At 43.2% G+C, this 144,179-nt stretch overlaps 2 protein-coding genes and 2 long non-coding RNA genes across 8 annotated transcripts; 1 reads left to right on the forward strand and 3 right to left on the reverse strand.

Moving 5' to 3' along the window:
• The first annotated feature begins 551 nt into the window (after nt 1-551).
• Nucleotides 552-47,204, forward strand: RIGI (RNA sensor RIG-I). 4 transcript variants are annotated; one of them, XR_015169440.1, is made up of 19 exons: nt 552-742; nt 6,947-7,081; nt 10,025-10,206; nt 11,161-11,308; nt 12,348-12,467; nt 13,939-14,040; nt 14,442-14,595; nt 15,343-15,601; nt 17,738-17,900; nt 20,182-20,301; nt 21,937-22,035; nt 23,699-23,856; nt 24,791-24,926; nt 26,014-26,162; nt 28,935-29,025; nt 31,581-31,751; nt 33,206-33,357; nt 43,538-43,681; nt 45,936-47,204. XR_015169440.1 is itself a non-coding variant. In XM_086414882.1 (18 exons), exons 1-18 carry the CDS (start codon nt 637-639, stop codon nt 46,272-46,274), a joined length of 2,829 nt encoding a protein of 942 aa, XP_086271008.1. In that variant the 5' UTR covers nt 552-636; the 3' UTR covers nt 46,275-47,204. The 4 variants fall into 4 exon arrangements, 3 of the variants coding, with proteins under 3 accessions (XP_086271008.1, XP_086271009.1, XP_086271011.1); XM_086414882.1 differs by lacking the exon at nt 21,937-22,035; XM_086414885.1 differs by lacking the exons at nt 552-742; nt 21,937-22,035 and adding an exon at nt 4,272-4,291.
• On the reverse strand, nt 12,186-45,238 carry LOC147366662 (uncharacterized). Its single transcript, XR_015169442.1, has 3 exons — nt 45,081-45,238; nt 15,229-15,386; nt 12,186-12,554 (listed from the first exon to the last, which is right to left on the reverse strand). It is a non-coding gene; the product is annotated as an uncharacterized LOC147366662 (long non-coding RNA).
• On the reverse strand, nt 24,673-30,142 carry LOC147366663 (uncharacterized). Its single transcript, XR_015169443.1, has 3 exons — nt 30,015-30,142; nt 29,228-29,369; nt 24,673-25,126 (listed from the first exon to the last, which is right to left on the reverse strand). It is a non-coding gene; the product is annotated as an uncharacterized LOC147366663 (long non-coding RNA).
• Nucleotides 47,205-53,728: 6,524 nt separating the features above from the next.
• ACO1 (aconitase 1) lies at nt 53,729-118,686 on the reverse strand. Of its 2 annotated transcripts, none has more exons than XM_086414887.1 (21): nt 118,585-118,686; nt 92,705-92,823; nt 88,905-89,073; nt 87,381-87,518; nt 80,778-80,847; nt 80,475-80,658; nt 79,819-79,958; nt 77,636-77,807; nt 76,100-76,200; nt 75,028-75,144; nt 73,760-73,919; nt 72,105-72,240; nt 71,055-71,139; nt 70,130-70,286; nt 68,867-68,991; nt 67,185-67,289; nt 66,308-66,450; nt 62,557-62,704; nt 58,665-58,787; nt 55,355-55,540; nt 53,729-54,585 (listed from the first exon to the last, which is right to left on the reverse strand). In XM_086414887.1, the coding sequence occupies exons 2-21, from the start codon at nt 92,799-92,801 to the stop codon at nt 54,472-54,474; spliced, it is 2,670 nt and encodes an 889-aa protein (XP_086271013.1). In that variant the 5' UTR covers nt 92,802-92,823; nt 118,585-118,686; the 3' UTR covers nt 53,729-54,471. The 2 variants fall into 2 exon arrangements, with proteins under 2 accessions (XP_086271013.1, XP_086271012.1); XM_086414886.1 differs by having other exon boundaries at nt 118,122-118,686.
• Nucleotides 118,687-144,179: the final 25,493 nt, after the last annotated feature.

The following is a 144,179-nucleotide window of genomic DNA, read 5'->3' on the forward strand; positions in this document are numbered from 1 at the left end:
TATATTTGACAACAGCGCACTATTTCATACCAGGCAAAAGCCCAAACCAAACAAGCGAACAACAAACTGACCAGCGTGTGTATTTCCTGGGCTTGCATCCCCTGCAGCTCTCTCACACTCCAGGTGGGAATGCACCACGGGATGGCCACTTTGGAAAACAGGTGGCAGTGTCCTGTGAAGTTAAGACACTAGACCACAGGACCCAGAAACCTGGGCAAAGTGGTGACACCCGCATGCATTTCCCCAAACTCAGAGAATTATAAATTAACACCTATGCATGTTACCGTATCTAAATTTCATGGCTCTAAAAGCCAAACACAAAGTAGGATGAAGTGAACACCAAAGAGCAACTCGCAGGGGTCCCCTTGGGTCCCTCGGGATCCGCGAGCTGGCGAGGAAACGAAAACATAATGGCGCAGGTTGATCACGGAGCCTGGGGGGTGCCCTGCCCCTAGTTTCAGTTTCGATTTTCCCTCCGCAGCCCGGCTTCCCCTGCAGCTCCGCCTCCGCGCTGGGCGCTCTCCTCGGCAAATTTCTCGCGCTTCACGGCTGTATTTAGGAAGAGCGGAGCCGAGCTCAGCGGAGCCCAGCAGAGCGCAGGCGAAGCAGGGGGTCGCGGGGAGCGGAGCCGCAGGCATGACGGCAGAGCAGCGGCGGAATTTGCACGCCTTCCGCGACTATGTCCGGAAGATCCTGGACCCTACCTACATCCTGAGCTACATGACCCCCTGGTTTAGGGACGGTGAGTGGTTGCCGCCTGCCCCTTGGTGCAAGAAAACAGTTCAGGATTTCTTTCTTATTCCACTGCTCAACCCCCATCCCGGTCTTTCAATCAATACAGTTAACGCCAGGTTTGTGGCGAGATCTTCGCAATATTTTAGACTGGGGATTATCAAGAGTTTGAGAAGCCCTTGGAAGCCCACATGGGGAAACTGAGTCCTAGCGAAGTGAAATGACTTGCTTAGAGCTGCACATTTGTTTAGACTTAAAGCTGGGGAAACGTGTCGCTGTCCGTTTCATTTATTTCTACTAATACTTGTGTCCGTCTACCGTGTTGGTCTTTGCGCTGACATCAGAGATTCAGAATGAGATACAAGCCCTTCCTTCAAATACTTTAAAGTCCAAGGGGTTGGTGGAGACAGGTGAGGACCGAAGAACACAAATGATAAGTTGAGACTCACTCTGCCAGATCTGGATCTTATCAGCAAATGACTGGAAACTTTTATAAATTTGATTTTTATTTTATATTGGGTATAGTTGATTTACAATGTTGCACTGGTTTCATGTACAGCAAAGTGATTCAGTTATACTTACACCATTCTTTTTCAGATTCTTTTCTCATATAGGTTATCACAGAATATTGAGCAGAGTTCTAGGTGCTATACAGTAGGTGGTGCTCCGTAGATTACCTGTTTTGTATTTAGTAGTGTGTGTATGTTAATCCAAGACTCTTAATTTATCTCTCTCCCCCACCTTTCCCCTTTGGTAACCATAAGTTTGTTTTCACAGTCTGTGAGTCTATTTCTGTTTTGTAAATAAGTTCATCTGTATCATTTTTAAGATTCCACATATAACTGATATGATATGATATTTGTCTTTCTCTGTCTGAGTTCACTTATTATGATAATCTCTAGGTACATCCATGTTGCTGCAAATGGCATTATGCCATTCTTTTTTATGGCTGAGTAATATTCCATTGGATATATGTACCATATCTTTTTTATCCATTCCTCTGTCATTGGACACCTAGGTTGCTTCCATGTCTTGTCTACTGTAAGTAGTGCTGCAATAAATGCTGGGGTGCATGTATCTTTTCAAATTATGAGAGGATCAAGACTCACTGGAGGGAACGGCTTTAGGCTTCAGTTCAGGTGTTTCCCCACAGCGAATGAGTCCCATGATGATGGATAATGGCCATTTTACAGATTTGTATTGAGGTACTTTGTGCCAGAGGTAAGCAGAGCCTTGGGGAGAAGAGAAGGGAGGGGGTGCCTGGAAAGAGTTGAGATGAAAGAGGGAGTGTGCTCCAAACGCCTACATAACTTTCCTGATGTGAGGCAGTTTTTTGAAACTGTATTAAAGCAGACAGGTAACTTGCGTGCTAATTGCTGCATACAACCAAAGCACAGGTTGTGGAGCCAGGAGTGAAAGAATGCCACCAACACGAAGGACTCCCACTTTGTAGCTATGCTCAGAGAGAAGTAACAAAATAACATCCTAATGATGGTAGAGAAGTTGGGGCCCTTGAAGAATGTAAGCCATGCAAGCAAGACATCTGTCTCTTCCAGAAATCCTCCAAAGAGTGAAACACTATCAGGGATGTGAATCCCATTCTTTCATGTACTGTGTAGTGATTTAATAACCAGCAACTTAGCAGTTAAGGTGTGCGTCAGGCATTAGGCTAGCACTGGCTAGCATTAACACACATTACTACACGTATTAGTTAATAGGAAGCATCCTTTTAGGAAATGAAGGATCGATAGGAATGGTTCTGCCCTGAGATTAGAGTGCCTGTGCGAAGTCAGGTAACTGAACTTAATAAAGTGTGATGAGTGCGTTGATGGAAAACCACAGTGTGCTTATGGGAGTGCATGGGTGGGATTGTTTTTTAATACATATTAACTTTAATTTATAGTTATAATACAACACAATAAAAATACCAAAAGTTTCTGTGGAGTATGTTATCTCCCTGAATAAACCTTAAAAAAAAAAAAAAGACAATAAACTCCTCATAAAATAAAAAAAACCCAAAAGGTAAGTTTAAAAAGTGAGCTTGAGGTAGCTCAAGTGGTAAAGAATTGCTTGTCAGCGCAGGAGACATGGACTCAATCCCTGATCCGGGAAGATCCCACGTGCCGCGGAGCAACTAAGCCCGTGCGCCGCGACTATTGAGCCTGTGCTCTAGAGCCCGAGAGCCACAACTGCTGAGCCCCCTGCCACGACTGCTGAGGCCTGCATGCCTAGAGTGTGCTCCACAGCAAACGAAGCCACTGCAGTAAGAAGCCTCCACACAACTAGAGAGTGGCCTCAGCTCTCTGGAACTAGAGAGCCGCCCACGTGGCAGTGAGGACCCAGTGTAGCCAGAAATAAATAATTTTTTAAAAGCAAGCTTAAAAATACTGTGTATAATATTATCTTATTTTTGAATGTTAACAATACCGTAGAGTTCTTATTTCAAGTCCAGCCCCATAGACAGCTGTTCTCATATAGTTGGTTGACATCTTTCCTGTTCATTTCTTTGTATTTTATCACATAAACTCTTTGCTTTTCCACCCCACTTTTTCTGTTTCTGTTACACTGATTAAATTATCTATCCCTCCCCTGCCTTGTTTTCTCAGCTCTTTTGGTTAAATCCTAACCCCAGGCTTCAGAATGTGACCTTAAGACCCAGCAATCTTGTGCCTAACAGTATATGTACTTAAGAGAAATGAATATATATGTCCACACAAAAACTTGTACATGAACGCTTATAACATTACTGTTCATAAAAGACAAAATGTAGAAACCTAAATGCCCATTAACTGATGAACAGATAGACAAAACTGGTATATCCATACAATGGAATATTATTCAGCAAGGAAAAGGATTAAATATGATACATGATTACAACATGGATGAACTTGAAAACATTATGCTAAGTGAAAGAACCCAGCCATAAGGACCACTTACTCTATGATCCCATTCATATGAAATATCCAAAATAGGCAAATCCATAGTTGCCATGGGGGATATGGGGAATGACTGCTAATGGGTATAAGATTTCTTTCTACAGTAATACAAAGGCAGTAAAATTATATAGTGGTGATGGATTTACAGCTCTAAAAGCCATTGAATTTTATACTTTAAAAGGGTTTGTTTTATTGTTGCAGAGACCTTGGCAGAAAAGGGAGGCGTTCCTTCCTGTCTTCTTACATTCATTCAGCATACCTTTGTTAAGTGTACATTGAGTACTAGGTCTTCTAAACTCTGAGAATACAGAGGTTAACCTGCCAGACAATTGGAATTACTCCTTAGAATTTACATCCCACTGGCACTAGGACTTCCCTGGTGGCTCAGATGGTAGAGCGTCTGCTTACAATGCAGGAGACCTGGGTTCAATCCCTGGGTCGGGAAGATCCTCTGGAGAAGGCAATGGCAACCCACTCCAGTACTCTTGCCTGGAAAATCCCATGGAAGGAGGAGCGTGGTAGGCTACAGTCCATGGAGTCACAAAGAGTTGGACACGACTGAGCAAGTGACTTCGCTTTGCTTCGACAGTGGGGAAAATTATCAAATGTCGGGTCATACGAAGGTAACTGTTTGGTTATCAGCCCAGACATGGAGTTACTGTGCAAAATCAGTAAGACCACCAGCTGGTTGGTGGATAGTTGTCTGTTACCTGGCCTCACTGTGTCTTCTTTAGCTCCTGCTTTTTCTTTTCTACCATATTTCCTATGGGCATGAAATAAATAGACTGTCAGATATTTCTCCAGCAAAGACACACTTTTTCAGGATCAGCAGAGAACTGCAGTCTGGAATCTGCAATCACGGCAGCCCCATGCAGGTCCCTGCAGGGCAAAGGAAGAACACTTTAATAGAGGAGAAAAGGAGTCTGGGAGGGGCTGTAGTAAACAGTCATTGGCTTTTCCCTGGCTCAGTCCTTGCCAGGAAGGAAGTCTGACTTCTTCCTCTTGGGCTCTGCTATGGGCACAGGGCATGAGAGCGCCCCCTTCTGGTCTCCTGACTCTATTGTGATTTCTGTTTACTAATTTTTTTTTACATGTCTTAGCAAAAGCCTCCGAGAAGGCAATGGCATCCGACTCCAGTACTCTTGCCTGGAAAATCCCATGGACGGAGTTGCCTGGTGGGCTGCAGTCCATGGGGTCGCTAAGAGTCGGACACGACTGAGCGACTTCACTTTCACTTTTCACTTTCATGCATTGGAGAAGGAAATGGCAACCCACTCCAGTGTTCTTGCCTGGAGAACCCCAGGGACGGGGGAGCCTGGTGAGCTGCCGTCTATGAGGTCGCACAGAGTTGGACACGAATGAAGTGACTTAGCAGCAGCAGCAGCAAAAGTCTGGAAATAGGACCATGAAAGGACCTCTGTTTATTCTAACTCTGGTTGCTGTTTAGTTCAGTCACTCAGTCGTGTGTGACTGTTTGCAACCCCATGGACTGCAGCATGTCAGGCCACCCTGTCCAACACCAACTCTCGGAGCTTACTCAAACTCATGTCCATCGAGGTCGTGATGCCATCCAACCATCCCATTCTCTGTCGTCCCCTTCTCCTCCTGCCTTCAATCTTCCCCAGCATCAGGGTCTTTTCAAATGAGTCAGTTTTTCGAATCAGGTGGCCAAAGTATTGGAGTTTCAGCTTCAGCATCAGTCCTTCCAATGAATATTCAGTACTGATTTCCTTTAGGATGGACTGGTTTGATCTCCTTGCAGTCCAAGGGACTCTCAAGAGTCTTCTCCAACACCACAGTTCAAAGCATGAATTCTTTGGTGCTCAGCCTTCTTTATAGTCCAACTCGTACATTCATACATGCCTACTGGAAAAAACCATAGCTTTGTCTAGACGGACCTTTGTTGGCAAAGTAATGTCTCTGCTTTTTAATATGCTGTCTAGGTTGGTCATAACTTTTCTTCCAAGAAGCAAGTGTCTTTTAATTTCACAGCTGCAATCACCATCTGCAGTGATTTTGGAGCCCCCCAAAATAAAGTCTGTCACTGTTTCCCCATCTATTTCCCATGAAGTGATGGGACCAGATGCCATGATCTTAGTTTTCTGAATGTTGAGCTTTAAGCCAACGTTTTAACTCTCCTCTTTCACTTTCTTCAAGAGGCTCTTTTGTTCTTCGCTTTCTGCCATAAGTGTGGTGACATCTGCATATCTGAGGTTATTGATATTTCTCCCGGCAATCTTGATTCCAGCTTGTGCTTCATCCAGCCCAGCATTTCTCATGATGTACTCTGCATGTAAGTTAAATAAGCAGGGTGACAATATACAGCCTTCACATACTCCTTTCCCGATTTGGAACCAGTCTGTTGTTACATGTCCAGTTCTATCTGTTGCTTCCTGACCTGCATACAGATGTCTCAAGAGGCAGATCAGGTAGTCTGGTATTCCCATCTCTTTCAGAATTTTCCACAGTTTGTTGTGATCCACTCAGTCAAAGGCTTTGGCATAGTCAATAAAGCAGAAGTAGATGTTTTTCTGGAACTCCCTTGCTTTTTCAATGATCCAACAGATGTTGGCAATTTGATCTCTGGTTCCTCTGCCTTTTCTAAATCCAGTTTGAACATCTGGAAGTTCACGGTTCACATACTGTTGAAGCCTGGCTTGGAGAATTTTGAGCATTACTTTACTAGTGTGTATGAGTGCAATTTTGCGGTAGTTTGAGCATTCTTTGGCATTGTCTTTCTTAGGGATTGGAATGAAAACTGACCTTTTCCAGTCCTGTGGCCACTGCTGGGTTTTCCAAATTTCTGGTTGCTGTGTCCACTGTAATTGTCACTGATGACAGGAGTGGCCCTGTCCTCACACCCTTTTAGTCCTACGATTAATTCAGACTTTTGAACCAGAAACTTTCAAATGTTAGAAGAAGTCATGGTTTTTCTACCTAACCTGGTGCTACCATGAGTTCTCACTTGTTAAGGGGAGACTCTTGCAGACATCTTTAAGAGACTCCTTTTCTTAAGGACTGCCCTCCAGTGTGTGTCCAGACTTCCACAACAGACTAGGAGAAGTTTCCAGAGAGGCTGGGGGTAGGGTTGGGGGTAGTGAAGAATGGGTATGATTGACCAAGACGGAGAACTTGCTGCTTTCCTGCAGGTCCTTCCGTTGCTGTGAATCCCCAGCCCCGTTTGAGAAGATCTGACAACCCTTCCAGTGATTAGTGGTTTTACTTCCAGTGATTAGCGGTTCTGCAGTTTGATGAGTCCCTCTTGCCTCTGTTTGTAGATGTGGTGCAGCACATTCAGGCCAAGAAAAACAACAAGGGGCCCATGGAGGCTGCCTCCCTTTTCCTCCAGGTCCTACTGGAGCTCCAGGAGGAAGGCTGGTTCCGTGGCTTTTTGGATGCCCTTCAACAAGCAGGTTAGTTCCTTCTTTTTACTCACAAATCAGAGTTATTACTTGACTGTTTAAAGATTCTGTAAAGGTGAAATTCTATTAATTTATAAGTATCCACGTTTAGTTTATGTCTCAATCTGAGGCAATGTAAAGACTATTTTCAGGCAGATGCTATAACTGCCTACTTGAAATTTCCAAAGGAATCTGTAGAGAGGTTATTACAACTAATGGAACAGTTTAGCATGTTTATTGGATATAAGATCAGTATACAAAAATTAGTTGTATTTCCACCCACTGGGAAAAATGGCAAATGTAATCCAAAATAAAATACCATTTCTAATAGTAACAAAAGTTATATTTAGCAATAAATCTAGCCAAAGGTGTGTGGAGTCTGAATAGAGAAAATGACAAAAGGTTTTTGAAAAAATAAAAGAACTTCTAGGGAATTCCTTGGTTGTCGAATGGTTAGAACTCTGTTCTTTCACTGTCATGGCCTGGATTCAATCCCTGGTTAGGGAACTGAGATCCTGCAAGCTGTGCGGCAAAACCGGAAAAAAAAAATCCTGGCTAAGTGGAGATATATACCTATGCACGTGGAGAGGAAGACCATAGAAGTGTCAGTTCTCCCTACACTGAGCTATACATTCAATACAATTCTAAATAAAAATCCTGCATGCTACTTTGTGAACTTGACAAGCAGATTCTAAACTGTATGTCGAAGAATTATGACCCAAGAATAGTCAGTACACTTCTAAAGAAGAATTCAGTAGGTTGGGGGTTCCTTTTTTAGATATCAAGATCTATTAAAAGTCACAGGCATTGATACAGTGTGATGCTGGTCCTGGTATTGAACAACTGACCGATGAAATAGAATGGAGAGCCTTCAATCAGACTCGTATATTTATGGAACTCTGATGTACTGGAGATCACTGGGAAAAGAGGATTATTCAGAAAGGAGGGACTTTTTGATACATTGCAGTGGGCCATTTAAAATGGGATAATGTTAAAAACCAGGCAAATCCTAACTTTCATATCCATGTGGATACAAATAAACTTGTCTTCCTTACGTCATTCCATGTACATACATACACTTGCACACACACAATAAGTCAAAAGAATTCAAGACTTAATTCATAATAGCAAAAGATCAACTATTTTAGACCAGTATATAGAAGAGCATTTTTCTGACCTTAGAGTATGATAGGATTTATGAGATAAGACATTAAAACATTAACCTAAATTGATAAATTTGAGGATATTAAAATTAAGAGTATATGTTTATCAAAAAACACTATACAGAAAGTGAAAAAATAAGAGACAAACTAGGGGAGGATATTTTCAAACTACATTATCACCAAGGAATTAGTATCCATGATATATTTAAAAGGCTTAAAATCAATTAAAAAAAAAAGAAAATATTTACAAGGCAAAAGATGTGAAGTGAGTTTTCAAAGAATAAGAAGCATGAAAGGTTAATACACATGAGAAAAGACTCTCAGCCCAATTAGCAATTAGGAAGTTGTACATTAGGAACATAATAGCAAAATCTAGTAAGTCCAACAGTGGGAAGGCTCAAAGAGGATTTTTAATAATGGGAAATCTGAAGGATGACAATAGGGAGTGTAAATGCTACAACTGTTGAAAAACAATCGGCATCAGCTCGTATAGTTACAACTCTCCTTCTGTCCAGCAGTTTCAGTATTAAGTATATGCCCAGAGAAATTCTTAACACATATATTCCAGAATGCACATACAAAGAATGTTCATACTATAATCAGTTGGTAATGCCAAAAACAAGCAAGCAAAGAAACAAAACTAGAAGCAACACCAGTATCCTTCAGAAAGAGAATAGATAAATCCATTTTGTGACGTTCACACAAGAGTCGATTATCCTGCAGTGGAGATGTACGAACAGAGCTACAGATGACAGCACAGGCGAAACTTAGAAATGCAATATTAAACTTTCTAAAAAGTCAGATAAAATTGCATTTAGTGAAGAATAAAATTAAAACATTTCAAACAAGCTTAAACTAAACATGTATTCTTTAGAGAATTGAGCATATGCCACACAACTATTCCAAGAAATCAAGAGTGATAAATCAAATACAGGATAGTGCTATCTTTGCAGGAAGATAGAAGAGCGAGAGAGAGGAGACACACACCCACAAAGGTACTGGAATATTCCAGGTATTATGTCATATGTGCTAATATGGTCTTTATAGCCCAGTGAAAAGAGTGTGGGCCTGATAGTCAGACAAGCCTGGTGGTTCTCTGAAGAGAAACTTAGAGCCAAGCATTCCTGGATAATTCTAGTTGGAAATAATTTTTTCACTCAAATTTCCCATTGTACTTACTATTCTTTCCTTGGAATAATGTAGGCAGTAAGGCCCTGAGGGGCAGGAATTAACATTTATATTTCTTTTTGCCCTTTTTACTACTTTGCACTGAGAAGATACTTAGCATGATGGTTTGACTCAATTGAAAGGCAGATCAGAGATTGTAGGTGAAGTCCATGGGGTACCTTGGAAGGAAGAGGTCTTACTAAGACCAAATATAAGACCTCAAATTTATTCTCAGTGAAAGTGTTAGTCACTCAGTTGTGTCCAACTCTTTGTGACCCATGGACTGTAGCCCGTCAGGCTCCTCTGTCCATGGGATTTTCCAGGCAAGAATACTGGAGTGGGTAGCCATTCCCTTCTCCAGGGGATCTTTCTGACCCAGGGATTGAACCCAAGTCTCTTACATCGCCTTCATTGGCAGACAGGTTCTTGCCACTAGCTCCACCTTAAATGTGGGGTGCCTAAAATGAATATTGAATTTTCTTTTTGAAAGATCATAAATAATGGAAGTGATTTACAGTTGTTTTCAGTTCTCTCACAATACATACAAACATGACTTCTAAATTTTAATCTCAACATATTTTTTTAGTTGGTGTCCTAAGAGCCCCATTTTCCCCCTACTTTTCAGGTTATTCTGGACTTTATGAAGCCATTGAAAGTTGGGATTTCCAAAAACTTGAAAAATTGGAGGAGTATAGATTACTTTTAAAGCGTTTACAACCAGAATTTAAAACCACAATCAATCCAGAAGATATCCTTCCTGAAATATCTGGATGTTTAATTAATCAAGAATGTGAAGAAATTATTCAGGTATTTTACTTAATATTAAATATTGAATTTGGGGGAAAAATTTGACCATGAGGAATGTCTTCTGTTTTCTATGTTATTTTAGAACTGAACAAGATCATTTAAAGTCCTCAAATCTAAGGCATAATTACCTAGAAGGATACTTTTATTTGTGATCTGAGTAATCAATTTGTGTCACAGATTTTTTTCAGGTTTGCCCTATTTTCAGTTAAAATTACTTTACTACTTTTGTGAATAATGTTTTATACAAATTTAAATAAAATCAAACAGTTTAGCAAATAAAAAGAAAAAAGGTTATGGGCTCCAGTGGTTAAGTATTCAGTCTCTGGACACAGATCAATTTTGTTAATCCAAGCTCAGCCACTTACTAGTGGTGTGATCTTGGGCACATTTAGTTTCTCTAAGTCTCTGTTTCCTGTATGAAATGGGAATACTAATGGTACCGTATTAGTCAGGCATTTTTATAGGCTTTGAATGAGATAATATATGTAAAGTGCTTATAAATCTCTGGCACATAATAGTAATTGCTCAATGAATTTTAATTATCATGATTAATAATAAGAACCATGTAAGTCTCACTATCCAGAAAAAACTATTTGTTAATATTTTGTTATATCCTTCTAAATATGCCTATGCCAGTATACCCATATTTTGAATAGGTGTGAAGTAGTTTGTTTTCCTGATATAGCTGATGTTAATATAATAACATCTCAGAGGAGGTAAGAACACAGGGCTTGACATGGTGATATCATGTGTAAGAGGACAAGGATAAAGGGAAGTGTATCTTAAAAGATCAAGTTGCACTGGGGCAAGAACGGTCATGAAAGAGACCTAGTGAACCAGAGTATACAGTGATCTTAAATTTGATAGTATTTGAATTGACGTTTCTTCAGTAAAAACTCATAAAATGAAAACTTTTGAAACACTTGATCAGTCCACTACAATTGTCTTCCTTAGATAAGTTCCAACAAGGGGCTGATGGCAGGTGCAGAGAAAATGGTTGAATGCCTTCTCAGATCAGACAAGGAGAACTGGCCCAAAACTTTGAAACTTGCATTGGAGAAAGAAGAGAGCAAGTTCAGCGAACTGTGGATGGTAGAGAAAGGTAGGATACTTGGAAGGGTGCGAGGGTCTGAAAATAGGCCCTTCTTCATAGTTCTGCTTGGAGCTTCTTGCATTCTACCTGCTTTTCACTCACTGTCAGAAGCATTTTCCCTTCAAATACTCTTGGCTATATTTCTAGTGAGAGGCCCGCATGAAGTTGAGTTCTGGGAGGTAGGTGGTTTTTTTGTCTACAGAATTAGTTGGGTTGTATATATCCCCTGAAAATGGATCAGGACAAACCCTTTCATCCAGAATTAGCCTATCTGCCCAGAGTATTTGGGGGAAAGGCAGAGTCTGAGCTCACTCTCTGGGTTTAGATGATGAGAGAAATAGGTTGAAAATTCTAGAGTTAAAGGTTCAAACTCCACAACTCACTGCCTTTTCAGAATAGAATCATCTTAGACACTATATGGTGGTTCTCTTGTTTAGAATCCATCTGGAACCAAACTAGAACAAGATTGAAAGGAAGAATCTGTTTCGATTAAGTGGCTGAGCTATCCCTTGTCTTCCTGAAGCTAATAACATCTTCTCAGAGCATTATTTTAAGAGCTGAGTTTGATAAACCATCTGAGTGTCTGGTCTTAGCCTTTCAGAGTCTTCTTTAAGATCATAAATTGTTTCAGAAATAATCTGTCAAAATACACATCTGTTGTCTTGGGTCGGGTCAGGAATGGAAGACAAAAGTGTTTCTGCTAATAGGGCTTGTCTTTGGTGTGGTTGTGGATCACCTAGGGATCTTGTTAAAATGAAGCTTCTGATTCAGTTGGGGCTCAAGAGTTTGCATTTCCAACAAGCTCCTAAAGAAGTTGCTGGTCCGTGTTCCACACTTTGAATAATAAAGTCCTAAATGACACTGGAGTTCAAACTTCAAATCAAGATTTCAAATTAAAAAAGATTTCATTTAATTGTTTTAAAAGGTAGAGGGAATGGTTATAAGAAGTCGTAATGGAAGTTTAAAATTTTATGACCTCTTTGTAGGGCTTTCACCATCAAGATCATAATCAGATAAAGATTATGAGATGTGTTTTGTTTTCATAAAGGTGCAGAAAATGTTCAAATGAAAGATCTTGAGGATGATGAAATGAAAACTTTGGATGTACACATTGTCTACAAAGAAGAACCAGAAAGCCAGAATCTTAGCCAGAATTCCTGTTCTTCAGGTACTCAGCATTGTTCATTCTTCTCCGTAATGATGCTCTTGAGGTATTTCGAGTAGGGTCGTGTCTTGCAGTGCCAAAAGTCATAGCCTAATGGAAAGGTTTTTAAGGAAAAATCAGAACAAAAAGAGAATATATGTTAAAACAGATATTTTCCCTACAACTAGAAATACCATTCTCTCCCTTCCATGGCACTTGCCAGCTTCTCCCTTTTCTTTTTCCTTCTTTTTTTATCACTAAGGATGTGCATGTCTACATTGAAAATGCAAATAGAGTCCTCCCAGAAGCTCAATACCTGTGACATCTGAAATCAGCCCTGCTTTCTAAAGAAATGCTTCTGCTCTTTGTGAGTCACTTGTTCAGTTTCCTCTCAAGATCCCAGGGCTGCAGTGTATGTTGATAAGTGTGTGCACTGTACAAATGTGTGGGCCTGAGAGCTTGAGCTGGGGCTGGGATCCAGCCTGTGTTGTTTGCCAGCGCAGCGCAGTGAGGGGCTATATCCTCCGAAAGGGAGTCCTTTCTCTAATTCACACAAAGGCACTGTGAGTTAACTGTGTCCCTGTAAGGCCCACTTTATGTTTCTAGAAGCATATTTTCACAAGGAGACCAGAAAGCAGCATAACAAATTAAGCAAAGAGTTATTTATAAAAGGGCATCAGAGAAAAACATAGGATCAATAAAGAAGTGTTGGAAGAAGGATGTGATTTGGGGATAAGAACATAAGGTGAGAATTGATGGACTGTTTCTGCAATAAAATGATACACATTTTTGTCACTCCAGAATAAAATCAGTGACTGTCAATTGTTTTAAGTTTTCTGACAGGTAAAGGTCCTTAGCGAACTCACTTAACCATTTAGAAATTTCCATTTACTTTAAAATAGGTAGGTTCGACTCAACAGATGATTTCCAAGGCCTTTCTAGCTCTTAACATTCTGTACACTTATCTGTTAGTGAGATACCTCTGATTATTTTTTTAAAACTTCTGATTCTGTTAAGAGAGAATACCATGTGAGCGCCTGCAGAATTTTAAAGCACGGTTGCTTGTCAGTAAGAGATTGCTTTGGAGTTTGGTATTCAGTTTGGTGTTTTTCAAAGACCTTAGAGGGATTTGTTGTTGTTTTGTCTCATGCAGCATTTCCTTTAATCGGTGGCTATCTGTTTTGCCCTGGATTAGGCCATTCTTGCTTTAATTTCTCCTGATTAGTCTTCCATGATTATTTCAGAAAGAAATCTTTGTGGTTTTTTTTTTTTTTTTCTTTTTTTCTTCCTGCCATTGGTACTTTGTTATTGACGGAGAATTCTGTATTTCAAATCAGTTTAGAAGCTGGAATGGTTAATTAGAGACAAGAATTCTAAACTTTCTTAAATGAGGTCTTTCTTGCTAGAGTCAAATTTCTTGTCCTTTGGAGGATAGTGTTGACTTGATTCCTCAGAGTGGTCACTATTTGCTAACTTAGTTTCTGTTGTATTACAGAAGTGCCTCCTACTTATAGCCCATTGAAACCAAGAAATTACCAACTAGAGCTCGCTTTACCTGCTCAGAAGGGAAAGAATACAATAATATGTGCTCCTACTGGTAAGCGGATGCAATTACTGAAATAGTTTATTTCTCTGTTTGCTTCCTTTTTTCCACTTTATTGAACACTGGGACCAAGTAGCAAGTTTCAATTGTTTCATTTTTCCATTGATCTTTTGAAAAAAACATTATTCATATGGTTTCGTGGTGTTTTCAGGGACATGAGGAAGGAGAGAGAATGCTTTTTTTTTAGCTTCCTGCAGTCCCTGGCTGTGTGCGAGTGCCTAGGAAGTAGCTTGGGTTTTGAGTCAGAGTGTGAGTTCTACAGTTGTTAACCTACCCTCATCATCCGTTTGCTTTTAGCTCTGTGGTTTTAGAGGAGCCCCCAATAATGACCTTTCTACAGAAGCATTTTACTATACTATTAGTTACGTGTTGTCTTTCTCTTTATATGTTAAAAGGTTGTGGAAAAACCTTTGTTTCCCTTCTTATATGCGAACATCATCTTAAGAAATTTCCACAAGGACGAAAGGGGAAAGTTGTCGTTTTTGCTGTTCAAGTCCCACTGTATGAACAGCAGAAATCTGTGTTCTCAGAACATTTTGAAAGATTTGGGTAGGTATAAGTTGGTCCAGCTTTTTTTTCTCTAGGTCATGTAACCGATGTGTTTTGTGCTTTGTTTTGCTTTTAGAAAACCATGATTCAAAAAACTTATGGTAGATTAAGCTTTTTTATTTTCTAGATATAACTCCTTCATGAATACACCTGAAATCCTAAACTCCTTTGGTTAGCTCTTGTAGAGTGAGTAAATGACTTAAGGTGAATTTTATATTATAATGGAACATTTAACTTTTTAAATGATTTTATAATTTATTTAATATTACTCTTTTCTATGTTCTTTCACGGTGGCTTGAAAGAATTATGCTTGGCCCTCTGTATCCTCAGGTGCCACATAGAATATATTCTATCAATACTAGAAATTCTTCCTAGATTATGTTTATTGATCACTTACTATATGTCAGAGACAGGAAAGAATCTACCAACAGTGCAGGAGATCCCAGTTCAATCCCTTGGTCGAGAAGATCCCCTGGAGAAGGGAATGGCTACCCACTCCAGTATTCTTGCCTGGAGAATCCCATGGACAGAGGACCCTGGTGGGCTACAGTCCACGGGTACCAGAGTCTGACACGACTAACACTTTCAGTTTTTTCACTTTACTATGTGTCAGGCTTTGTTCCAAGCACTTACCTTTTCTCCAAATCCATTCCTTTTGGACTTAGGGAGAATTTAATTGACGTTCTGATCTTTGTGGTTCCTTATTCACATCATGGTTGCTAATGGGAAATCTCTGTCATCTTCCAGGTACAAAGTTTCAGGCATTTCTGGAGAGACAGCTGACAATATCTCTGTGGAACAGATTGTTGAGAACAATGACATCATCATTTTAACACCACAGATTCTTGTGAACAGCCTTAAAGATGGGACTATTCCATCACTCTCCATCTTTACTTTGATGATATTTGATGAATGTCACAACACCAATAAACACCATCCATATAATATGATCATGTTTCATTATCTGGATCAGAAACTGGGAGGATCTTCAGACTCATTGCCCCAGGTGTGTCCAAAGTCAGATGGATTTCTTCCTGAATCGTCTTTACTTACCCTTGTGGCCATATTGAGGATGTCCTTCTTAGATCCTTGCATACTGTACAACTCATTAGGTTAGTTTTGATTGGTTCATTCATTCATTCACTTAACAAATATGTATTAGGTACCCCCATGTGTCATGCCCTGTGCTGGGCACTGGGCCACAAATATAAAAAGATAGTCCTTGCCTTCAAGCAGCTTAAGTTTTGTGGGGAGCCAAATATGTGAGAATTATGTCATAATTTATGGTAATAACACGCAATGGAGTTGTACAGAAAAGAAATGAAAGTGATCTTAAATGTGCTATGAAAGTAAAGTGAGACCTAATAGAAGTTAGGATAGGTAAAAACTAACAAGAGTTTATAAGGAAAATAGCTGGATGGTTTTCAGTAAAGGCTACTGTGTGTCTAGAGGCACGGGGATATGAAAATGCACAAGGGCTCGAGAAGCTTAAAGTTTTGTTTTTTTGTTTTTTTTGGCTGTGCTGTATGGCTTACGGGGACCTTAGTTCCCCAACCAGGGATTGAACCCGGGCCACAGCAGTGGATGTGCTGAGTCCTAACCACTGGACTGCCAGGGAATCCCCAAGAATCATGAAGTTCTTAATATTGCCTGAGTGCAGAGTATGAAGCTGTAGATAGCCACCAGTGGGGCAGGATGGGAGGGAGGGAATGATTGGCAGAACAAGATGCCAGGAGAGACGAGCGGGTATGGGCTGCGTAGGTGCATTAGTACAGGAGAGTGGACGAGGCATTGTTTTTGGTGTCGTCAGAGGGGAAGGGCTGAGAGGAGTCAAGACAGAGAATAGTTTATAGGTGGGGGCAGGAAGGGTATGGTATCCCTGGCGTTTTCTCTTGAATGAAGGAGAGAGAGATGGTTCACTGAGAATAATCAAGATGAGAATGGAGGTGGGAGCTCAGGGTGCATGGAGAAGATTTGAAATGGGAGACACAACTGACAGGAGCACAGATGAGTGGCCTGGTATTACTGAGGCCGAATGAGGTTGGAAACCACGCCTCTGGTTTACCAGTCTCACCTCTGTGTTGCACTGTCTAGGCTTAACAATTAACCATTTAGGAAGCACAGGTTAGAAGAAATCCAGTATGGTGCTCAAAATTCAGACAGAATTTAGTAGAAATCACATTTCTTACAGTTTTTTCTTTTAGAATAAAATTGATAGTTAACTAGATTCCTTGTTTATTTGAATGATTCAGTCATTCAGTCATTCAATATTTGAGTGACTCTTAGAGGAATAAATAAATATTTATTAGAAGACCATTAAACTAAATTCTTTACAAATGTCATCTTATTGAAGTCACCCAGCTACCATTTTTTTTTAAATTGAAGTTATCACATTTTTAAAATTGAAGCTACCATTTAAAAAAAATTGAAGCATATTTGATTTACAGTATTAATTTCTGTTGTATTAATTTTTGCTGTACAGCAAAGAAATTCAATTGCTTTCATATTCTTTTCCATTATGGTTTATCACAGGATATGGAATATAGTTCCTTGTGTACACAGTAGGACATTGCTGTTATCCATCCTATATATAATAGTTTGCATCTGCTAATCCCAAACTCCCAGTCCATCCCTCCCCCACCACTCTCTCCCTCGGCAATCGCAAGTCTGTTCTCTATGTCACACAACTTCCAGTTTAAATGGCTAAAGTTCCCCAACTTTACAGAGAGAGAAAGATTTTTGTCCAAGACACCCAGCCAGTGTGACATGGCTGAGATTGAAATGGAAGCATGTCTGATTTTAGTCCTTGCCCTTTTCAGCATATTGTTCTATGTGTCACGGGGAAACAAACATAAAGTTGAGAGCAGTCCTGCCTGGAAAGGGTTTCTTCTCTGGGCTTCTGTGCTGATTCGTGTTCAGCTGCAGAGCAGTGATTCCCGCATTTACTCAGTGCTTCACCTAATGGGGACCTTTCCATTTTTGATGTCATAGAGAATGTCAGAAAAAAAAAAAATTCTTGTTCTTTATCTGAGGTTAGTTTAAAAAATAAAAACCCTACATTATCAGGAAAGAGTTACATGAGGGACTGTGGAAACATCTTGCTATTTCCCAGACATCTGACGATTTGGAATGCTCCTCACAGGTCCTTGGGCTGACTGCCTCAGTTGGCGTTGGAGATGCCAAAAACACAGCCGAAGCCACAGAATATATCTGCAAACTGTGTGCTTCTCTCGACACAGCAGTGGTAACAACAGTCAGAGACAACTTGGAGGAACTGGAGGAGGTTGTTTACAAGCCCCAGAAGTGTAAGTGGGATTCAGTCACAAGCCCTTTGGGACTTTGTTACCCTCTGCTATTCTTAGTTCAGGGTCATGTAGATGAACACTGAATTCTTACCCTTTCTCTGTTTAGAGCAAAATATTTATCTGCAAACTTGGAAAATAATCATATTTCCCGCTTCTCTCCCCAGTGAAGCTCAGGAGTGGCCTGTAAAAAGCAATCATTCTTACTCTTCATTTCCATAAACCTTAACAAAGGTACTGGCAGTGAAAGGTGCTGAAAACATCTTGGCACGCACGTGGCTCGGTCCTTCTTGCCTTCTGTGCCTGAGGACGATACTGAGTTCCTATCCATTATTTGAATTTGTATCTGGAATTTTGGTTGAAGTGAAAGTATCTGAACTCATCCTGTCCTTCCTCAAAAGATCAGAATATGATTTGATTACTAAGATTGACTAACAAAGATTGATATTTCTTGAATATCAATGCTATACTAACCCAGCAAGGGAGAGAGGGTACGGAAGACAAGTATGACTTCACCCCTTGCTCTCTAAATAGCACACGACCAAATGACTACAAGGCAGAACAAACGCACCAAAGACGGTCAGGGCGCTGGCTGTAAGGAATTTAGACAAGGCACTCAACCTACCACTTTTGATGTCGTATACAAATTTCTTTGGGCTTCCTCGATGGCTCAGCAGTTTAAAAAAAAAAAAAAAATCTGCCTGCCAATGCAGGAGACACAGAAGACGCAGGTTCGATCCCCAGGTCAGGAAGATCCCCTGGAGAAGGAAATGGCAACCCACTCCAGTATTCTTGCCTGAAAAATCCCATGAGCAGAGGAGCCTGGTGGGCTACAGTCCAAAAGAGTTGCAAAGAGTTGGGTAGGCACAAATTTCTTTCTCATCTGGTCTCTCCCACACGCTGAGCTTCATCTCAGCTTCACCTCCCACAAACCCAACCAAGTTGCGTTTCTCTGGGCTCCTGGGATGGAGGAGTCACGTGTGTTCTCCCTCTAAGCTTTGTCCATCCCAGCCTCTGCACATGACTGTGTTCACTCCTCCTCGCCTCTCCCCTGTTTATCTCCTGACATTGCCGCCCCAGGAAGAATGAGAGGAGCCTCCCTGTGCTCCATGGCACTTTGCACCTACTGTGTCACAGCTCTCTGCCTGGTCATCTGGCTGTGTATCTTTCTCTGCTAAGAAGATAGCCTTCTCTGGAGCGCAGAGCATGTTCTTTTCAGCTATCACCAGAACCCAGCATGTTCTGTGGATACTGCAAAAATGAATATTTGGAGCATTGTGAACACCCCTGGGGGTTAGGTGGGAAGGGAGAAGATCAAAGAACAGAGACAGGGCTTAAAATATGGTATTTGCAGAAACAAGATGGATATCAGCCTAGTCAGAGCAGAAGCTCTGTGTTGAGTTAACAGGAAAGCCCGAGTAAGAAGTTGAATTAGGGAAAGGAAATGGCAACCCACCCCAGGATCCTTGCCTGGGATATCCCATGAACAGAGGAGCCTGGAGGGCTACAGTCCATGGGGTCATGAATGAGTTGGACATGACTTTGTGACGAAAAAGCAGCTGCGGGGCATTTTTGAGGGAAGAAAACAGTCCCAGGAAAGTTGAGGTGCTCGCCAAAGGCCCCAGAGCTTTTGATGCAGAGTCTAAAGTGTGGCTGAGGACTCCCAGCTCCCAGGCCTCTTGATTCTGACCTCTTTCACCAGATACGCATGTGGAAAACTAGAATCTAAAATGTGCCTGAGGACTTCTCTGGTGGCTCAGTGGTAAAGAGTCCACCTGCCAATGCAGGAGACACGGGTTCAATCCCTGTTCCGGGAAGATCCCACATGCCATGGAGCAGCTAAGCCCTTGCACCACAACTGCTAAGCCTGAGTTCTAGAGCCTGGGAGCCGCAACTACTGAGCCCACTGCTGAAGTCCACATGCCCTCGGGCCTGTGCCCCTCAACAAAAGTCACCACAATCAGAAGCCCACGAACTCCAACTAGAGAGAAGCCCATGCAGCAATGAAGACCCAGCACAGCCAAAAATAAATAAATAAAATTATTTTAAAAAAAGTTGAATTAGACTTGGACCATGAAAAATGTTAGAATGAGTGCATTAAACACTAGGGAGTGGCTGAAGGTGTCTTGAGTATTTGTTTCATCATTCAGATGACCTGCCTGTGAGCTTGGGGCCTCGGGTTTTACAGAGGAAGAGACAAAGGCAGAGAAAGGTTTGGAGATACCTGCTTTGAACTATGATGTGTTCTTCCTGAGAAATACTAACTTTCCTTTGATGGCTCTAGTTTTCAGGAAAGTGGAATCACGGACTACAGACAGATTTAAACGCATCATATCTCAGCTGATGGCAGAGACAGAGGCTCTAGCAAAGAGTATCTTTGAAGAACTTGGGACTGTAACTCTTGGTGAGAATAACCTCATTTTGTCTTCTCTCCATCTGGGAACAGCCATTTGTTGTTCACTGGGGACTTTTTGCACTTTTCTTAGTCCAAATAATGTCAAGACCATACCCAGAGTTTGACTTCTTGTTTATGTTATTCAGGAAGCTTATAAGTCCTCCTTTATTTTCTCTTGCTTTTTTTTTTTCCTTTTTAAATCCAAAGTAAATCCACCTAGACACACACACCTGAAAAATACCATATTTAATTCAATTCATTGCTTTCTTGACCTTCCAAATTTAGCTTTTCATTGTATGAATGAAACCACCATTGCCCTAAAGTCTTGGATTCAAACCTATGGGTGACCTTTGATTCTTTATTCTTTTGAGACTCTCTTGAAGTTGCCAAGTTCTCTTCTCCTTTTTTAAATCAAGTAATTAATTCATTGGGTATTGTGCCAGGTACTATGCTAGGTAAAGGAAGCACCAAGATTAAAGACAGTCTTGCCTTCAAGGAACTCACCATCAAACAATGAGAATCAAATGCGAATAGTTGCCCTGTGGCAAGGCTGGGTTACACACTGCTATTATGGGCGCACAGGGGAGCTTAGGCCAGGACTGGGCTGTAGGGAGGTAATGTGTGCGATAGATCTTGAAGTCAGCCAGGTTAAGAAGGAGAGGTGATCCAGTGTGGTCAAAGAGACAGCAGTTGCAGAGGGAAGAGAGAGCACAGTGAATTTTAGAATCTGCAGGATTTCATGCTAATTCTAACAGGTGACTAGTAGAAAGGAGAGTGGGGCTGGGGGAGAGGCCGGGGGCAGACAGTGAAGGTGTCCTGTAGGCCATGCTGAGTTTGAATTTTATCCTAGCAGTGGGACTTCCCCGGTGGTCCAGTGGCTTAGACTCCACACTCAAAATGCCGGGGGCCTGGCTTCCATCTGCAGTCAGGGAACTAGATTCCCACGTGCCACAGCTCAGAGCCAGCGCTGCCAAATGAATAAATAAATATCCTAAAAGCAAATGGGAAGCAACGCACGATTTTGAACTGCTAAGTTCTGTGATGAGAAATGACGAGAGCCAAACTGAGGCAGTGGAGATGGGCTAGTGAAGGAAGCCAGCTCGTGCAAACAGAAGCGTTCGGATTTAAGAGCTCACTGGGTTTGGGTGGGAGTGAGCGAGTGAGCGAGTGAGCGAATGCGGGGCTTCTCTCTTGGCACCTGTGTGTGCACCGGCAGGTGTTACTCCAGGTGTTACTCGTTCTAGAGCAAGGAGCAGCTTGGGCAGGCACAAGTGAGTGTAGAGTTTCGGAGATGTTGAATTCTCGTCTCCAAGGTAACTTCTGTGTCTCAGCTTCTCTCACGCTTAACCTCTCTTCTTTCTTTCACAGCTTGATTTCTAACAACTTATTCTAACAGCTGCTTTGCCCGCCTCTACCCTCTTTCCCGTCGAACCCCCATTACCCAGCTCGTCTTCCTGGGATTACCTGTTTCATCTCGCCAGTGTCCTGCGGGCAGTCCTCGTTCTCCCAGGCAGAGCTCTCACGCTGGCCGCTCACCCGGCCGTGCTTGCCCTGCTTGCACAATCTGGTTCTGCTTCTCTTGCCAGCTTTCCACTCCTTGCCTATTAGCCTCGAACGAATTCATTCTCTTGTTTGTTCATTCAGTGCTGGGCTAAGTGCTCGGTGGTGGGAACACAGCGTGGACCCTCAGACACAAGCCCTGCCCTCACGGCATTTTCGGTTTGGCTACCGGCAGTGCCAAAGGTTGGTGAGTGACAGTAGCGAGGCAACACGGGGCAGGGGAGTGGTGGGAGTGAGGGGAGTGAGGGGTGTTTCAGGCAGAGGAGACAGGTGCGTAGAGAGAGTCTGGGGGCTTTCACTAATCCTGAGAACTGTAGGAAGGAAAGTCTCTAGAGAGGAGAGTTGGAAGCAGGTAAAGGCCAGACCACAGAGGCCCCTGAGGGCCAGACTAGGAGTTTGGCTGGAGAAACCCACTAAACACTTGTATTTTATTTTTTAAAGCATTTATTATTGTTATTTTTAACATTTATTTATTTGGCTGTGCTGGGTCTTCGTTGGCAGCGTATAGGATCTAGTTCCCTGATCAGGGATCAAACCCAGGCCCCCTTCGTTGGGAGTGCAGAGCCTTAGCTACTGGGCCACCAAGGAAGTCCCTCAAGACTTAAAAAAAATACGTGTATTTATTTATTTGGCTGCACCGAGTCTTAGTTGTAACACGAAGGACCTTTGTTACATCATTTGGGACCCTGGTTCTCTGACCAGGGGTCAAACCTGCACCCTCTGCTTTGAAAGGTGAAGTCTTAACCTCTGGACTGCCAGGGAAGTCCCTCCCTAAAGGCTTTTAATCAGTGGATTAGCATTGTCTCTCTTCTGCAATTTTGGAAATTCCCTCCGGTTGTTGAATGGAGACTGGACTGGAGGGAAGGTGGAAGGAGGTAAGGAGACCAGGTAGGAGAAGATCATGGTATTATCCAGAAGCGTTAGGACGTGGTCAGGGTTGTGGAGGTGGAGAAGGGTGGGGAGACATGGTTTTCTGCCTTCTTATTCTTCTCGTCTCTTATACCCTCCTGCCATCTCTTCACCTGTTCAGACGCTGCCAGCTGCTCACTGCCAGGTGGCCTGGCTCATTTTTGCACCCACCTAAGTTCAGTAAATACCTGTTGATTGCTTTAGTTTATTGATAGCCTCCTTGTTTGTAGATGGGGCTACTGCTACTTGTCTGGGTAACCGCCTTTGTTCCTCTGATTAATGATGAATGGGTGAGGGGACTTCCCTGGTGGTCCAGTGGTTAAGAATCTCCCTTCCAACGCAGGGGACGAAGATTCAAACCCTGGTCAGGGAGCTAAAATCCCATATGCCCTGGGGCAGCTAACCCCGTGCACCCCAGCTAGAGAAGCCCACACGCAACTGCTAGAAAAGCTCCTGTGTGCTGCAGCGAAGACCCAGCGCAGCCAAAAGGCAAAAGGGTTGGGGGGCAGTTAGGTTTTATTCCATGGCCGTTGTTTGGCCTCTGGGCTGTTTGGTTGTCAGCTCAGAGAACCAGTAGAGCTTGGGTATGGGACACATCTGGGTTTGAATTCCTTGCTCCCTCTATATACTAGCTGTGTGACTTGGTGTGATGATTTGACTTCTCCGAGCTTCCGTTTCCTCATCTATAAAGTGTATCTACGTCATGGCGTTGTGAAATGAAATTATAAATACAAGACATGTTGATTCTTGGTACGTAGTCGGTATTCAGTAAGCAATTGTGTTTGTACGTAGACACACTGCTGAAAACTGTCTCAAGAGAAATACTCTGTGTACCAAGAGTAAGGAATCAAAATTAGAAGGCGAGACATGCTTAGGGCCTTAAATGACTAGCCAGATGACACAATGGAAAACTGTTTTTGTTTTTGTTTTTTTCCAGAAAACTTATCTCGAATTCAAAATAGGAATTTTGGGACACAGAAATATGAACAGTGGATTATTGCAGTTCAGAAAGCATGCATGGTGTTTCAGATGCCAGACAAAGAGGAAGAAAGCAGGATTTGTAAAGCCCTGTTTTTGTACACGTCACATTTGCGGGTATGTGGCTTCTTTGGAAAAGGATATTTCCATTGTAACACCTACTGGGAGCTGTGCTGTGGCAGCTGAGAGAGCATCATTTAGGAACTTTCCCGGTGGTTCTTATGAAGCAAATGCCAAAAGCTATCCTATTCAGCATCTGTCTTTGCTCTCTGAAACCTAGCCCTAGAGGCCATGGGTCTGTGCTGTACCTCAGTATCTCCATATTTGACCTTGGGGGTGGGGAATATTACTGTAGATACATGACCAGGGACAGCCATCTTTAAAGTCTTTAAATCAGTAGGTGGGTCGTGTTGCCATAGCCTGAAGCATGTTTTCCTACCTTTGGTCAAACCACATGCTGAGAAGTCCAGAGTCTGTAGTCGTTTGCTGGTTAACCAAGAACTTAAGCAACAGTCACCACCATCACCTCTGCTTATCGTGCCATTGAAAATATTTTAAAATACATTCAATCCATATGAATTTGTAGAATTTTAACGGACTTAACTGAATATCTGGTGTAAGGGGTCAGCGCCATCATTCTGAACAGGTGCAATTCAGTGATGGTTTTGGATGTACAAAGAGGTTAAGTCGAATGTCTAAATTATGAAGCAGGTTGATGTGGAAGTTGCTTTACTTTAATTTTTGTGATTTAATCTTTGACATTTGTTTTTCATGTAATTTTGTCTTCCAAGGATTCTAGGATCCAAAGTGATCTGAATTAATGACTAATTCTAGCTAATTGAGGTATTTTCTTGTTTTTTTTTTTACAGTATGGTTCTAAGGTTTTATAGCAGTACTGTTAGAGATGATTCATCTTTAAAAACTAAGTTGGAATAGACTTGAGACAAGTTTATTATTAAAGTTAATTCTGTGTTGAGTACAGTGAAATGAACTTAAGTACAGCAGTTGTATTAGACATTAGAAACATACTGAAACTTTCCATTTTCAACAGAAATACAATGATGCCCTCATTATCAATGAGGATGCACGGATGAAAGATGCTCTGAATTACTTGAAAAACTTCTTCAAAAATGTCCGGGCAGCAGGATTTGATGCAATTGAGCAAGATCTCACTCAGAGATTTGAAGGTGGGTGGTGTTTCCAAGGGGAGGAAGCCAGTGGAGCCTGGAGACTCCAGGGGCAGCGTACACAGATGATGTCACACTTAACAACACCTGGTGATGCTCAGGGACTTGTCCTGGGATTAAGAAGATAGGATACGCGGCAGGACTGTGATACTTCAGGGAAATCTGCACTTAGGAAAAGAATCTGCTGCTTACACTATTTCCTGTTTTGAAGAAGGAAAAAATAGTAGGATTTGCAAAAGATACATCCCATAGAAATAGTCAATTGATAGGAACATTTTTTGGTTTAACTTTTAGTAATTTTATAAAGATTTAAAAAATATAAAAAAAGTTTTAATGATATTAAGACTGTAATTTGAGCTAACTCTGCGAGATAGAGAAGGACAGGGAAGCCTGGCATGCTGCAGTTCATGGGGAGCAAAGAGTTGGACACGACTTGGCGACCAAACAAGATTGTAATTATGTACTTCTATATAAAGAAGAAAACCAATATGGCTCTTGATGCCACTGTGTCCATATTAAGAAAAATATAGGAAAATATTAAGTGAAAAATAAGTCTTTCTTCTTTCTCTCTCAAATGCCTTTTTCTAAATAATAATTTTTTTGGTCTTTTTTGGTTAATACCAAAGTATTAACTATACATATGCTAAATACTGAACAACTAGCTCTCTGGGGGGAGGGGAAATTTATGCATTTATTAGTGTATTCAGTGTATGCATTGCATTGGTGGTTATTTATCATACAATTCTGGTCAGAGATTGAGAGATGAAGTGTTTGAACTATAGCTAAAGGTTGCAGTGTGTTCTAAATTACTAGAATTTGTAAACCTTTTGTGGGCTCCCAGGTGGCACCAGTGGTAAAGAACCTGCCTGCCAGTGCAGGAGATGCAAGACAGGTGGGTTTGACCTCTGGGTCAGGGAGATCCTCTGGAGGAGGGCACGGCAACCCACTCCAGCATTCTTACCTGGAGAATATCATGGACAGAGGAGGCTGGCAGGCTATCGTCCATAGTATAGCAAAGAGTTGGATATGACTGAAGCGACTTAGCACACGCACATAAACCTTTTGTAAAATATTCCCCTTTTTGCAGAAAAGCTGTTGGAACTAGAAGGTATTTCCATGGATCCCAGCAATGAGAACGCTAAACTCAAAGATCTCTGCTTCATCTTGCAAGAGGAATACCACTTAAACCCAGAGACCAGAACCATCCTCTTTGTGAAAACCCGAGCACTGGTGGATGTAAGCTTCTTCCTCCTTGTGGATACAAGTTGGCCCAGTACTATTTTAATTAAAAGATTGTCCATTCTTCACTTCTTTGCAATTAAGCATCCCTATAGGGTCTGTGTGGGTCTGTTTCTGGGCTCTTTATTCTATTCTGATTTTCTGTTTGTTTATCCTTACACTAATACCTCACTGTCTCAATCACTCTGGTTTATAATGCCTTGATACCCTCACAGCAAGCATTTCACAAATTTTTATTCTTTCCATCAATTAAAAAATTTTTAGCCATGTCTGTGGGCACCTAGTGGTACCTCACTAAGGTTTTAATTTGTATTTCGCTAATGACTAATATGATTTATCATTTTTTTCATATGCTCATTAGCCATTCATGTATCTCCTTTGATGAAGTATCTGTTTACATCTTTTGCCCATTTTAAAATGGGATTTAACTGGGTTATTTATTATTGTTGAGTTTTTAAGTTATTGTTGTTAGTTTTTTGAGAGTTCTTTTTTCTGACAAAAATGTCCTCTATCAGAAATGTGATTTGCAAACATTTTCTTCAAGATCTTTTCATTGTCTTAACTGTATCTCTTACTGAAAGTTTTAACCTTTGACAAGTCCATTTTATCTTTTTTTTTTTTTTTTCTTTTTGTGGATTGTGCTTTTGATTTTGTGTCTAAGAAACCTTTGCCTACCCAAGAGCACAGCTTTTCTCCCATGTTATCTTCTAGAAGTTTTATAGATTTAGATTTTATATTTAAGTCTACAATTCATTTTGAAGTATGGATTGAGATTTTTTTCTCTTAGCATGTGGGTATCCAGTTATTTCAGCATATATGATGAAAAGACTATCCTTTCTCCATTGAATTGCATTTGTAACTTAAAAAGATCAGTTGACTCTCTTCATGTTGGTCTATTTCTGGATTCTATATTCTGTTCCATTCATTTGTACATCTATCCTTTCACCCATTCTACGCGGTCTTGATTACTGTAGCTTTATAGTAATTAAGTCTTGAAATCAGGTAGTGTGAGTCTTCTGACTTTTTAATTTTTTTCAACATTGTCTTAGCTATCTTTCTTTACCTTTCCATTTTTATTTTAGAATAAACTCACCCACATCTATGAGAAAATCTATTGAAATTTCATTTGGGATTTCACTGAACCTATAGATAAAACTGGGGAGAAATGGTATCATAACAATGTATCTTTTTTATTTATATAGGGCTTCTGTATTAGTTATCTACTGCTGATAACAGTTTATCGCAAAACTAAGTAGCTGGAAACAACAGACATCTATAATGCATATGGGTCAGTAATCTGGAAACCACTAACTGGGTGTTTCCGTCTCAGGATGTCTCATGAGGCTCCAGTCAAGTTGTTGGCCATGGCTACAGCCATCTCAAGGCTGGGAGGATCAACGTCCAACCCAACTTGTGTGGTTTTTGGCAGAAGATGTCCTTAGCTCATTCATGGGGGCTTCCCCAATCACTCAGTGGGTAAAGAATCTGCCTGCAATGCAGGAGACACAGAAGACACGGGTTTGATCCCTGCGTCAGGAAGATCCCTTGGAGAAGGAAATGGCAACCCACTTTAGTATTCTTGCCTGGGAAATCCCATTGACAGAGGAGCCTGGAGGGCGACAGTCCATAGGGGTCCCAAAGAGAGTTGGACATGACTTAGTGACTAAGTATGCACACACATGCTTAGCTCATTCATGGGGGCCTCTGCACAGGCCAGCCTCACAGAGAGGTGCTGGCTTCCCCTAGAGTAAGTGATCCAAGAGAGGTGGAGAGGGCACCTAATATCAAGGTCACAGTCATGTTATAGCTTCACCTTGGAAGTGATTCCCCTCAGGTCTGCCTTATTTTATTCATTAGAAGCAAGTCAATAAGTTCAGTTCACACTTGAGGGGAAGGGATTAAACAGGATCTGAATTCCAAGGGGTGGAGATCACTTACAGCTACCTTAGAGGCTGCCTGCCACATCTTCTTTGGTTTCTTTTATCAGTGTTTTGTCATTTTCAGCATACAGATTCTGCACATATTTTGTTAAACTTATACCTAAGTGTTAATGCTATTATAAATGATACTTTTGTTTGTTGCTGGTATTTAGAAATACAACTAATGTCTGTATATTGATCTTGTGTCCTGAGATCTTTCTAAAGTCACTTATTTTCTACCTACCCACTATTCTGAACCTTGCCTTTTTCACTGAAAAAAATGTCTTAGAAATTGAATCATATCGGATTACAAAGATAGACACCATTATAGTTATCTGTTGCATAGAATTCAATCACAAGAAGCTTTTGATTCCTCAGGTCTGTTAGTCTGAAAACTACTTCGGCGTACTTGTCTGTATACTTTTTAAAAATTGAAGTAGAGTTGATTTATGGCATTGTATCTATTTCTGTACCGCAAAGCGATTCGGTTATACATATACATACATTCTTTTTTAATTCTTTTCCATTATCGTTTACTTTAAGCTTTTTTTCTACTTGCATTGTTGTTTAGTCACTAAGTCACGTCCAACTCTTTGTGACCCCATGGACTGCCACATGCCAAGTTCCCCTGTCCTCCACTATCTCGTGGAGTTTGCTCAAATCCCATGTCCATTGAGTCAGTGGTGCTATCTAACCATCCCACCCTCTGCCATTCCCTCTTTTTGCCTTTGTTCTTTCCCAGTATCAAGATCTTTTCCAGTGAGTCAGCTCTTCAAATCAGGTGGCATATATTCAATATTGAATTAATACAGATAATATACAAATAGTGACAATTTCTTTGTATTTTCAGGCCTTAAAGAACTGGATTGAAGAAAATCCTAAACTCAGCTTTCTAAAACCTGGCATATTGACTGGACGTGGCAGAACAAATCAGACAATGGGTATTTATATATAGTGCATTAGATCTAATATATATATAAGAACATATATATTTTCATTCTTAGTACTTGTATCAGTCAGGGTTCAACCAGAGAAGCAAAACCAGTAGGAGATTATAAATACATTCATATATATATATAGCAACACATGTATACTGTACACAGACAGGCACACAGGGATTTAGCACAAGGAACTGATACACACCTGGACTAGCAAAGCCAGTCTGAGTCTGCAGGGCAGGCCAGGATCAGGTGGAATCCCATAGGCATGAGCTGTCCAGAGTCTCTGAGGTCACGGATCACCTCAGTCCTCTTTTCAAGGGCTGCCTTGTTTAGGTCAGACCTGCCTAAAATGAAGTCCCTATTGAGTAACCATATCAACTGATTTAAGAAGTTTAATTACATCTGCAAATTCCCTTCACAGAAACACCTAGGTGAATATCTGGGGACTGCAGTTCAGCCTAGCTCAGTGGACACATTGAAAAGCCATCACCATGCCCAAATGTCAGAAACTTGTAGACTTTCCTCCTCCTATATGTCCTGCAGACAAAACCAAATTTTTGTTTTGTTTTTAATATTGTTTGAGTATATTACTCTCTTGCTCAAATTTTCAACCAGTAGATTAACTGGAAATAGAAATGCTGTCTATTTTATTGTTATTCTTTAAAGTGTAAAAAACTTACATGCATTTTGTATTTTATAATTTTAAAAAGTCCTAGAGATAATCCTAAAATCTGGGTAGGGGGGTTAAAGGATGAAAGGCTACCTTTGATCCTCGGTGGTCAGTCCTCATGCTGACATTCTCACAGCCTTGCTCCCCACGCCTCAGTGACAAGCAACGACAAGTCCTCACTGTATCTCTTATTTAGTGCTCTTTATAATAAACAGTCCTGCTCTCAGTCCTCGGTCATCACCCTTGAAGTTTCCCTTTATGCAAAATTTAAGCCTCACTAATCTAAAAAGCAAAGTCAGATTTTGAATAGTTGGCTTACCAAATGAGGTTGTGGTTGGAATTCAGAGGCTTCTGCCATATGACTCCAGCATGAGTCCAACTTGATTTTCAAACTTTGTTATTCATCCATACATAAGCACCTAGAAGATATTTGTTTGTCCATCCCTCCATTCATCCATCCATTCATTCATTCATCTGTCCATCCACCATCCACCCACATTCATTGAGAACTCACTCTGTGCCAGTAACTGTGCTTCTGCCGGGCAGCCTCCCCCTCCTCCTAAGTCTAGACCACTAGGGCGGAGTCTCCCTTGCCCACATCCCACAGCACACAGTTCTGGCTCCATTCATTGTCATCATATTGAATTATACTTTCCCATGTATAGCCTTCTTCTACAAACTAGGAGCTCCCTTTAGATAAAAATGAACCTTTTAACCATTCTATCCTTATCTGACAAACCATAATTGCAGAATAAATGTTTGATGAACAAATAGTTAAGTTCAGAAATTAGTGAAGTGTGGTGTCTGTCTTGGGCATGTTCATTGTTCAGTAGATCATGTTGAAAAGAAATTGTTTTGGCCTCAGCAAAATATATCTCAAGATTTTGCTGCCAATATACTGGGACAGAGTTGGAACTTTTATAAATTCTGTTAACTCTGAGGTGGAGACCACTTAAGTTCCTGCTCTTCTCAGTGTATCAGTGGCTGGAAACTGCACGGTGGTAGGGTCCTCAACTTAAATCCCAAGCCTGGTTTTGCTAGTTAGCTGTCAGTTTACCATCCCTCCAAAACCTCCAGGTTTTCACCTGTAATAAAGGGGAATCATAACATTTGCCATATCAACCTAAAAAGGGCCTTGTGAAGTTGCAGTGAGTAAGTAGATGTGAAAAGGTCTTGTTAGCTGAGGACTCCTGTATGTGCACAAAGGTGTTACAGTTAGCTATTGATATATTTTTAAAATTTTTATTGGAAATAGTTGATTTATTGGAAATAGTTGCGTTACTTTCAGGTATACAGCTAAGTGAATCGGTTACACATATACATACAGCCACTCTTTTTTTTAGATTCTTTTCCCACAGAGGCCATTACAGAGTATTGAGCAGGTTCTTATTAGTTATCTGTTTTGTATGTAATGGTGTGTATATGTCAGTCCCAGTCTCTGTTTATCCCTCCCCCCTTACCCTCTGGTAACCATGTTTGTTTTCTACATGCATGACTCCGGTTTTGTAAATACATGCATTTGTACCCTTTTCTTTAGACTCTACACATAAGTGGTATTATATGGTATTTGTCCAGCTGTTGGTATTTTTTCAAAAAGTTTAATATTTGTTTTGAGATATCGTGACTGAAACCACATAGCTAGTAGGTGCTGCAGCTGGAATTTGAGGTCAGGCAGACTTGTGATAGAGTCCAAGATGTTAGACCCCCACCTTATCTTCTCTAAAGCAAGGACAGGGATAGGCCCTTCCCCGAGGGGTGTTGTGAGATCATGAATGTAAAGCACTTATCACAGTACCTGGCATGTCGTAAGCTTTCCATAATTAACGGCTGTTTTTCCAAGGGTAAAGGTCCCTCTTGGTGAGTTATGTCATGCCCTCTGACACAGGAATGACGCTCCCAGCACAGAAGTGTGCACTGGATGCATTCCGAACCAACAGAGACAGCAAGATTCTAATTGCTACCTCGGTCGCCGATGAAGGCATTGACATTGCTCAGTGCAATCTGGTCATCCTCTACGAGTATGTGGGCAATGTCATCAAAATGATCCAGACCAGAGGTAAGAAGAGCTGTGATGCCAGGACTCAAAGGCTGCCATCTTGTCTGACTTGTGAACGTGTCTGTCCTTCCAGCTCTTCTCCTTTGCTGTGACTGGCGGCACGGTGGCCCCTTCTATCACCGGCCCTTATGGTGACCTACGTGGTCAGGATGGGGTGGCTACAGTTTTGTCCACAATGTTGTCTGTTTTTGTTCTTGTTCACAATGAATATTGCTTACTTGGTTAATATTGGCTGACATATTGATGGAAGGAAAATTCCAGCTTTGAGGCTTCGGCAGTCACATGTGAGCCGTTCATGGCTGTGCTTAGGTGCTGGGGGGTCCCTTGTGTGCCAGAAAGGATGTGCAAGGAGTTCTCCCACTGGAACTAGGCAGCCTCCTAACTAGTCTTTCTTATTTTTTCTTAATTTCCATAACTACAGCTGCCACATTATTTTTCCTGAAAAACAGCTCTGAGCATGTCACCTCCCTGTATAGAAACTCCCATGGTTCCCAAATCTTCTTGATGTTAAAGCATTTTCAAAATCCGGCACCCTCTTATGTTTCCGACCTTATTTCCCATTCTTCCACTTTGTGCATTATCCACTTCAGCCTCCCTGGCTTCATCCTTTTTCCTGTTTGAAGGACTTGCTCATGTATTGCTGCTGCTGATCTTTGTTTCTCTTCCCCTGCTTCCACATCACCACTTCCTCAGTCTCCCAGCTGGCAATCATCTCTAATTTGAATGCCCATGGCCCTTTTATCCATCTTTCTTATACCACTTCTCATTTTCCACCTATATTCTGGTGGTTGTGAACATGTCTCTTTTTTAAAAGTTTTATTTATTTATTTTTGGCTGTGCTGGGTTTTCCTTGCTTTTTGCTCGGGCTTTGCTCCAGTTGTGGTATGCGGGCTTCTCGTTATGGTGGGTTGTCTTATTGCAGAGCACAGGCTCTAGGGTGTGCAGACTTCAGAGCACGTGGGCTCGTAGTTGTGGTACACAAGCTTAGTTGCCCCGTGGCACGTGGCATCTTCCTGGACCAGGACTTTAACTTGTTTCCCCTGCATTGGCAGGTAGATTCCCATCCACTGGACCACCAGTGAAGTCCTGTGAACATCTCTTATTTCCCCATTTCCCCATCTGTTTATCATTCATCTTTGGGGCCGTCACAGTGTCATCCGGGAGGTGCTTGCTGGGTTGTTTTTAAGCAGTGTCTCTAAGAATGTGTCTGTCCCATCACACTGCACCAGGGAGACCCTGAGCAAGCAGCCTAAAGTGGGCTCCTTGTTTGTCTGAATGTTTAATGTGCAGCTGCACACCTGCGTTTGACTCCACACCCTACCAGCTCGGCTTTTCCAGAAAGTGGGATTCAGTGAACCAAAGTTGAATTTTAGGAATAGCCCTGCTTCGTTCACATTCTCAGATTTGTCAGAGTTTTACATCAAAGACACCGTAAAATGTTTATTTTCTAACAGGCAGAGGAAGAGCAAGAGGGAGCAAGTGCTTCCTTCTGACTAGTAATGCTGATGTAATTGAAAAAGAAAAACTGAACATCTGCCAAGAAAAAATGATGAATGAGTCCATTTCAAGGCTGCAGGGATGGAATGAAGCAGTATTTAAGGAAAAGGTAAGTCTTTGCATCTGTGTTACTCCTTCAGAATCTAACTGTAAGCCATGAACAGGGACCTTGAGCATGGTTGGTACCTGTTATCATTTTGCTCTGTTTCTTAGGTTATATTTTTATTTTTTTAAGTATTTGTTTATTTGTCTGCATTGGGTTTAGTCGCAACACGTAGGATCTTCGTTGCAGGGTGCAGGCTTCTCTCTAGCTGTGGTGCACAGGCTTAGAAGTTGTGGCAGACTAGTTGCCCCACAGTATGGGGGATCTTGGTTTCTCAACCAGGGATCTAACTCTCGTCCCTTCCATTGGAAGGTGGGTTCTGAACCACTGGACCGCCAGGAATTCACCCCACAGTGAATATCAGGTTCGTTCTGCTTTACTTCTCAGTGAGCTAAAATACATTTCATTAGCGCCAATGCTTGAAGCTATGCTTTTAGATATAAAAGGGAAACAGCTAGAATAGCTCCTACACGGACAGTTCATTTTGAGGACAACACCCTAACACTGCAAGACACAGCTCTTAGTCTTTTCTTCACATCACTTTCTAACATCTGGAGTCCTCAGGGAGAAGGTCCTGGTGCACTGCGCCTGGAGCTGTGCCCAGTATTGGAAGGCCTGTTTACACATATGGATGATACAGTGGACCTTGAAGTAGCATGCTGGCTCAGTCCAGCCTCTCAGTCGTGACCTTAGTTTGACTTTAATCTTCTTTATGACACAGCATGGAAGCAGATTAGGGAAAGAGACACACACACAGATACCCCCACACACAGACACCCATACTTTCTCCAGACTGTTTGCAGAGACTTCATCTCAGACTCTGTGGAAACACTGGACTCTGCAGGCCTGGGGAAGAGCTTTAACGTTAGAATCAGTGGTTCCAGTCTCCACTCTGCCACTTACAGAACGTGTGACTTCAGGTAGTTCCTCTTTGAAATTATCATTCTTATTTGTAGAACTCACAGGGTGGTTTTGGAGATAAAGTGAGATGTATGCACTGCTTCCTACAGTGCCTGGTTTAAAGTAAATGCTTAAAACGGGAGTTGTTACAGGACAAGGGTGAGAGGCCTACTTTAACTTCATGAAGATGAGTCTTACAATTCAGTAGACTAATTCCATAGGGTTCATAATTTTGAAAAGTCATAATCTGTATGCTCAAAAAAGTACTGAGAAGGAATGAACTATTGAAAGCAAACTAATGCTTACTTTAGGAAAAAATTACGATATTATGTCAGTGTTGACTCATTTTAAAAAACATTTCTCCCTAAAGTTAGGAGAACAAGATATTTGAAAACACCTCATCTACATTTTCACTGAGAATTGCAGGGAAATTCTTTAGTTCCTCTTAATTTCCCCCCTTAATTTTACTTAGGATAGGGTTTTTTCACTGAGCCACTTCTCCATTTTGTAGAATATAGGGACGATGCTGATTAAAGGCTTTAAAACCTTTTTAGCTTTGGCATACTATTTTTTATCTCCTCCACTAGGTAACGGTGTGCTTGCAGTCACGTGTGGCAAAAGCAATAGAGTAAAAGCCTGTTGAGGAAGACAGAGGCTGGAACAAACATATAGGCATTATTATTATTTTTTAATAATTTTATTGATTGATTTATATTATTTTTGGCTGTGCTGAGTCTTTGTTGCTGCCAGGACTTTTCTCGAGCTGCAGTGAGTGGGGCTACTCTCTAGTTGAGGTGAGCAGGCTTCTCATTGCTGTGGCTGCTTTTATTGCGGAGCATGGGCTTAGGAAGTGAAGGCTTCAGTAGTTGTGGTTCTCAGGCTCTGGAGCACAGGCTTAATAGTTGTGGCACACGGATTTAGTTGCTCCACAGCATGTGGGATCTTCCTGGACCAGGGATTGAACCCATGTCTCCTGCATTAGCAGATGGATTGTTTACCATTGAGCCACCAGAGAAGCCCTAGAGTTCAATATTTTTTTTTTTTACTTTTTAAAATTATATTTTAAATTAAAATTTAATTTTTCTGTCTTTTGACTTTTTTTTTTCAAACTTTCTATTTTGTATTGGGGTATAGCCGATTAACAATATTGTGGTGGTTTCAGGTGAATAGCGAAGGTGCTCAGCCATATGTTCTTTTGTAGCCAACGCATCAGGCAGGCCATAGAGTGCAGTGAGGAGAAAATAGACTATTGTTAAATATCTGTTGAATTAGGCTATTTAATAGCACTGGGGAATTCCCCTAACATGCATCGATTGAAAATGGGCAGAGGTGGTAAAGAGTGAGCAAGGACCCAGCTCTAGGGTGGCCAGGAGTCGCTGCTAGCTGGTAAAGCCGTGGCAGTCAGGAGCTCAGAGTCTTGGTCTCATCTCTGTCCTGCTGTGGCGACCAGTGCACACTGCCATGTTGAAAGAGGCAGGCTTTGTTGTCAAGGGCAGAGGCTTAGGAGAAGTATACCAAGGTAGGGGAAACCTCATTCTCTTAAAAGTCAAAGGATTTATGGTTCTTGGAGTGAGCCCCCTGTCTGTGGTGTTTTGAAAAGGGAAAGACTAGAGATCTCTTCAAGAAAATTAGAGATACCAAGGGAACATTTCATGCAAAGATGGGTTCAATAAAGGAAAGAAATGGTATGGACCTAACAGAAGCAGAAGATATTAAGAACAGGTGGCAAGAATACACAGAAGAACTGTACAAAAAAGATCTTCACGACCCAGTTAATTACAATGGTGTGATCACTCACCTAGAGCCAGACTTCCTGGAATGTGATGTCAAGTGGGCCTTAGGAAGCATCACTACAAACAAAGCTAGTGCAGGTGATGGAATTCCACTTGAGCTATTTCAAATCCTCAAAGATGATGCTGTGAAAGTGCTGCACTCAATATGTCAGCAAATTTGGAAAACTCAGCAGTGGCCACAGGACTGGAAAAGGTCAGTTTTCATTCCAATCCCTAAGAAAGGCAATGCCAAAGAATGCTCAAACTACCCCACAATTGTACTCATCTCACTCGCTAATAAAGTAATGCTCAAAATTCTCCAAGCCAGGCTTCAGCAATACGTGAACCATGAACTTCCAGATGTTCAAGCTGGTTTTAGAAAAGGCAGAGGAACCAGAGATAAATTGCCAACATCCACTGGATCATCAAAAAAGCAAGAGTTCCAGAAAAACATTGATTTCTGCTTTATTGACTATGCCAAAGCCTTTGACTGTGTGGATCACAATAAACTGTGGAAAATTCTGAAAGAGATGGGAATACCAGACCACCTGACCTGACTCTTGAGAAACCTATATACAGGTCAGGAAGCAACAGTTAGAACTGGACATGGAACAACAGACTGGTTCCAAATACGAAAAGGAGTACGTGAAGGCTATATATTGTCACCCTGCTTATTTAACTTATATGCAGAGTACATCATGAGAAATGCTGGGCTGGAGGAAGCACAAGCTGGAATCAAGATTGCTGGGAGAAATATCAATAACCTCAGATATGCAGATGACACCACACTTATGGCAGAAAGTGAAGAAGAACTAAAAAGCCTCTTGATGAAAGTGAAAGAGGAGAGTGAAAAAGTTGGCTTAAAGCTCAACATTCAGAAAATGAAGATCATGGCATCTGGTCCCATCACTTCATGGGAAATAGATGGGGAAACAGTGGAAACAGTGGCTGACTTTATTTTGGGGGGCTGAGGAAATATTTGAGGTTATTATAATGCAGTGAGAGACTTTATTTTTTTGGGCTCCAAAATCACTGCAGATTGTGACTGCAGCCATGAAATTAAAAGACGCTTGCTCCTTGGAAGAAAAGCTATGACCAACCTAGACAGCATATTAAAAAACAGAGACATTACTTTACCAACAAAGGTCTGTCTAGTCAAAGCTATGGTTTTTCCAGTGGTCATGTATGGATGTGAGAGTTGGACTATAAAGAAAGCTGAACACCAAAAAATTGATGCTTTTTAAAGTGTGGTGTATTCTTCACAGAGCTAGAACAAATAATTTCACAATTTGTATGGAAATACAAAAAACCTCGAATAGCCAAAGCGATCTTGAGAAAGAAGAATGGAACTGGAGGAATCAACCTACCTGACTTCAGGCTCTACTACAAAGCCACAGTTATCAAGACAGTATGGTACTGGCACAAAGACAGAAATATTGATCAATGGAATAAAATAGAAAGCCCAGAGATAAATCCACGCACATATGGACACCTTATCTTTGACAAAGGAGGCAAGAATATACTGGATTAAAGACAATCTCTTTAACAAGTGGTGCTGGGAAATCTGGTCAACCACTTGTAAAAGAATGAAACTGGACCACTTTCTAACACGATACACAAAAATAAACTCAAAATGGATTAAAGATCTAAACGTAAGAGCAGAAACTATAAAGCTCCTAGAGGAGAACATAGGCAAAACACTCTCTGACATACATCAGAGCAGGATCCTCTATGACCCACCTCCCAGAATATTGGAAATAAAAGCAAAAATAAACAAATGGGACCTAATTAACCTTAAAAGCTTCTGCACATCAAAGGAAACTATTAGCAAGGTGAAAAGACAGCCTTCAGAATATGAGAAAATAATAGCAAATGAAGCAACTGACAAACAACTAATCTCAAAAATATACAAGCAACTCCTACAGCTCAACTCCAGAAAAATAAACGACCCAATCAAAAAATGGGCCAAAGAACTAAATAGACATTTCTCCAAAGAAGACATACAGATGGCTAACAAACACATGAAAAGATGCTCAACATCACTCATTATCAGAGAAATGCAAATCAAAACCACTATGAGGTACCATTTCACACCAGTCAGAATGGCTGCGATCCAAAAGTCTACAAATAATAAATGCTGGAGAGGGTGTGGAGAAAAGGGAACCCTCTTACACTGTTGGTGGGAATGCAACCTAGTACAGCCACTATGGAGAACAGTGTGGAGATTCCTTAAAAAACTGGAAATAGAACTGCCTTATGATCCAGCAATCTCACTGCTGGGCATACACACTGAGGAAACCAGAAGGGAAAGAGACACGTGTACCCCAATGTTCATCGCAGCACTGTTTATAATAGCCAGGACATGGAAGCAACCTAGATGTCCATCAGCAGATGAATGGATAAGAAAGCTGTGGTACATATACACAATGGAGTATTACTCAGCCATTAAAAAGAATACATTTGAATCAGTTCTAATGAGGTGGATGAAACTGGAGCCTATTATACAGAGTGAAGTAAGCCAGAAGGAAAAACATAAATACAGTATACTAACGCATATATATGGAATTTAGAAAGATGGTAACAATAACTCTGTATACGAGACAGCAAAAGAGACACTGATGTATAGAACAGTCTTATGGACTCTGTGGGAGAGGGAGAGGGTGGGAAGATTTGGGAGAATGGCATTGAAACATGTAAAATATCATGTAGGAAACGAGTTGCCAGTCCAGGTTCGATGCACGATGCTGGATGCTTGGGGCTGGTGCACTGGACGGCCCAGAGGGTTGGTATGGGGAGGGAGGAGGGAGGAGGGTTCGGGATGGGGAACACATGTATACCTGTGGCGGATTCATTTTGATATTTGGCAAAACTAATACAATTATGTAAAGATTAAAAATAAAATAAAATTAGAAAAAAAAAATAATAAAGTGTGGTGTTGGAGAAGACTCTTGAAAGTCCCTTGGCCTGCAAGGAGATCCAACCAGTCCATCCTAGAGGAAATCAGTCCTGAATATTCATTGGAAGGACTGATGCTGAAGCTGAAACACCAGTACTTTGGCCACCTGATGTGTAGAACCGACTCATTGGAAAAGACACTGATGCCTGGAAAGATTGAAGGCAGGAGAAGAAGGGGATGACAGAGGATGAGATGGTTGGATGGCATCACCGATGCGATGGACATGAGTTTGAGCAAGCTCCAGGAGTTGGTGATGGACAGGGAAGCCTGGTGTGCTGCAGTCCATGGGGTTGCAAAGAGTCGGACACAACTGAGCTACTGAACTGAACTATTTAATTGCATTTTAGTGTATGATTGAACATCATTAGATGTAGGTGATTTTTTTTAATTGGATGCCCAAAGGGCAAGTTTATATTTTTACCTTTTTTCCCGTCACATTCCCCCCACCCTGAGCCTGCCTTAAGTAATGATCAGAACCATGTCTGAGAAATTAAAATTCCTCATAGGAAAATGTAACCCAGGAATTTCATTTCTAGAAATTTACCCAGAGGAAATAACGAGGTAAATGCACACATCATGCAGCAGTTTTACAGCAGTGAAAATGTGAATTGGAAATAGGGCACATTAAGCTTCCTTTATGCTTACAGAAACAAGGAAGATAATTATAGGTGGGATGGAGTAGAGTGGGGAATCGGGGGAGAGAAAATCATATTTTGATTGCTTTCCTGACCTATATTCCAGGCCTAAATTTTTTTTTTAATATAAATCAAGTTTTATTTGAATTTGAAGTGCTTTAGAGATCAATGACTTCTCAAAGGGTGATCAGTAACCAGTACAAGGTATACAGGGCTGGGACATTTCTGCTCACAGTGACAATAACTGTCTCATCCATGCAGAATATGGGCTCTCCACCAAGCCCTGCAAATGCTTATTTTTATCAACGGGTCTCACAGTGATCCATGTGGTCAAGCCTCTCATAAAGTCACGCTCTGGGAGGGAAACTGAGGCATGAAAATTTTCAGTGTCAGTAGATCACACAGCTAGGTCGCGGTAGAGCTGGCAGAGTCCATCTGTCTAAACTCTGCATCTGTTGGCCTAAGCAGAAATGTTTGAAGCATAAATAAGGACAGCTAAAAAAATTTTACCGAGCAATAGAAGGTAAATTAAGAGAAAAGAAACCCTGGGACTACCCTGGTGGTCCAGTGGCTAAGACTCCGAGCTCCCAATGCAGGGAGCCCACGTTCAATCCTTGGTCAGGGAACTAGATCCCACATGCTGCAACTAAGACCCAGCACAGCCAAGTAAAAAACTTTTGAAAAAGAAAGAAAAGAAACACCATTTTCTTGAATGGAATGACTGGATATTTTAAAGATGTGCATTTACTGCAAATTCAGTTGTGCATTTATCATAGCCCATAATCAAAATATAAATGATATTTTAGCTTTGTAAAATGGCTCCAGAGTTTATATAGACACATACATAAATGAAAATAGTGATGACATTTCTGAAAAAATAACTCATGAACAGGTATTGCCCTACCCAGTACTGAAGTATAAGTCACCATCATTAACATTTTCATGGTTCTCGGCAAAAGACTAGCCTAACAGACCAAGACGAATACCAAGGAGCATTAAAGCTATGCCAGGCAGTCCTGATCAATTATTAACTCATGTTACCTCCCAACAACCTAGGACGTAAATGCTATGACTATCCCAATTTTATATTTGAGGCACTTGCCCAGAATGACACAGCTGCTCAGTGGTAGGAGCAGGGCTTACACCTAAGCTGTCTGGTTCCACCTGGAACCCTAGATAAAAAAGAGGCAGCCCCGCAGACCAGCGGGGCAGAGCAGACCCTTCCACACACAGCTCTGCTCTGTGGTCACCATGCTTTCTTCCTTTATTTTTCTGTCATGTTCTTCTCTTTGGAGAACTTCTTTTTGCTCTTTTAGGGAAGGGAACGTCTGCTGGTGCACAGATTCTTAAAATAATTTGTTTTGCTTCACCTGAGAATGTCTTGATTTCCTCTATTTCTGAAGTATATATTGAGGAGTATATAGGCATTTGGATTGACAGGGTTTTCTTTTAGCATTTGAAAAATATCGTGTCACTTTTGCCTGCTGTCCACATTCTCTGGTGAGAAATCTGGTGTCATTCAGATTGTTTTTCCCTTGTAGGTAAGGTGCATTTTTTTTTTTTTTTTCTGGTTGCTCTCAAGATTTTTTTCCTGTGTGTTTAGAGAACAGACTTGTGTTTGCCAAGGAGGAGTGGATCGGGGAGGGAAGCTTGGGATCAGCAAATTAAATGTAAACTATTATATATAATAGTTTAAACAGCAGTAGAATAAACAACAAGGTCGTACTGGATAGCACAGGGAACATATTCAATATTCTGTGATAAACCATACTAGGAAAAAATGTGTCTATATGTGTGTAATTGAGTCACTTTGCTGTACAGCAGAGATTGACATAACATTGTAAATCAACTACACTTAAATTGAAAAAAATTTTAAAAAGACAATATAAATCAAAGGATCTGGACTTCCCATAGCATAAATCTCTTAAAGGTGAAATTACTACATAAAAAAACCATGTAAATCCAGAAATGGATAAATACACGAAGGTAAGGGGCAAACCATACACACACACCGAAGTGTTTCCCTGTGCCTTTAGTTTTCAGAAGTTTCATTATAATGTGTCTTGGTGTGGTTTCTCTGCATTTATCCTGTTTGGATTTGTCCAGCATCTTATATCTGCAGGGTTCTGTTATGTAAAATTTGGGAAATGTTTAGTCATTGTTTGTCTGAGTACTTTTTAAGCTCTGCTCTTTCCCCTCTCCTGTCATAACTGTTAGATCTTTTTAAAATAGTCCTAAAGTTACCTGAGGCTCTGCTCATTTATTAATTTTTTTCTATTTACTTTCTGTTGTTTAGATTGGGTCATTCCTGTTGTTCTGTCTTCCAGTTCACGGATTCTTTCCTTTGTCCTCTCCATTCTGCTATTGAGCCCATCCACTAAACTTTTTGTTTTGGTTATTGTATCTTTTAGTTCTAAAATTTCCATTCTGTTCTTCTTTATATCTTCCGTTTCTTTATTGAGCCTCTAAATTTGTTTGTTTCAGGAGTGTTTATGATGACCCATTGAAGCATTTTTATTATAGCTAGTTTAAAGGTTTTGTCAGATGATTCTCAAATCTCTGTCATCTCAGTGTTAACATCAACTGGTTGTCTCTCTCTCTCTCTTTTTTTTTCTATTCAATTTGATATCTTTCTGGGTTTTGGTATAAAGAGTGATTTTTAAATCAAAACCCAGGGGTTTTCATACCAGATGATGAAATTTGGGGTCTTAACCTTCCGTGCTAGCTGGCGTCTTCTGATACTGATCTGGCAGGGGAAGTAGGTGACCCTGCTTCATAACTGCCGGGTAAGGGCAGAAGTCTGGGTTTCCTACTCAGCTGCTGTTGATGTCAGCAAGGGGAGGCTCTTTGTAACTTCCGCTTGGGGATGCAAGTTCTGGCCCCCAGCGTGATCTCTATGGATTGTACAGTCAAGGGGGGCTACCATGTGGCAGGACTGAAAATCCTGGCTCCCTGTGTGGCCTTCTCTGACACCACCAGGGGGGAGTGTTGAGATGCTTCGTCTCAGCCCTCCAAAGTGGAATTCTAGGTTCCTCCCCACTAGATTCAGGGTTCTTGGTTCTTGTTTGTTTTTTTTTTGTCATTGTTGTTGACTTCTCCCTGTGGAACAGCTATTGTCTAAAAGTTTTCTGTCTTGCTAGTTGCCCCTGTCTTCATCCTTTGGCTAGAGAGACAGGCTTTTGTTGAGACTTTCCGTGTGTGCTGAGAGGCATTTCTGGTTGCCAGCTTCTTCGGCCCCATGTCTAGGATACACAAGGCAAAGAAAGACAGACCCCAGGGATCTCACTCCCATGTGGTTTCTAGGGCCCCATGGTTCCTAGCTGGTCTGCCTTCTCTTCGTCCTTCAGAATCTTATGTTTATTTTATATATAATGTTTCAGCGTTCTTAGTTGTACTTAGCCAAGGCCTAAATTTTGAGGTAGAATGTAGTCATCCTATTTAGACATTTAACTTTAATGTAATTCAACAATATTCTTTGTGGTTTAGAAGGGGAGAGAGAAAAAAGATTTTAGGTGGTGGGGGACTCTTCTGCCTGCTGTTCTATTCAATGGGTTTATACCTTGGGAGTGGGTATTTTATTCCTAAAACAGTCAATGCATATCATAAGGATTTTAAAAGTTTTACCAACTACTAATGTAGAAAGCATGGTTCACATGACTATTTTATGGACATCTTTCATGCTTTTATGGATCTTTGATGAAGATATTGGAAAGACTAATTGGAGAGGCCACAGTTAAACACTAACAAAGAATTAGGAGAATCAAAATTATCTGTGGGATTTTTATAAACAAAACCAGGTCCTGTATGTTCATAGAAGTTGTATAGGAATAAATTATTATGTACGTGTGTGTGTGTGTGTGTGTATCTTAATTATACCCAGAGTACACATTTGAAGGTTTTTTGGTCTGCTTTTTTGCACTTAGATTCGCCAGATACAGATTCAAGAAAAATTAATCAGGGATAGTCAAGGAAAAGTAAAACCTGTTGTTGATAAGAAAAATAAAAAGCTGCTCTGTGGAAAGTGCAAAACCTTTGCATGTTACACAGCTGATATAAGAGTGGTGGAGGTAAGCAACCTTTTTCACAAACAGCACTGGGTCCTTTTTTAGCACTCATTAAAGCTTGTCTATCTGCGAGAGAATTATAGTAAGAATACTCTTTTTTCTTTTATTATCCTGGCCAAGGTCCACGTATTTTTAAAAGGCTAAAACATGTAAAAGAAACCCTAAATATTCAACAATAAAGGAATACTTTAAAAGCTGCTGCTTAACTAAATATTGTATAGCCATTACAAATAATCGTTATGCTATATGCAATGTGGTATTCTGGATTAGATCCTAAAACAGATAAAGGTATTATTAGAAAAAGTAGTAACATTTATAGCTTAGTAAATAGTAATGTGCCGATATTAATTTCTTAGTTCTGACAAATATGCTATGATATGTAAGATGGAAGTGCTTATTAGGGAAGCTAGGTGAAGGGTACACAGGACAATCTTTCCAAGTTTTCTGTAAATCTGCAGTTACTCCAAAATAAAATTTGTTAAACAAAATTATTAGGAAGCTTATGTAGTATAAGGAAAAACTTTTTACAAATTAATGGCAAAGTGGAAAAAAACCCAGGATATGTATTAAATATGTATTAAATATGCTATGATCAGAGCAGTATGAAATAATAGCAACAATACCACCATCACCACCACCAATAAAAACACTTAACGTTTGTACCAAAAAAGGCTAGCAGAAGTATACTAAAACATACTCACATTTTGCAGTGAGACACCATGATTCTTTTCTCTTTCTACTATTTTATGTTTTCTTTAAAAAAATTTTTTTAATTGCAGTACAGTTGTTACACAGTGTTGTTTGAGTTTCTGCTGTACAACGTGAATCAGCCACAAGTACACACGTGTCCCCTCCCTCCTGAGCCTTCCCTCCCACACCAGTTTTACGTTTTCTAAACTATCTTTTGGGGATATGGATCACTTTTACAATGGAAGCAAAATCTCCTGATTTTAAACACATCTGCAGCTTAGCTTTCTATTTTTTTTTTCTTAAAACTTGTAGATAAAGGATTAGAAGAATCTCCAAAGACAAAAATTGGACGTAACTCTATTGCTGCTGACTGGGGACAGTGGAGGGCCTGGGCTGGTTCACATGATGAGTTGTTACATTACGTTAGCTGTTACATGTAACAGGTGTAATAGGTGTGGGAGGAAGGCTCAAGAGGGAGGGGACACGTGTGTACTTGTGGCTGATTCACTTTGTTGTACAGCAGAAACTCAAACAACACTGTATAACAACTGTACTCCAGTTAAAAAAATTTTTAAAGAAAACATAAAATAGTAGAAAGAGAAAAGAATCATCGTTTAGTCTTCTGTTTAGTCTTCAGAAAGCTGAAGTCTCTAGTCAGTATAACACTGGAGCAAGAAACACATTTAGGGCTAATACTAGCAAGTTCCCATACCTTCCTGAGTCTTTTTCTTTAGCTGTAGAAGGTCCTTTCAGCTCCAATTTGGGTGATTTTCTCTTGAAATAGCCCTTTTAGACTCTGTTTTCCTGAGGGCCGGGTTTGTAGGATCTGTATTTGTTCTGTGCACTGTGAGCTTTATTTGTGTTTATTCTAATGTTGTGGGCGGGGCCAGTGGACAGCTTAGTCCCTGAGACTCTTCAGATACACACTGACCCTTTGTTGTTCTCTGTATCCTTGGGATTCTTCCTGTCAGGGCCACTGGTGAACTTGGGCTTCCCAGATCTTCAGCAAATACCCCTTTGTCTCTGAATTAATGAGTATTAATATTTTCAGGGGTTTCCCTGATGGCTCAGTGGTAAAGAGTCCACCTGCCAATGCAGGAGACTCAGGTTCGATCCCTGGGTCAGTAAGATCCCCTGGAGAAGGGAATGGCAACCCACTCTAGTAGTTTTGCCTGGAGAATCCCATGGAGAGAGGAGCCTGGCGGGCTACAGTCCATGGGGTTGCAGAGTCAGATGTGATTTAGCAACTACAACAATGACGGTCTGTTTTCAGGAGCCAGGTTGCCTGGAAACTTTTTAGTCCTCCTCAGCATGAGGTGTCCCCCATCAACTCACTGGTGCCTCCACGCCCACCCTCACCTCCACCTGTGTGGCTGGGAGTCAGACTGCATGGATTGTACTCTAGTCTTGAGGCGAATTCACATTTCCTCCCTACTCCATCTGTAAAAGAAGTGGGATCCCGCCTCCTTGTCATCTCAGATTATTGTGGAATTTTATTTTTTAAGTCACAGTTACATTCTGGTTCTAACATTCTGTTTTGGGTGCTATTTGATCCCTTTATCTGTAGGAATGCCATTTCACTGTGGTTAGAGATGCTTTCAGGGAGTGCTTCGTGACTAAGTTACACCCCAGACCGAAGAAGTTTGGGAGTTTTGACAAGAAAGCTAAGATCTTCTGTGCCAGGAAGGATTGCCTCCATGACTGGGGAATTCACGTGAAGTACAAGACATTCGAGATTCCAGTTATAAAGATCGAAAGTTTTGTGGTGGAAGATGTTGCGACTGGAGCTCAGACACTGTATGCAAAGTGGAAGGACTTTAATTTTGAGAAGATCCCATTTGATGCTGCAGAAATGTCCACTTACGCTCAGGACCTCAATCTGCAGGGAGTGGATGGCCTTGAATGAAGAAGTTAAACCTGCGTGTAAATCATGGGTCTCTTTGTACTACGGTCAAGTTATTTTTCCTATGGCTTGTATCATACGGAGTATGTATCACTCAACTTCTATTCGTTTTCAGCAGTTTGTACTGATGCTATATCATGTCTGTCAAGCACAAGTGAGTGGATTAGAGCACTCGATTCTTTGTTGGCTGGGAGAGCTTGGGAAAAATGAATAAGCCTTAACTTGTTGCCATCCTTCCTTTCAGAACCCAGTGTACCCATAGCCACTCAGACACACTGGGATCAATGAATGAGTGAATGGAATGTTGAAACCTTTTCCATATTTCCTTTTCCTTAACCCACTATGCTGAAGCTGAAACTCCAATACTGTGGCCACGTGATGCAAAGAACTGACTCACTGAAAAAGACCCTGATGCTGGGAAAGACTGAAGGCGGGAGGAGAAGGGGACAGCAGAGGATGAGATGGTTGGATGGCATCACCGACTCCATGGACATGAGTTTGAGTAAACTCTGGGAATTGGTGATGGACAGGGAGGCCTGGCGTGTTGCAGTCCATGAGGTCGAAACAACTCAGACACAACTGAGCGACTGAACTGACTGACCCACTGAAACCGACTTTTGCCCTTAACGATCTATTGAAATTATTTTTGTCAAGGTCATCAGTGACTCTGGTTGTCACATCCATTGGGCACTTATGAGTCCGTCTGATCTTTTTCTGTTTTTGCCGTTAGATACTTCTTTCTTGGAACTCTGTCTTGGCCACTTGCTCTTCTAACTCTTCCCCAGTCTTTTCTATTGGCTTCTTTTTCTGATCCCCCACGTTAGTAATTCCAAAGGTTCAATGTATATACATATCCATAGGCGTAAGAGTCACATATACTTGTATTCTCTGTGTAGCAACATGTGGCATCTATTATTAAAATTCAGCAATGGACTTTTTTTTTCTTTGTTGGCTCTTGGACCTTTCTCCTTTAAAGTTTAGTTCTTTTTCTTCGTTTTAAAATTTTTAAATTAATTTTTATTGGAACATAGTTGCTCTGAAGTGTTAGTTTTTGCTGTAGAGCAAAGTGAATCAGTTTTACATATACACATAGCCCCTCGTTTAGATTTCCTTCCCATTTAGGTCACCACAGAGTACTGAGTAGAGTTCCGTGTGCTAAACAGTATGTTCTCAGTGGTGGACAACTCTTAGTAATGGGGACATGAAAATGATACAGTAATCCTTGCAAAGTTGATTTCTGTTGTTTTAGTTTATTGTACATCTTGCCCAATTAATTTTTTTCTTAATCTGTGCCATTGTTCCCTCCGATTGGTCATCTCAAGCCATTTTCCAGTAATAGTTGATGGTCAACATTTGGACTGTGTTCTCAAGTAGGTCCCTTGGATGATACTGAAGGGGCAGTTTAATTTGGCTGTCCATTCTGTTTAAAAAATTAGAACGCATGCAAAGGTATCCTGTGCCGTTTAACAGGGTTTGCTGATGCTCCAGAGTTTAGTTTGGTGTGTTCCAGACACAGAGACACCTGAGTTTTGCTGTCTCCACCCAGGCCAAGGTATTGTATGTTCAGCTCAGGGTAGGCTCTGTAGTAATTTAAGCAAATTCCTAAAACACATGAGCTGTTTGTAATCCGCTAGGATCGTCAATGGCTTAAACAAACTTGCAAACATCATAAAATGTTAATATGCTCAATATAAGGGATCACATAACTTTTCAAATAGCACCTATTTATATCTGAAGGCTATTTGGTGTCCAAGAGACCACTCACAGTACCCAGATCAATCCTGGAGATCAGTGGGTTGACGCACTACAACCACCTCATCCTGGTTTTGATCTGATGATTGGTTTTGCAGGCAGAGTCAGAGAACTTGCTATTTACCTAACTACTCCTTGGCTTAATTTTCTTCATCTGCAAAACAAGGATCATGCATACCTGTAAGGATTAATGGAGAGTTTTTAACTGAAATAACATATGAGAAGTCCTTGATTATACATAGTAGCTTGATCATGGTTACTCTTAGAAGTATTCTTAGTAAGACATACTAAAAATGAGTTATTTAAGCCGACTTACTTGCTGATTTTTATTCATTTTCCATTTGTATTTTATAAGAGTATTAAGGTTCTGATCACCGGTTTTAATGTGGGCTTTTTCCCCACACCACCAAGCAATTTATCAACAGGGTGTCTTACCACTCAACTCAGTTCTGACATTCTCTGCCTGGAGATGGCATCAGAGGCCTTACAGGTTAAGGGCTCAGTCCTACAAGACTGCCTGCCTCCTCCCTACAAAGTGTCATTACCTGTGCTTCTGACCAGTTGCCAACAAAGGTCCATCTAGTCAAAGCTCTGGTTTTTCCAGTAGTCATGTATGGATGTGAGGGTTGGACTATAAAGAAAGCTGAACACTAAACAATTGATGCTTTTGAACTGTGGTGCTGGAGAAGACTCTTGAGAGTCCCTTGGACTGCAAGGAGATCCAACCAGTCCATCCTAAAGGAGATCAGTGCTGGGTGTTCATTGGAAGGACTGATGCTAAAGCTGAAACTCCAATACTTTGGCCACCTTATACGAAGAGTTGACTCATTGGAAAAGACTGATGCTGGGAGGGATTGGGGGCAGGAGGAGAAGGGGACGACAGAGGATGAGATGGCTGGATGGCATCACTGACTCGATGGATGTGAGTCTGAGTGAACTCCGGGAGTTGGTGATGGACAGGGAGGCCTGGCTTGCTGCAATTCATGGGGTCATAAAGAGTCAGACACGACTGAGTTACTGAACTGAACTGAACTGACCAATTGAATACGGATGAAAGTTACAGCAACCTCCTCTGTGGGCTTAATTAACTTGCTAGACTCATAGGACTCAGATTATTGGTTTATTGTAAGAGGAAATAACTCAGTGTAGGGATTGTTTCTACAAATTAGCCAAGATGGCAGTGGTCAGGCTCTCTTGCCCCATGACCTTTTGCTGTCACCCCACATTTTGTAAATAATGCCTTTGCATGGTTATGTAACAGCTGAGGTCACTTACAGAACTGCGCATGCATGCCATGATGTACTCGCGTGGCCTCGGGCCACTTTTTGTTCTGTAAAGCTATATAAGCCCCACCTGAAAAGCTCTTTAAGGGGAGTAAGAGTTGTATTGAGTTGGGTTGCGTAGTTGTTGCTCCTATGGCAGTCATTAGAGAGTAAAGCATGTCTGCCTTCCCACAGTGAGTAAAGTCTGCCGTTCCTTCCCAGGTGGCTCCGTGGTAAAGAACCCACCTGCAATGCAGGACACCTGGGTTTGATCCCTGGATTGGGAAGAGCCCTTGGAGGAGGAAATGGCAACCCACTCCAGTGTTCTTGCTGGAAAACCCCATGGACAGAGGAACCTGGCAGGCTACAGTCCATAGGGTCTCAAAGAGTCAGACATGATTGAAGCGACTTAGCCTGCATGTTCACAGTTCCTACGGCTCCTCACATCTTCTTCCAGCTTCCTTGCCCATGCCTTGTCCTCCCTGGGATCAGTGAACAGTGAGATACAGCGAGACAGTTGGCATAGTCAGTCGGATACAGCTAGACACTCAGGAACAGCCAGGTGAAAGAGATGCATAGGGTAATTATGCAGAAAGGGTTCAGAATTTCCATGTCTTCTCTGAATCTCTCCGTGTTCATACACCTGGAAGCTCTTTGAACCCTGTTCTTTGGGTTTTCTGAAGGCTTCATTTGGGAAGCATGATTGATTAAGTCATTGGCCATTGGTAACTTGTTTAACTTCCAGCCCCTCTCAGCCCCTGAGGGCAAGGGATGAGACTGAAAGTTCTAACCCTCTGATCCTGTGATTGTTTTCCTGTTAACCAGTCCATCCTTAAGTGTTAGTTGCTCAGTCGTGTCTGACTCTTTGTGACCCCATGAACTGTAGCCTACCAGGTCCCTCCATCCATGGGATTCTCCAGGCAAGAATACTAGAGTGGGATGCCATTCCCTTCTCCAGGGGATCTTGCCAGCCTAGGTCTCCTGCGCTGCAGGCAGATTCTGAGCCACCAGGGACGCCCACCCTCCCTTAGGTGTGGTCCAAAGGTCAGTCATTAACATAACCAGGACACCTTTGTTGTTGTTATCACTTACGAAATTCCAAGGGTTAACGGAGCACACACACACACACAGCAGATTTTCAGTGCTGGAAGATCTGCTGGAAATCTAAATAATTCAGTTTGGATGAAGGTGAGTAGCCCTTCCTTCTCGACAGCCAACTGAAGAATGCAGACGAAAGCTGAAACAAGAAAAACTGAGAATTTCCTTGTTTCACGTTAGCCTGAAGTCAAGCCCTTGCAGGTATAGAGCATGGAACAGAGTAGGCATTTGGTCAAGACTTGTTGAAGGAAAGAAAACAGTAGTAAGGATTTAAGAATTGCATACTCTTGACTGATGCCCAAATGGTCACTGGATTTCTAGATCAGAGGCTGCGTTTCAGAACCAACTGGGAGTCTTTTTCTTGGGCACATGCCTAACCCCCTTAGAACATCCTGGCAGGGTGGTAGCTTTTGAAGTTCCTCAGGTGTTTCTGATATAATCTGATACAACCGCTCTTTTGTTAAGTGTGGTCCCCACCAGTGCTGACCTTGTGATATTTCCCTCTGAATGCCTGATTGTGTCACAAGGCCAGTAAACTGATTCCCACCCTTAAAACTGAGATTATTATTTGAATTTAAAAACAAGCAAGCCAGCAGGTCAGTGTTGGCTCAAGTGTGACCCGTGGAACGTGGAGCTGTGCGATGCTCTGCAGAAAGCAGTTCTGCGGGCAGATAGGCTTCCATGTTGTCTGTTGCCCCCTCTCCCCTCGAACGACTCGCAGCGCACACGGCCATTGTGTCCTGTGTCAGCTCTGCAGTAATAAGGCCTGTGTAACCCAGTGGTTCCCAACTACACTGACCCTAGACCCCCCCATATTCATGGCACGTTATCAGCATCCTGTAGAAGAACCACAGTAGCAGATACTCATAAGCCCTGATGCCAATCAGATGACGAACCAAATTAGAGTATTAATTTCAGGATCATACCAATAACTCATTTTATTATATCATGTAATAAAACTACAAATTCCACTCAATAAATCTGTATTTAAAATGTAGACCTCAGTTTTGAGGATTCAAATTATTAAAACTGTTAAATATTGACTATAATTATATAGTCTTTGTACAGGTGAACAAAAACGACTTGGATGTTAAATTCTGTTTGTGGTCAGGACATTTAACAGCTTCCAAAGAAGGCAGCCCATGGAGCTTGGGTTCCTGTTTTTCAGAAGCAGCTCTCATGGCTCCGCCACACTGTCCTAACTCAACCCTGAAAGGCCAGCTGTGCCCAAAATAAGGTGCTTCATTTAGGTGACTAGGAAACTCCCAATATTTTTAGCCTAGGGTACACTGGGATCTAAGATAACAAACTATTAACTGTTATCCCAGAGCCAGTGGCCATATCCCCCAGCACACGGACTGGCCCAGAGTGAGGCCATCACAAATGGAAATGAATTGGAGTGAGTCTGAGTCGCTAGATCCAATCACCCCTGTGGCAATGGCCACCTTGGTTCTTGAGCCAATTTTTTTTTGTTTGAATTATGCTTCTAACACTGTAACCAAGAGTCCTGTCTAATATATCCTCCTAGATCACTTTCCACCTACATGAGCTGTTCCATAGCCAAAGACACATGTGCTTACTCACTGCAAGAGAAATTCGTCAATGAACTCACTGTGCGCCAGGGGCACTTGTTTCTCTAGGAGGGATTAGGCAGATACGAATTTAGAAAACAGTAGGAACCAAGGAGATGGGAACCCCATAGACAGGAAGAAGGGGCTGGGCCCAGCACGCTTCTCACCTGCAAAGTAAGTGCCCAGTGCCTTCTTGAGAAACCAGGTGAAAGGGGTTTATTTGTGCAGCCTGGTTGAGAGCAAGGATGGGACACTGGCCCAAGACACTTTATTAATGAACACGATAGAGGGTGTTTGGAAGGGAGAGGAGGGAAATTCAGAGGTGAAGGGACCTCATTCCAGAAGTCATAGCTGTAAGAATAAGCACTGAGGGTGGGAAGTCAGGCTGCTCCCAGGCTCGGCAATGGAGGCCTGAGGGGTGGATGTGTTTTTTCAGCCCTTAGTGTTTTTATGCTAGGACTGATTTTAATATGTGGGTCACAGGATTTTATTGTACATCAGGATTCTGTTTGTGATTTTTATTTATGAACAGAAGCTAGACCCCAGGATCTCAGAGGCAAGGATGCTCAGGAACCTGCCTTTTCCATTATTTGTGGGGAGAGCTGGGGGCAGGATTTGATCCTGGGTGTTCTGGAGCTAGTGGTAAAGATTCCGTCTGCCAGTGCAGGAGAGAAACAAGACATTCGATCCCTGGGTCAAGAAGATCCCCTGGAGGAGGAAATGGCAACCCACTCTGGTATTCTTGCCTGGAGAATCCCATGGACAGAGGACCCTGGTGGGCTGCAGACCATGGAGCTGCAGAGTCAGACACGACTGAGCGAGCACACAGGCCCAAGTTCTGCTGACCAGCCCACAGACCCTGAGTGCTGAAAGCTGAGACTTAAAATTCATTAGAGGGAGATTAATTTGTAAGGTATAGGGTGCCCTGTTATGGACTGAACGTGCCCCCCCTCCACCCCAAATTCGTATATTGAAGTCCACCCCCCACTGTGATTCTGTGGAGATGTGGCCTCTAGGCTAAGTTTAAATAAAGGTCACGAGGGCCGGGCCCTTGTAAGAAGAGACCCCAGAGAGCTTGTCCTTTCATCCTTTATCTGCGCATGCACTAAGGGAAGGCCACTCGAGGACACAGGGAGAGGTGGCTGGCTGCAAGCCAGGAAGAGAGCTCTCACCAGAAAATGAATTCGCTGGAACCTCAATCTTGGACATCTATCCTCCAGAACTGTGAGAAAATAAATTTCTGATGTTTGAGCCACTCAGTCTATGACATTTCATCATGGCAGCTGGAGTAGACTACGACACGTGCCTGAAATGACTTCAGTGATGAAAATGAGCAGATAACCCAGCTGAAGATTAAAAACTATTATAGTCTGTTCACCAAGCTACACTGTCACTGCTCCCAGGCTATTGCTACCTTCTTGTGTGCTTGTAAATGAGGTTCAACACAGCCATTTGACCTGCATATTACTGATGTGGTTACAAAAAAGAGCTCGAGAGACTTACCTGGTGATCCAGTGGCTGAAGACTCCGTGCTCCCAGTGCAGGGTGCCTGGGTTCAATTCCTGGTCAGGGAACTAGATCCCCCGTGCCACAGCTAATTGTTCTCATGTTAAAACTAAGACCTGGCACAGACAAATATATATATTTTTGGAAAACAAACAAAACTCGAAGATCATTCGGACTTCAGGAACCTGCAGTCTGAAATTTGCTCTGCTCTAAATACCACAAAATGAGGGCCACGCACGCAGCAGAATTCAATACCAAAGTCAAAAAGTTTTCCTTGAAAATAGATTTAATCTTATTCAAATTAGAAATGTTCTGCATCTCTCTCCACCAAAACCACCTCCAAAGTTCTCCTCCTGATATATGAAAAGTTTTCTAGGGAAACTTTATGAAACTACTGAAAGAAATCTCCGTATTTCTTCAGTGTGGATCTGTCAAAAGGTACACAAGCAAAAACTTCAGTGTCTGAGCTGTTCATGAGGTGCCTGGGTCACTCACTGGAGGAAAGGGCGGGGTGCAGGGACTAGTCACCACGTGTGAACACGTTCCCCTCTGCCTTGTCAGCTAACACTGGTGGCGCACACAGAGGCGAAGGACTCTCAAGGGGAAGGTTTCACTGAGCAGAGGGTAACACAGAGGAGCCAGAAACTGGGCAGGAGACGGACGTGTGTTCACCTGAACATTAGAGGCTAAGAGTGAAAAATCAACATTCAGTGATCAGTGACCTTAAAGGGCTCAACTCTCCCTTCTTGGCACAAGTGACAGTCCCACCATTCTAAGCTCCCCAATTCTACAACAAGATAAAAAGATTAACAAAAATAGAGCATGTAGAAACTGCTGATTCTGTGTGCACAGGATCCACACTGGAGCCTCAGGGCGCCCTGGGCAGGCAGCACCCCTGCGTGGAGGGGAGGGTCGGGGGAGGAGGCTGGGGCGGGGATGCTGCCAACCCAGGGCCTGCGGGCTGCGGACGCTGTGCTTCCTCCTGCCACCGGGCAGCTGGGACACCAGGGCCTACTTGGTCATCTTGCGGATCATGTAGTTGAGGATGCCCCCGTTATGGAAATAAGTGAGCTCCACGTCGGTGTCAAACCTCATGACAGCCTGGAAGGTCTTCCCGGTATCCAGCTGGGAGGATGGATAAGCAGAGAATTGCTGAGGGAGGAGACGAGCCAGCCCTCAGACTGCCCCTCCAAGTGCAGTCCATGCCCTGGCAGCACCCAGCACCCAGAGCAGGTGCCCGCCGGCTCCAGCCCAGACCCGCTGAGCAGTAAGCTGTGTTTTACTTAACAAGATGCCCCAGGTACTGATCTACAAGGTAAAGCCCTGCAGAGCATCTGTGATGCAAGTGAGAGACACTGGAGAATTAGAAACAGCCTCTTGGGGCAGCAATTACTAGCGATTCGGAATATTTTCGAAGCCTTCACCAGGGACGGCCCAAGGAAGGAAGTGTTGGCAGCCAGCAGGCACTTCACTAAGGTTGTCCCCTAGGCGCTGGCCCAGAGGCTCGCCCTGGGACACGGCTCAGCAGCTCAGTCTGCCTGGGCGGCTAGATCACCCTGGGACCACGGTGGCGCACTTCATCCTCGGCTTACCCAGGGCTGATCTGTCGTTTTCACCTCAGTGCTAATCAAAGCCAGGGCGAGGTGAGGTGCAGGAATGGGGTGAGTGTGTCTGTTCACATTTTTATCATAAAAAGGTGTTTTAAACGCCCTGTCCCTGAGCTTTTCATCACTATTCTCCCAATGCAGGAGACATGAGTTCAATCCCTGGGTGGGGAACTAAGATCCTGCATGACCTGCAGTGTGACCAGATTAAAACAAACAAACAAAAAAAGACTGATGACAATCACGGGGCCCCTTTTAGCTGGACCTGGCCTGGAAAGGCACTGACTTACCTTGATCTGGACTTTCATTCGTGGTTTCAGGGTTTCTGGAATGCTAATAGTGTATCGTTCACGCCCAGTGAGTCCCAGGGTGTCTGCATTCTCCCCAGGGAGGTACTCGAGAGGGATCACCCCCATCCCGACCAAGTTACTTCGGTGAATGCGCTCGTAACTCTCTGCTAGGACAGCTCTGATTCCCTGAGAAACCAAGAGAGTAAGTAGTTCGGACACAGTTTTTCTTTAGATACACAGACACCTTACAAAAGGGTTCTTAAGTCAAAACTCTTCTCCTGCCTAAATTCTTCTTAAGTACCAATTAATCCTTTACATAAAATGTTGTCATTATAAATAGCACCGTAGCTGACCAACTGCCTCCACTGGATAAGCAGCATGTAGGCAATGAAATGAACTCTCTGCTTCTACCTCCACCAACCCTGGATGGAGACACTGGTACCGTGCCCCGCACCCTGGGAGTCAGTGGTCTGTCAGATATTTGAACCCACAAAGTCTAACCACACACTTAGTTTGTGATACAAACTCCCATTGTGTCTGGAAACCACACTACAAAGAAACACAAAGAAAATTCATTTCCCCCCTTGAATTTCGGTATTATTGTAGGCTGTATTAGCAGACACAGAAGATTTAATCAAAACACAACTTTCAGAACATACTACAGAGAAAGGAATTGATCACCTGCTGTGTGCCGCTTTTATACCTCCTGTTTCAAGGATCAAATTGCACTGAATATAATCTTGATATAAAGCTTCCTATGAAGTACATTTTATTGATAACATATAAGTGACAATATACAGCAATGATCAGTAAACCAGGATACCTGATTAACTAAATACCCAAATCTCAAATATTAGTTAACTGTAATATAATATTAAGATACCCGTAAAAGCTCTCAACATCCTTTCAGATCCCCTGAATCAGGGTCACTCAGGAAGCTTGTTAAAAAATGTAGATTCTTGGGTACTTACTACCCCTGATCTACTGTATCAGAATCTCTTACAGGAAGCATGGGTGGGAGAATATGGGATTCTTTTAAGTCTGGAGAACCATGGCTAGACAGAGGTGTTCTAAAACTCTGCTGATATTACAATCACCAGGGGAGGCTTTTAAAATCCAGACGTCCAGGCCTTTCACCTTACCAACCAAACCAGAATGTCTGGGAATGAGATCTGGGCATAGGTATTTTTTAAATTACAAAGTGTTTCCAAGTTTAAAAGTACAGATTTAAAAGAGCAGATTCTTTATGACAGTAGGTATTTTGTATAGATTTATGTACATATGTACTGTGTATTCATTTGGGGGGAAGGGGCAATGGTTGTAAAGACAGGTTATTCACGCCCCAAGCTCTGTGAGGAGGGCTGTGTGGGGCTGCAGGTCACACTGCCCGGCCCTCTCTGCCTGCGGACAACGTGGCTGAGGCTGGCCAGCTACAGAAGGAAGTGTGCACGGCTGTCTGGGCAGACAGAACTCAGGGCAGTTCTGTAGAGAAGCTGACACTTGCAGAGTCAGGACCCTAAAAGAGGGCTGTTCCCTTGTTCTTTGTATACCCGCTGCTCTCCTGGTCGGGCTTCGCCTCCGCCCTACTCACCTGCGTGCTTGCCCTCTGCCCCTTAAGCCAGGACGGCCCCACCTGTTAGTTCATTAAAGGGAAACACTTACCCTCTGATGGCTGTTACTTGAGGGGCTATGAGGGACATGGCCCAGCTCTGGTTTCCCTGGTAACTGACAGCCAACCTGATATCAATCCCTGCTCTAATAAATGGGAGGAGCTGCCTCCTGCTCCCAGGGGTAGAAGTGTGTCCTGCCTGCAGTCAGCTGCGCCCCCACCCCCCCATGCTTCAGATGTGTAAGAGCCTCCCTCTGTGAGACCACTGTGAGGTCTCTCTAAGAGCCTCCCTCTGTGAGACTACTGATGCCTCTCTCGCCATCGCCAGGCTCTTTCTTTGGCCCTGTGGCTGGTGCAGCCCCACCAGACTCAAGAGCCCCCCTGTGCCAGGACTCGTCTATCCAGACCTTACTGTCTCCCGCCCAGCCCCAGACTGCTCCTGCTCTCACTGCTGTTGCCAGTGCCCGACTCCCTTCCTAAAATCCTTCCTTTTGTAATTTCTTAGGTTCTTTTCAGCATTTTCTAGAAAAAGCAGGCCTTCGACAAATTACCAACTAATAACATATCTTTTCTCCACACCCCGTATCCACTGCAAACTGATGGACTTAAAAAAAGTGGGGCGAGTGTTGATAAGACCTGGGCATCTGGAGGGCTGTCTGCAAGACAGCCATGTATTTTTTACTGCACTTGTGGATATCAACTGACCTAGCGTTTGCCAAGTGCAGTGATTTGCTCAAGCCATTGTTATTTGAACGGATATCAGCTAAGCTATTCTGCCCCCCTACTGAGGACTGAAGCCAGGCCCTAGGAGTGGCCCTGCTTTCATGGCCAGCAAAGGGGCCAGAGGTAAAAACTCCTGTGGGGCCCCCTCCCACAGGGACAGCTTACGGGTCAAGCCCTGAAACGGCTGAAGGTTCTGAGGAGCTGTCTACACACAGAGAGGGCTTCCTTTTCTAACTGAGCCCGTACGCAGACCATTCACTGGCAGTGAAAAGCAGCTGTAAAAAGTGCACTCCCTGAGTTTATTCAAAGCTCAGGCTCCTGGGCTTCCCTTGTGGCTCAGCTGGTAAAGAATCCACCTGCAATGTGGGAGACCTGGGTTCGATCCCTGGGTTGGGAAGATCCCCTGGAGAAGGAAACGGCTACCCACTCCAGCATTCTGGCCTGGAGAAATGCCATGGACTGTATAGTTCATAGGGTTGCAAAGAGTCAGACACAACTGAGAGACTTTCACTTTCAGGCTCCTGATGTTTTCCCTTCTGTGAACCTAACAGACAAGGCAGTAGCCACAGCTTACTCCTCACACTGACCTGGGACAAGGGCCTTAGATAAGCTTCAGGTGCTAACCTGAGAGCATTATGAAAACCATGAAACTTTCCCCATTAAAAAAAAAAAGACATACATTCCACACTTCTGGATGTAATTTCATAGACTTCAAGATCCTCCCCTCAACTGTTGTACACACAGTTGATCCATGGCTCCCAGGGTAGCAACATTCGATGGTGGGGAACCGGGTGACTCTACTTCACTCAGTGAGGGAAGCCCCGATCTACCAAGCGAGAGGCGAGAAAACAGTCCACGCCTCCCCGAGCTTGCTTTGCTCTCCCACAGCATCTTCTTGGAAAGTAAAGCCTCGCTCCCAGCTTCCCTTCTGGTTTAGGGGAGCAGCTGCCTGCAGGGCTGTCTCTATGTCCTACTCACCAGGAGGAAAGGGCCCTTGGCGGCCCAGTCTCGGGAGCTGCCCGAGCCGTACTCTTTGCCGGCCAGGACGATGAGGGGGAGGCCCGCCTGCTGGTACCGCTCAGCGGCGTCGAACACATCAAGCTGAGGAGGAGAGGAGGAAGGTTTTACCGACAGAGTAAAGGCACAGCGTGTAGACAGAGGCCAGTGAGTCCTGGGAGGACATGCAGGAGTGTCTGCAGTCGGCCAAGCCACTGTAAATTCAATGGCAAACTCAACCAATCAGTTGCCTGGTCTACAAATTTCCAGTTAATGCCATCTATTAATACTTACCTCTGTCAAATTGAATTTTATACTCTTAAGTGAAATGCCTTATTGTCCTAATTTTAGAAAAACATTCAAATCCTAGGGCATCAGGGGGAAAAAGGAAATTAGATCAGTTTTTTTTTTTTAACTCTTCTATTGATTAAAATATTTTAAAGCAAAAGCAGATAATCCCACCTAAATCTGGGTTTTGATTCTGTACCAGAGACTTGGTGATGGTCAGCTGTGAAGGGTGGCCAAACACAAAAAAAGGTCACGTGTTTGGAAATTACAAAAATGCAGACTTTTATTCATCACCCTCCTACGTGGAGGTCAAGGAAACGATAGTAGAAACACTGATGAAGCACCAATCAATAAAGGACAAGAAAGGGATAAGGAATCTCTTAGTATGTATGAGAAACAGCTTTAACAAACAGATTTGTTTGTTTCTCATAGGAACTCTGAACATTCTGCTGAGCTGAGGCTTCACAAAGACAGGTGATATCATTGATGGTGAGTAATGAAATTTTTTTTTTGTCACTACTTAAGTCAGAAAATAAGACCCCTCCAAAGAGTCCAAAGGAGTGTTTGATTTGAAAGGAGCTCTAGAAAGGTATATAATCAAACTCTCAAGTAGGCTTTCACAAATTACTATTGTGGTAAAAGGATGGAGACTGTGGTTAATGTCACACGGCACTGCCTAAATCTAAGTAGGGTTCTGTCTGTCTTCAGATGAACAGAACTCACAAATATAGAAACAGTTGGAAAAAAACACAAAAAACAGAGTAAAAGCCTGCTCTGTCTAACCAAAAAGCCTGGATGCTTTCAAAGACCAGGAAAGAAACAACCTACCCGATATTTTCAGAGGTATCTATTACTAGTTTGGATATTAAGAATGTGGGAGTGTGTGTCTTAAAGTGCTTTCAAAACTACCACAGAGCTGACAAGCCCAAGGCAGAGCGGCTGGGTTGTGGAACCCAGCTGTGTGGACTTGGCAGGTTTGAATTCCGGGCTCCTGGCTTTTCTCTTGTGTGCGTCAAACTGAGAGTAGCAAGCAGCTTATAAAGCATCGGCTCCCTGCACTCTCCCTCTCTTCTAAAGAAAGCATCAAGTTAGTGGTTTCTTCTGATATCTCACCTCTGGATCCCTAAGTATATAATCAGTCAGTTCATTTCTCCTTTTTTTTATTATCCATTAAATTCCTACTTAGAGGATTTAGTTCTTTCAACTACCTCTCTTGTAGGGCCCTCCCCCTCCCAACCTCTCCTCTCCAGGGCCTTCTAATATCACTGTCTTTTTTTTTTTTTGGCCATATGTTTTGATGACGTACATGCTATTTACAGCTGAGCCACATAATGGACTCAGATTTCCTTTTCTTGGCAATTGAAAAAAATTTTTTTCCCACTGGAAATAATAAATTTGTATGTGTGTGTGCACAGGTGTTCACCTGTTTCTGTGTCCCTACCAATTAACTAACGAATATACTACCTAAAGTATCGACATAAGTCTTTTCTGGAGACATTCACATCTGTCAGGCAATTTACTTTAAAAGTCTTTTTCACGCGGTGTCACTCCCTACGCCCTCATTCCTGTGTGGAGCGCTGACTCTCTGAGGCGTGTTCATGTGACAGAGGAGACTTCCTTCCCCGGCATCCTGGTGATTCCCTGCATTTCCTTTTCCTGGATCCTACATCTTCCCCTATATTTGGTTTATTCTCTCGTTTTGGTGGAACACAATTACCAAGTAGCTTTCTGAGACTGGGGCTGACAGATTATTTTTAAAGCTTTTGAATATCTGATTGTGTTGTTACTTTACCCTCACTTGGCTGGTCGTATGAGGGATACAGACTTTAGAGTGCCAACAATTTTCCTCAGTCTAAGTCCCTGGGTTGCCCTGAGTGCGTCTGATCCCCAGAAGAGTGCACGTAAGCTTTTTTCCCCCTCTCCGAAGTTTCTAGATCTTCTCCTTACCTCTGCTGTTCTTAATTTCACAGTGATGTGACCTGGAGTGAGTATTAATCATGTGGCTGGGTGTGGTCAGTGGACCTTTTGATCTGGAATCTCAGATTTTGCACTTGAAGAATTTCTTGTGTTAACTCTTAACAATTTCCTCTCAGATTCTATCTGTTCTCTTTAGCATCTTTATTCAGTCAGATGCTGGTCCTCCTCGGTTCAGGCTTTGATTTTTCTTACATTTCCTAATTTCCCCTTTGTCTTTCTACCTTCTGGAAGATTTTCTCAACTAGTCAACTTTTCCTGTGAAATTTTTTAGGGACTTTTTTTTAAAGAGCTCCTTCTTGTCTTCTGATTATACCAACAGAAAATCATCCCTTATCACTCTGACGAAATAATTGTTTTTCTTAGTTTTCTTCTACTCTGTGCATTATCTGTTTTTCTCTTTATTCCTCTGTTTCTTGTCTAGGTCTGTCTTTCAAGTTCAAGGCCTGACTCCAATGTCTCTTCATCTCTGATGCTGTCTCCTTATTTAAGCTGAGGCACTAACCATCTGACTAGGAGTTCTGTGCACGGTAGGGCTGTCAATGAGGGATCCCACCATGACAGCTGGCATCCTGGAGGCCCTCAAAGTCTATTAACTGCAAGTCCCTCCTTGGTCTCCTGGGGACTTCACCACGCGTTTGTATCCTTTTCACTTACTCGTCTGCTGTCCCTGCTGGGCCCTGAACAAACACGTCCTGGGCACTTGCTCTGTGCGGGATGGGCTTCCCAGGTCGCGTACTGGTAAAGAACCCGCCTGCCAAGGCAGGAGGCACAAGAGATGTGGGTTTGACCCCTGGGTTGGGAAGGTGCCCTGGAGTAGGAAATGGTAACCCATTCCAGGATTCTTGCCTGGGAATTCCCATGGACAGAGCAGCCTGGCAGGCTATAGTCCATGGGGTTGCAGAGTTGACTAAGTGACTGAAGCATGCATGCCACCCAGGGTTAAGCCTCAGAACCTTAAAAACCAGATATTATTTTACTTTGCAAGTAAGAAAAGTGAAGCTCAGAGAGGTAGACAGATTGCTGAAGAAGGCTCCACTGCTGGTCTGAGGTGGAGCTGGGACTTGAACCCAGGCTTGTCTGACTCCAAGGGCAGGCTTTCCCACCTCTCCCCATGCCTGCCCTCTGTGAACAGACAATTCCAGCTCTAATAAACCAACTCCACGGGGTTCCTACTGGGACCCAAGCAGGCCTGCACAGTCCTCTGTATCCTTCCTTCCCTAAGGTATGATTGATTAAATGTTACTGAAGTCATAAAACAGCACTTCTTAGGAAATATCCTCCACCTTAACCTGGAATTTCCCCTTCAAGTATTCTGAACTGATGAAACCTCAATCGGAGGCTTTTTAAGCTCAACCCTTAAGAAACTAGATTTAGTTAAAGCATGAAGCAGAAATCTCTAAGTAGGAAAAGGCCTCTCAGTTTAAAGGGACTCTTCTTTAGGGATGAACTCTACATATATGGGACGCTTGGCAAGAGGGGTTATGTAAAGCAGGAGGTAGGATGAGGTGTGGGAAAAAATAAGACCCAAGGGGAAGTGGCAGTGCAAGCACTGAAGCGCCCAGAGCCCGAGAAATGCTGGCTCTAGCGGGAGCACAGACATCATACTCACAATTTCACCAGAAGGCAGGTGGATAGTCTGCGGTGCCTGCTTGTTCAAGAATTTGTTTAATAAGCGGATGTTGGCAAATGTCCCCCGCGCCATGATGGCATCATTCCCTCGGCGGGAGCCGTAGGAGTTGAATTCTCGAGGAGTCAGGCTGATAACGAAAGCAGGAGAGAAGCTGGTTTAGGGAACTGAGAGATGAAACCTGGCTTACACCATGAAAGGGGGTAAAAATCACAAACCTAGGTGTTTCTGTAAGTCTACCAAGTCTTGTTCTCCAAGGTGGAAACACTGTTTCAAACCATAGCTTCGACCGAGGGCACGATGAGAGGCAGCAGGTGCGATGGTGAACCTATAGCCTCCCAGCAGCAACCTACAGTCTTATAAGTCTGGGTAGAGCAAGCGGGAGGAACTTTAATAAGAGTATTTTATTTATTCAGTAAGGTAGCCTATAAAGTTTCATTAAAAGTAAAATGTTAAAAATGGGTGGGAAAAAAAAAGGAAGCAAAGGGAATACTCCGGGTAGGTCAGTTTGGTGGAGCCAAGAGTGGGGGACACATAAAATACATTCTATAAATTAAACAGAAGTAAGTTCAAATTTGTCCAGGAACTCAATGCAATTAAAAAACACGTAACTGGCAACATGACTTAGTATTGTTGTAAGATCAAAAGCAGGGCAGGGACGAAGGAGCAGAACAAGAACGGCTGGTCCTAAAATCAAAGAAAAGTCTGGTCTGTGGGTCCGAACGAAAGGATGTTTTGAGATGTCAGGAACAACATCTTAACAATGAACAGTGACCAGTTCACTGGGCTGTTTCTTAAAATGCTAGAAGCCATGTGTCTTGATGATTTATTCGTTAGCTCAATTCTGAAGACTGAGAATCTACGCATGGGCTTCAGGAGTAGGTAAGTGTGTCTATGAACCCCTGAAATTATGTCCAAATGTGGATATGTATTTTTCGGGAAAGGTATATTTCGTTTCATGCTATTCTCTAAAGACTATCAATAACCACCAATCAAAAAAGGTGTTGGTTACTTCTCTCTTCCTAGTTTTCTTCTTCCAGCCTCAACTCTGTTTCTCTAGTTTCTCTGTCCTTAGAAGCCTTTCCCATTCATTCATTCAACAACTTTTCACTGAGCACCAACTGCATGCCAGGAGCCGTCAGGTGCCTGGGATACAGCAAATCCCTGCTTTTGCAGGGCTTACATCCTAGAAGGTAGAGACAGAGACGTTTTTTTAAAAGAGCACCCTACACAAGTGTTACTAGATTGTGGTTAATACCTAAGAAAAAGTAGGCCAGGGCAAGAAAGAGTATGGTGGGCATGACCTTATGGAGGAAGACTTGAACTTGGCGTGGGAGTTTGTTAAGAGGGTATCTTGGGGAAAAGCATCCAAGAGGAGAAAAAGGTGAGCTCACCCGAAGGCTCTCAGGCAGAGGGGTACTTGGCCTTGTCTGAACATTCAGGGAACAAGGTGGTAGGCAGCGTGTCCCAAGCAGTGTGGGTGAGGGGAAGAGTAGGAATCACCGACCCACCTTGAACATCTGCCCTTTTCTATTTGCTGATGGACTTGCATCTCCCACTCAAGACAGAATCATCCCTTTAAAAGCTCATAATAGGGATGGTATGGGGAGGGAAGTGGGAAGGGGGTTCAGGATTGGAAACACGTGTACACACGTGGCGGTTTCATGTTGATGTATGGCAAAACCAATACAATATTGTAAAGTAATGAGCCTCTAATTAAAATAAATACATTTGTTAAAAAAAAAAGAAAACATACAGATGGCCAATATGTACATGAAAAGATGCTTAACATTGTTAAAAAATAAATAAATAAATAAAAGCTCATAACATGAGGACTTCCCTTAGGCGGCCCAGGGGCTAAGACACCAGGCTTCCAGTGCAGTGCGCCCGGGTCCCATCCCTGCTCGGGGCCCTAGATCCCCAGTGCAGTGCGCCCGGGTCCCATCCCTGCTCGGGGCCCTAGATCCCCAGTGCAGTGCACCCGGGTCCCATCCCTGCTGGGGCCCTAGATCCCCAGTGCAGTGCACCCGGGTCCCATCCCTGCTGGGGCACTAGATCCCACGTGCTGCAACTAAGACCCGGCCCAGCCAAACAATAAAACAAATAAATGTTAAAATCTCGTATGTATGACGTTGGCCAAAAAGTTTGTTTGGCTTTTTCCATACCATCTTAACAGTAGACAGCCCTGAGTGAACTTTTTGACCAACCCGCTATCTGTGTATGGGCAGTTGCCATGCATTTAAAAAAGTAGTTGCCCCAAGTTAAAGAAAAATCTCGACACAGACCACTGTGCGTTCACCTCCGTTAGATCTGGGCTGTCTTCTTAAACTCACAACACGCATATCTCGGTCTGAATGAACAGACTGTCCCATGGGATGCACTAGGAAAAGGCAGAGACTGAATGCGCGTGAGAGAAGGGGAAAGTTGTGAAGAGAATGGGTTACTCGCCCAGCAAGTGAGAGGAGGGGCAAGGTAGCTGTCCTCTCCCACTGGGAAAAAAGAAAAAAAAGCTTCAATTCTGTTTCTCATATTGGGTCTGGGCCCTGACTCTGAAGAAGGTGACTCAGCAAGTGGGGATAGGGCCAGGAATGTTCATCTCCCCAGACGAATCTCAAGGAGTCAGATCTGGGAGGGACACTGACTGATATTGGTGCACTGTGGTGGTGGTTTAGTGTCTGACTCTTCACGACCCCGTGGACTATAGCCTGCCAGGCTCCTCTGTCCATGGGGACTCTCCGGGCAAGAATACTGGAGTGCGTTGCCATGTCCTTCTCCAGGGGATCTTCTTGACTCAGGGTTTGTTAAATAGCAGTATATAATATTAGTGTGAAAGTGAAAGTGAAGTTGCTCAGTCATGTCTGACTCTTTGCGACCCCATGGACTGTAGCTTACCAGGCTCCTCTGTCCATGGGATTTTCCAGGCAAGAGTACTGGAGTAGATTGCCATTTCCTTCTCCAGGGGATCTTCCCAACCCAGGGATTGAACCCGGGTCTCCTGCATTGTAGACAGACGCTTTACTGTCTGAGCCACTAGGGAAGTCAATATGAGTGTAATACCTGTTAAAATAGGTATATGACTGAAGGATTGCTGAATGGATGTGTAAATTGCAAATCCTCAAAGCTGTTCTCTGTAAAGAACATGTCTCTTGGGACTTCCTTGGTGGTCCAGTGGATAAGACTCTGTGCTTTCAATGCTGGGGTCCTGGGTTCAATCCCCAGTCAGGGAACTAAGATCCTACGTACTGCAACCAAGCCCACACGCCACAACTACTGAGCCTGTGCGCTCCAGAGCCCACATGCCACAACTAGAGAGTCCATGGGCTGCAACAAAGACCCAGCGCAGCCAAAATAAACAGTAAACTGAAACACAACATATGTCTCTCAACCAGGAAATGTAAATGCATTTCTGGTTAAACCCCTGCCAAGTGCTTCAAGTATAACCAGACCACACAGGGGAAGAGCCTTGTACATAAATGATCAGCCAAGCTGGTGGCAGGGATGATAGCTGAGTCTAATAAGTAGACTTGCTCAAAAAGAAGGTCTCCATGTGCTGAGGTTCATGTGCTGGTGGATTCTCTAGTAGCTTCAAAGCTACAAACAGAGTGATTGGTTTTCAGGCTCCAGGGTTCAGTGAAAAACTGGAGTCTGCCTCCAAACAGACCTCATGAAAAGAGGACTAACGACCTCATGCTGTCCCTTTTGTCTTCAGGCCTCCCCCCACCCCATTACTTACCCTCTGTTAGTTAAGTAGCGAGCAGCAGGGCTGTTTCTTGCGATGTTTCCAGCTGGAGAGATGTGGTCTGTTGTTACTGAATCTCCCAAGTTTAATAGCACATAGGCATCCACAATAGACTTAGGGGGCTGAAGATCCAAAGTCTAGCAAAGAACACAGGAAGTCAGTGTTTGCCTGGCTTTTCTCCAACGCATCACCAGGGGAGCCTCAACAGTAGTGGTCCACGGATCTGACCCTGATGATAGCCCCACATCAACACATAGAGAATTCTAGTTTTATTGGGTTTATCGGGGTGTTTAGTAAAGCAAGTGAATTTATGCAAAATATTCATATCTCATCCTTGAAGGAGGTGAAGTATTGGCACTATCCCCTCAAAAACAAAAGGGATGATGCTGCAAATGACATTCTTCCTCCACATCCAGAGAAGGTCCCAAATGCTGGGTACGGCAGGAGTCCTGCCTTCTACTCACATCCTCTCATCCCCTCCTCCCACTGGGAGAGCACAGACTCCTGATCATCAGTTTCAGAGAAGACGTCCCTTGTTTGTAAGGGTGTAAGGCTGAAGTACGGCAGGTCCTGGAGCCTGTTCTCCGGGACAGTCCCCCTCAGACGTTACTGAGTCTCTATCCCAGTGACACTTGATCTCCAGGGGTCTCTGCACAACCACGTGGAAGCCCTAGACAGACAAACCACAGGCCCACTCCAGCCAAATAACCCAGCTTCCTCAAGCTCTCCTCAGTGTTATCTGCTCAGGTTTGTAAAGGTTTCAACAAAGTAGGTAGTCAAAGCGAGGGTACTGGTTAATCAAGTAGATTTTACAAACCAAGAAACTTTTTGAAGAACTCATTTTGTTAAAAAAAAAAAAAAAAAGTCCTACCAGGTCTTCAAAGAATGGTGGTGATTTAATGTATGTAGATTTGGGATTCCAGCAATATAGCTTATCTGACGGGGCTGCTAAGGCATTCCAGCTCTCATTCACAGTCTTGGGGAGAAAGAAAAAAAGGAGAGGCAGATCTAACCACAGTTCATCCTGAGGAAGACTTAACATGTGAACATAATATTCAAGCTAAGAGTATAGTTAGACCAATTCTTAGTCTAAATGGTCACACAACATGTCTATACAAAGATAACACCATGCTAAGTAATTTAAAAATACACATACCCTGTGACAGGCCATCTCTAAAATGACCCCATGGACCTGCCTCCTGGGAACCCTACCTGTAAATGAACCCTTCCTGCTGAGTGAGGGCTGAGCCTAGTGACTCATTTCCAGGATTAGGTTACAGAGACTGCCTTCTGTCTCTTCAACCTCTTACTTGCTCTTGCTGGCTCTGCTGGAAGCCAGTAACCATGCTGTGAAGAGACCCACCAGTAAGGCCCTGAGGGGGCCTCTCGCTGACAGTCAGTGAGAAGCTGAGGCCTTCACCCACAGCATGCGAGGTCCTGTATCCTGCCAGTGACCACACGAGCGGTCTAAGAACTGGCCCCTCCCCAGTCGAATCATCAGGTGAGGCCACAGCCTCAGACGTCACCTGGAATGAAGCCTTGTGAAGGCAGACACTCCCTGTTAAGCCGCACCTCCACTTCTGACCCACAGAAACAGATAAAAAATGTTTGCTGTTTTAATTCACTAAGTTTAGGAGTAATGTGTTGCAGAGCAACAGGTAACTAACCATATAATTTATGAAATAACAATCCAGGTTGTACCCGAGGAGAAATTATTGATGCTCTGAAGATTTGGGGAGGTAGACTTCTGGTCACAGGAACATTAGATAGTAAGTGTCGGCCAGTATGCGTTCCAGTTGGCTTGAATTTGCTCCACGTCATTCACTCAGCCTCTGGAGAAATGCATTCAACCCAGTATCCACCAAACTCCCTTCAACCATTTCCCAATGAGCAGCTTGTGGGATTCACAGTGTGTGAGTGTGATTCCCATTTGAATCTGCTCCCCAGTCTGCCCTCATATTTCAAGCCACCAGCCCCAGCCAGAAGCCCTGGGGTCAGCCTAACACAGAAACCAGGGAAAAGGGTAACATTCGAGTCTCGGAAAGTGATATGGAGCCCCATACATTCCCCCTCTGTTTGTAAAATGCACAGCAAGTTTTTTTTTTTTTTAATTTCAGCAGCTTGATAGTTTGGTCCTTCCAAGCGAGTGGCTTTTATTTGTATTACTCTTTGAAGCAGGCAAATAAATCTGAGAGGTGCGTTCAGCCATGTGGCCCCTCAGTGACACATTATAGTGATATCGAGCTCCTCAACCACAGCTCATGCTCACCCCGGGCTGTCAGAGGAAGAGGGGAGCCATGCAGAGCTAGCCAGGAGCCACATCCATGCCGAGTCCATGCCTCCTGAGCTTGCTGCTCATGTGTCCAAATCTGGGAACATCTGGGGAGAGGGGGGTCTGGAAGAGCCTGAGTTGTAGGAGCAAAATGACTGTCCCACTTTCCCAGTTATCTGAAGAAATGCTACTTTGTCTAGTTGACACCGGCACTAGCCTCAAGGTTGGCAGAGAAGACGCAGAGGAGTGACCTCCCCATGACACTAGGGCGGGGACCTCACCTCTATTTTCTGGTAGACCTCCTTAAACATCCCAGGGATCACGTACTGACGTTCCACTGCCTGGATCTCATCTCTGGTCGGCCAGATATCTTTCAGAAATACTTGCTGTCCCTTGGCATTGACACCTGGGGAGAAAATGTTTATTAGTGAGATGAACTTCATCTCATATCCAATTTTCATGGTCACAGGCAGTAAGCCCAGTCTCATTGCTCAGGGCAGTTACGTTCAGTAAATTCTCTGCACACTTAGAAAACACTCAGCCACTGCCTGCAAGAAACACACAGGTTAGGCTCCCAGGGGTGTTTATCCACAGCACTGTTGTCAACTGATCAATACGTAACGCTGTCTCATGTGTTTCTGTGTACATACTGTTGATGTATTCACACTGAACTCGGGAGCCCAACATGAGGCCTGTCATAGCCTTCCTGAGCTCAGGAATACTCCATAGCACTTTAGCCCTACTCTCAGGTCATTTTAAACAGTAAAACCACCAAAAAAAAGCACAAAACTATGAAAAACATGATGCTATCCAGAGCACAAACAGGACACTTGTTTGCAGTATGAGACCTGAAATAAAAAGACAGAGTGTCACCTTGCTTGACCTCAGCTGAGAGCAGGCACGGTGAGTGACTCAGGGATTTCACCACCTCGTGCATGTCTGTGAGTGACCATGGGAGTGTGATGAGCACTGATTTTGGGGGTGAAAATCCACTTCAAAGAGTAGTCAAATTTGAAAATATGGAATACATATGTAATGAGGATCAGCTGCACGTCTAAAGCTATGATTTCCTTAAAGTAAATTCCAGGGCACCGTTTTCATATTATCTAATCTGCATAGCATGGACTGAGGAGGGCACACCAGGAGGCCAGGGGAAAGGAAAACAGCATCACGTCCCCCAAGCTTTGAGACGCTGCATACTCTGGACGTGTTCCTACAGCAGAGACATTAAAACCAGGCTATCATGAGATTGAAGCAGGAACTGGAAAGGGAGGGACCGAAGCAGAGGCCAGAATGGCAAGACCTCCACTACTCTAGGTGTTTCTTTCCCTGTTTGCCCCTTCCCCTTTAGTAAATTCTTGTTTAGCTGTTTCAGTTATGTCTTAGCTGTGTGCTGGGGAAGGAAGCAAAGACCCTTCTTTCTCCTATGATCTTTGGAGGTTCTAGGCTTCATTATTTATTAAGGAAAGCAATAACTTTTTTCCAGTAATGTTTTCAAATTCATTGGGGGGAAAAATACTGTAACCCCACAAATCAGATCTTACCTAGTGGCTCTTTCTCAAAGTCGATCCTGATGGTCCCAGCAATCGCATAGGCTATTACTAAGGGCGGAGAGGCTAAATAGTTGGCCCGGGTATTGGGGTGGACTCGCCCTTCAAAGTTCCTGTTCCCAGACAGTACTCCAACAGCTACGAGGTCCCCCTGTGTGAAGCAAGGGGGAAACAGGTCGCAGAGACAACAGACGGCCTGGGCTTCCTAGACCCATCTGCTGAAGTCCTCCTTTAAGTCAAGGAGCCCTTTAGGCTTCCCCTGCACTTGGGCTTCTTCCCGGAGAGGGAGACCACAGGGTGAGCCTGGGGGAGACATGCTGGGTCAAAAGCAGCAGAGAGACGCACTGGATGATTTCTGCTCAGGAGCGAATACCAGGTGGGTCAGAAGGCAGCATCCTAGTTATTCTGCAGCCAGGGGCCCGAGAACAGGTGGGGAAGATGACAGGTTGACAGTTAGAGGCAGCTACACTGGCTGACAGGGATTCCAAATCAGTGCAAGCGGACCAAACAGTATTTTTCAATACTATAGAATTTATGGGACAAAAATCAAGCCGATGAGTTTATGTTCAGCTGTCTGACTTGGAACCAGCCTGCAGACAACAGGAACAAATGATTCCTTCACATGTGTGGGGCATGTGCCGGCCAGGCACCACACTAAGTCCTTTGTGTCCACTATCACCAGAATGCTCGCAGCTTTCTGAAACATATACTATTATCACTTCCCGTTTACAGTTGTGAAAACTGAGGCACAAAGAGGTTCATGAACTTGCTCAAAGGTATATAGTTAATAAGTTTAACTCAACTCTAAAGACCATTCTCTTAACCGCACCCCATGCTTCCCTGAACTTTCTTTAAAATTAGCAACACTTCATCACACATCATATGAAAAAGAAAGACCCACAGGCTGCCCTGTAATTACCTGTACGATGGCTTCTACCACAGCTTCCGGTAAGGGCCCGCTGTTGCCGATGCAGGTCATGCAGCCATAGCCCACCACGTCAAACCTGGTGCGGGAGAGAAGCACGGGATGCAGAATGACTCTCAGTGGGCCCGCCTGCTGGTGCCTGGCAGCCCACCAGGCTCCCCTGTCCCTGGGATTCTCCAGGCAAGAACACTGGAGTGGGTTGCCATTTCCTTCTCCAATGCATGAAAGTGAAAAGTGAAAGTGAAGTCACTCAGTCGTGTCCGACTCCTAGTGACCCCATGGACTGCAGCCCACCAGGCTCCTCTGTCCATGGGATTTGCCAGGCAAGAGTACTGGAGTGGGTTGCCATTGCCTTCTCCATCTGGTCTCTCTATTCTAGTCCATATAATTTGCTTTTATAAGTAATTCACTTTTTAAATTTATAAGTAAATTATGAGGAGACTACCTAAATGATCTGTAATTTTTAAAAGTCAAAATCAGATATCTGATATCTTTATTCACTACTCTTATTATATACTCCCAGGGACTTCCAACTTTTATGAGGTACATGATAAAGATCTATGTCAACTAAATTAGTAATAGTGTGTTACTAGGAGAAACTGTATTTGGAAACAAATAATTGACTTCAGTGAATCACAACATTTCTAGGCATGTGAAATAATTATTTTTTAATTAAAGTATACAGAGGGCAGACTTAAAGTATACACAGAGGGCAGACTCTCTGTGGCAGATCCAATATTAGCCCACAGCACACCTTCATGCAACTGAAAAAGCTGCCCCCTCCCCTGGGAGGGCAGTGCCACAGTGGAGCACGGGCTTGATATCAGCCCATGCTCTCTTCACAGACACCCCTGTCTGATGAACAACCAGCACAACTGTACAGGGGCCCTGTCTGTTGGAAAGCAAGGGTTTAAGTCTGCACTGACGAAAGACTATGCAATTAGATACCATCAGATGAGCTTACATCCATTTCAAGGTGACTGGGCAAGGTATCTGTGGAATACAATGCAACAAAAGCAATGGTGTAAGAGACTTCTCCCTCACCCAAGCTGAGATAGGTAAGGCATGACTCCGCTTTCCCGCAGGTAGTAGGTGACCACACCACTGCCAGGAGACAGGCTAGTTTTGATGTAAGGCTTCACGCTCAGGCCTGCATCCACAGCCTTCTTCGCTAACAAGCCTGTGAAATGGTAAACACAGACATGGTTGCGGGCTGCCCGCTCCAGGTGCCACAGACAGTTCAGGAAACACTGACTCTGCTCTGCACTTCCTGCACCGCCTGACAGGACCCCTCTCTTGCTGGTGCTTTCTGCCATTTTTGCTGCCTAATAGAAACCAAAGCCTGACGTGCTGTGGTCTATAGGGTCGCAAAGAGTCGAACATGACTGAGAGACTAAACGATAGAAACCAAATGCTCACTAGCGCAAAGTCATTCACGTTTGTTCAGTAAGCTCAAAATGAGCCATGGACATGAATGACATAAAAAGAGAAGTGCTTTTTGTTTTTTAAAGAGATAAATAATTCATGATTATATTATAGTGTGAGTTTTTAATTTCTGGAGGGAAAGCAATCTTTCTAATTATATTTAGATAAAAAATAATTGGCAGGGCCCCTTCTTAAAGTATACGAATTGCCTACTAGTTGGTGAGGAGTACAGTCCACCTAGATGTTAAAAATCTTGCTCTCAGATATTTCTTAAAGTGGAAGATCAAGGGCTGCTGGGTCACTTGATTCTGGCAAATCCAACTGTACTACAGGGACACTTGGGTGCTCTGCCTTAGGACATCTCATGGAAGTAGGAAAGAAATAAGGAGTGTGGGTATTAAGAGACAAGAAGCTACAGACAAGCTGGGGTCTTATTTTAAGGAAACTTGTTTGTCCAAAGCTTAGGGGGCAAAAGACGAATTCTTGGACAAAGAAAGTTTTCCTTATGCATTTGTCTACTTCATAAAGAAAGAACTATTTGTGTGTGGACACAAGAGGAACTCTTCGGGATGTTTTAAAATTTGGAAACTAAAGGGACTTTACATTAATGAAACTCTGCATGTAAACATTAAATAACCAGAACTGCATAATAGGCAGATAAGTTGTATCAACCAAGTGCCCTGTGTGCTAATTCAGATGCACTTGACAAGGTATCTAAGACTAAATGCCACCATATAAAAAGGGATTTTATGAAGAACAATCTGTGGCATGAAAACATTTTTTCCTTTTTCTAAAATCTGACACAAGATTCTAGGCTTTACCAGAAATTCATCTTTCTTTCCTCTCTTTTCCTTATTTTCTGTGTTAATTCTAAAGACTATACTACTTTAAATATTTTGTATTGGGCACTACTTATTGAATAAACATTTCTAGGCCAATTAGTCTGTGCATCTGGGAAGGATAAGGTTCAGGTAACTATGAATCAAAGTGTTAGTCACTCAGTCATGTCCGACTCTTTGTGACCCCATGGACTATAACCCACCAGGCTCCTCTGTCCAGAGGACTCTGCAGCAAGAATACTGGAGTGGGTTGCCATTCCCTTCTCCAGGGGATCTTACCAACCCAAGGATCAAATCTGGGTCTCCTGTACTGCAGGTAGATTCTTTGCATTCTGAATCACCAGGGAAGCCCCATACATAGAAGTTAATTAAGCCCTTGGGTTATGTCTTGGAAATTCCCACCCACACGTCCACATGACCATCAGATGCACTTACCTGCCCCTAACATCACAGATGGATTACTGGTGTTTGTGCAGCTAGTAATGGCAGCGATTACCACAGAACCATGAGCAAGGGTGAACTTGCTGTTATTATAGATAAATGTCTTATGGTCATTATGATGGTCTGGAGCAACCTGGAATCCTTTAAATCCTTGCTATAGGAAGAAAAAAAGAAAAAAAAAATATGGTCAAAAGTTTTCACTTTGGAAGGAGAAGAAGCACTTTGGTAATTATAATTCTTAAAACATAAACATCTCAGCTCGTAAACTCTGAAATGCTACAGAAAAATGAAAGTTCCCTTTCCTCTTTTAAAATCTTTATAAAAGGGAGTCATGATTTCTGAATCTTATTTTGCTTTGAAATTATTAACAATTACCTCCTTCCCACTTTAAATACTGAAATGCTAAAACTACAAATTTAGCTTAAAGTTAGTCTAACTAGAGCAAATTAGTACAGATTTAATGGCAACAGAGGGCACAGACACTAACCATAAGGAAATTTAGAAAAAGTGCCCTTTTGGCCAGATTCAAGCATGAGCAATGAGGTGAACACAGTGCAGCTGAACATTTGGTAAAATGCTGATGTCCCATGGATAAAACCCATCACAAATCTTAATCATTCATTTGGGAAATGTTCACTGAAAATCTGCTGTGTACAAGATGCTCTGCTGGGCACTGTGTGGGATACAAAGGTGACTGCAACATAAATCCTATCCTCAAACTTAAGAGTCTAATAAAAGAATCAGACATGCAAATAATATAAAGTACCAACAATGAAGTTAAAGGATATGAAACGCCATCACAGGGGTTTAGACTGATGCCAGAACGTTCAAATGAGGGAGAGATGACATTGTGCTATGAGATCTGAGGTCATGCTGTGGAGGAGCTGAGAGATTGGGGCATGCTGGTGAGGAAGGGCATGTAGGCAAGGGTGGCATGAACAAAATTAGTGGCCAGAATAGCTTGTTCAAGCAGAGTGAACGCTGTGGTGAGAGTCATGTGAAGAGTGGATATGCTTTGGAAAAGGAGAGTTAGAAAAAATGAAAAGGAGGGTTGAGTGTGTTTATAGGCAATAGAGGGCTGTAAGGAAGCTGCTCAGCTCTTAGCTAAGGTGGGAGGAGGCACCAAGAGGTTCAGTTTGGAGAGGAAAGGCCTTCAGTACTAGGCTTCAGGAAGATTCATCATCGAGAGGTGTGAAAAGAAGCCTGTGCATGAAGAAGCCAGGCATGGGGAGGGTCTCCACCCACCTCTCCCAGCTCCCTACCTTGGCCCCCAGGCAGCTCTCAAAGTCCTTTTTCATATCAGACACGGCAACTTTGTCCTGAGGCCTTTTGGGTCCGCTGCAGCAAGGCACTACTGTTTTCAAGTCTAATTCCACAACCTGTCCACCCAGAAGAAAAGGAACCATAGAACTGGCATTAAACCCACAAAGAAAAAAACACAGCTGTGCCAGAGAATTTACACCACAACAATAAAAACTAACAAACCAAACTACCACATTCAAAACCAAGAAAGTCAGGGTCCCTTGTTAACACTGAAGGGAATTTCCAGAGAGCCAGATGAGCACTTTGGTAGCATGAGACAGGCAGAAGCCTTGCCCACTCTCAGAAAGACCAGGGTGGGCACTAGGCTGCTGTGGTCTTCCACCTGGCCCTCTTTATAACGTAGCTCATACATCCTTTCTATTGCTGAAGTTAGTCTGAGATGTGTTTCCTACTGAAACGACAGATAAACCATTGTAATTTTTCTAAGATGACTTGGGGGGATGTTGTCATTAAGTCATCAATGCCAAGAAATGGGCCCTAGTCTGATGGAGTATTTCCTTCCCTCAGTGTATTAATAATAGGAAAGGAAATAATAGTCCCACATCTGGTTTACCCTCCGATCTTGGCTGTAGAGAAAAATGTGGGTTTAGTTTGCACCCTAGACAATGAGTAAAGATAAGCAGTGGATAAATCTGAACTGATTGGCTCACACTTAGTTGATTGGCTTGCGCTTTCATTTCTTTCCCATCTATAATTTTGATGAGCTTATCAGCCTTTAAATAGATCCAGTCCTTCTAAACTTCTTATCCAAGGGTTGTCTAAGTAAGAGGAATAAATCAAAAAAGGAGACACTCAACTTAATGGCCAGGAAGAACGGGGGAAGTTATGTTACTTTGTTATGTCTGCAATTCCTTATCTTTTTTATTTTTTCAGCCTTTAACACCCTGTTTTTTTGTGATAACTTGGCAGTGACTAATTTCCTACAAGTACACCCCCCTAAGAAAAACTTTCACAATTAAAACCACAGGCTTGAGGAAGAGGAAACGTGTTCAATGAGAGGTGCTCCCATACCTGGGCAAAGTCTGGGTCTTGAGAGGAGTCACTGAAGTCCCGAAACATTCCTACAGCCTGAAGATACTGTTTAATATGCTTTACTTTTTCTTTGTCACGACCTAATGGGCATTTTAAGAACAAGCAACAGATATCAGTATTTTCTGATGAAACTAATACCTTTAGCAGCAACTGCATAAATAATGGGGATTTCACTTAAAACACTCCAAGCCCTCTGCTGACACTGCAGCCTGCAGGCTCATGGTCTGACTTTCCAAATGATGCTGCTGTTTACTAGGGACCATGAACCAATCTGCTGTTCTACCGAAGGGACTGTTTTCTGAAAAGGATTCTAGTCTTGGTTATAAGTACTCCTCTCTCTGGGTTATAGTTCTTTTTTTTTTCCCCCCAATTATTTGGCGGCACTGTGTGGCATGTAGGATCTTAGTTCCCTGACCATGGATGAAACATGCCCCCTGCATTGGAAGCATGGAGACTTAAATCACTGGACCACGGGGGAAGTCCTGATTATGGTTCTTAATTAAGAGGCTCCTAAGGCTCAGCAAATTGCCAAAGTGCCCCTCCTATGCATCTGCCTTCAACTGGCCATAGACCCTCAACATTCTACATTAGTCCTGTTAAAATAGTAATTTCCCCTCATCTCCTACCACAGACCACGAGCTATGTGCCCAGCGCTGTGGGCTATACTTTTTCAATGCATTATTTCAATATCTAATCCTTTATCCCGACATTCTGAGACAAACATTATTATTATCCTCATGTACAGATGAGGCAATAGTGGCTCAAGAAGATTAAATAACTTTTCCATGGAACACAGGCTGTAAATGGCAGAACCAGGAACCAAAGCTGAGTTTAACTCCAAAGTTCAAAGTCCTAACTCATGATACTGTATCACCAAGAATATGACCCCAAATGCTCTGCTGTTTCATTCAGAAAGCTCCTGGTTGCAGGAGATAGTACGCATGGTTTGCCCAAATGGACATGCAGTCCTCCCATTTCTCTGACAGTAAATTAAGACTGCTGGAGAGCTTGATTCTTGGATCCACATCAGATCAGCATTTTTTGTCTGCCTGTTCACTTTCACTGACTTGTCAAGGTCATCAGCTGTCAGCATGGATCTTGTAACAGATGACTGTCTGATCTTCATTAGCATATTTGTCGTGACCTGTTGTTGCGTTCCAGTGTTCACTACACCCCGTGTCACCCTCTCCATGAAAACACATGAGAGAAATTTCTCTTAGGTTTCCGTTTAAGAAAGGGTTCGCCTTCTCTAAAACCATTTGTTTCATTTCAGTAGATGTTAGAAATTCAGTACCAGATCAGTAAGAGGTTCAGCGACCACCTCTAGATCACAGAAACCAATCTTATCTCTGGGCGTAGTTTGCAGCTTTCCCCTCCCCACCATCTCTTCCCGTCTCTTTTTAGGGCGATGCCTCTACTGTTTAATTGAGGGACAGAGGCAGAAGGTAGCACCCCGATTTTCAGCTTTCTCTGAACTATACAAAGGACCTTCTGTTCTCAGGGTTCTGCACTTACCTGTCTGCACCAGGTACTTGATACTAACTTCATCAACTGGGAAAAAGGCGGCAGTGGCCCCATACTCTGGACACATGTTGGCAATTGTAGCTCGGTCGGCAATGGACAGTTGGGCTACTCCTGGCCCAAAGAACTCGACAAACTTGCCTACTACCCCAACCTGGCGGAGGTGCTGAGCAACAGGATAATAACAGAATTTGAGATTTGATAACCCACATTTTTTTTCAGTATTTATTTACTCTTTATGGTCACGCCAGGCAGCATGCAGGATTGTAGTTCCCCAATCAGGGACTGAACTCGTGCTCCCCACATCTGGAGGGCAGAGTCTTAACCATTGGACCAACAGAGAAGTCCTGATAACTCATTTAAAATGCAGAACTAGCCCCTTGCAATTTTCATAAACCAGCCTTGTGAGTCAACACAAACTAAATTAGCCCAATATATTTTGGATTATGGGCTTCCCAGGTGGCTCAGTGGTAAAGAATCTGCCTACCAATGTAGGAGACGCAGGTTGGACCCCTGGGTTGGGAAGATCCCCTGGAGTAGGAAAGGGCAACCTGCTCTAGTATTTTTGCCTGGAAAATTCCATGGACAGAGGAGCCTGACAGGCTACAGTCCATGCGGTCACAAAGAGTCAGACACGACTGAGCACACGTTATAGATTACTTTTAAAAATAAAACTTAAAAAGCAAATCAACTAATACAACATGGTACCCTGCAGTAGATCCTAGAACAGAAAAGGGACATTACTAAAAAGACTGGTGGAGTTTCTAGTTTAGTTAAAAATGGCATACCAATGTTAACTACTATTTCTGGTAAATGTACCATGGTTATATAAGATGTTACCATCTGGGGGAGCTGAGAGAAAGGTAACAGAACTCTGTATTACCTTTACATTAAATCGCCTATAAATCTAAAACTATTTCAAAACAGTACTTGAAAAAGAAAAAATAATATAAAAACACAATATTAAGAAAAGTTTTTCAAAATGAGAAAACTTTCTAAAGATTAAATAAATTCTTTCAACTTAAATAAAGTTACGATTTGCACTTGCTGAGTAAGCAAATGCCTTGTTTCCAAGTGTATAATGAATGAATATCCTAAAAACAGGTATAAGGTAACCAAAAGATTCAGGCAGTCTGACTCCCACATCTTTTCCATGCAAGCCATCAGTCAGAGCTGCAGCATCAGTGACCAGCTTGGGCCTGCATGAAATCAGTTTCATGAAGTGTGGACAACCACGTGGACAGGCTCTTCTGATTATGTGGAATTCTGCCAAATTTTGTGGGTAAAGCCTATGTTATTCTACACTTGAACGATGTGGACATCTCTGATAAACTATAATATTCAAACATATCCAATTCTGATTTCCATGAAGATTAAATCAAAAGTATAGTATCCATCCCAAATACCCCAAGCCTCCAAACTATACAACCAGAAAAAACTTTGTGATAATAAAAAAAATTACTTTTCTAATAATCTTTCAAAATGAAACTGCCTTCTTTTTGCAAAGCAAGCAAATCATCATAAAAGATTACTTCCAACAAGGGAAAAAACAAACAAACAAAAAAAACTAGTATTTTCCAGCTTGGAAAAACATCCGTTACAATAATGTAACTTAAAATACAGAGAAAGAAATTTTAAAAGTCAAAAATTATTCATAGAAAGAGTTTGTTATTTACATACAAAGAAGAACCACATGGAAAAAGTACAGAAGTATAAACATATGCATGGAAATGATTTTGTACAACCTCAGCATAGTGATTATCTCTAGAAATGAGGACGGTGGCTTCAGCCATAAACATTACATTTCACTTCTTTAAAAAATGTACATACAGAGACAGCTCTGAAGCAAAAACAGCAAAATGTTACCATCTGTTAAGTTTATGCGGTGGGCATATAAGTGTCATTTTAACTTCTGCGTATTTAAACTATTTCACGGTTTCAAAAACATTTTTTTTTAAATAAAAAGATCCATGCAGCAACAGAAGAGTGACGTGAACCTAATGATCTGAAATTTGACCACAGAATTCTCGCCTTGTTGCGTCTCTTTTAAAGTCATCAACGTACTGTTTCCTAGCATTTCTAGAGCACGTGAAAACCAAGAGAGAGTCCATCAAGGACTTCCTTCCAGTTTGTCACTGAGACTCTCTAAGACCCCAGAAGAGGCAGCACTTGGGTACCTTGGTGATGGTGAGCACGATGTCAGTGGATGTGACCAGGGGGTGGGGATTTCCCACCAGCCTGTAGCCGATCACCTGGGGAAGCACCATGCTGATTGGCTGGCCCAGCATCACAGCTTCTGCTTCGATACCACCCACACCTGTATGTAATAATGGTTTCATGACTCCTCAGGCATAGTTCAGTATCATTAATAAGTAGTCAACCCACTTACAGTATTTTACTAGTGTAGAGTTATATTTCCATAAAGAACGGTTATCTTTCCTCTATTTCCCTCTACAGAATTTTTAACAAGTGTTTCTCAGAGTGTGGTCTCCCAACATCTAGATCAAAATCCCCACGATTCCACACTGAAAAGGAGAGTGAGGGTCAGGAGTATCCATTTTTAACAAACTCTCCAGGTGGTTTTCATTTATTTCAAATGTCCCTAACCCCTTGTTCCAATTCATTCTTCCAAACATAATACTGACTGCGTAAAAGGCACAAAACACTTTTCAGGGTACTGGAAATATAGCAGTAAGCAAAACAGACAAAAATACCTCTCCGATATTTGTTGGTCACTCAAATTCATGCTGCTGGAATGTAATGGGATCAAAGTATATCGAAGTCCATGCCACAGACCAGCATATACGGAATAGGAACCCGAAAAAGCACTCACCCCAACCAAGGACACCCAAACCATCAATCATGGTGGTGTGCGAATCTGTGCCCACAAGGCTGTCTGGGTAGTAATATCCATCCTGATCAAAGACCACTCTTGCCAAATACTCCAGATTCACCTGGTGGATGATTCCTGAGCCCGGTGGAATAATCCTCATGTTGCAAAAGGCCTGAGAGCCCCACTAGGGTTGAGAAATGGGAGGAACACTGTGAATGCCAGACACACGTTTATGCAGCTCACCTCTCCCTCACGCCCCACACATATGAAGAATCAATCAATGGAACCAAGCTCTGCCCGTACCTTTAAAAATTCAAATCGTTCTTTATTTCTTTCAAATTCCAAGTCTTGATTCTTCTTTAAACTGTCTGCCCTGTCAAAGAGAACAACTAAACAAATAAATTTTAAGGCTTGAAATGTTACCAAAGTTATTGATGATAATAAACCAAATGGCATATCATCTGTAGGCCTGTTGGGTGGTAATACATTTATTCACATGGCAAAGAAGAGTTAATTAAAGGAAAAACAACTTTATTTTTGATTCAGGTGATTTTTTTTTACAATGCCTTTAAACATGGTAGGTAGAAAACATTGAGTGAATCTAAGTAAAAACTATTCTAATCATAAAGTCTGAGTCTTAGGAACAGACTTAAGACATTTATGAGGAGAACAGCAGTTTAGATTCTTAAAGAAGCCTTCTTTCCATACATCCTTCTCATCTGTGGCTTTGTTACGACACCTCTCTGAGCTGAGCCATGCCTGGGCCTGGCATTTTCATCTGTTTTATGTTGGGGACAGGAACCCAGTGATGCCAGGAGGCACAGGAATTTGTAGGATCACAACCTCCTATCCTCCAAATGGAGGTTTACAGGGCAGATGGTGCCACCCAAGAACATCTATAAAACCCAAAATACATGCCAAAGTTTGCTCAAAGTCATTCCATCCATCAGGAAGGACATGGACAATGCAGAGCATCAGGAAGCTTTTCTAGAATTTTTATAATCAAACTACATTGTTTTGAGTCAAGGTAGAGTAAGTCATAGTGGTAACTCTGCATGCTTAGCACACAGGAAGCATTTGTAAACTATGTGTCATGGACTGAGTGAACATAGGAAAGGACAGTAAAATTAATAGCTAAGAGCCAAGTCAGGCCTCACTAATTGATAGTTAACGCTTACTGACATTACAAGAGCTAGGCACTAAAGTGCTTTACATTTATTTTCTAATTTAGTCTTCAAAATAGCCCTTCAAGTTAGGGGCAGTTAATATCCACATTTTTTTCCAAAGGAGACAGACAGAAGGTAAGGTGCTCAAGACTACCCAGCAAGTAAATGATGGAATTGGTACTGAAACCCAGGCAGTTTGACTCCAGCATCGATGTTCTAAATCCCTATACTGTCTCCTTGCAGTAGTAGTTCCAGAAACTGCAGCAGTGGTGCTGGTATTGTAATAGCGACAACTACCATAATAATTACAGCAGAAGCCAACATGCGAGATCGCAAGAGGCATACAGACTTTACACACATGAACTCACTCAATCATCATAACAACCCCTCACGTAGGTACTACTATCATCCCAATGTATAGAAGAGGAAGCCAAGGCACAGAAAGATTAGATAATTTTTCCAAGTACACTGAGGGCTTCATCCCTCCGGTCCCCACTCATGTCTTCAGGTCCTCCACCTTCATCCTAGTACACTGAGGGCTCCATCCCTCCACCTTCATCCTAGTACACTGAGGACTCCATTTCTCCAGTCCCCACCCGTGTCTTCAGGTCCTCCACCTTCATCCTAGTACACTGAGGGCTCCATCCCTCCACCTTCATCCTAGTACACTGAGGGCTCTATCCCTCCAGTCCTCTCCTGTGTCTTCAGGTCCAGATCCATATTCCCAATGTATCCTGAGCATCTACACCAGGAACACTTTGGGCACCACAAATGCAACAGGTCAAATCCTAATGTGTGACCTTCCTCCCTGCATCTCCTTCTTGTTCTTATCTGTCCATCTCTCATCTAATGATCTCCTCTTCTCCCACTTAGTACCTACAGCTATCAGAGTATTTATTCCAGAAACAGCCTCCTGTCTTGTTTCTCTCAATCTAGTCAACCTATCTTTTGTACTGTCACCAGAATTTGGTTTTCCAAAATACAGATCATCACAACCCATGCTGAATCTGCCAGGGGATCCCATTTTCTAAATAAAGTACAAATCCTTTTCTTTAAAAAACAAGGTCCTTCAGTCTGACCTCAGACTTCCTCCATGCACTCTCTCCCATCCTCCAGTCCAAACTTTCAGCTTCAGCAGCACTGTGGCCTTCATACTCTCCCACACCACACTTTCCTCATGCCTTCGCATGCTCTGTTGTCTCTGTGTAGAATGCCTTTCCAGTTCCTTGTGGTAAACATTCCTGGGGACCTAGATTAAGTGATACTCCTGGAAGAATCTCCCAACTCTCCAAGTTAGAAATTTCATTCCTACACTTATTAACTGCATTCAAGCTATGCATTCTCTAATCTCTCTGCTTTTTAAGACTAACCTGCTTCTTGAACAAATACTAGCACACAATAGGTCTGTTAAATAGAATTATTTTTAATAAAAAAAAAAGGAAAGGCATCTTGGAACATTATTTTTAATCATGTATGGCCCTGCTCCATCTCTTCTGCCGTACTCTGAGCACACAAGGACTCCCAGTCATTATGCCTCATCCTCCTGTCTCTAGAAGGATATCAGAGCTCCTTACAGCAGAAGCAGGGCTGGAAGAAGATCATTTAACCCGCAGAATTTTGGGACCATCAGTTTGATATAAATGACACAGTCACAGGACAAGCAGAAGCCAGAATGTTTAGGCTGCTTTATAATATGTTAATTCTAAGTTAAAAAAAAAAAAAAAAAAGAAACCCACCAACAACAACCCTTTTAGTCACTAAAACAGAACAACTTTCATGCTAACCTTGGCTCTTTCTTTAACTTAGTTCTAGTTATTCAAATGAATAAACAGACCTAGAATTCAGAGTTTTCCACCACTCAGAACTGCCCTACATTTACCCAACCTGGTGAGTTTTTAATAAGATCTCTGAATGTGAATGGCCTCACAGATTGAAGAGGAAATGTCCCCTTATTTACATAAGTTGAAATCAGATCTGGATGTAGTTCAAAGTTTCTGAGTATTACATTTAATGGTACTCCAGAAATTCACAGAAAATATTTATAGAGGAAATAGTTCGTAGTTCGGACATGCTTGAAATCTGGTTGGAAATTGTTATATTCTTTTTGGGATTTTAAAAAAGGTTATTTCTGAGATAACTTTGCAAAACATTATAATTATGCATTAGTTAGATCCTTGATCCCTAAAGATAGTGTGAAGCCAATTACTAATATTCAAACCAAGGAAAAAGTTTAGAAATACTTAACTGAGAAAATTCACCATCCTGCCACCCCTTACCCAGTTGTACTAGTTCATTTCTGGAAATAGCTGGAAAAAAGCCCACAGCACAGAGTTCCACAAAAGCTGAGACGTATCACATTTAATTCTTTACAAAAATGAGGAAACAGACTGGGAGGTCAAATTGCAAAACCAAACTCAAGAAATAAAAACAAAACACTAGCAATGAAAATGCTTCTTACAGAAATGTTTCTCTTGAATTAAAAAAAAAAAAAAGTGTTTGTTAGATTTGGGTATCATTTTGGATCAAAGCTCAACCTTGGACTTTGCGTTTTTCAAAACAATATTTTCAGTGTTACAATGTAAATGAAAAAGGTCCATAAAAAATTGAAACCAGAGTTGATAGATGTCACAGCTTAAAGAGGAAACCAAGTCACAGTTGGTGCTGATTCAGATTCTTGACCTACTTAGAGAGTCAGGAGTTCTTTGAGTTTTGCGTCAAATAACTTCAGACATTAAAACAACTGCAATTTTGTCTCCACCAGTATTTTTACCTTCCAGGCAAGGGAAATAAAGGTAAATCCATGAAGACCAATAAGAGTCTTCAAGAAAGATAAAAGTGGCCTATGATTTTGTGAGGTTGTTGTTCAGTTGCTAAACCGTGTCCGACTCTTTGTGACCCCATGGACTTCCTTGTCCTTCACTATCTTCCGGAGTTTGCTCAAACTTGTGTCCATTGAGTCAGTGATGCCATCCAACCATTTCATCCTCTGCCACTCTCTTCTCCTTTGCCTTTGTGAGCTTACTTTTTATTCATTTCTCAAGTGGGACTTTAGGAAACATACTTACTCTTCAATAGGACAATAGTTTGTGTATTTTTAACTCTTCCCTTTGAAATCAAAATATTAGATTGAGCTCATGTAATTTAAGGGAAAAAAAAAAAAAGCCTAAGGATGGGTTTAGAGTCCAAAGGAAAGGAAAGAGCTGGCAAGTATCCAGTCTGCTTGTTCCAAGAACTGACAGTTCAGGAGACAAAGCAGATTTCTCTTGATTCCTGAATTTTTCTGGTTTGGATATTGTCAATACTAATTTGAGAATGGCCAGTTTCTATGATTCTCTTAAGCCTGTATGGAACCCGCTTAAATTGCCAAGGAAGCAAATAAAGGTTTTGGGTTTTTTTCCCCTTTGTGCGGTTGGTTTCACATTCTTAAATGAACTTCTATTATAAAAACAACAGCTTCTTATTGTAAAAATAAAGAATAGTTACAATCGCTTAGCAGTTCGGCACCTCTCTTTCCAATGCTTTAACCTCTGCCTAGCTTTTCATTGCAGAGAAGGCAATGGCACCCCACTCTAATACTCTTGCCTGGAAAATCCCATGGACAGAGGAACTTGGAAGGCTGCAGTCCATGAGGTTGCTGAGGGTCGGACACGACTGAGAGACCTCACTTTGACTTTTCACTTTCATGGAGAAGGAAATGGCAACCCACTCCAGTGTTCTTGCCTGGAGAATCCCCAGGGACAGGGGAGACTGGTGGGCTGCCATCTATGGGGTCGCACAGAGTCGGACACGACTGAAGCGACTTAGCAGCAGCAGCTTTTCATTGAACTGAGATCACTCTACACAGGCAATTTCTACCTGGCTCCTTGAGCTAACACATGAGCATGTTCCAAGTGTTATTAAGGATTTAAATATAACCCTAAAGGTTACTTAATATATTTATTTTAAGGATGTATATAATTTAATAAATCACTCTCGTTTGTTGGGACACATAGAATGCTTTTAGGTTTTCTCTATTATAAATAATACTTTAAAGAGCACTATTTAGTCACTAAGCTTCTGCTGAATTTCAGAAATCTATAAAGGGTATGTTTAGAAGTAGAAATCGCAGGACAAAGGATATGGCAATTTCTAACGATCCAAATACACAGTGCTTTCATTATTTCTAATTTCCAGCTCTATCAGCAGTGTATAAAAGTGTCTCCATCATGACACCTTTATAATTAGTAACATTTATTTTCTAATCTTAACTATGTTGATAAGAGAAAATGGCATCTCAAGGGTTTAATTTACCTTTTTATTACTTGTAAAGTTGAAAAGGCTTTATATACTGTTTACCATTTTCTTTTACTGTGACATGTCTACTTCCCTTTGCCCATTTATTTGCTGGGTTTTACTGTTTCTTTTCTTTTTTTTTTAATAGGTTACACATACTCTGTATATATTAAGGCTATTAACTCTATTGAAAATATTGTTCAAGTTATCTCCTGTTAGCTTTGAAGTCCTTACATCTATAGTTTTTGTGCCTTTGTTTCATTCATTGCCTCTCAATTGAGAAAAGTCTTTCTCATCAAGACATCTGACACATATAAAGTTACATTTTCTTCTAAATGTTTGATGATTTAATTTTAAAAATATTAATGCTTTCAATCATAGGTACTGTTTTTTCTACCAAAGAATTGATTTTCCCAGCATTGTATGCAGAACAGTTATTTCCTTTTAACTAAGGTTCTATCTAAAGTTGGAAATAATTTTACTTAGTTATATTTCTAGGTGAAGTTATAAGCCTTCTAGCAGTACCTGGCTGCCCTCCCTGTATTCATATCCTTGTTGTGTAATCTTGCAGTTACTGGAGTGTATGCCTCCACCCCTGACTTTGGGCTCGACCTCGGGCCTTGCTATGATTAATGTCATTGTGAACAGAAGTGATCAGACGTCAGTCCCTCATCAAGGCTTCGACAGATACTGCAGGTTCCCGCTTGCTCTCTCAAGCCTCTGTGATGCCCAGACAGCTGCTTTCTCCTTTAGCCTGGGCTCCCAAAGCAGCCCACAGAGAATGGGGCAGGCCCAGCTGCCCTGCAGGTGTGCAGTGTAAGCAGTCAACCCAGTCAAGGCTGGGTGAGGCACAGTTGCCCAACCGCACTCAGCTGAGGTTAGCGGACCTCCCAACTAATTGGTAGATGTTTAAGAGATACATTTTTATCATCTACCGACACTGAGATTTTACTGGTAGGTTATTGGTAGGGTTATGGCAGGAAGAGAGAAGCGGGTATCCTGAACAGTAGAAGGAACAGCGGAAAAGAAAGGTACGGACATTATGGACACTTGTGTGGAGAGGCAGAGATGGCTAGATATAAAATAATTACTTGGAATTAAAAGAAGAATAAGGATCCAGTGGTTAGAAAAAGCAAAACAAAACACCAAAACTCTTTTAAGGTCACACACATACTTGTACTAACAAGCTCCCCTGGCAGAAATCTGTTTGTGATTTTCACCCAAACTTCAAGCTTAAACACAGCCTGCTCCCCCGAAGGAAGTAAATAGAAAGAAAAAAGAGATTAATGTCCCCATCACTAAAAAAAAAAAAAAACTTCAAGGGAAAATATATAGTAAGTTTGAGTTTTTCTGAATATGTCTTTTAAAGATTTTTCTTCTTTTATTTAACGATACACACATACACAAGACTTATACTCCAAGATTTTGCACAAAGCAGAAAACCCAAATATTAATCCTGGTCTCTCACCTTCTGTTGAAATCAACCTGGATGGAATGATCAATGACAAGATCAGCAGGACAGATGGGGTTTATTTTCTCTGGATTGCCTCCTAACTTTTTCACAGCATCACGCATGGCAGCAAAGTCAACCACAGCTGGCACACCCCTAAGAAATGGGAGAATTAAGCAGAAGACAAATCTGTTAAACAAGTGTTATGCGGGTTTTTTCCAGCTTTTGTTTCTACTGAAAATATTGGCAAGAGGGCTGTCTCACCAGTGGAGCAAATGATAGATGTCAGAAAAGTGAAAGCTGCTAAATATATTTCCTTGAGTGGAAATCACATCAGTAATGAGCATCATGGCTGAGTGGTACCTCTATATGCAATTTTATTCCTGCATTAAAGTTCACAACCAATGTGGTTTAGGCAGAGAAACTGTCAGAAAGCTGGCACTTAATAACTTGGGAACTTTTTCTGTTATTACTGTTCCCTACTCACATGGTGGGCTAGCAAAGTCCTGGGCAAGACAGAGATCACACCCTTCAACTTCAAATTTAAAGGAATGGATGTAACTCAGAAAAGCGGCTGTGAATCAAGTTTATATTAAATGCATCCTTCCTTTTTATTATATTAGAGACTAAAATATGAGTAATCATCCTCTAAAAAAATGAAATTTGGTCGCCAGAAGGAATAAAATAACATTGTTTAAAAAAATGAAAAGGTAGTCTGTGAAGGGGTGAAGGGCTTCCCTGGTGGCCCACTGATTGAGAACCCACCTGCCAATGCAGGGGACATGGCTTCAATCCCTGATCTGGGAAGATCCCATATGTCCCAAGGCAACTCAGCCTGTGTGCCACAACTACTGAGCCTGTGCTCTAGAGCCCAGGAGCCGCAGCTCCTGGAGCCCATGTACTGAGAGCCTGTGCTCTGCAACAAGAGAGGCCGCCGCAATGAGAGGCCAGCATACCACAACTATAGAGTATTCCCTGCTCACTGCAGCTAAAAGCCCGAGGGCAGCAATAAAGACCCAGTGCAGCCAAAAATGAACAAATAAATAGATAGATTTTTTTTTTTTTTAAGTGAGGCTGTGATGGGAAGCGGTTCTTGGGACTAGCAGGGTGTGAGCAGAGACTTAACAGCAACACATCAGGCCTTGCAAACTACTTCTCCCCTCCGGTGATACATATCAACATTCCAAGGATGTCTGTTTAAAACCTGGCTCCCTGGGTGACAGGATGTGGGGGAGAAAAGATTCTAAGACAGTTCCACTTCATGCTGTCTCTTTCACCTTTTTTGCTAGTACACTGAGGACTAGGATCTTCAAGACCAAGGACAATGATCTCCGCCACTGGAAAAGGTGGATGAGTATCATCCCTGAGATTATCTCTTGCCATCTGGGATGACCGCCCTCTTTTGCTTTCAAGTGTCTCTGAATATTGAGTGAAAAATCACACAATCACTGTGTTGTTTTTTTGTTTTTGCCTTTAAAAAGCCTTCTCTACAGGCCGACAAGGGAGGGAGAGAAACAGAGAGTAAGGTGACACGAGGCTCACGTAAAGTCCTGCAGGATGACTCGGGCAGGCTTAAAGGGCACTTCTATGTTCTTATGCTGCATGACCTTCCAATTCAGGATATTTTCAACATCATTTTTCTTCACCAAAAATTGATCACAGTTCCGAATGGCTGCCTCCAGGAGAACTCTGATAGAAAATGGTAAGGATCCTAGGAATAAAAGGAGAAAGCATAACAAAACAAACAAAAATCCATGAGACATCTTATTATCAGAGCTCTTTAAAGCCAATCTCCATCCAAACTTGATACAAGGCAACATCCCCGGTAGTCTTTCAACAAGGAAAGAGAGTAAATTTAAACTGATTTCAACAATTTGAAATATAAGAATATTGAATGGGCTTGAGACATTCAGTTATTAGAAAATACCTGCAGCCTAGGCAAAAGTAAAATATTACAGTTAATTCTTTCATAGCCAGTGGCTGCCTAGCCTTGGAATCCAGTAACAGAGCTTCCCTTAAGTTATCATGAAGGAAATCAGTCTAGATTATTTAATTTGCTGTATTACTGTTAGTAAAATACACATACACACATACAGAGTAGTATTTGTTATGAAACCTCAGTGTGTAAAAAATGAGAAAATAACCCCTTTACGATGATTAAAATAAGACCAAAGAATAGTCATATATACCTTTCAAAGGAAATAAACACCTAAACTCCATGGAGTATGGTCATTGGTAACCATGTTTTTTAGAATAAGACAATGGTAATTTTTAAGAAAATTTATTTTGCTTATAAAAGAAGTGGTTCAACTTGATACATAAGAATTATTCACTAGTATTATCCAGAGAAGGAAAGAGTACAAAGGCAGAAAAGCATAGGAGTTGGGACAAAACAGGCTTGTGTTTTCATCCTCTTCCGCTCTTTTTGTTGCTGTTCAGTTGCCAAGTTGTGTCTCACGCTGCACACCATGAACTGTAGCACGTCAGGCTTCCCTGTCCTTCACTATCTCCCTGAGTTTGTGCAAACTCATGTCCACTGAGTCAGTGATGCCATCCAACCACCTTATCCTGTGTCGTTCCCTTCTACTCTTGCCCTCAGTCTTTCCCAGCATCAGGGTCTTTTCCAGTGAATCAGGTAGGCATCAGGTGGACAAGGAATTGGAGCTTCAGCTTCAGCATCGGTCCTTCCATTGGATATTCAGGGTAGATTTCCTTTAGGTTTGACTGGTTTGATCCAGTGGATGTCGGCAATTTGATCTCTGGTACCCCTGCCTTTTCCAAATCCAGCTTGTACATCTGGAAGATATACTTACTGCTAAAGCCTAGCTTGAAGGATTTTGAGCATTACCTTGCTAGCATGTGAAACGAGTACAATTGTGTGGCAGTCTGAACATTCCTTTGCATTACCCTTTGGGATTGGAATGAGAACTGATCTTTTCCAGTCCTGTGGCCATTGCTGAGTTTTCCAGATTTGCTGGCATATTGAGTGCAGCACTTTCACAGCATCATCTTTTAGGATTTGAAATAGCTCAGCTGGAATTCTATCACCTCCACTAGCTTTGTTTGTAGGAATGCTTCCTAAGGCCCACTTGACTTCACACTCCAGGAAATCTGGTTCTAGGTGAGTGATCACACCATCGTGGTTATCTGGGTCATTAAGAACTTTTTCCGTACAGTTCTGTGTATGCTTGACACCTCTTTTTAATCTCTTCTGCTTCTGTTCGGTCCTTGCTGTTTCTGTCCTTTATTGTGCCCATCTGTGCATGAAATGTTCCCTTGGAATCTCTATTTTCTTGAAGAGATCTCTAGTCTTTCCCATTCTGTTGTTTTTTCTCTATTTATTTGCATTGTTCACTTAAGGCTTTCTTATCTCTCTTTGCTTTTCTCTGGAACTCTGCATTCAGTTTGGTGTATCTTTCCCTGCCTTTCACTTCTCTTCTTTTCTCAGCTGTTTGTAAGTCCTCCTCAGACAACCATTTTGCCTTCCGGCATTTCTTCTTCTCGGGGATGGATTTGGTCACCACCTCCTGGACAGTGTTATAAACCTACGTCCATAGTTCTCCAGGCACTCTGTCTACCAGATCTAATCCCTTGAATCTATTTCTCACTTCCACTGTATAATCATAAGGGATTTGATTTAGGTCATACCTGAATGGTCTAGTGGTTTTCCCCACTTTCTTCAATTTAAGTCTGAATTTGGCTATAAGGAGTTCATGATCTGAGCCACAGTTAGCTCCAGGTCTTGTTTTTGTGGACTGTATACAGCTTCTCCATCTTTGGCTACAAAGAATATAATCAATCTGATTTTGGTATTGATCATCTGGTGATGTCCATATGTAGAGTTGTCTCTTGTGTTGTTGGAAAAGGATGTTTGCTCTGACCAGTATGTTCTCTTGGCGAAACTTTTGTTAGCCTTTGCCTGCTTCATTTTGTACTCCAAGACCAAACATGCCTGTTACTCCAGGTATCTCTTGACTTCCTACTTTTGCATTCCAGTCCCCTATAATGAAAAGGACATTTTTTGTTGTTGTTGTTAGTTCTTGAAGGTCTTGTAGGTCTTCATAGAATTGTTGAACTTTAGCTTCTTTGGCATTAGTGGTTGGGGCATAGACTTGAATTACTGTGATGTTCAATGGTTTGCCTTAGAAACGAACAGAGATCATTCTCCCATTTTTGAGACTGCACCCAAGTACTGCATTTCAGACTCTCTTGTTGACTGTGAGGGCTACTCCATTTTCTTCTAAGGGATTCATGTCCACAGTAGTCAATATAATAATCATCGTTATTAACGTCTCGCATTCCCATTTTAGTTCAGTGATTCCTAAAATGCCAATGTTCACTCTTGCCACTTTCTGTTTGACCACATCCAGTGTACCTTGATTCATGGACCTAACATTCCAGGTTCCTATTCAACACTGTTCTTTACAGCTTCGGACTTTACTTTCACCACCAGACACAGCACAACTGGGCGTCCTTTCCACTTTGGCTCAGCCTCTTCATTCTTTCTGAAGCTGTTTCTCTGCTCTTCCCCAGTAGCATACTGGACACCTACAGACCTGGGAGGCTCATCTTTCAGTGTCATATCTTTTTGCCTTTTCCTTCTGTTCATGGGGTTCTCAAGGCAAGAATATTGGAGTGGTTTGCCATTCCCGTCTCCAGTGGCCCATGTCTTGTCAGGCCCTGACTAGCAGGCACATGCCCTTCCGCTGTTCCATGTAGCTGGAGGACATGCCCAGTGCCCTGGCTGTCCCACTGCTGGTTCTCGTTGAGTGTGTAAACCTTCACTGGCTGCTGGGCGTGTTGGCCAACATTCCACCCGGGGGCCTGGGCAAAGGCCCTGCTGGAGCTGTTGGCTGGAGCTGACTGATGTTGGAGGAAACCCAGGAGCGCAGGGCTCCCCAGCCTCTCTGCTGCCACTGCTCGTCCTAGGGCCAATCCGCCACCCAGCGGCCTGTTGCCACTGGCTGCCTCCTACCTACATAGCTGTTATTTAACCATGTCATTGACTCTCTCTGGGCCTCAGCTTCCTCAGGACTTTTTAATGTTTTTGAATATAGCCTGACAGGCTTGTTATTCAGATTAAATAATATACATGTACAAACACTCTCTATACCAAGTGTTACATAAATGTTATATGTATATAATCATTATCTACTTGAAAATGAGCAATGTAAGAAGGGTGTGTGTGTGTATTTCTGTAGTTAATCCAAGACCATTCAGCCATTCTCTGCTACTCCCTCTTCCAACTCTCCTAAAGGCTGATTTATTAGGTAGTTTAGTTATTATGCAACTGATATGCCGATTGCTATCAGAGCATTTATATCAAAGAGCCATGTACCTACCATATCTGGAATCCTCCAATTTATTCAAATTGAAGAACTTCTTTCCTGGTTGTGCAGGATCCAAAGGCTCAACAAGGTGTGCAAATGGGTTGCTCATGATTCCTGATGACCAGGTGTCCCTGAAAAGGACAGAGAACATTTAATTTCTCCTCTCAAAGCTGGATCTTATTTATTCCAATGAGTATTTGCCCTCTTTAACAATTATGATACACACTGACTTCAAGAAATCACTTATTATCTTTTCAGAGTGGTGGGAAGGTGGGACACAAATGAATATCAGAATGATATTCTTAGCAAAGAAAATGACCTCTGTGAAGCTCCCGTGAAAGCTAGCATTTACCTCTCAAGAGTGTACAATTCCAAACTTCTTTTGTCTTATATCTACAACTTTCCAACATGATTGCACTGATAAGACATGAGGCAGAAGGGAAATGAAGGAAGTGTCACACGGGAAATTGCCAACACATGAACATCTGAGCTGGATTCATGCTTTGCTTGACAGGAGGTAAGAGGTAGGAGCAGGTGACATTGTACAACTACATAAAACCTGAACTCTGGGAGAGCAGGCTTGAAAACAGCTGGTTTCTTCTGTAACTGCCTCTGCAGCATTTTAAATAAACTTGTTAGTTAGAAGTCTTGTGGACTCACTTTTACATAATGGTAGCAAGAGTGTGTTCACATCAAGGAATCTTTAAGGTACCTGGTGGATGTATAAAAGGCCAGACTCCCAAGTAAGTCTGGAGAGGACCCTTTACCCCAGCTCTGGGCAGAACTTCTCCTGTATCTTTTTATAAATTGTAAGCGGTGAACAAAAAAGATCTGGCCTGAACCATACAGATAAACAGTGATTCAAATAACTATACGACTTAGAGCAAAACACTCCAGCGTAGGAGCTGGAAGACTTGCTTTCTAGATCTACCGCTTTGGCGAAAATCCTTACCAGTCCACTCTTCAGTCTTAATTACTATATAAGAATAGTAAAATTTCCTTACTTAATCCAAGGTTTTATGAATAAATATGAACTTTTGTCCAACCTTTTTTGGGGATGACTGATATGAAATGATCAACATATTACTATAAAATGAAACAAATGAAAAGATATGTATCTAGACAAACCCATCATAAATTGGAAATACCATAAGCTGAAATGCATTTAATGTACTACGCTACTGAACCTCACAGTTTAGCCAAGCCTACCGCGGATATTCTCAGGACTCTTTAACGCTAGCTTACAGTTGGATAAGATAACCCAACACAGAGTTGAATATCTCACGTAATGTATTGACTACTGTACTGAAAATGGAAAACAGAGTGGCTGTTTGAGTACAGAACGGCTGTGAGGTTGTTCATCCCGGTGATGGCGTGACTGACTGGGAGCTGTGGCTACAGCTACTCGCGATCACAGCAGAGTACAGTACTGCGTAGCACCAGCCCAGGCAAGGATCAAAACTCAAAACTCAAAGTGTGTTTCTACTGAGTGCCTATCGCTTTTGCACCAAAGTGGTAAAAAAAAAAAAAAAAAAAAAATTGTAAGCTGAACCATTGTAAACCGAGGACAGTTTGTAGAGAAAACAACTGTTTGTGAGGATGAACAGTGACAGTGGCCCTTGTCTCCAGAGACAGGCCCATGTTTTCATCAAGACACAAAACAGACTGGTTCCTTTAGGGAATGAGTGAGTTAAAGTTGCTCAGTTGTGTCCAACTCTTTGCGACCCCATGGACTGTAGCCTGCCAGGCTTTTCTGTCCACAGGATTCTCCAGACAAGAATACTGGAGTGGGTTGCCATTCCCTTCTCCAGGGGATCTTCCCAACCCAGGGATCAAACCTGGGACTCCTACACTGCACGCAGATTCTTTACTGTCTGAGCCAAGAGGGAAGCCCCTTAAGAGGGACAGAGGCCTCAAAGTCAGGACTGTGAAGACGACTCACATTCATCGAATATCCTTTGGTATTGTTTGCATTTTAAACTGAGGACAAATAAAGTTGTTTGAAAATGAGTTGAAACTTGAGAGCGAGAATGTGTTCATTCACTCTGTCTGAAGTCCAGTGCTGGGCTGTTCTGATGAGAGGCAGCTGAGTGAGGAGTAGCCCTGCCTTCCTGGAGTTCCCCGTGCAGGAGGGCCAGGATGGTCTGGGCACCTGTAATGGAGGGAGAATGCAGTGGAAAGGCATGTGTGTGTGAGAGAGACAGTGTGTGAGTGTGTGTGTCTGTGTAGAGGTGGAGTGGGTGGGGTGGGGGCGGGGAAACGGATCTGATCAGCACCTTGTTGCCAGGAGTGGCTTCTTTCCCCTGGACACACATTTTTTTTTTTTTTTTAATCTTTATTGAATTTGTTATAGTATTGCTTCTGTTGTGTATGTCCTGGTTTTTGGGCCTCAAGGCATGTGGGATCTTAGCTCCCCAACCAGGGATCGAACCGGTACTCCCTGCATTGGATGGCAAAGTCTTAACCAGTGGGCCACCGCCGTGGAAGTCCCATCCCACGTGGTTTTTGCTGGAGCTGCAATTTGGTGGGGGAGACTAAAGGCCAAGGGACTGCCTTCTCTAGGAATTCTGGAGCTGAAACTAAAGAAAAGGCCAGCAGGGGACGCTGGGGCATGCTGCAGCTCTATTTACAAAAGCACGCATCCCAGGTCATCTGCGGGAGAATTACCTGGGGATCGTTCTTGTTAAAAATAGACTCCTGAGTCCCAACCCCGCTCCCCAAGCTGCTGAATCAGAAGGGACTGGGGAAGCAGCAGGACCCAATAATCTCCCAGGTGTCTCTAGAAGGTGCCCAGTCTGAGAATCATTGCTGGACGGTGTGGAGGGTCAGGTGAGGAACGCCCACTTAGTTCAGAAGGCGGTGAGGTACCATGGAAGGGAGATGTGTAAGATGGTGAGGGAATGAAACCAAAACACCACCCCAGTTCAGGAAGGGGCCCTGAACAAGGGAAGCAGGCAGCGCCCGGCCAGGCAGCTCAGGCATTGCTTGCCCAGCCAAGGGAGCAGCACCCACTTGGCTCCAGCCACAGGCTGCATGCAGGAATGCCAGCCCAGTGTGGACGGTGTTCAAGCGAGGCTGGCAATCTGGATTTCCACCCAAACTCTCTTGATTTACAAATGTTGGTAACTAAATTTTCCTAAACGACTGAGTGGGCCTGCACCACAATGACCAAACCAAACACGCTCATGGGCGAGCCCTGCCCTGCGTTCTCACTCAGCCTGGCAGATGTTCTGGAGGAATGGTAAGAAACTAAAGAGAAAACTTGGGCCAGAAAACTCTGGAAGTGGTGGGGACCTTTTGCTGAACCAGGCATGGTGGGCAGGTCATACCTTTAAAAATTCTTAAGTAACATTGAATCATTCCTGTTTCTCTGTCAAGCCCTAAAGGGGGTCAGTTTGCCAAAATTTGATGGGCAAACCAGTTGCTAAATTGTACCCATATTTGCCATGATGCGGTGAGGACTCAACATGTCAGTTCGCTTCCCTGAAGCCTACAAATGTGGGCTTCCCAGGTGGCGCTAGCCGTAAAGAACTTACTTGCCAATGCACAAGGCATGAGACGCAAGTTTGATCCCTGGATCAGGAAGATGCCCTGGAGGAGGGCATGGCAACGCACTCCAGTATTCTTGCTTGGAGAATCTCATGGACAGAGGAGCCTGGCAGGCTACAGTCCATGGGGTTGCAAGGAATCAGACATGACCGAAGTGACTCAACACAGCTTACAGATGCCCCCAGCAGAGCTCTGGAAGTCTTACATGATTCTTGCTGTTCCTACCATCCTACAATGCCAGCTGGTATTTCAGGATGCATATATGTCTCCCTGGTGGCTCAGATGGTAAAGAATCTGCCCACAGTGCGGGAGACCTGGGTTTGATCCCTGGGTTGGGAAGATCCCTTGGAGAAGGAAATGGAAACCCACTACAGTATTCTTGCCAGGATAATCCCGTGAACAGAGGAGCCTGGTGGGCCACAGTCCATGGGGTTGCAAAGAGTCAGACATGACTGAGCGGCTTTCACTCATTCAGTCACATGTGGTGACCAATGTGGCTCTTATAGAAAACATGTTGTGTAACGCACTCTCCATCTGCCTCCTTTTTTCTTAAAAACTACATAATTATCTAGTTTCAGTACATAAATGAAGGAAATCTTGCTTGCAGAAGTTAGGAGACAGACGAACCAATTACTAATTACTAAGTATCAGGATGTACCATTGACTTCATACCATCTTCTATAACCCTGGCCACAACTCTGTAAATTTCAGCCTATCATTACTCTCATTTTACAGCAGAGAATAGTGCAGCTCTGAGACATGGATAGCTCACCGCAGGGCAAACATCCAGTTAGAGGCAGAGCTAGGCTTTGATCTCTGGCTTTCTCTACCAGCTCCTTGGGGCCACCTCTCTAGGTGTGGCAACTCCTCATCTGAAGGAGGTGCTGGCTGGAGGCCACCAAGCAATCCCTAGTGTTGATAAAAAGCCAAGAGACTTGCGGGCCTGCAAAATTCTCCTATAAGCCTCAGTTTTGAATACTTGAGTTGCCTTTCCTTCTTTCTAGGGCTCAGCCAGCACAGTGGCCTGGGCTGGGCATTGACTGCCACATGTCCCTTGCCACTCTGAGCCCCAGGTCAGTGGAAAGCAAGAGCAGCTGTGTTTTTGCAACCCCAAACTGGTTTTGCTTGGAAGTTGGGCAATGTCTACTCCCCGCCCCCCTCCCCCAACCCCTGCTTTAAACCTGGAGGGTTCTGGAAATCAGAGCCACTCCACAGTTTCACTCACTTTATCATTTGTATTTCATATGACATTATAGGAGTTCCCAGTGCTTCAGGAACCCCAAGAGGGAGCCAAAGTGACCACAGTCCAAGCAGGGTGTGAGGAGAAGGATCTCTGCCTTGGGGACAAGCCAGACCAGAATAGAATCTAGGTATCAGGGATATATGTAGGTCTGCCTGACCCTCTCCAGAACCCTCAAACCCCATCCCCAAGCCTCGAGTATTATTACTGCAGGATCTGCAGGCCCTAAATTATCCCGAGATCTGTGATTTTGCTAGAAACCCCACCAAATGGCCAGGGAATCCTGTCTACTTCCACATTCAGAGAAACCACAGACCCCATGGTTTCAATTCCTTTCCTATCTGCTCTGCATTGTTCCCTTTCTTCTGTTTTATCTAACCCCCATTCAATACTAATAAAAGAGAGGAATGAACAAACAGGATTGTTTTGGAGAGAGTGGAGTGTTATCCTAGGTTTCTTCTTTTATGGAAAGAGGAAAGGTTACTGTATACATGGAAATATGTTCGGGTTGCTGCCTCTTCTGTTCCACAGAATAAGGTGGTACTGCATGGAGGCAAAGGATAAAAAGAGGAAAAGAAAAGCAGAAAAGAGATTTTTTTTAAAAAGAAAGGAAAGCAGGGGAAATGTTATATTTAAGCAGCGAGTGTGCAGCTCATTCAGCACTTGTCCTTCCTGAATACTTGTGTTGAGGCCAGAATTGCTGACCTTTGCCTCTGAATCAAGTGGGACCCAGGGACAGTTCTTGAACAAAAGGAATCCAAGAAGAGACCTTTGTACTATCCCTGAAACCCTTTACTACATCTGTGCAGATTTTGAAAGAAAAGATAATTGTTTGGTAGAGAAATGGGTGTTTCTCAAAGCTAACCCATCCTGAAATACCAGCTGGGTCACTTGGCATGATCCTTACAGGTACATTCTGTGCACAGAGGAGTGGGAATGGGGTAGGGAGTGCTGGACACCAGAATTTTAAAGTAAATCACTAAAAATACTAAACAGTAGGCATGGGTGGGCAGATCTGAGACATTTACCAAGTGAACTGTGCTCCTTGTAAAAAGCTCCGTGCAGGGATCCTTTCCAGCTGCAGACAGTGTTGCTGCCAACTGATCTTTGGCCTTAGTTTAAGACATGGGTGGGAGACTTGGAGAGGCACCTTCACTCTGTGCACTTGCCACATGGCATTGACCCATCGCCACGCCCTGTGTGCTTATGCTCCGGCGCTCAGTCACGTCCGACCCTTTTGCAACCCCATAGACTGTAGCCCACCAGGCTCCTCTGTCCATGGGAATTCTCCAGGCAAGAATAGTGGAGTGGGTTGCCATGCCCTCCTCCAGGGGATCTTCCCAACCCAGGGATTGAACCCAGGTCTCCCGCATGGCAGGCAGATTCTTTTACCATCTGAGCCATCAGGGAAACCCACCACTCCCTAGGTGAGTATAGTAGATGCTGAGGATGTAATGAGATAAATCAGGGAATGTTGAGCCTTCCTTGAAAGAACCTTAGATATCACTAACATTCCCCCAATGAGGAAATAGAGGACCTAAAAAGAAGGTGATAGCCTGGGGGTCACAGGATTGTAAGTGGCAGAACGAGGAAGAAAATATATCTGATTTGCCTTCCAATTAAAAGTACATTTCCTTGGCAGGGGGTGGAAAAAAACTTAAAATCCTCCATAAATAGAGTTTAAAAAGTACTACTTAGACATATTACAGTCTTCTGGCACTCTCATGAGTTAGCTTTATAATCATTCACTGAACCTTCTATGATTCAAAATTCCAGAGAACTGACTGACAGCTAAACTTTGGGAAAACAACTTGTGGTTAAGTTTTTAACCATCTGGATGTTCTGGATGACTAGTTTATTCCAAGAGAGGCAGACGAGTAAGGGCAAATCAATCCTATAGATGTAAATATCAGACTCACATACTATTGTGTAAGTAAATAAATAAAAAAAAGAAAGATATAAAGTTAAGGTATACAGATAGTTAACAGGCACATGAAAAGATGTTCAACAGGGCTTCTCATCAGAAAAACGCAACCCAAGACCACAACGTCAGTGGCTTTGCAAATCAAAACCAGTCTCACACTGATAAAAGTGGATATCATGAAAAGAAGACATACAGATGGCTAATAAACACATGAAAAGATGCGCAACATCACTCATTATCAGAGAAATGCAAATCAAAACCACAATGACGTATCATCTCACGCCGGTCAGAAAGGCTGCTATCCAAAAGTCTACAAGCAATAAATGCTGGAGAGGGTGTGGAGAAAAGGGAACCCTCTTACAGTGTTGGTGGGAATGCAAACTAGTACAGCCACTGTGGAGAACAGTGTGGAAATTCCTTAAAAAACTGGAAATAGAACTGCCTTATGACCCAGCAATCCCACTGCTGGGCATACACACTGAGGAAACCAGAATTGAAAGAGACACGTGTACCCCAGTGTTCATCGCAGCACTGTTTATAATAGTCAGGGCGTGGAAGCAACCTAGACGTCCATCAGCAGACGAATGGATGAGAAAGCGGTGGTACATACACACAATGGAGTATTACTTAGCCATTAAAAAGAATACATTTGAGTCAGTTCTAATGAGGTGGATGAAACTGGAGCCTATTATACAGAGTGAAGTAAGCCAGAAAGAAAAATACCAATATAGTATACTAAAGCATACATATGGAATTTAGAAAGATGGTAATGACAACCCTGTATGCGAGACAGCAAGAGACACAGATGTAAAGAACAGTCTTTTGGACTCTGTGGGAGAGGGAGGGTGGGATGATTTGATAGAATAGCATTGAAACATGTATATTACCATATGTGAAACAGATCGCCAGTCCAGGTCCGGTACATGAGACAGGGTGCTCAGGGCTGGTGCACTGGGATGACCCTGAGGGATGGGATAGGGAGGGAGGTGGGAGTGGGGTTCAGGATGGGGGACACATGTACAACCGTGGCTGATTCATGTCAATGTATGGCAAAAACCACCACAATATTGTAAAGTAATTAGCCTCCAATTAAAATAAATAAATTAAAATTAAAAAAATACATATAGCATTAAAAAAAAGACACAATCTCATAATCTTTCAAGACAGGTGAATTAATAATATAACTATTTTTCATGAGAAAAAAGAAAAAAGACCACAAATAACAAGTGGTGGCCAGGATGTGGGGAAAAGGGAACCGTCACATGCTGTTGGTAGGAACGTCGATGGATACAGCCACTGTGGAAAGCAGTATGGAGGCTCTCAAAAAAAACGAAAACCAGAACTACAATACGATCCAGCAACTCCACTGCTGGGTATATACCCAAAGGAAACGCAAACACTAATTTGAAAAGATACATGCACCCCAACGTTCAAAGCAGCACTCTTTACAATAACTAAGATTTGGGAGCAACCTAAGTATCCGTCAACAGATGAATGGATAAAGAAAGAAGATGTGAGACACATATACACACATATGTAATATATATGTGTAATGGAATACTACTCAACATGAAAAAGAATGAAATTTTGCCATTTGTGCAAACTAGACTTGATGGAAATAAGTCAGACAAATACTATATATTATCACTTACACGTGGAATCGAAAGAATAAAACAAACGAATGTAACAAAACAGAAATAGCACAAAACAGACACAGAGATCAGCAGGGAGGAACAGAGGGCTCAGAAATAAACTCACACGCTGATGGTCAGTTAAGGAGGCAAGAATATACAATGCAGAAAAGACACTCTCTTCAGTAAGTGGTTCTGGGAAAAGTGGATGGCTACGTGGAAAAGAGTTAACATTAGGACATTTTCTAATACTATACACAAAATAAACTCAAAGTAGATTAGAAGCCTAAACGTAAGACCAGAAACCATAAAACTCCTTGAAGAAAACATCGGTGGAACACTCTCTGAGTTAAGCCACAGCAATATATTTTTGGACCTGCTCCTAAAGCAAAGGAAACAAAAGCAAAAATAAAAATAAATCACAGGATGTAATTAAATATATAGCTTTTGCACAGCAAAGGAAACCACTGGCAAAATGAAGACAACCTATGGAATGATAGAAAATATTTGCAAATAATATGACCAATAAAGGGTTAGTTAAAATTCAAAATACATAAACAGCTCATACAATTCAATACCAAAAAAACACACAAAAAACCCACCCAAACAACTCAATTAAAAAATAAGACCTAGAATAACCTATGTGAAATCTTAAAAATTAAACAAATTAGTGAATATTTAAAAAAAACCAAACTCACAGACATAAACAAGCCAGTGGTTAACAGTGGGGAAGAGAGACGGTGAGGAGAGCGAGACGGGGGAGAGGACTTTGAGGGATAAACTGCTATGTATAAGATACGCTACAAAGATGTACTGTACAGCACAGGGACTATAGTCAGCATTTTATAATAACCATAAGGGGAGTATAACCTTTAGAAATTGTGAATCACTATGTTATACACCTGAAACTTAGAAAAAGATCAGAAAAATATTGGTACAGTAAAATAAAATTTTAAAAACAGATATTCATTGTGGAAAGATTAGGATATGCAAGTGAACAAAAAGAAGAAAATAAGTCATCTGTAACACCATGGTGTGGAGTTTCATTTACCATGAATTTTAAATGTATTTGGATTTAAAAAAAAGTGGATTAGACCTCACATTGTTTTGTAAACTGCTTTCCCCCTACTCATCAGTAGACCACAAACATCTTCATGGGGCCATCACGTGATTTTTTTTTATATGGTATTTTATATCACTTTTAACTACACCATAAAAATCTCTCCTTCAGACATATAATAATTTATTTAAATTTCTTATTGTTAAAATATGTAGGTGGTGTCCAAGCATTAACATTCAAACATTGCTTGCAATCTTTGTATACACTTCTTTAGATAGGTCCTTAATCCAGTTCCTCAAAATAAACCCTGAGCTTTCAGTTCCTAGAAGTAGGACATCTGGGTGGAAGGATCCAATGGCTCCATTCGGATGCACATCACCAGGCTGCCAGGGAAAGGCTGTACCAATTTTATGACCCTTCTCTGAAGCAGAGAGTAAAAACAGAAGTGCCTAAACCAGGGAACGTAATTTGTCTTTATCTTTTCCAAATTGAGAGATTAAAAAGTTAATCTTAGGCATTTGTCTAATGGCTAGTAAAGGTGAGTACTTTTCCATCCTTCTGTTAGACATCTGAATTTCTTCTGTTAGCTCCCTGTCTGCCAGAAAGGTCAAACTGAGTGACGCTGAGATGGCTTCTGGTGACCAAATGTTCTCATATCCGAAGGGATGTCGCTGAGTTATTCCTGTGGATGAGACTCAGCTCTGTAATTCGGGAGAGGCAAGGACTGCCCTTGGCTTCTACCTGATCTTGAGACCTGCAGTCTACAAGATTCCCCTTTACAAGAAGGGAGCCCTGACAATCTGATGCACAACTTGACCCCATGCTCACGTGCACTGTGAACCTTGCTGTTTAGAGCCGCGCAAGTGACCAATTCCTGACATCATGGGCAAAATCTTTACTGGGATCAGTGAACTCTCTACCTATAACCCAGACCATTTCCAAGCCCAGGCAGCAGTCTTGCTAATGGCTTTTGTGAGGGAGACTGAGTAGCTTATAACTGTCGCTCTTGCTAGAAGACTGTTATTGTAGTTGTTTAGGTGCTAAGTCATGTCTCTCTATGACCCCACGGACTGCAGCACACCTTCACTATCCTTCACTTCCCTGTAAAGGACTGTCTCCCAGAGTCTGCTCAAACTCATGTCCATTGAGTCAGTGATGCCATCCAACTATCTCATCCTCTGTTGCCCTCTTCTACTGCCCTCAGTCTTTTCTAGCAGCAGGGTCTTTCCCAGTGAGTCAGCTCTTCACATCATGTGGCCAAAGTATTGGAGCTTCAGCTTTAGCATCAGTCCTTTCAAGGAATACTCAGGGTCAATTTCCTTTAGGATTGACTGGTTGGATCTCCTTGCAGTCCAAGGGACTCTCAAGAGTCCTCTCCAGTACCACAGTTAGAAAGCATCAGTTCTTTGGTGCTCAGCCTTCTTTACAGTCATCCAACTCTCACATTCATACGTGATTACTGGAAAAACCATAGCTTTGACTAGACGGACCTTTGACGGCAAATTGATGTCTCTGTTGTTTTTTTAAAGATTTATGTATTTGGCTGTGGTGGGCCTTTGCTGCTGCACACAGGCTTTCTAGTTGCTGAGAGCAGGGGCTACTCTTCAGTTGCAGTGCTTGGGCCTCTCACTGCGGTGGCCTCTCCTGCTGCAGAGCACAGGCTCTTGGGTGTGCAGCTACAGTAGTTGTGGCGTACGGGCTCTAGAATGCTGGCATGTGAGATCTTCCCGGACTAGGTATTGAACCCATGTCCCCTGCATTGCAAGGTGGATTCTCAACCACTGGACCACCAGGGAAGCCTTGTCTCTGCTTTAGGTTTACGCTGTCTAGGTTTGTCATTGCTTTTAAGGAGCGTCTTTTAATTTCATTGCTTGCAGTCATCATCTGCAGTGATTTTGAAGCTCAAGAAAATAAAGTCTGTCACTGTTTCCACTGTTTCCCCAACTTTTTGACATGAAGTGACAGGACTGGATGCCATGACCTTAGTTTTTTCTATGTTGAGTTTTAAGGCAGTATTTTCACTCTCTTTTTTCACCCTCATCAAGAGGTTCTTTAGTTCCTCGTCACTTTCTGCCATAAAGGTGATGTTATCTGCATATCTGAGGTTATTGATATTTCTCCCAGTAATCTTGATTCCAGCTTGAGCTTCATCCAGCCTGGAATTTCTCAAATATACTCTGCAAAGAAGTTAAATAAGTAGGGTGAAAATATACAGCCTGGACGTACTCCTTTCCCATTTTTTTTTTTTTTCCTTTCCCATTTTGAACCAGTTCATTGTTCCATGTCCCATTCTAACTGTTGCTTCCTGACTTGCATACAGGTTTTGCAGGAAACAGGTAATGTGGTCTGGTATTCCCACCTCTTTAAGAATTTTCCACAGTTTGTTGTGATCCACACAGTCAAAGGCTTTAGCATTGTCAATGAAGCAGATGTTTTTCTGGAATTCCCTTGCTTTTTCTATGATCCAATGGATGTTGGCAATTTGATCTCTGGTTTCTCTGCCTTTTCTAAATTCAGTTGTACAAACTAAGTTCTTGGTTCACATACTACTGAAGTCTTGGAGGATTTAAGCATTACCTGCTAGCACGTGAAATGAGTGCAACTGTGCAGTAGTTTGAACATTCTTTGGCATTCTTTGCCCTTTTTCGGGATTGGAATGAAAACTGACCTTTTCCAATCCTGTGGCCACTGCTGAGTTTTCCAAATTTGCTGGCATATTGAATGCAGCACTTTCACAGCCTCATCTTATAGGATTTGAAGTAGCTCAACTGGAATTTCATCACTTCCACTAGCTTTATTTGTAATGATGCTTCCTAAGGCCCACTTGACTTCACATTCCAGGATGTCTGGCTCTAGGTGAGTGATCTCACCATTGTGGTTATCTGCATCATTAAGACTTGTTTTGTACAATTCTTCTGTGTATTCTTGATACCTCTTCATCTCTTCTGCTTCTGTTGGGTCCATACCGTTTCTGCCCTTTATTGAAGGACAGAAGACTACCTGGCACCACACACCAGCTGATAGTGATGGTATCTGTTTGGCACAGTCAGCTTTGTAGAGATGTTTGCAATAGGTGAATGATTTTAGCTAAATGCCAATGATTGGATAAAGTAAGATTCACCTTTTCAGGTCTCTTTCCAGGCTTTGGAGTATATAATTCTAATTACATTTAGCTGCTTCTGCTGTCAGAGTTGAATCCTCTTAGCTTATTTTGTAATAGAGAGAGAAGCATGGATGTGAACAAATCCTATGACCAACCACAGGATTCCCAGGCACCAGCAGGAAGGAGCAGAGGAAAACTGTAACCCAGGCAGCAGAACTCCTGTCAGTAGTGGGGTGGGGTGTCTCTTGTGCCATCCAAACACTTCATTTAGGAAGAGAAGGGAAGTTGGGGACAGACAGGTATACACTGTGTATTTAAAATGGATAACCAACAAGGACCTACTATACAGCACAGGGAACTCTGCTCAATGTTATGTGGCAGTCTGGATGGGAGGGGAGTTGCGGGAAGAATGGATACATGTATATGTATGGTTGAGTCCCTTTGCTGTTCACCCGAAGCTACCACAACACTGTTAATAGGCTGTACCCCAGTACAAAATTAAAAATTAAAAAAAAAAAAAAAAAAAAACTATAGGTGGGGAGAAAGGGTTGGGGGTGGGGTGGAGACTGTGCATATAAGTTCCCTGGAAAGTTGGTATAGTTTGAAAGGCTTTCAGGTGATTCACTGAGAACCTCTGTGCTATGGTCTAAAGTACAGACAACACGCCCTCTGAATTATTTATTGAGCACATCCAAGACACACAGAGTGGATTTTTAAAATCTGTGCAAACATCAGAAAAAGGTTTATTCTGTAGTTCATATGGTTTATTCACCTTGCTTCTCATACTTTCCTAAATATACCCTTCCTGATTTTTCCTAGCTTCCAATCCAAAGTAACATAACATCACTGCATCTCTTAGAGTTTACTTCAGTTCACTCTCAAGATTAGCTGTGCTTCATTTTCTTCTGTTTAAAGAGAAATTAATTGGTCCCGCTCCCAAACTGACTGCTGTGTATCTAAACATCATGCTACTTATAAACAGCTTTTTGTCAAAAGTGAGATTCCAAGGATGTCTATGTAAATATAAACAAGATTGAGGTCAGAAGCATTCAGGCCAGCAAACCACCATGGCTAGTCGACTTGGTTCTTTTACAAACGAGAGAGCTAGAAATGTTAGTTTTTTTTGCTTTATTTGATGCAGATGCATCTGGGAAGCTGGAAGAGCTAAACATCTCTGAATATTCCCAGCATGTGTGTGTTAGTCACTCAGTTGTGTCCGACTCTTAGCGACCCCGTGAACAGTAGCCAGCTAGGCTCCTCTGTCCATGGAATTCTCTAGGCAAGACTACTGGAGTGGATTGCCATTCCCTTCTCCATGGGATCTTCTTAACCCAAGGACTGAACCCAGGTCTCCTGTATTGCAGGCAGATTCTTCACTGTCTGAGCCACCAAGGAAGCCCAATTTTCAGAGACCAAATCATTTCTTTGATCTTCCTAGCTGTTCATAAAAGTACTGGGGGAAAAAAACACAAAAAATAATACAAAAATCTCTTAAATGTGATACTTGGAACCAAAAGAATTTTAAAGGAGAAGTCATAAGTGCAATTATCTATTTTGGGAGAGAATGGAAAAAAAAAAAGGTAGTGCTGTTGTATGAAAAATGGGGCAAGAAAGGATGGTCATGTCCTAGGTCTCGAGTGGCCAAGTGAGGGCCCTTGGCGTTATGCAGGAAAGAATTCAAGGTGAGCCACAGTAAAGTGAAAATGGGTTTATTTAGAGAGACACAGTGTGGGCAGTCTCAGAAGGTGAGAGGTGGCCCTAGGGCATGGGGTCCTCTTGGAAAGTTAGACCAGACCCCGGGTGTAGGGGTGGTTAGTTTCTATGGGCTGGGGAATTTCACTGGATACTGGATGAGGAGGAGGAATATTCTATCTTGGTGAGGGGGTGGGGATTTCCAGGAATTGGGGCAATTCCCGCTTTTTGACTTTTTATGGTTGGCCCTATAACTCTCATGGCACCTGTGAGACATTTAGCCTATGCTAATGTATTACAGGGCTTCCCTGGTGGCTCAGATGGTGAAGAATCTGCCTGCAATGCAGGAGACCTGCATTCAATTCCTGGGTCAGGAAGACTCCTGGAGAAGGGAATGGCAACCCACTCCGGTATTCTTACTGGCAAATTCCATGGACAGAGGAGCCTGGCGGGCTGCAGTCCATGGGATCTCAAAGAGTCAGACACGTAGCATTAACATGTTACAGTGAGCGTACAATGAGGCTCCAGGTCTGTGGGAAATAGAATCTCCTGCCATCTTGAACCTAGTGGTTTCTACCCAGCTCTGTCATATCCTCAGGATGTTATTCTTTCAGAGGTTGCACCCTGTCCTCTTCCCTCCTGTCTCAGTGCAGAAGGAGGATCTTGGAGAAGGAATGGCTTTATAACAATATTAGCAAATCCATCAGCACATTTTTCTTGGGCACTAATTAATGCAAGGTGCACTTTACAAAAATTAATGAGACTCTGCCTTCAGAAAGCTTTGCAGTCACACAATAACTTGTCACTCTGGGTTACAATTCTAGCTTATCACAAATTAACTTATCACAACTTAACTTATTATAATTTTAACTAACTCTTTTGTCTCATCCTGGACCACTGGCCAGAGCGCTCCAAATATATTCCTAGTTTTTTAAAAAGCTGTAACAGTTTTTGAAGGATTTAGTTTCATTCGATGGAGAAGAAAATGGCAACCCACTCCAGTACTCTTGCCTGGAGAATACCAGGGACAGAGGAGTCTGGTGGGCTGCCGTCTATGGGGTCGCACAGAGTCGGACATGACTGATGCAACTTAGCAGCAGCAGCAGTTTCATTCGAAATAAGCCACAGAACCTTTCTGGGCCTCAGTTTCCCAGTATGTAACACAGGGTTACTTGATGATCTAAAAAGTCCCTTCTGAGTGAAAAAAATTCTATAATTCATTCATCTATTTGTTCAATATATCTTTACATTAACCATGTAATATGTTTTAGGCACTCAGGAACAAAATTGACAAAGCTCCCTCATGGTGCTTCATTTCAGTAGGGGGAGACTAAACAAATAAATACAGAAACAGAACGTCAGACTGTGACCAGTTCCATGGATAAAGCAGGACACGGCAGTAGGGCATGTTCTGTGAAGCGTTATCAGGAGATCAAAGAAGACCTCACTGACATGGAGCCACTTGAGAAAAACTGTGGAGGAAGTGAGGGGAATCTGGAGGAGGGGTCAGATCACGTGCGAAGGCCCTGACGTGGCGTCTGAGGGAAGGCAGAAGTGGGTGAGCGAGGGCAGAAAAGGAGAAGACTGAGGTGGGGTGTAGCAGAGCCTGTCACTGTAGGAACTCGGGCTAAGGGACAACCACAAAGCGCGCTCCTAACTTTACACGTGGTTTAAGCTCTACATTTCCAACACCAGAATTTAGGTTTGGTAAGATGTTAACTCATAATATGAAAACATCTGATTGTCATTTAAGAAGTAGCTACTTCCTGAAATCTAACCTTTCCGTTCTCCAAACTTCATTAAGTCACATTGGAAGTTTTCAGGATGTATCATAGAAGTGATCATGACTCACTCAGCAGATGTGCACAGCCACAGCCAAAGGCAGTGGTCAGAATCTGTGTGGACCAGCACCCTGTGACCACGGCACTGTCTGATCAAGCCCCCCTAGCCTCTTTGAGGCTCAGTGCCCAAGAGGGCACAACATCATATGCAATTCCCAACACAGAAAGCTTGCCTGACACATCTTTTAAGCTCATTTTAAATTAACTACAGTAGCACAAACATAGTTATTTTTATTTTCTGGTATCACTATGAGCTAATATAGATAGGTTCACAAGAAAGTCTTGGTGAACTTCACATTTATTATTCTGGAGATGCACTGAGAAAGGCAAGTCACTGTGGGGTCATGGAACATTTGTCCAGAGAATACAGAAAGAAGCAGGGCAGAGAGGGTCTTCCTTGGTGGTCCAATGGCTGACTCTGTGCCCCCAGTGCAGGGGGCTCCAGTTCGATCCCTGGTCAGGGGACTAGATTACAGGTTGCAACTAAGACCCGGTTCAGCCAAATAAATAAATAAATAACTTTTCAAAAAGGAAGCAGCAGCAGCAGCAAGGGCAGGACCCACCAGAACCAGGCATCCTAACTAGCCCACTCTGGACCTCATCCTCTTCTCTTTGAGGCCAGTCCTCTTTAAGGCTGCCCTTCTTAAACTGCGGTTCCCTCCCCTGCAGCAACCCACCATCACCAGTACGGTTTCCAAAACGAGACCTGCAGAGACCCCAGCCAAGCCCTGATGTATCTGAGTCCCAAGGGCAAGGGAAGCGACGTGAGTCCCTCGAGCTCCTACCTCATTTAGTAGTTCCTTGGTAATGAACTTCCCTAACTCAAATTTTAGAAATTAGAAAGAGTGTCACCACAAAAGGTGGTGGCAAGTGTCAGGCTGCCAGAGGTCACTCTGGGCAGCATTTCTCTCCATGAATTCACCGAGGTTCTGAAGTGATCTGCCCCCACCCACTTCAGCACTGCTGGGATCCAACAGTGATGACTCATGCTGGTCAAGTTCGCAGAAGTTTGAGCTATAAACCCACATTTCTTGGTTTTCCAGAAGAAAGGCAGCTGCAGGGAGGACCTGATGCTACTGTTTTCTTTCCCCACAGTCAGGTGGTTAGGAGCGGGAAAGCAGCTGCCAGATAGCAGGCGTGCTGAAAGGGAACTCAAAGTCAAGTGCATCCGCCCTTAAACCCAGCTCTTGAGCAATAATGCTCTAATCCCCTCTCAGTGGCCCACAGGGCCACGTAGCATCCACATGCAATGGCCACTTCACTGAGTCAAAGATGGGACAAGTATTAGAGCAGCATTTGACGACGATGCACCTGGTTTCTGAGCTGCTGGTTTGTCCAAGAAAAGGCACTATTGCAGATTCAGTTTTACATTCGACCCTGAAAGACACTGATTTGACATTGATGGGATAAAGACATAAGCGCTCCCCCCGCTTCCCCACCATCTTCAGTTACACACAGACTGGTCAGGAGGCTATGACACGATCAAGCAGTCCATCCTGCAGCAGTGGTGGATGCAGGCCGATAAAGGGAATTCTACGGGGGATTCCCTGGCGGTTCAGTGGTTAGGGCTCCACACTTCCACTATAGTGGGCATGGGTTCAATCCTTGGTCAGGGAACTAAGATCCCACATGTCTCACGATGCTGCCAAAAACAAACAGACAAAAGAAGCATCTAAGGAGAGCACCTGATCCAGTATGGGACGGGGTCAGGAAGGCCTCTGGGGACAGGTGACACCATGCAGGAGACTTGGGGAACTACACTGAGGGAGGGAGTCAGGGAAAAAATGTTCTGGGCAGAGAAGACAGCACATGTGAAGGTATGGAAGTGAGACCCTATGGATGTCACAGAGCTGTTCCACGAGTCTGAAGGAAATGTTCATGATGGCGGGGCTCAGAGGAGAGGGGAGGGGTGGGGCCCGTATCACGAGGGACCTCAAAGAAAGGCACAGAAAAACTTGAAGGCAGGCACGTTAAAAGGGTCTTAGCTGAAATCTTCAAGACCTGATTGGATATTATACATTACTCTGGTAGAGGTGGCTTCCCAGGTGGCGCTCATGATAAAGAACCCACCTTCCAATGCAGGAGACATAAAGAGATGCGGGTTGGATCCCTGGGTAGGGGAAATCCCCTGGAGGAGGGTATGGCAACCCACTCCAGTATTCTCGCCTGGAAAACCCCATGGACAGAGGAGCCCGGTGGGCTACAGTCCATAGGTTGCAGAGTAGGACACGACTGAAGCGACTTAGCACGCACACACGCTGGGTGAGGTAGGAGCTGACTTGGGGGAAGGATGCTAGATTGGCGTCAGGGAGGCAGGTTATGGTGCTGTTGCAGTCATCAAGTCAGAAGTGGAGGGCAGGGCAACAGATCCCAGGGACAGCTAAGAAAGGAGAACGGGCTGAGGGTGGGGGAGGAAGAGAGAGATCTAGCATGGCTCCGTGTGCCCCATCTGGGCAAACTGGCAGAGCTAATGACCGTGATACACCTGGGTACTGGTTTCAGACGGTGAGTTTGCCTTGAAGAGGAACGGCAGGCAGCAGCATACATGGGCCTGGAGCTCAGGAGGTCTGGGCTAAGAGAAGTGTGGCAGGCACCCTGCTCTGAGTGCTACATCACTCTATAGCACTGCAGCCAGCTGACGTGAGCCGAGCCCCGGTGGAGTGCCCGACACTTCATCCACAGCGTCTAATATAGTCCCTCAACAACTGTGACGTAGGGATCACCACCCAACTGTACAGATGAGAAGACTGAGGATCACAGACGATAAGTATTGATAACTTGTCAACACCCCATGGCTGGAAGGTGGCAAGTTTGTGTTTTGTTTTAGTTGCTCAGTTGTGTCTGACTCTGCAACCCCAGAGTCTATAGCCTGCCAGGTGCCTCTGTCCATGGGATTTTCCAGGCAAGAATACTGGAGTGGGTTGCCCTTCCCTTCTCCAGAGGATCTTCCCAACCCAGGGATCAAACTCGTGTCCCCTGCATTGGCAGGCAGGCTCTTTACCACTGAGCCACCAATGGCCAACTCCCTTGCCCTACGCATTTCCAAACAAGCAGAGAATCTTATAGTTATTCCTCATCCAAAAACCTACATTACCAAATAGATTAAAAAAGTTAAATCTCACTTTAAAACAATCTTCCAACTCTAAAGTACATATGTGAGGACTAGATAATTTGGATATTTTGAGGTAGTCGTGTCTGACTTTGTGACCCCATGGACTGTAGCCCACCAGGCTCCTCTGTCCATGGGATTCTCCAAGCAAGAATACTGGAGTGGGTTGCCATTCCCTTCTCCAGGGCATCTTCCTGACTCAAGTATCAAACCATGGTCTCTTGCATTGCAGGCAGATTCCTTACCATCTGAGCTACAAGGGAAGCCAATAGAGTAGTGAGGACTAGATAGTTTTCCTCTAATTGCCCCTAAAATACTGTTGATTTCAGTATAAATTTGTATAGATGTACATTTCAGTATAGATGATTACATACAGTAATCATACATATAGATTAAATTACATATAGTATATGTAATTTCAGTATAGATGATTACATACAGTAATCATACCTATAGATTAAATTACATATAAGTATACATGGGTTCTGAAGTATGGGTTGATGTCAAAAATCCATTATCAGGCATCACCAGCCTTAAAATGTAACTGATTCCTTATCTGAGTAGATAAGGTTTTATGAAACATAACAATTCTTATTGTTTTGGCTCTGCCACAAGGCTTGTGAGATCTTAATTCCCTGACCAGGGATAGGATCTGTGCTTCTTGCAGTGGAAGCTCAGAGTCCTAACCACTGGACTGCTGGGGAAGTCCCAGCATAACATAGCAAGTGCTGGTCTTGATGCCACCACTATTACAGAACTGTCCTGAGTATGTCTGTGTAGTTATCACATGTAACCAACTGTCCACAATGATTCGTTCACATCTCTTCACAACCCAAAGTTCAAACCTGCTAAGTCTGCAGGAGAACTCTTAGGCCGACACGCCTCCTTCATGAGCCAAGCCACAATGTGTACTTTGCTTTGTAAGTCTACAGTCGTGATCATGAAAGGATGATGAGGTTCAAGAATAATGAAATGCTCCATCTGTGTCAGTTTGAGCAACAGCCCAGGCAATTCACACAGTTCAAAGTTGGGTTTCCCCAAAGTTTTGAAGTCACAAAAACAGAATGAGAGAGAACCCCACTAGCACTCATACAGAGCAGCCTTGCCAATTCATCAGAAAGCAGATCAACTTGTGCAACAAAGACTAAAGCCAAACCCAAGGCATTTGGAAAGTGATTGGTTCAGAGAGTGTGCTATCACTTTGGTAGTTTTATGCATCAAGATATACACACTGACTTCAAGAATCTGGTCTGGCTCCCAAATCCATGTCATGTTTAGATAGTTTCCTGGCTTTGCACGTTCCCCATAGCCAATCCCAGAGAAGGGGGCGACAGAGGGTGAGATGGTTGGATGGCATCACTGACTCAATGGACTTGAGTTTGAGCAAGCTCTGGGAGACAGCGAAGGACAGGGAAGCCAGGCATGCCGCAGTTCATGGGGTCAAAAAGAGTCAGACACGACTTAGCAACTAAACATCCTGACTTCCACAACCTGGTCTGGCTTCCCAGTACACGTCCTGTTTAGACAGTTTGTCTTTGCATGTTCCCAACATTCAATCCCAAAGCCTTTGGTTTCTAATCTGCTCTTAAAATCAGACTCTGCCACTTTCTGCCATAGACAAGATTAACTCTAGCTGTCTAAACCTCAGTTTACTTTTTGCAGATTTAAGGTAACATTACCTGGCTGCACTGCTCTGCCCAGCTCACAAGGGCCACTGTGATTATTAAGGGAGGAACTAGATGAAAAGATGATGAATACTGGAAATGACTCTACACCCAGGAGCTACCAGTATTCATGACATTGACTGATATCAACTTACTTCATGGGGCGTGTGGACCCTACATGTAGTCTGTTTCTTTTACTGAAGATTTAAGCCTACATCTTACAACACGATAGATATTCTAAAAGAGAGTCACTCTTTCCTTTTGAGGAAAAAAAGCACTCCAGAATCAGAGAGGTCTTCCAGATACATGTGAAAAAATGACAACAGATCAGAAAGATAATTTCCTCAAAAAAAGCTGGCTTTTTTATGTCGGCTCAAATTGGAGATTCTTTTTGTTGCAGTTCTTTTAAAAATTATGCGGATAAATAATTTTATGTGCATAAAATTATTATGTGGATAAAACATAAAAATGTAGATAAAACGTTTGTGGTCCTAGACAATATGGGAAAAATTTCCCTAGAAATGATGCATTTCTCTTGTAATCAAAAATGTTCTCCAGTGAACTTGAGTTAAAGTAATTTAGCATCTATTTCTTGAGCATCTTCTTTGCACAAAGCATTGCTTCCCTGGTAGCTCAGTTGGTAAAGAATCCACCTGCAATGCAGGAGACCCCGGTTCTATTTCTGGGTCAGGAAGATCCCCCGGAGAAGGGATAGGCTACCCACTCCAGTATTCTTGCCTGGAGAATCCCCATAGACAAAGGAGCCTGGCAGGCTACAGTCCACGGGGTCACAAACAGTCAGACACGACCGAGCAACTAAGCAACTAAGCACAAGCAGCATAGGAGAAAGGGAGAAAGGAAAACCTTGCTTTACTTGAATATGACAAAGATGATGATCTGACTAAGGAGACTGAAATAAGCTTGCCGTTTGCAAAGGGTCGTAAGAGAGGCCAGAGGAAAGAGACAGCTATGACTAGGGGAGTTGAGAAAGCCTTAAGAGAGCAGAACTGGGAGACAGGAAGAAGAAAGGCCAAGAGGCAAGCAAATGCAGAGGCAGAGAAGTGGGACCACATAGCAAGTGTGTGAAGTCCACTCCAGGGGTTCAGTCATGCTGACTGCAGGGCACAAGACTTTAAGATTTTGCTACAGCAGTCAGTACATGCTTGATACTAAAAAGACACAACAAAAATATTCCTTTCATTAGTTTATACAGTTGAACATAAAGATGCTAACTCTTAGAAGAGGGGAAAAGAGTGAGTTCCAGGAAAAGTCTAGGTGAAATAAGATTGGCCAAGTGCTAATGTTCATAACTGTTGAAGCTGGGGATTTATACTCTCCATTTCTTTGTATGTCTGAAGTTTTAGCCATTAAAAATGGCTAAAAAAAATTAATGAAGGCCAGTGAGTCTGGGAAGATGGTCAGCTGATGGCTTCTTGGGTGATGGTGCAAATCCAGTAAGAACTATCTAACCTCTGGGTCACTTGGAAGGAGCGGGCAGGGCTGAGATTGGAGCTGATCTTACAGGGGGAAGTAGACACCGCACAATGTGACTGAGGGCTGTTTTTATTTCCCCCTGAGTTGCTTTCCACACACTTCTTTCTCCACTTCCCACTGGGAGGAAGGGAGTAGCAAGGGTCTGCTACTAGCCAGGTTGCATGGTCCATCTAAGAAAAACGAAGGCAATTATGTTGTCCTCCTTATATAAGTAACTGTAGGGGTTATTTCTGGTCATATCAAGTTTAATACTTGTTTAGTGGTTGCTAGCAACTATTAATCGGAGAAGGCAATGGCATCCCACTCCAGTGTTCTTGCCTGGAGAATCCCAGGGACTGGGGAGGTCTATGGGGTTGCACAGAGTTGGACATGACTGAAGCGACTTAGCAGCAGCAGCAGCAGCAACTATTAATCGGAGAAGGCAATGGCAACCCACTCCAGTGTTCTTGCCTGGAGAATCCCAGGGACTGGGGAGCCTGGTTGGCTGCCGTCTATGGGGTCGCACAGAGTCGGACACAACTGAAGCAACTTAAGCAGCAGCAGCAGCAGCACCAACTATTAATAAGCAAAGTGAAGATAAATAAAAATCTACTGTACTCCACCACCAAGAGAAAGCTACTTGGCATGTGGGCATATCCTTTGCCCCAGTTGGTACATGGGCACATCAGAACGTACACGAACATGCTTTCTCTTCTCATAACTGTAGGATCAAGGAGAAACAGTCTTGGGTATTACATTTTTCAGTTTTAAAACTGTACTTCATGACATTTCATGAAATAGCATTTTACAACAGCAGTTTAAGGGGGGTATGATGATCCACTGAAGAACAGTCTGATCTGGTGGCTTCTAACCTTACACCAAACTATACTGTTCAAGAATGTTTTGATCTCAGAGGGCTCTCTCTTAGTATCATTTTGACTTTATATATACTAGTATCACAGATACTAGTTTGGAAATGTGATGTAATAAAGTAATTTGTTTTCTTGGGAGAGAGGGAGTAGTGGTAACATTCTTATCAGAGAAATAATCCTATCTTCCTTGAAAAAGTGTATGTTGTTGGGATTTCAGTTTTTGTTTTCAGGTTGTAAAAGCAATACAGGAATGCTGCTAAACAGGCGGTCATATGGTATCATAACGAGTAACAAGGAGAAGGTTCCTGCCTTTTTTTCTGACTCCATTGCCCAGAACTGACTGTTAATGGTTTGGGATGTCTGTCTTCCAAACATTTATAAGGCCATGGTGTGTATATGTGTGTCCAGTTGCTAAGTCGTGTCTGATTCTTTGCAACCCCGTGGACTGTACCCTGCCAGGCTCCTCTGTCCGTGGGATTTTCCAGGCAAGAATACTGGCGTGGGTTGCCATTTCCTTCTCCAGGGGATCTTCCCGACCCAGCGATCGAACCCCATCTCCTATATTGGCAGGCAGATTCTTTACCGCTGAGCCACAATGGTGCTCTTATAAGGCTATATATGTACCTAATTTCTATCTGGAATTTGTGCTGACAGAGCAAGAAGCCAAGGAAGAAATCCAGTGAGGGGCCCCCACCTACCACACAGCAGCCTGCAGGACACTGGGGTCTGGCAGAGGCTGAGGAAGGGCCACCCACAGGGACAAACACCCCCCCGCCCCCAAAAGTGGAAAGGGAAAGAGCACCAAGACTGGGAAATCATTTTCCAATAAACGCAAGGTTGCACAACCACACACAGAAGTGATCATGGAGGAAAGGGAGGCAACAACATGCCTCCCTGTTCTCTTTGAAATCACTTCTGACCCACTTGGAAGCTCTTGAACAAACTCCTCCACACTTGGCACCGGCTCCCTATGGGCATGTCTCTGAACCCATGGGTCCTGTGTGCCATATCCCCGCTACAATCTGAAGGCATACACAGGCCACCTCTGCAGGCACAGAAATAACCCAAGGCATCTGAGAGCCTTGCCAGTTTTCAGGAGGCGTGCAGGGCTCATTATCTTCTACGTGGGGACACAGTACTTGGGTTTCCAGAGTGAGGTCAGCTTGGTTGCAGCTACCAGAGGTTAACCATCCTTCCTTGGGGTGATGCGTGTTCCCATTCAGAGGAAGGATCACAAACAAGAAGCGGGATCAATGACTTGAGCCCCTGACTCATTTCCTACTCCAGTGGTTCTCAACGTGTGGTGCAGGGGACTCTAGGGATTCGCAAAGTCAAAACCACTTTCTTAATACCAAGATGCTATTTGATGCTTTTACCCACACACGTTCAGGAGTACACAGTGGAGTTTTCCAGAGGCGATATGACATGTGATACTGCAACAGACAGTGCAGAAGCAAGATATAAGAACCCTAGCTGCTACTTATTAAAACTGATATGAAAAAGATTTGCAAAAATATAATACAATGACATTCTTCTTCTATTTTGAAAGGTATGGTTATTTTCATAAACACATATCAACATATAATGCATGCATGTCTGTGTGCTCAGTCATAGCAGACGCTTTGCTACCCCCATGGACTGGAGCCCATCAGGCTCCTAAGTCCATGGGATTCTCCAGGCAAGGATACTGGAGTGGGTTGCCATTTTCATATCCAGGGGATATTCCCAGCCCAGGGATTGAACCCACATCTCTTACGTCTCCTGCACTGGCAGGTGGATTCTTTACCACTATTTTTAAATGAGATACTAAATATATTGAAAATTCTGTTTTAGTTATATATGATAAATATTGAGACACATAACCCACATAAAAGCTCCTTAATATACTAATTTTTAAGAGTGTATAGGGGAGTTTGAGAACTGCTGAGAGGCTGTTTCCGACTCTCTGCCCCCATCCCCGCAACACACACACACACACACACACACACACACTCACTCACTCACTCACTCTCTCTCTCTCACTCCTCCCTGAGTCTGTGAATCTTTAGGATGGACTCTGTCCCCACTGCTGAGAGACTGTTTCCGACTCTCTGCCCCCATCTCCGCAACACACACAGACACACACATTCACTCCTCCCTGGGTCTGTGAATCTTTAGGATGGACTCTCCCCACCCCTTCCACCGAGGGTCTCTTTCCCCCCTCACTCCATTTCCTTACCACCTGGTGTGGACTCCCCGATCTGTCGGAACCCCAGCAGGAAATGTCCCTACCTCGCCATCCCCAGATCGACGAGAACTCCCCGGCGAGGGCCGCACACCCTCCTTGGGGGTAGGACTCCCCGGTTCAGTGTGCCGGGACAAGTGGCAGCGTGGATTCTCCTGGCGGCCCCCTCAGCCTCGCCGACTCCCGGGTGAGGCCCGCACAAGCTCGGCGCGGACTCTCCCGGCGGCCGGCACAGCCCGGGCGAAGGAGGCCGAGGAGAGCCATTTCCAGTCCCGCCCCCGTCCTCGGCGCGGCACGGGCTGGGAACAGGGCGGAGGGGTCAGTCCCCAGGAACTAGTCCCGATTCTCCCGGCTGCCTTCCCGCTCCCCCAGATCTCCCCTGGGCGGCCCGGCGCGCTGCAGCCCGGCTCGGGGAGGCGGCTCGGGGTTCCGCCGACCCGGATTCCCCTGCCGGGGCAGGGCGGCCGGCGCTCGGGCCCGGGGACCCGGGTTGGGCCGCGTCGTACTCACCGCGGAGTGCACGGAGGACTCCGACTGGCGCGGGGAACCAGGCTGGGGGCGCTCTCTGCGGCTGAGTCCAGCTGCTGGCGCCGCTCCGCCCCCTGTCGCCGCGGGGCCGCCAGCCGAGGGGCGGGGCCGGGCCGGGGCCTGAGGGAGGGGCGGGGGCGGGGCCGGGGCCGGGCCCGGGGCGGGGCCTGCAGGCGGGGCGGGGCCTGAGGGCGGGGAGACCTCGCTGGGAGGGAGCCGGGTAGCTGGGGGTCAGCGGCCGGAAGGCGCCTCGGGGACGGGCTCCTCCCATGCTGGCCCAGGCCGGGGACACGCTCACTCTTGGGCGTGGAGTGTGACTGCCCAGCTCGCAGGGAGGGAGCTGAAGGCGCATGTTAGAGATGCAGCTTTTAAAAATGATTTGACCATCAGTGGAGGCTTCCCTGTCCGACACCCCGGTACGTGGTCACCTCCCCCTCTCCCCTTTGCCCCCAATCCGCCCCCACCTTAGCGCCTGGCAGAGCGAGCCGAGTGACTGCCAGGACTTCAAAGTTTCCATGGTTATGGAGTGCAAAGTTTCAGTGTTTAATTTTTTTTTTTTAATGTCTAACAACACTTCCTAATGCAGGCTGTTCACCTGTCAGAAGTCAGAGAAATGACTGAGTTGACTCAGCAGGCCTTGGTCACTGCACCTAGTTTCTATAGGTTGGTTGGAGTCGCGCCTGCTCAGGCAAATTTGACTTATTAGATCTTTCTAGAGAAAAGGTGAGGTTTTTGCCCAACTTATATGAAGAGTTATTGTACTTTTCCATCTTGAGTATATGGATATACGGCTTATAGAAGGAATAAGTAGTGACTATCCCCATAGGGGCCAACCTGTGTAACGTAGCATTTTCAGCTTCCCAGGTGAGGCTAGTGATAAGGAACCTGCCTGCCATTGCAGGAGACATAAGAAAACAAGTTCATAACCCTGGGTCGGGAAGATCCCCTGGAGAAGGAGGAAATGACAACCCACTCCAGTATTCTTGCCTGGAGAATCCCATGGACAGAGGAGCCTGGTGGGCTACAGTCCATGGGATTGCAAAGAGTCCGACACTGCTGAGCAACTAACACTGCTACTACTATATTCAAGTTTGAAGAAGGACATATTTATTGTGTAGTAAACATTGCTTCCCAGGTGGCTCAGTGGTAAAGAATCCACCTGCCAATGCAGATGGAGGCGTGGGTTGAATGCCTGGGTCAAGAATATCCCCTGGAGGAGGAAATGCCAAACTATTCCGGTATTCTTGGCTGGAGAATCCCTATGGACAAAGCAGCCTGGTGGTCGCAAAGAATTGGACATGACTGAGTAACTGAGCACACACACATAACAAGCATTATATTTTTACTATATGGGAGAAGACTTTCTTCCTACCCACTTTCTAAACTGTTTCCATTCACATCCATTGAACAAACTTCCCTTGAGTGGACTGGGGTCCCCTTAGAGAGTATGTAGGGAAGGCTGAGGGGTAGGGAGAAAAGACATCCAGCTAAATTTTGATTCTTGACCAAGGCAGCCCTTCACAAAGCAGAATTTCTTAATGTTCAATGATAACATACATGTAATAGGAGGACTGGTCATCGTTGACAGGAAATAATTAAATCAGAACTATAAAAGGAATTGAGATTTATTAGTAAACGCTCTGGCCAAAACTGTGAAGGAGACAGTTCTCACATCGCCCTACTCTTGTGCGCTTGGGCCTGTCGCCAGGAACGTGTGGATCGCAAAACCCAGTGACCTCTCTTCTGTTCTTGCCTTGCTGACTGCTCTGTGGTATTTGATACTGGTAATAGGTCTTTCCTTGAAATTTAACCTCCTTTTGGCTTTAGAGGCTTCTCCTCTCATGATTCACCTCTTCTTAATTTGGCCCCTCTTTCTTAGGCTCTTTCAGTACACCCTTTCTCTTCTCACTTTACATGTAACTCCACACACTGATGAAGTCTTCATCATCTATTTTCTCTCTACTCAGACTTCCAGCTAAAGTCTGCTCTGTCTCCATCATTGACCTTAACCTTCTTCAGATCTCCACACTCTTTGACAGCAGCTATTTGTGGAGCATTAGCACTTGAGTCAGAGAAGGCAATGGCACCCTACTCCAGTACTCTTGCCTGGAAAATGCCCTGGACGGAGGAGCCTGGTGGGCTGCAGTCCATGGGGTCACACAGAGTCGGACACGACTGAAGCAACTTAGCAGCAGCAGCAGCAGCACTTGAGTATTCCCAAGGCCCTTGCCATACTTCACATCTAAAGTGGCAGTTCAGTGTCTTCTCTTGCCATCTGTCTGTCCCCTCCCACTCATCCAGTTTCTTCCTCATCCTGAATCCCACATCCTGGATATTTTATCGTATACTGAGAAAGCTAAACATTTACGGGGGTTCAAACCACATCACTATACTCGTACAAAGTTCACCGGATATATATTTCTGTCATGATACAGAAGATTCTGCCAGTGGCCCAGAGGAGTGTGTAGACTTGAAGGGCCTTCAGAGAGGAAGCCATCCAGGTGTGGTCACTGCCCAGGCACTGTGGATCTGCTCCAGGGGCAAGTGGCAGAAGGGCCTTTAGTGAGGTAACAGCCTTACCTGACAGAAGCTTCTGCTACTGTAAAGGGAATCCTAAGGCTTTGTTTGGAGACCTGTTAAGCTGTGAGGAATGCCTCATTGTACTTCACAGTGACTTTAGTTACATGTGTAAACTGGACCATCCTAAAAACTAGACACCACCTTTGCATCTTGCTTTGTAGTTCATAATGCATTTTCATACATATTATCTAATAGAAAGGAAGTGGTATAAGAGAAAGGCAGTCTACGGATTTCCCTAGTGGTCCCGTGGTTAAGACTGTGTTTCCACCACAGGGAGCAAGGGTTCGAGTCCTCACTGGGAACTAAGATCCTGAATGCTGTGCGGGATTGCCGAAGAGAGAGAAAGGCATGTTCCTGCACTGCACTCTTAGGGAGACTGAGTGTGAGGGTCTCACCACCCTTTGAGTGCTACCAATGGCATTTCCCAGACTGTGTTAGAATCACCAGAGGAAACATTAAAAATACAGCCTCCTGCATCCCCACTTGGATCTGAGCTCAGAGTCAGAGCACTCTGTATACTGCAGGAGATCCTGCTCCAGCAGGTCCACAGATCGGCCCCAGGGAGCTGCTACCTGGAGACACATCCTCCATGAAGGTGGGACCACGTCACTATGCTCATCACCCCTAACAGGAAGCCTGGCACATAGATACTCAGTCTGCTTACTGCCCTCTGCTCTGTGCTCTACGTTGGCCTGCATATTCTTCCGTGTTCTCTAGCATAGCAGAGGGGGAGATATCTGTATGGCAATGAATGAAGTATAAGGTGGTCCCTCCTAAATTCCTGGGCTTCTCTGTGCTCAGATAGTAAAGAATCTGCCTGCGAAGCAGGAGACCCTGGGTTGATACCTGGGTCAGGAAGATCCCCTTGAGAAGGGAATGGCCACTTACTCTAGTATTCTTACCTGGAGAATTCCATGGGGTTACAAAGAGTTGGGCACAATGACTCAAGAATGCCTAAGTTCATCACTGAACGTGTGTCTTCCTCATACCAGAGAAAGTTTGAAATAAATGTTTTCTGTTCCTGTTTTTTAAAAAATGCTACATTCATAACAGGAAAAGGCAGTTCTTGGGCTCATCTTGGCCCCCCACAAGGGCATTGCCATACCCTTCCACACCTGTCAATGTCTTAATTTTCGTGCTCTCTTTCTTACCACCTAAGTGCCCGAATCCTTGAGCTGCTTTGCTAGGGAACCAGGATTCCCTGGCCATCTGCTTGTCAGTTAAGCGCTGTTCCCCTAAATGAAGTTAATAATAAAAGCCAAATGTGATTAAATGTCCCATTGACTCCACAACAGCTCTTTGAGCTGGAGGCATTGTTATCATTTTGCAGCTGAGGAAACTGGGATTCAGAGTGACTGTATGATTCAGGTCACATAACTTATAAATGGTGATGTTAGGGTTTGACGAAAGGCTGGTCTTATTCTGGAGCTTGTGCTTGATACTCTGTGCAACCAAATATACTTGTTTGCTCGGAGAAGGCAATGGCACCCCACTCTAGTACTCTTGCCTGGAAAATCCCATGGGCGGAGGAGCCTGGTAGGCTGCAGTCCATAGGGTCGCGAAGAGTTGGACACGACTGAAGCGACTGAGCAGCAGCAGCAGCAACAGGACTTTGCTGGTGATCCAGTAGTTGAGAATCTGCCTGCCAGTGCAGGGGCTATGGGTTTGATCTCTGGTCTGGGAAGATCCCACGTGCTGCAGGCAGCTGGGCCCAGGTGCCTCAGCTACTGAAGTCCATGCTGTAGCGCCCATGCTGTGCAAAAGAGAAGCCACCGCAATGAGACACCCGTGCATTGTCACTAGAGAGTAACCTCTGCTCGCCACAATTAGAGAAAACCCTCACGCAGCAACGAAGACCCCGCACAGCCAATAAACGAATTTTAAAAGTATATAATCATTTACATGAAATCATTGGATACTCTGAGGTTATAAGTTACTAGTTCTTTACAGACAAGAAGAGCTTAAATGTTCTAGGAGCGAACTTTGGTCTGTTCCTATATGGTCTAAAATTCCTTACTCATTTATTTTTAGGCCTGTGTCTCCCTGTTTGACAGTCCGGAGTTCCCTGCTACAGCTCTGTAATTTAGGTGCACACAGGTAAAGATGCTCTCTATCCTGGGGATGGAGGTGTTAGAAATCATATCACAGTCATATTTCTGTTCTGAGTCCGCTGCTACTGACTTATTTAATATTTTTTTTCTGGATAATGATCTGTAATAAGTCTTTCATTGCTGAACATATTGTTATTGTTGTTCAGTTGCTCAGTTGTGTCTGATTCTTTGTGACCCCGTGGACTGCAGCACCCCAGGCTTCCCAGTCCTTCATTATCTCTCAGAGTTTGCTCAAACTCATTTCCATTGAGTCGGTGATGCCATCCAACCATCTCACCTTCTGTTGTCTCCTTCTCCTCCTGCCTTCAATCTCTTCTAGCATCAGGGTCTGTTCCAGTGAGTCAGTTCTTAGCATCAGGTGGCCAAAGTATTGGAGCTTCAGCTTCAGCATCAGTCCTTCCAATGAATATTCAGGACTAATTTCTTTTAGGATTTACTGGTTTGATCTCCTTGCAGTCCAAGGGATTCTGAAGAGTCTTCTCCAACACCACAGTTCAAAAGCATCAATGATTCGGTGCTCAGCCTTCTTTATGGTCCAACTCTCACATCCACACATGACTACTGGAACAATCATAGCTTTGACTATATGGATATTTGTCGGCAAAGTGATGCCTCTGCTTTCTAATATGCTGTCTAGGTTTGTCATAGCTTTTCTTCCAAGGAGCAGGCGTCTTTTAATTTCACGACTGAACATATACTTGGTATTTATGTTGTACCTACTTGTAAATGCTCATGAGGTCCAGAAGAGATTCTTGCATTCAGGGACTGTGGCAGGTAGAGAGGCAATCTCTGTTCTCTTCCCAGCAGTCCTGCAAAAGAATATAAAATCTGAGAGGAAATGGAAATTATAGCTCTAAGGACTTAAAAGGAAGAGGCTTGGAAAGGCAGTTTCCCAGTACAATATCGCCACCTGCCGGCTACAGTCTCTAAGTACACCCATTTTAAAAGGAGGAGTAGCAATGGCACCCCACTCCCAGTACTCTTGCCTGGAGGGTCCCATGGGCAGAGGAGCCTGGTAGGCTACAGTCCATGAGGTCGCGAAGAGTCGGACACGACTGAGCGACTTCACTTTTCACTTTCATGCACTGGAGAAGGAAATGGCAACCCACTCCAGCGTTCTTGCCTGGAAAATCCCAGGGACGGCGGAGCCTGGTGGGCTGCCGTCCATGGGGTCGCACAGAGTCAGACACGACTGAAGCGACTTAGCAGCAGCAGCAGCAGCAGCAGCAGCAGCAGCAGCAATTGATGTGTTGCCAAGTGCTGGTTGAAGATGAATGCCTGGTCCTTACATAAAGGGCTTAGGCCTCTGCAACCTTATGTCCCCATTCCTGGGTGAGCTAGCTTAGATTTGACAACCAATAAGGAAAAAGTCAAGGGGTTCCCTAGTAGCTCGTCAGTACAGAATCTGTCTGTAATGAAGGAGATGTGGGTTTGATTCCTGGGTCAGGGAGATTCCTTGGAGGAGGAAATGGCTACCCGCTCCAGTATTCTTGCCTAGGAAATCCCATGGACAGAGAAGCCTGTTGGGCTACGGTCCGTGGGGGTCGCAAAAGAGTTGGATATGACTTAGCGATTTAATAACAACAAGGAGAAAGTCCAGTCTACTTGTTAAATGGAGATTGTATGGCCTGGCCCCAGCAGCATCTTAGTTTATTTGAAAAAATGGCAACTATTGCTGATAGCTTACGGTGACCGGTGCCGCTGGATTCGTGGTCTCTGAAGGAGAAGATTTAACTCCAGGACCAAAGACAGTCTCAGTCACTCAATGCTTCGTGTAGATTTTATTTAAAGTGAAAATGACAGAAAAAGCTTCTGACGTAGACATCAGAAGGGGGCTGGCAAGTACCTGCCTCACTAGTTTAAGCAGGGTCTTACGCACTTCTCAGACTTCCCTGGTGGCTCAGACGGTAAAGCGTCTGTTTACAATGCGGAAGATCTGGGTTCGATCCCTGGGTCCGGAAGAACCGCTGGAGAAGGAAATGGTAATCCACTCCAGTACTCTTGCCTGGAAAATCCCATGGATGGAGGAGTGTGGTAGGCTACAAGTCCGTGGGGTCACAAAGAGTTGGACACGACTGAGCGATCCACCTCTCCCATAACATTCATCCAAAGCCCAGAAATTAAAAAAAAAAAAAAAAAAAAGGCTTGTCCTTGAACAAGAGATATTGCTGCTTACAAGGCCTTCTTGTCTAAGGCAAAAGAATGCGAAAAAGAATGTTTACCTCCTCCTTAAAGGGCAATAGGCTTGGACTCCTTATCAGCCTGCCTAAGTTAACTCTCTCATTGTTTTGGAGACACTTTATTCTCCATTATACCACCTGAAATAAATCCATCAGTTTATTGGGGCCCTTTGTTCACAGAGGCTCATCTTAATGCCTGGTTCACTGATGGTTTGGCTAAGTTGCATCCTGTTAGTGCCCACTGGCCTGCTTCCGATGGTCAGTGGCTGCTCAATATATGCCGTCTTGAAAACTGGTGTGGTTGTCCACTCAGTGGGCAGAACTCTAGGCCATTCTCATAACTCTGGCCAATACTCCTTTTGATGAAAGAAATTTTTTTTTTAAACTGGTCCTTGGGATTTTGCCAACCATTTAGCCGACTGGCCTACTCTCTGGCCCGCCACTTGGAGTACGCGTAGATTAAACAACTCTGGCATGTCTGGTGGGAACACTTTAGGCCCAAAATGCGTGAGGGTGGGGACAGTTCATGATATTGTTGTCCCGCAGATCCACCACTAACACTGAGTCAAATAACAGCTGCAGCTGACATTCTGTGGACGTGGCTGGCCCTGCATTCCTCTGCCCGATGACAGATGCTCGCTGTCATCAGTAGCAGCTCTCCACATGGACCCCCGTTTACGCAGGTACAGCCTTGTTACATCGTGACTGTTAGAAATTCACGTGCTTTTCTGATCCTTGAGAGGTCTTTGGTTATGCCGTGTATGGAAAAGGAGTCTACAACCCCTATAACACTGCCCATATGATGTAACCAGCACTAAAGCTGATCCAAATCAAGTTTATGGAGAAGGAAATGATAACCCACTCCAGCATTCTTGCCTGGAGAACCCCATGGATGAGGAGCCTGGTGGGCTACAGTACATAGGGTCGCAAGAGTCGGACATGACTTAGCGACTAAACCACCAAATCAAGTTTAATGAAAAACTTGATTGGAATTACCTGTGGCCATTTGGGTTATATGTTTGCATGTGGCTGGAAATGGCTCATAGGATATTTCTCCATTGAGATTTGATTTTTTTTTTTTTTTTGCTTACCTATTGCCTTCTGTAATTGTTGGCAATGACCCCAGAGATCTGAAGGTTAGTGTAAACTCCCATGGCTTGTAGTGGATATTAGACAGCCTTACACTAGGCTGCATCCTGACTGAAATAAAATCTCCTGGTCTCCCCAAGGACAGTTGCCTGGGTCCCGGAAAGCATATTTAAGTCAATACTGCAGGTTAATTTTATCTTGCCTTTGGAGCCCTATTGACAGAAGCCTTGATTAAATGCAGTATGAGAACATTTGAACTGATTTAGTTCTAGCTGCTGTTGGTTAGATTAATGAGAGTGGTCAACAGTGTGGCATACTTCTGTGATTTTTGCCAGAAGTCAAGACATGGAGGAACAACAGGTGGATTGTTGGGGAAGGCAATCTTCCATGGCCCCTGCACATTTTTGCTGGGTATGCCAAGGACACAAGGTCCTGACTGCTGTTTACACATGCCATTCCTTAGGGTGGTGTTTACAGAGAGCAGAGATTGTTAAAATTATGTAAAGTCAGGCATGTGCCTCAAAATTACTAGGTGAGGAGAGGAATTGAGTGAGACTATAGATGAAACAGTGTTGTCTAAGAATTTATGATCGTTGAGTCTGGATCATGGGTGCATGTGAGTTCAAAGTGCAGACTTTGCTATCACTATGCGTGCATGCATGCCTGCGTGCAGTCTCTTTAGTCATGTCCACCTCTTTACGACCCTATGGACCGTAGCCTGCCAGGCTCCTCTGTGCATGGGATTCTCCAGGCAAGAGTACTGGTGTGGTCCCATGGGAGGTGGAACAGCCCAAGTTCCATGTCATTCTTGTGAATTTCCAAGCTCCTTGCTCCTCCTCTGCAGCACAAACCTACTGTATGTATTACATCCTTCTGGGGTCCTCCATGTCACTCACCATGGGACCCGAGGCAAGGACTTGATCCTCATGCCGCTTGCTGTGCCTTGAGTAACCAAGTTTTTCTATGACCCAGGAGTCTCCTGCCCCCTGCCAGTATTCATAAACTAGTAATAGTCTCTTATTAGCTTGGAAGTACGATATAATCCCAAACTCTCACAGGTATCTGTGTTTTGGGGGAGGGCAAAGGATGTTATGATGTTTGCTCGAAGTCACCAGGCACAAAATTAGTTGTGTAACTTTGTTTTTACATTGAGGAAAAGAATTCAATTCATTAAACTTGTCCTGAAGCTGCACCAAACTGCAGAGCTTGAAATTTAGCACTTTTTAATTCAGCCACTTTTTAAGTTTTATTTAAAAACTTTAAAATAATGAAAGGTCTCAGCCATTTACAAAAGTAGAGAGACTAGAATTGTGAGCACCGATATAGATATCCCTCAGCTTCAGCAATTTTCAACTCATAGCTAATCTGATTACTTCTGTATCTGCCTCCCATCCTTGATAACTTGAAAGCGTATTTATGAAATCATATCACTTCATTTTTAATATATTTTAATTTAAAATGATTGACTGGAATTTGCTTTGTTTTGTAGTATCTATATTCTTTGAATTTCCAAGAACTATTTTGTGAACATAAGATATATAGGACCACTAATAATAATTAATGGAAAACCATCACAATTCTCCTCTCCCTGATCTCCGAAATATTTTACAGGAACCCAAACTGTACATAGTGGTAAATGTATGTTGCTGTTTAGTTGCTAAGTCATGTCAGACCCTGTGACTCCATGGACTGTAGCTCACCAGGATCCTCTTTCTTTGGGATTTCCCAGGCAAGAATACTGGAGTGGATTGCCGTTTTCTTCTCCAGGGGATCTTCCTGACCCAGGGATCGAACCCATGTTTTCTGCATTGGCAGGTGGATTCTTTACCACAGAGCCACCAGGGAAGCCCAGTAAATGTAGAGGCTTGAGTTTTTTGGTTATTTTAAACATATGAAAAAGGATATATAACTTTATAATGAACTTCCATGTGCCTGTAAACAAAGAGAACACCTTGAACAAAGAGTGTCACCTTGACGCTGCTGCTGCTGCTAAGTCGCTTCAGTCGTGTCTGACTCTGTGCGACCCCATAGACGGCAGCCCACCAGGCTCTCCCCGTCCCTGGGATTCTCCAGGCAATAACACTGGCGTGGGTTGCCATTTCCTTCTCCAATGCATTAAAGTGAAAAGTGAAAGTGAAGTCGCTCAGTCGTGTCCGAATCTTCGAGACCCCGTGGACTGTAGCAAAGGGTTAAATAGAAAATCCCTTCAGTCTCCCACCCAGAGCACACAGGAGGAAAATTCTGGGCGGAGAAAGAACGGCGGGGGGCGGGGGTGGGGTGGGGGAGGAGGGGAAGCCTTCTTTGTTTTGCATATTGTGCAGCTAGATGGTTAAGATGCATGTCTAAGGAAGAATTTTAACTACCCCAGATTCTTGCATCTTTCCATTCATAGAAAAACGCTAAAGTCATTAACTTGAGAGATCTGTGTTTTTTTGTGTGCGATTATCAGTAATCTTTTACTAAGATAGATGCTTCACTACCTGCATTTTTCTGCAAAGATTCATACAAAAACAAGCTCCTTCCCCACTTCCTCAGAGCAGTTCCTCAGGGCTGAAAGGCTGTCTCCTGGGTTGTCCTCAGTAAGGTCCCCCAAATAAAACTGAAACTCACTGCTTTTACGTCATTTTTTTTTCAGTTGACATAGCCATGACCCAGACTCAAGTCTTTAGACAATATTGTTTCTTCTGTGTCCTCACTCAATTCTTCCTCACACCTGATAGTTATGAAGCAAATACCTGACTTTATACAATTTCATGTATTATATATTTTGTTTTAACCACAGTATCCTCATATAACAAAGTTAAAAATAATTTCAGAATATCATAAAATATCTCATCTGTGTTCAAAGTTCCTGTCTTATAAATATTTTAAAACAATTTGCTTGTTTAAATCAGGCTCATTGTATTTTCTCTGCTAATTCACAGGTTTACATGCTATTTTTTGATTTGTTGAAGTAATAATTGTGTTCTACCACCTGTATTTTGCTGATTGCATCTCTATGATGTCATTAATATGTTTGTCCTCTGAAATAGATGGGTTTCCCTGATAGTTCAGCGGGTGAAGAATCTGCCTGCAATGCTGGAGACCCTGGTTCGATTCCTGGGATAGGAAGATCCTCTGGAGAAGGGATAGGCTACCCACTCCAGTATTCTTGGGCTTCCCTGGTGGCTCAGCTGGTAAACAATCCATCTGTGATGCAGGAGACCTGGGTTCGATCCCTGGGTTGGGAAGATCTCCTGGAGAAGGGAAAGGCTACCCACTCCAGTATTCTGCCCAGGAGAGTTCCATGGACTGTATAGTTCATAGAGGTTGCATCTCTATGAGATCATTAATATATTTGTCCCCTGCAATAGATACATGTATATTGAAGTGTGATTAGATTATGGTTCCCATGTTTTATACAAGAATACTTCATAGATGATGTGCGTGTGTGAGTGCTCACTCAGTCGTGTCCGACTCTTTGTGATTGCATGGACTGTAGCCCACTAGGCTCCTCTGTCCATGGAATTTTCTAGGCAAGAATACTGGAGTGGGTTGCCATTTCCTTTTCCAGGGGCTCTCCCCAACCCAGGGGCCTCTTGAGTCTCCTGTGTTGGCAGGCTGTTTCTTTAGCAGCTGAGCCACCAGATGACATTGTGTACTTGGAGAAGGAAATGGCAACCCATTCTAGTGTTCCTGCCTGGAGAATCCCAGGGACGAGGGAGCCTGGTGGGCTGCTATCTATAGGGTCGTGCAGAGTTGGACACAACTGAAGTGATTTAGTAGCATCAGCAGCATACACTATCTGATTGTCTCATTTTATGTGTGAATGTGAGCAGGCATTGATGATCAATGCCTAGACTTATTAATCTTTATAAGTTGCAAATGAAGATATTATAATAGAGTCAACTTGACTTCTGAGTTCTTTTGACATAACCCAGTTGTCCTTGATAGTGTCCTTGCTTTCTGGTATAACAAGAGCTTCCTTACTTGCTTTGTGTAATACATTTTCTGTTCCAGACCTGGAACCTACCAGCTCTCAAAGGAGTCCTGGGTCCATTTAGTGGGAACTGGTATTTAAAGATATAACTTGGGCACTAGGGGTCCTCATACCTGAATGGTCTAGCGGTTTTCCCTGTTTTCTTCAATTTAAGTCTGAATTTGGCAATAAGGAGATCATGATCTGAGCCACAGTCAGCTGCCAGTCTTGTTTTTGCTAAATATAGAGCTTCTCCATCTTTGGCTGCAAAGAATATAATCAATTTGATTTCAGTGTTGACCATCTGGTGATGTCCATGTGTAGAGTCATCTCTCGTGTTGTTGAAGAGGGTGTTTGCTATGACCAGTGCATTCTCTTGGCAAAACTCTGTTAGCCTTTGCCCTGCTTCATTCCATATTCCAAGGTCAAATTTGCCTGTTACTCCAGGTATTTGTTGACTTCCTACTTTTGCATTCCAGTCCCCTATAATGAAAAGGACATCATTTTGGGTGTTAGTTCTAGAAGGCCTTGTAGGTCTTCATAGAACCATTCAACTTCAGCTTCTTCAGTATTACTGGTCAGAGCATAGACTTGGATTACTGTGATATTGAATGGTTTGCCTTGGAAACAAACAGAGATCATTCTGTCGTTTTTGAGATTGCATCCAAGTACTGCATTTTGGACTCTTTTGTTGCTATGATGGCTACTCCATTTCTTCTAAGGGATTCTTGCCCACAGTAGTAGATATAATGGTCATCTGAGTTAAATTCACCCATTCCAGTCCATTTTAGTTCACTGATTCCTGAAATGTCAGCATTCACTCTTGCCATCTCCTGTTTGACCACTTCCAATTTGCCTTGATTCATGGACCTAACATTCCGGGTTCCTACACAATATTGCTCTTTACAGCATCGGACTTTACTTCCATCACCAGTCACATCCACAACTGGGTGTTGTTTTTGCTTTGGCTCCATCCCTTCGTTCTTTCTGGAGTTACTTCTCCACTGATCTCCAGTAACATATTGGGCACCTACTGACCTGAGGAGTTCATCTTTCAGTGTCCTATCTTTTTGCCTTTTCATACTGTTCATGGAGTTCTCAAGGCAAGAATACTGAAGTGGTTTGGCATTCCCTTCTCCAGCGAACCATGTTTTGTCAGAACTCTCCACCATGACCTGTTTGTCTTAGGTGGCCCTACACAGACTGGTTCATAGTTTCATTGAGTTAGACAAGGCTGTGGTCCATGTGATCAGATTGGTTAGTTTTCTGTGATTGTGGTTTTCAGTCTGTCTGTCCTCTGATGGAGAAGGGTAGGAGGCTTATGGCAGCTTCCTGATGGAAGAGACTGACTGAGGGGGAAACTGGATCTTGTTCTGATGGGCGGGGCCGTGCTCAGTAAATCTTTAATCTAATTTCCTATTGATGAGTGGGGCTGTGTTCCCTCTCTGTTATTTATCTGGGGCCAAACTATGGTGGAGGTAATGAAGACAATGGCGACCTCCTTCAAAAGGTCCATGCACGCACTGCTACACTCAGTGCCCCTGACCCTGTAGCAGGCCACTGCTGACCCACGCCTCTGCTGGAGACTCCTGGACACTCACGGGCAAGTCTGGGTCAGTCTCTTGTGGGGTCACTGCTCCTTTCTCCTGGGTCCTGGTGTACATAGGGTTCTGTTTGTGCCCTCCAAGCGTCTATTTCCCCGGTCCTGTGTAAGTTCTGGCAGCTCTGTTGTGGGGTTAATGGCAACCTCCTCCAAGAGGGCTTATGCCATACACAAGTGTGCTGCGCCGAGCCCCTGCCCCTGCGGCAGGCCACTGCTGACCTGTACCTCCACAGAGACACTCAAACACAGTTGTGTCTTAGTCTCTGTGGGGTCTTTGGGTCCTGGTGTGCACAGGGTTTGTCTGAGCCCTCTGAGTGTCGCTGGCAGGTATGGGGTTTGAGTCTAAACGTGATTTTGCCCCTCCTACCATCTTGCTGGGGCTTCTACTTTGCCCTTGGACATGGAGTATCTCCTCAAAGTTGCTCCAGCACCGTGCAGCCCCCGCTCCAGACTAGGAGCTGACTGTGGCTCAGATCATGAACTCCTTATTGCCAAATTCAGTCTTAAATTGAAGAAAGTAGGGAAAACCACTAGATCATTCACATATGACCTAAATTAAATCCCTTAATGATTATACAGTGGAAGTGACAAATAGATTCAAGGGATTAGATCTGATAGACAGAGTGCTTGAAGAACTATGAGGAAGTTCGTGACATTGTTCAAGACGCAGGGATCAAGACCATCCCAAAGAAAAAGAAATGCAAAAAGGCAAAATGGTTGTCTGAGGAGGCCTTACAAATAGCTGTGAAAAGAAGAGAAGCTAAAGGCAAAGGAGAAAAGGAAAGATATACCCATTTGAATGCAGAGTTATAAAGAATAGCAAGGAGAGATTAAAAAAAGCCTTTCTCAATGATCAATGCAAAGAAATAGAGGAAAATAATAGAATAGGAAAGACTAGAGATCTCTTCAAGAAAATGAGAAATACCAAAGGAACATTTCATGCAAAGATGGGCACCATAAAGGACAGAAATGGTATGGGACTACAGAAGCAGAAGATACTAAGAAGAGGTGGCAAGAATACACAGAACTATACAGAAAAGATCTTCATGACCCAGATAATTACAATGGTATGATCACTCACCTAGAGCCAGACATCCTGGAATGTGAAGTCAAGTGGGCCTTAGAAAGCATCACTATGAACGAAGCTAATGGAGGTGATGGAATTCCAGTTGAGCTATTTCAAATCCTAAAAGATGACACTGTGAAAATGCTGCACTCAATATGCCAGCAAATTTGGAAAACTCAGCAGTGCCCAAGGACTGGAAGAGGTCAGTTTTCATCCCAATCTGAAAGAAAGGCAATGCCAAAGAATGCTCAAACTACCTCACAATTGTACCCATCTCACACACTAGCAAAGTATTGCTCAAAATTCTCCAAGCCAAGCTTCAACAGTTACATGCACCGTGAACTTCCAAATGTTCAAGCTGGATTTAGAAAAGACAGAGGAACTAGAGATCAGATTGTCAACATCTGTTGAATCATAGAAAAAGCAAGAGAGTTCCAGAAAAAAATCTACTTCTGTTTTATTGAATATGCCAAAGCCTTTGACTGTGTGGATCACAACAAACTGTGGAAAATTCTGAAAGAGATAGGAATACCAGATCACCTGACTTGCCTCTTGAGAAATCTGTATGGAGGTTAGGAAGCAACAGTTAGAACTGGACATGGAACAACAGACTGGTTCCAAAAAGGGAAAGGAATACGTCAAGGCTGTATATTGTCACCCTGCTTATTTAACTTATATGCAGGGTCAGATCAGATCAGTCGCTCATTCGTGTCCGACTCTTTGCGACCCCATGAATCGCAGCACACCAGGCCTCCCTATCCATCACCAACTCCTGGAGTCCACTCAGACTCACATCCATCGAGTCAGTGATGCCATCCAGCCATCTCATCCTCTGTCGTCCCCTTCTCCTCCTGCCCCCAATCCCTCCCAGCATCAGAGTCTTTTCCAATGAGTCAACTCTTCACGTGAGGTGGCCAAAGTACTGGAGTTTCAGCTTTAGCATCATTCCTTCCAAAGAAATCCCAAGACTGATCTCGATAAGAATGGACTGGTTGGATCTCCTTGCAGTCTAAGGGACTCTCAAGAGTCTTCTCCAACACTACAGTTCAAAAGCATCAATTCTTCGGCGCTCAGCCTTCTTCACAGTCCAACTCTCACATCCATACATGACCACAGGAAAAACCATAGCCTTGACTAGCCGGACCTTTGTTGGCAAAGTAATGTCTCTGTTTTTGAATATGCTGTGTAGGTTGGTCATAACTTTCCTTCCAAGGAGTAAGCGTCTTTTAATTTCATGGCTGCAATCACCATCTGCAGTGATTTTGGAGCCCCCAAAAATAAAGTCTGACACTGTTTCCACTGTTTCCCCATCTATTTCCCATGAAGTGATGGGACCAGATGCCATGATCTACATTTTCTGAATGTTGAGCTTTAAGCCAACTTTTTCACTCTCGTCTTTCACTTTCATTAAGAGGCTTTTTAGTTCCTCTTCACTTCCTGCCATAACGGTGGTATCATCTGCATATCTGAGGTTATTGATATTTCTCCTGGCAATCTTGATTCCAGCTTGTGCTTTTTCCAGCCCAGTGTTTCTCATGATGTACTCTGCATATAAGTTAAATAAGCAGGGTGGCAATGTACAGCCTTGACGTACTCCTTTTCCTATTTGGAACCAGTCTGTTGTTCCACGTCCAGTTCTAACTGTTGCTTCCTGACCTGCATATTGGTTTCTCAAGAGTCAGGTCAGGTGGTCTGGTATTCCCATCTCTTTCAGAATTTTCCACAGTTTATTGGGGATCCACACAGTCAAAGGCTTTGGCATAGTCAATAAAGCAGAAGTAGATGTTTTTCTGGAACTCTCTTGCTTTTTCCATGATCCAGCGGATGTTGGCAATTTGATCTCTGGTTCCTCTGCCTTTTCTAAAACCAGCTTGAACATCTGGAAGTTCATGTACTGCTAAAGCCTGGCTTGGAGAATTTTGAGCATTACTTTACTATCGTGTGAGAGGAGTGCAATTGTGCAGTAGTTTGAGCATTCTTTGGCATTGCCTTTCTTTGGGATTGGGATGAAAACTGACCTTTTCCAGTCCTGTGGCCACTGCTGAGTTTTCCAAATTTGCTGGCATATTGAGTGCAGCACTTTCACAGCATCATCTTTCAGGATTTGAAATAAGTCAACTGGAATTCCATCACCTCCACTAGCTTTGTTTGTAGTGATGCTTTCTAAGGCCCTCTTGACTTCACATTCCAGGATATCTGGCTCTAACACATTCCAGGATGTCTGGCTCTAGGTGAGTGATCACACCATCAGGAGTATCTGGGTCGTGAAGCTCTTTTTGTACAGTTCTTCTGTGTATTCTTGCCACCTCCTCTTAATATCTTCTTCTTCTGTTAGGTCCATACCATTTCTGTCCTTTATGGTGCCCATCTTTGCATGAAATGTTCCCTTGGTATCTCTAATTTTCATGAAGAGATCTCTAGTCTTTCCCATTCTGTTGTTTTCCTCTATTTCTTTGCATTGATCTCTGAGGAAGGCTTTCTTATCTCTCCTTGCTAGTTTTTGGAACTCTGCATTCAGATGATTATATCTTTCCTTTTCTCCTTTGCTTTCTTTTTTTTTTTAATTTTTAAACTTTACAAATTGTATTAGTTTTGCCAAATATCAAAATGAATCCACCACAGGTATACATGTGTTCCTCATCCTGAACCCTCCTCCCTCCTCCCTCCCCATACCATCCCTCTGGGTCGTCCCAGTGCACTAGCCCCAAGCTCACAGCTATTTGTAAGGCCTTCTCAGACAGCCATTTTGCTTTTGCATTTTGTTTCCATGGAGATGGTCTTGATCCGTGTCTCCTGTACAATGTCATGAACCTCATTCCATAGTTCATCAGGCACTCTATCAGATCTAGTCCCTTAAATCTATTTCTCACTTCCACTGTATAATCATAAGGGATTTGATTTTGGTCATACATGTATGGTCTAGTGGTTTTCCCCACTTTCTTCAATTTAAGTCTGAATTTGGCAATAAGGAGTTCATGATAGGAGTCACAGTCAGCTCCCGGTCTTGTTTTTGCTCAATGTATAGAGCTTCTCCATCTTTGGCTGCAAAGAGTATAATCAGTCTGATTTCGGTGTTGACCATCTGGTGTGTTATGTTAATTGAGTGGCTTTGGGAAAGCACCTAAGGATGGGACCTGATAGCCAGAGGTGCAAACCTGTGATTAGGGTTGGAATGTTCAGTCCAACCCCTTGACCTTTAGGGAGGGAAGAGGGGCTGGAGGTTTAGTAAGTCATAGCGAAATATTTAATCAATCCTTTGTCTGTAATAACACCTCCATAAAACCCCAAAAGGGCAGGATATGAAGAGCCTCCAGGTTGGTGGACACATGGAGGTTTGGGAAGACTGGTGAGCCTGTAGAGAGCATAGAGGCTCTGTGCCCTTTCCCCTTACCATGCCCTGTGTCTCTCTTCCATCTGGTTATTCTTGAATTATATCCTTTTGTAAAAAACTGGTGATCTAGTAAGTAAAATGTTCCTCTGAGTTCTGTGAGTCATTCTAGCAAATTAATTGAATTGGGAGATTGTTGGATCCTCCCATCTATTGTCATTTGGTCAGAAGCACAGATGATAACCCATACTTGTGAAAGTGAAAAAGTGAAAGTCATTCAGTTGTGTCCGACCACCTGGACTGTAGCCCTGCCAGGGTTCTCTGTCCATGGGGATTCTCCAGGCAGGAATACTGGAGTGTGTTGCCATTCCCTCCTCCAGGGGTATCTTCCTAACCCGGGGATCAAACCCCAATCTCCCTCATTGCAGGCAGATTCTTTACCCTCTGAGCCACCAGGGGAGTGGGTTGTGACTGGTGTTCAAAGTTGGGGGTGTTAGGGGCAGGGACAGTCTTGTAGGATAGAGCCCTTAACCCATGGGACCTGATGCTGTGTCCAGGGACTGGCAGCATGCCGTTGATTTGTAGGGTGCCTAGCTGGTGTTGAAGAATTGCTTGTTGGTGTGGGGACCCCATTCCACATATACACCCTCAAGATGGAATTGTTCACTGGAACCTCTTAAAGTCAAATCTATAAAACCTGGTATATCCAGAGAAGTCTAGGTTCTGTCCCTGTCTTCTTCGGTCTATTCTTTCTACCTCCAATGGGTATCCTGGTTTTGTTTGTTTGTTTGTTTATCCATCCACTTAATTTAACAAAAGTATGTGACTTTAGTCACACTAATTAGTCACACTAATATGTGACTGTTTTCTTATTCTTTCCTTTCTTAGACAAATAACAGAAACCTACACACATTTTATCCCTCTTGCTTTTATTTTTTTGCCTAACCATATATCATGGAGATCACTCCATAGCGGTAATAGTGCCTTTTCCCATTAATTTTTATGACTTTATAATATCCTGTTATGTGTATGTACCATTGGTAGACATTTTTGTCTCCAGTCTTTGCTAAGATAAATAGTCTTTCAAAGAAAGACCATATATTTTTTACATAGAGTACTAGCAGTGGTGTTGATGGGTCAATGGGTAAATCCATATTACTTTTGCTAAATATTGCCAAATTCTTTTCTGTATCAGTGAGGTTTTGCCATGAACTGGATGTTTGTGTCCCCCCAAGATTTGTACATTGAAATTCTGATGCCCTAATGTGACAGTATTTGAAAGTGGGGCTTTTGGTAAACAATTAGATCATGAGGACGAAGCCCTCATGAATTAGAAGAGGCTAGAGAACTAACTAGCCAGGTCTCTTTCTGCCATGTGAGGCTACAATATTAACAGCCGTAACTTCTTCGGCAACCTAGAAGTGGACTCCTGCTAGAACCTGACTGCCGGCACCTTCTCTTTAGCGTCTGCAACCATGAGCAATATTAACACATATTTGTTGTTTAAGTCACCCAGATTGTGGTCACTTGTAATAGCAGCCCAAACTGACTAAGACAAAGTCACATTTGGAAATAGAAACCACACTGTTGTGGTCCATGCAGACCTGGGGCACAGTGAGCGAATGAGTGGAGAATAAAGTTTATTAGAGAGGGAGACGCTAGTAGTCGATTTTTACAGCCTCAAGACAAAGAAGATTCCTATTGGAATGGTGGCATTAGGTGATTGGTTAGGATACTGTAGGGTGTGTAATAGGATGGGTATTTTGCCTAATATGGGGTCAGGGAACTGGCTGGTTTAAATCCAGAGGCTCATGGCAACAGTTGCTATGGGGCTTTATCAGTTCCTCAGATTTTTGTACTGTGACCTTGGTATAAAGCTCTATACACACCAGCTCTTTGAACCAAAAGAATTTCATATAATATAAAGGCTTCCCAGGTGGCAATTATGGTAAAGAACTCACCTGCTAATGCAGGAGACATAAGAGATGCAGGTTCAGTCTTTGAGTTGGGAAGATCCCCTGGAGGATGGCGTGACAATCCACTCCAGTATTCTTGCCTGAAGAATCCCATGGACAGAGAATCCTGGTAGGCTATAGCCCATAGGGTTTCAAAGAGTTGGACACGACTGAAGTGACTTAGCAAAGGCTTGTTCAATAGGTGTGTGTTAGTCACTCAGTCATGTCCAACTCTTTGTGACCCCATGGACTGTAGCCCACCAGGCTCCTCTGTCCATGGGATTTTCCAGGCAAGCATACTGAAGTGGGTTTCCATTTCCTTCTCCAGGGATATTCCCAACCCAAGGAACAAACCCGGGTCTCCCACATTGCAGGCAGTCTCTTGATCAACTGAGCCACCAAGGAAGCCTCACTCCATATAATGTTATTGATTCTTGTTGAGTTGCTCAGTCATGTCTGACTCTTTTTGCGACCCCATGGACTGTAACGCTCCAGGCTCCTCTGTCCATGGGATTTCCCAGGCAAGAATACTGGAATAATTTGCCATTTCCTTCTGCGGGGGATCTTCTTTACACAGGAATTGAACCTGCTTCTCCTGCACTGCAGGTGGATTCTTTACTGCTGAGCCACCAGGGAAGCACTATAATGTTATTAATAGTTGAAGGTAAAAAGATAAAAAAGCAGCAACTGTAGGCAGCTGCCTCCAGCCCTTGGCTGAGGTCACTTAGAGGAGAAGTCCTTTGGAGCTGCACCTCAGACCTTTGAGAAGATTATACTGTTGTACTGGTGAGTGGTTCTGAGTTTGAAACAGGGAGCCTTGTGGGCCCAGGACCCTGACTTGAAGGAGGAGAGGGCCAGTTGATTTTGATGTCTCTATGGGGAGACAGAGGTTTGTAAGTTCAGGGAAAACTGAATTTGCTGCTCTGCGAAGGTTTCTCTGGTGACTTCCCTGGTGGCTCAGAGGGTAAAAAATATGTCTGCAATGCAGGAGACCTGGGTTCGATCCCTGGGACAGGAAGATCCCCTGGAGAAGGGAATGGCTACCCACTCCAGTACTCTTGCCTGAAGAATTCCATGGACAGAGGAGCCTGAAGAACTGCAGTCCATGGACACAACTGAGCAATCAACAATTTCACTTTTAGTTTCTGTGAATGCACTGCCACTGCAGAGTGAGAGCACTGCAGGGCCGATTCCTGGGAACTGCAGACAGGACGCCCCCAGGAGACAGACAGGACACCCCCAGGAGACAGGCAGGATGCCCCCCAAGAAACAGACAGGACGCCTCCAGGAAACAGACAGGACGCCCCCAGGAGACAGACAGGACGCCCCCAGGAGACAGACAGAATGCCCCCAGGAGACAGGCAGGACGCCCCCAGGAGACAGGCAGGACGTCCCCCAGGAGACAGACAGAATGCCCCCAGGAGACAGGCAGGATGCCCCCCAGGAGACAGACAGGACACTCCCCAGAGAACAGACAGGACGCCCCCCAGGAAACAGACAGGATGCCCCCCACCACCCCCACAAAACAGACAGGACGCCCCCCAGGAAACATGAAGGAAGAAGCAAGTCCCTCCACCCTCCTGTAGCCTCTCAGGCTCCCGCTGGTGCCCCTGTGGATATATCCTAATTTAGAACCTCCTGACCAAGCAGAAATGTGGTTAGGGAGTCCTGGCTCCAGGATCAAAAAGCAGAGAACCAAAGGATAGATATGGAGCTGAGAGGCAGCAGTTTTGTAATCTCGTAGGTGTGGTAGAGCTGTTAAGCATTTCAGTTACCTTTTCACCACAGCCTTAGCAACAGAATATTTTGTCAGACTTGCAGATTTTTGCCATCAGATGATTTTTTTTAAACAACAGGCTATTATCTACCTTATAAATTGTTTTAAAGTATAGAAAAACACAGAAGATATAATAGTTCTTACTGCTTTTATGCTTATTATATATAATGACTTTAACAACGCTTGTAAAACAATACACAACTATTCAGAAACGCAGCTGACACAGACTAATGGACAATTCTGTGACCAAGGATAAAATGACTGCTCAAGATAGCTTGAACCATCAGTTGGCAAAACTGAACAGTAGAATCTTTTGTATTTTTTTCCCTTGGAAATTTACAGTTTATCCTGCTCAGATTTAAGCCTAGAACAGTTTTTGCTATAAAAGAAGAATCTTTGTTTAAAAAGAGTTTTTACTCCTTGCTTTATTTTAAGATTGGGCTTCCCTGGTAGCTCAGCTGGTAAAGAATCCACCCACAATGCAGGAGACTTGGGTTCGATCCCTGGGTTGGGAAGATCCCCCGGAGAAGGGAATGGTTAGCCACTCCAGTACCCTTGCCTGGAGAATTCCATGGACAGAAAAGCCTGGTGGGCTACAGTCCATGGGGTTGCAAAGAGTAGGACATGACTCTAATTAACACAAAGAGGATTGATTAACACACTTATTTTAAGATCACCTACATGAAAGGGAACGCCGCGCCAACACCCTTGTCGGTTGTTTTCATTGATACATATTTTGACATTACATATAGCAAGCCAATTAGTCATCTGTAATTTCTATACCTTTACTGATAAAATAAGTGTTTCCTTACCTCTCTAGTTAGGTATCCCAGTCTTTTAAGTATATTGAGGATCAAAATATGCTTCCTGCTGGGGAAAATCACTCAGAGATACATCCTCTTACATTCTAGACACATTCTCCATTAAGTTTTGAAACCTTTGATTGAAATCTTCAAAGGTTAAGTCATCATGTAAATAGCAGTGCTATTAACAATCACAAAATTAATGAGAATAATAATGAGTTCAAGTGTGTAAAATGCCAGAGTTAGCATAAACATTGTAATGCCTCTGTGTATGACATTTTTGTTTTGCCATAGGGAAAAGTTCTGTGAGCTGGTTGCCTAAGTGGAACTGATACATTATTACTAAAAATAAGCTTCTCATTATCTAAGTCACTTTTTGCAGCTTTTGGAGAAAGCAAAATGATGTATTCATGAAGGAGACACTTATGGCTGTGCAGTAAAATGAAAAAAAAAGCTGGCTTTAAACAGAGGTGAAATTTAAAACACTTCTGTTTATCACTTTCATTATCACTGTGAAAATAAAACACATTCACTGCAAAAAACTTAAAAAATACATCCATGTGCTCATTCATGCACACACAACACACACACACACACACACACACACACATGCTCCATTAAAAACTGCCCACAATTCTTCTACCCATGAATGACATGAATGACTTATCACTGGTAGTATGTTTAGTTCTATAGGTCTCTGTCTTATCTCAGTAAGTGGGGAACACACAATATGTATTTTTATTTGTTGTGTTTTTGTCAAAACATAAGCTTTTCTCAGGCCATTGAAAGTTAATTGAAACCATGATTTTTATTCTGCTGCATAATATTGCATCACACAAATAGGTTGTATTTTACTTAACCTTTGAACATCCCACATTTTTAACTATGTAAAAATTTCCTTATTTTTCATTATAAAGATGAACATTTTTATGCATAAAATTTTGACCACATTTCTCATTATTTCCTTTGCACAAATTCCTAGAAGAAGAATTGCTGGATCAAAGGATTTGTACTTTCTGAAAACTTTTAAATTGTGTTTCCAAATTTAGTGGATTCATGTTGATGTATGGCAAAACCAATACAATATGGTAAAGTAGTTAGCCTCCAATTAAAATAAATACATTTAAATTAAAAAAAAGAAAATTTGTATTATTTTAAATTTCCACCTTCTGAGGCAGAATAACTGCCTTTTGGGATCCTTCATAATGATGGATATTAATTTTTTAAAAATTTGATGGGATAAATTCATAATTTGTACTTGTTAAAAATTTCTATTTCTTGGATATTAATTTATAAATAAAATTATAAGATCAATATATTCCTGATTTAGCTTTGATCAAAATGATAGTTGAAATCAGAGGCCATGCATTTCAGCATCGGGAATCTTGAGAGGAAAAATAATTGCTGACATGATGGTTTGAAGGTGTAAAGTATCCAGATAGTCATTTTATGCTATTAAGGAGATGAGGGCAAAACGATAAAAGTGTGATGTTTTTCAAGTGTAATATTAGCCAGTACTACACTGTTTTGATTACTATAGCTTTGTAATATAGTTTGAAATCACAAGATGTGATACCTTGAACACTGTTCTTCCTCAAGATTGCTTTGATATTTGGAATCTTTTGTGGTTCCATATGAATTTTAGGATAGCTTTTTCTGTTTCCGTGAAAAATGCCATTGGAATTTTCATGGGGATTGCACTGAATCTCTGGATTGCTTTTAGTAGTATGTCATTTTAACAATGTTACCTCTTCCAGTTCATAAACATGGGAAATCTTTCTATTTATTTGTGTCTTCTTCCATTTCTTTCATCAATGTCTTACAGTTTTATTGGCTAAGAGAGTAGATCTTAAGCATTTTCACCACACACACACAAAGGGCAACTATATGAGCTATTGGATGTGCTCATTAGCTTGATAGTGGTAATAATTTCTCAGTATATTCATATGTCAAATTGTGTAACTTAAAATATACAATTTGTATTTGTCAATTGTACCTTAATACAGCTGGAAAAAATGGTTTAGCCTTTTGGAAAAAAAGTATAAATATTAATTAGGTTGGGGAATAAAGTTCTGGTCAAAATTTACATATATATATATATATATTAGCATAGGAAAGGGCAGTTCAGTTCAGTTGCTCAGTCATGTCTGACTCTTTGCGACCCCATGAATTGCAGCACGCCAGGGCTCCCTGTCCATCACCAACTCCCGGAGTTCACTCAGACTCACGTCCATCGAGTCAGTGATGCCATCCAGCCATCTCATCCTCTGTCATCCCCTTCTCCTCTTGCCCCCAATCCCTCCCAGCATCAGGGTCTTTTCCAAGGAGTCAACTCTTCGCATGAGGTGGCCAAAGTACTGGAGTTTCAGCTTTAGCATCATTCCTTCCAAAGAAATCCCAGGGCTGATCTCCTTCAGAATAGACTGGTTGGATCTCCTTACAGTCCAAGGGACTCTCAAGAGTCTTCTCCAACACCACAGTTCAAAAGCCTCAATTCTTCGGCGCTCAGCCTTCTTCACAGTCCAACTCTCACATCCATACATGACCACTGGAAAAACCATAGCCTTGACTAGACGAACCTTTGTTGGCAAAGTAATGTCTCTGCTTTTGAATATGCTATCTAGGTTGGTTGTAACTTTTCTTCCAAGGAGTAAGCAACCCACTCCAATATTCTTGCCTGGAAAATCCCATGGATAGAGGAGCCTGATGGGCTACAGTCCATGGGGTTGCAAAGAGTTGGACACAACTGAGTGATTGAGCATATCATCATGAATATGGATCTGGCTAGTTTTTCAGCAACATGTTCTTTAGTGACACACTGATCTTTAACCTTGAGATTATTTTTTAAAAATTGTTTTTAATTTTGTATTGGGATACAGCCAGTTAACAAACAATGTTGTGATAATTTCAAGTGAACAGCAAAGGGACTCAGACGTACATATACATGTATCCACTCTCCCCCAGACTTCCCTCCCGACTAGGCTGCCAGGACTATTATAATTCTTGGCTGTGCTGGGTCTTTGTGTGCTTGGGCTTCTTCTGGTTGTGGTGAGCAGGGGCTACTCTTCGTTGCGATGTGCAGGTTTCCATTATGGTGGCTTCTCTTGTTGCAGAGCATGGGCTCCAG

The sequence above is a fragment of the Bos grunniens genome, chromosome 8 (genome assembly GCF_055505025.1).
Source record: "Bos grunniens cultivar Pamir isolate PY7600 chromosome 8, Bosgru_T2T1.0, whole genome shotgun sequence".
Lineage (NCBI taxonomy): Eukaryota > Metazoa > Chordata > Mammalia > Artiodactyla > Bovidae > Bos > Bos grunniens.

What these genes read in the sequence shown, in the direction of transcription:
- RIGI (XM_086414882.1), top strand. Translation starts at nt 637, where the DNA reads ATGACGGCAGAGCAGCGGCGGAATTTGCACGCCTTCCGCGACTATGTC. An exon ending in AATGTGAAGAAATTATTCAG is followed by an intron (nt 10,207 to 11,160) that starts GTATTTTACTTA and finishes TGTCTTCCTTAG; the next exon opens with ATAAGTTCCAACAAGGGGCT. An exon ending in ACTTGGGACTGTAACTCTTG is followed by an intron (nt 20,302 to 23,698) that starts GTGAGAATAACC and finishes GTTTTTTTCCAG; the next exon opens with AAAACTTATCTCGAATTCAA.
- ACO1 (XM_086414886.1), bottom strand. An exon ending in GTCATCCTGCAGGACTTTAC is followed by an intron (nt 87,519 to 88,904) that starts GTGAGCCTCGTG and finishes CCCATTTCTTAG; the next exon opens with GGGTGTGCCAGCTGTGGTTG. An exon ending in AACGATTTGAATTTTTAAAG is followed by an intron (nt 80,659 to 80,777) that starts GTACGGGCAGAG and finishes TCTCAACCCTAG; the next exon opens with TGGGGCTCTCAGGCCTTTTG.